The following is a 121,822-nucleotide window of genomic DNA, read 5'->3' on the forward strand; positions in this document are numbered from 1 at the left end:
AGCGTTTAGGATATATGTGTGTGGATGCCTAGTGTGTGTGAACATATGGAGGTTGTGTGAGGATGTGTGTCCACCGTGTGTGAGAACACGTGCGTGCTGGGTGAGCAAGTGTGCACATGGTATGTATGCGCTGTTTTCACTTTGTGAGGATGTGTGCACTGAGAAACTATCCTACGTGTATAACGCTTTGAGTGTGCGTACTGTGTGGGGACGTGTGTTTACATCGGTGTGTGCACGCTACGTGTAAGCAGCGTATGAGGACTATGTACACACCGGGTGTGCTTGCGCGCTGAGTGAAGACCGGTGTGCACGTCGAACGTGCGCGCGGTATGTGCGCGTGCTGTGAGAACTAGTGCACACGTTGCATGTGCATGCCGCGTGCTTGTGTTGTGTGAGGGTCAGTGTGCCCCTCGCTTGTGCACGCGGTGCGCGTGCGCGGCGTGAGAAACGGTGCGCACTTCGCACGTGCACGCCGAGTGCGCAAGCTGTGTGAGAAGGACGCGTGCGCGTGCGGACGCGCGCGGGTCCGGTGCGGCGCGGCGGCTGGGGCAGTGCGTCTGTGTGGTTCGCGCGTCCCTATGGAGCGCGGCGGTGGTTGCGGGGCTGGAGCGGGGACCGAGGGGGCTGCGCGGGGATCCCCTCTCCCTGGGAAGATGGCCGAGTCGGGTGCGGTGCGGACCTCGCCGCCCAACCACCGGCCTTCAGGTAGGGCCCCTGGGGTGCGGCGGACGCGTGGGGGCTTCAGGTCCCCCCAGGGGCGGGGCGGACCCGCCGTGGGCCGCGCAGGGTAGCGGCTCTGGAGCGCGCGGGGCGGGGACGCAGCGCGGTGCTGGGCTAAACGCCCTTCCCCCGGCTCCAGGTCGACTGGGTGCGGTACCCAGGGCCGCGTCGCTCGAGGTGCCAGTGGCAGGGTCCCCTCTCAGGTGGCCTGAGTGAGTGAGTGCACTCGGGGGTGGCTTAAGGTGGGTGGCAAGTATGTTTGCTGTGGGAAGCCTGGATGCCTCGCGGAGCAGCCGGCGTGGGGGGCGGGGGGCACTGGGGCAGGCCGAGCGGGCTCCGGGGGGTCTCCGGGGCCTGCGCTCCCGCCCACTGTGCGTCTTGGGAAATGCGCGCGAGCGGCAGCTGCAGCCCGCCGCGAAGGTGGCCGGCTTTCGTGCTTCGCGGCATCCCGGGGGCAGAACCGGTACGTCACCCACCTGCAGGCGGCGAACGGAGCGCGAGCCCCAGGCCGGTTTCCCCTGGCACCCGCAGGCGCTCCCGCAGGCCTCGGGTGCGTTGCCCAGGGGTCTGGTGGGGCCGCAGGCCCCCTCAAGTGGCAGTGCGACCACTGCATCTCCCAGCCCGCGAGGCTGCAACTGCTAGGAGCTGTGGACGGCTGGTCTCCGGACTGGCTGCCCCAAAATGAGCGAAGCAGGGGGAGATTTTGAGGACATTTGGTAGAATTTTAGATAAGCAGGTCTCATGTCTTCTGACGTTCTGTGAAGTGGTTGCAGGTAGTGCGGGGGTGTAAGCAACGTGGAAACCGATTTCATGCTGTTTTTTCCTGGCAACACCTTTTTTTTTTTTTTTTTAAGTTAATGTGACCTATTTTTAAAACATCTTTTTTACTGTAGTAGAACATGCATACCACAAAAGCGCACAGATGGTAAGTATGTGGCTAGAAGAATTATCACATAGTGAAGATATGAGTATTTTTTATGAGGTGAACCAAGGAAGGCAAAGAAGTCAAGGGAAATGTTCTTTAGTCACTTAAAACATGCTTTTCATGGTGGGTGGGAGATATTTTCTGATTGGGCCTTCATTCGCATCATTCACAGAAGGTGGTGGCTTAAATCTTCCCCAATTTGCGTTTTCAACATGCATTTTTTAAAGGCAGAATTTAACAAATATCACAGGTTAGTGTTATAAATACTATAAATATGTATACTTCTGTTTTCATCCTTTTTGCTTAATTTGAGAAACTCAGATGTGTCTGCTAGGGAAGCACCCACAACCCACCAACCCACCTACCCATCAGAATCAGCCTTGGGGGAGGGAGACCTAGTGGAAGAAAATATTGGAAAGGTTGTGGAAGCTCACAGTTTAAATTGGGAATTTAAATAATAGGTTATTTCCATGTTTTAAAGGCACGGAAATGCTATGGTTGTGCTTGCAATTTATCTGTGGGATTTAAATTTTTTGAAGGAACTTAGTAAGGAGGCATTCTTACTAAGTTCTAGTAGGAAACTTTATTATAGAACTATTTTAATGCACTCTCTACTGATATTAAGATTAGCTTAAAGCTGTTTCCCTTTATTTGGAATTGGAACCATGGAGAAAAGACGTGTGAAGGTTTAAAATATTACACTTACATGTATTACAGTGGTTGTGGAAAAATTGTGGAGTGTATCATTTAGGTACCAGGTAGTACGATGGTTTGCTCTTTCGAAGGCTTGGTGAGGCTAGGTACTTAGAAAAATAATGTCATCCTCAGAAAAATCTTGATTGTTGAGGTTTTATTATAATCCATCCTGGATACAGATCATTCTTGGTTGCCCGGAGGCCTCATCATTTGGGATCCATTCCTAATGAGATTCAACCTGCACATTTGGGGGTTATGAGTTGGTGAGTGGTTTTCCTAGGAGCTGTTGTAGAAGGTGGCACAGGAATACCTCTGGTTGTTTCTTTCAATGATAGGTTCTTCCAAAATTGAAATCCTATGTGTGTTCCCATTATCCAGCAGTGATGCTTTCTTTCTTTCCTTTTGTTTACTGCCAGGATGAAAGTCACCAAATAAACGGTTCCTTCTAGTTGCTTGTGTTATATGTACCATATAACTAACGACGAGCAAGCGCCTGTTGCTTGGATCTGCTTAAATACCTTTAGCCAGCAGATAGAATCACTGGATCTCAGCTGTCAGACTGCTTCAGTGTCACACAGGGTCTGTGCTTCGCTCAGCCTGAACTGCCCCCCTTTTCTCTTTTCCCTTTCCAGGATTCACCTTCTCTAGGCTCCTCTCCCTGAGAATTAAGGAACTTCCTCTTGTCTGTGCCTGCAGCATCTCCAGTGAAGCACTCTTATTCTGCCTGTGTTACATTAACCTTCCAGTTCCTCTCAGCAGATGTTCTTTGAGTGCCCACTGTAAGCAGGACCTGGTGCTGGTGGCTTCTGCCGTTGCTGAAGCTAAGGAGATTGAGTTCCAGAATGCCTGGGTGTGAATGCCACCTTGCCACTTTCCTGCGGTCTCAACTCAGGGAAGTCATTTGACATCTTTAGCTTCAGTTTTCTCATCTTTAAAATGGACTTAACAATACCTCTATGGGGAGATAGAAGCAGTGCTCTGAGGACGAAGGAACTAGTATCTGTAAAGCAGTGCCTGACACACGTACGTACTCAAGCTAGTTAGCAGTTATTTCCCATTATATCATTGCTTGAGAGCAAGGCCCGGATCTAGGTTATAGGTGCCTCTTTCAGTGCCACCTGGTACAGAGGATGGCTGCATGGTCATGCTACCCCTTTTCAGAGTTTCTGCACGCAGTAGATCTATAACTGATGTTTAACAATTGCATTATGCTAGAAATAGCTATACTGGGTTGAGAGCTCAGTAAATATTCATGAGTTAGATTAAAGAAGTGTGTTGGTGGGGTTTGTGATAGTGGATTTTTTTTAAGATTTTATTTTTAAGTAATCTCTATACCCAACAGGGGCCTTGAACTCATAACCCCGAGATCAAGAGTCACATGCTCTACTAAGCCAGCCAGGCGCCCCGTCATAGTGGAGTTACGGAGCATATTTTCTAAGGGCCTGTTGAGTTTTCTGGTGCATTTGATTGGTGAATATTGTTTATTGAGTTGAACTCGTTTGCCCACTGTTCCTTAATAAAGAGAGCATTGCTGTGAGGAAAGATGAGGTTCCTCATTGTCCTTCCACTTGCATATCTTCCATTTCCTGCCCTACATCGGGATAAAGTTAGGGTGCAGAACTCATCCACCTCTGAGGTCGGTCAATGAAGGCCTTAATCTCCTTTCCTGTCAGGAAGCATTTTTGCTTAAGAAGTTTTCCTCTTTTTAAAAGCCCCATGATTAGCAGAGCTCAGGTTGTGGCTTAAGCCAAAGGGAGACAGGTATGAGTGAGCTACACAGCTTTCAAGCAGTCATGCCACATGATCCTTTGGAATGGCAGAGTCTGTCCCCAGGGTAAACAGCTCCTAGCTGGCACTGGGTTCATTCGCTATCTGAAAATACCTGATTTTCCTCTTTTTGAAAAAAATTTTTTAAAAAATGTTTCATTTATTTTTGAGAGATCGTGAGCAGAAGCTGGGGAGGGACAGAGAGAGGGGAACGGAAGATCTGAAGCGGGCTCTCAGCTGATAGCAGCAAGCCCCATGCGGGGCTTGAACTCACAAACTGTGACATCATGACCTGAGAAGATGTCGGATGTTCAACCAGCTGAACCCCCCAGCTGCCCCTGCTTTTCCTTTTAATCCCAAATAGGCTGGCATCTTTCAGCCCCATACAACCCTATGGAATGCTTCTTGGTCTTTTGTCATTTACACCCTCTTCATTTTACCCTCCTCTTTACTATGCAGTAATAACTTCAGTGAGACAACATTAATATACTATACATTCACCCATTTAAAATGCACAATTTGGGGCACCTGGGTGGCTCAGTCCATTAGGCATCCAACTTCAGCTCAGGTCACGATCTTAACAGTTCCTGAGTTCAAGGCCCGCGTCCGGCTCTGTGCTGACAGCTCGGAGCCTGGAGCCTGTTTCGGATTCTGTCTCCTTCTCTCTCTGCCCCTCCCCTGCTTGCACTCTGTCTGCCTGTCTCTCTCTCTCTCTCCCTCCCAAAAATAAATAAACATTAAAAAAAATTAAAATGCACAATTCACTGGTTTTCAGTATTTTCACAAAGTTGTGCACCCATTACCACAATCAATTTTAGAACATTTTCATCATTCCGCAGAGAAGCCCCATAACAATTAGCAGTCATTCCATATTATCCCTTGCCACCTGCTTCCTAAGCACTGGCAGCCACCCATCTACCCTGTCTCTGTAGAGACCTCTAGGGTTCTGCCGTGGTGGTCTTCAGCCTTTGGAGCATACATATGTTCTTGCCCAGCAGTTCATGGGTAGGTCTTCATGTATCAGAGTTTTAGAAATCATTATTCTGTACTCTCCATCTTTCAGGTGTCCAATACTTGATTTCACCACAAAGCCTTGCCTTTTGGCATTCTATGCATTCTACTTCCCGGGGCCTGAAAGGCAGCAGAACCTGTATGTAGCCTCCCAGACAGCCTGCAGTTACACACTGCGCATACGTGTGTTCATTTTAGCTCCTCAGATGGTAACAGCTGGCAATTGTTGAGCAACTTCTGTGCCAAGCACCATTATAAGCACTTGTCATACCTTATTTTACTTTATTCCTCACATCCACTCTTTATACTTTTGTTTCCTGTTTTTTTTATCCTCATTTTAGAGATGTTTAAATTCTCTATTGGTATGTAACAAACCGCTCCAAACTTACTATTTCTCATGATTCTGGAGGTTAGTTGGACTCATTTGAGTGGTTCTGTTCTGTGTGGCGTCAGCGGGAGTCACAGTCAGCTGAGAGTTCGCTTGGGCATGAAGTGTCCAACATGGTCTGTCATGGGCCAGGTGTCTAATCACAGGGAGTCTTTCCTGGACTTCTCACAGCAAAGCAGCTGTGTTTCAAGAGTGAGGAAGCAGAAGTTGCCAGTTGTCGTAAGGCCTGGGCTTGAAAGTCCCAGAATGTCCCTTTTGCTGCATCCAGTGGTTAAAGCAAGTCACAAGGCCAGCCCAGATTGAAGGGGAGGGGAAATAGACTCTACTTCTTGATGTGAGGAGTGGCAAGCGCCTACTGGTAGAGGAGGAATCTCCATTTTTGGAGATTCTCTACTGCAACAGGTAAGTACTTTGAATGTAAGAGAGGTTAAGTAATTTGCTCAAGGTCATATGGTAAGTGGCAAGCCACTATGTTTGACTCCAGAATTAAGTATTCTTAACCTTCATGCCATTGTGCCTTTCCAGATAGATTATAACAAACTCCTTTAGCACGTGGACCGTGCCTCTCACATCTTCTGCACCCCTCTTGAGATCTACCTCAGTGCTATTGGTCCATATTTTTTTAAGGCTTTTGTGTGCCTTTTCCTTGGTACACAAGTTTTCTCCCCAGTGGTAATGAGAACCCACATTTCTTAGAATTTTAGTAAAAATTTTATTAGTTAAAATGCTTAGAGGAGGAGAGGTTCCATTTAACAGGATTTCTAGTTCCCCAGGTATTAACTCCCCACTCTTCCTGTGCCGGCCTTTATTGTAGGGCTCTGGAATATCTCCTTAGTATACTTCTATTTGGACACTGTTGGGTGTTACTTAGGATTGCAGTTCTTCGGTCATCACTCTGGAAGGCCCATGGAAGATTCTCTTATACTCTAAGCCAGTGTATCTCTAACTAATTTTGGCAGTTTGGTTGGGTTTTTTTTTCCTAATTTCCAATCTGTTATTGACTAATATCTTGGTAAAATACAATAAAAAAGATTTACTAGAAAAATTAAAAAAAAAACATGGAAAATACAACTCCTGATTTTTAATATTAGATTAGATATTAGATTCCAAGACATCAGTGGATATTAGATTACACTGTCACATTGCTCTAAATGTGTCTAAATGCATGCTCTCAATTTATGTCCTTATTGTGAGTGATGACAAACAGTAGGAAGACTGGCACCGGTCCACAGGCCACGCTCAGTAGCTCTGCCCTGGGCCAGCATTTCCTAAAGGGTATGGTACACAAGAGGATTTTAGGTTACTTGTGGATAAATTTATCTTTTCAATTTTAGGCTAATAGTTCTGTGGATTTTAAAAACTTTATTGTAAAAATGCAACTAGTACATCAAACTCTAATCAAACTGTAATTTCATGAATATTTTCAGAATGAGTAGAAAATGAAAACTTATTTTAAAGAAAAATACTAAGTAGTATAGGTTGATGCTGGTTAATACAAATAGAATGCTAGCCACACATGTAATCCTAAATTTTCTAATAGCTACATTTAAACAAGTAAAAATAAACAGGTGAAATTAATATAAAACAATTTATTTAACCCAGTATAACCAAAATATGATCATTTCAACATGTAATTAATATAAAGAATTATTAATAGGAAATTTCACAATCTGTTCTTTGCACTGAGTCTTCCAAAACCAGTATATATTATGTACTTCCAGGACATCTTCATTTGGACTAGTCACATTTCAGGTGCTCAGTAAGCAACTTTGGTTAGTTGCTAGCATATTAGACAGCAGTCACTGATGTCGAACATTTCCATCATGGCAGAAAGTTCTTTTGGTCTAGGAATGAGACCACAGTCCCATAGGGCATGGCGGTATTGAGTGCTGTGGAGGGTGGTATGAAGAGCAGAATATGTGCTGTGGTATTCAGTCCAGCAGGGGAGGGCTTAGTGGAAATGGAAGGATACTTTGATACAAATGGTCTCCCCTACAATGAGGCCAAACAGGCTTGATCCCCAGGCTCTTGAAGGAAGAAGTTGCTTTTGCATTCCCCAGTGTGGGCAAGATTGTCGTCATGGGGACTTGACAGGCTGTGGAAAGAGGGTAAGCTTGACTTTATGGTAATTGTTGAGCTGTTATCCATGGAAAGCGTGGTATAATATTGATAGAAAGGTGGGAGGAGACAGCAGTGTTAACCGGCTCAGGGTCTCCGAGGTTCAGTGCTGGGGTCAAGTGGGGAATCCTCTCTGCTGGGTGGGATTTGCTGAGCTGCATTGGGATGGGTTCTGTGAGGTCAGATCTGGTCATTTCCCCCCAGAGTTGGTATTGTACCTTCCTAGCACTTGTTTACAGAAACTGTTGATGAGCAACAAGTTCCTGCTGGTTCACAGGACAGACTCTGGGCACCACATTTTTGGGTAGTTCCAGTGAATTCTTGGGCTGGTCCCACCTCCTGTGTCCTGGGTTTGATTATGTGAGAAAGCTGGCACTGATTATAAAGGGACTTAGTTGGGCAGAGCCAGTTAGCCAGCATTCACTTGCAGGGCCTGTGGGACAAGTCCTTGCCCAGGCTGAGTTGTCTTTCTCCTGAGCAGTTGGTCTTTGTCTACCTTTGACACCAAGTCTTTAAGAATTAACTATTAGCTTAGCAAGTCTACCAGCGTGGAACCCCAGTTGCTGTGGTAGGTATATTGGATAAGCTTCCTTCTTGTTTTTTTTAAAATGTTTATTATTTTGAGGTGGCGGGTGGGGGGGGGGGGCGGGGGCGGAGAGAACATGTGAGCAGAGGAGGGACAGAGAGAAGGAGAGAGAGAATCCCAAGCAGGCTACACACTGTCAACACAGAGCCGTATGTAACTTTCTTCTTAGCTCCATTTTTCTATCTTTACTCTTGTTTTTCTTTTTCTCACTCACTTTTTATATTTATTTCTGCTCTATTTTATATAAGCAGAAGGAGAAAGAGAAAGAGGGCATAAATGAATACCTGAAATTAATAAGTACAGAGCAGGAAATGCCCCTGTAGCTTGTGTCTTTTACCAGGCACCTAAAGCCCTTAATTAAGCAGTGCTTTGTACCCGTTTCACAACAGCACCTTAATATGTGCCCTTAACTTGAAACAACCATCTGAATTGTAAACTAGACAAAACAGGATTCTCTTGGACTTATTTTTTACCCCCTACCCCCAAGATTCCTGTCCTCTTTCATGAGCACCCAGGCATGCATTCTGCTTGCTAGAAGGAACCATCCTTGTGCATGGGAGTAGTGTGAGTTTTTGCTCTTTTCTATCTTAATTGTGTGTGTTGGGTTCTCTTGAGCCCCAGTGAAGGGTGACAGTTGGTGGTGAAATATTATGACAGCCTTCAGTAGAAGCTTTACTTCCACTTGGATAATTACCAATTATCCCCCCAGTGGAGGTATGTGTCATGAACAAAATTTAGGTGATCATTTTCATTAGTTAGGTAACCAATATTATTTAAGCTGTTTTAGTTACATCCTCAGACTAAAAACTCTCTTTACAAAACTACTGATTCTGATTGCAGTCTTATTACTGCAAAACATGTCTCTGCTCTCCTCTTTTTCCCTTCTCACCCACCTAAATTTCTATTTCATTTGATTTTGTTTTTGTCAGTCATGAATTATTTCTAAAGAATAATTGCTGCTTATTAATGGTCCATTAATTTCCACATATTCCTAATCTTCTGGAATGAGATTAGCTCTTTGTATAGAAGAACAGTTAAGAGAGCAGAATGTGGACTGTTTCACTGTACCCTGTTAGCTTTCATTTTTCTTCATTATTTTTTTACTTCCTCTCAGTTTTGACTGAAGGACCTTTGATTGGTGCCTTTCTACTAAGGAGTGCTGAATGTCCTTTTTGATACCTAATTTCATCTTCATTAGTTAAAAATTAAAAGGATTCTTTCCACTTTGGTGTGTAAAGATGATTTCAGCGTGAATACCTCTTATAATCAGACCAATTCAAGCAGGAGATACCATGCATGAGGACCAGCGCTGTCTAATAGAAGTTTCCGGGAGGATGGAAATGTTCTATGTCTGTTCCATATGGTAGCCACCAGTCATCATGTGGCTGTGGAGCCCTGAGGAACTGAGTTTTTAATTGTATTTGATTTTAGATAATTTAAATTTAATACATTTCTTAAGTTTAATTTATTTATTTTGAGAGAGAGAGGAGCATGAGCAGAGGAGGGACAGAGAGAGAAGAGAGAGACAATTCCAAGCAGGTTCCACACTGTCAGTGCAGAGCCCAGTGTGGGGCCCAGTCTTCCGAACCTTGAGATCATGACCTGAGCCGAAATCAAGAGTCAGACATGCAACTTACAGAGCTACCCAGGCACCCTTTTAATTTAAATTTAAATAGACACACATGGTAGTGACTCTTGAATTGGACTGTACAGTTAACAAACTGTTGACTAACCTTGCCAGATTAGGATCAGAAATTAGGAATAAGTTTTAGGCCTCAAACAAGTTAATTCAAACCCATCTATTCTTGGTTTCTCCTCTACAAGTTCTGATATTTGGCCCTTGTCATTCAGCCACTCTCAGGTGTGCACAGGCCATCAAGAACAGAACCCAGCAGTTATCTCTGTTGTTCATATCAGATCTGTAGGTCCTTGATGGAATCTACTAGCCAAGACTTATGTCTGGCTCCTGGTGGCCCTGGGGTGTCCATGGTCAGCCAACTCCTCTCTGTCCCTGCCTCAGTTTTGGTTGCACAATTTGGTTGGAGGATAAATTGGATTGACTCACAAGGCATTACCAAACCATTTGATGAAACCATTAGCTGCACAGGATTTGGTTGGGCTGTGGGGAGAACTTTTCTAGTGACAGATTGGCAGAGACTGAAACTATTAGCCTAGGCCAGAGAACCCTGTGGTGGAAGGTAAGGTTGGTGAGGGCATTTGGAGGGCATTGGGCACCACAGCCAAATGAGTCATGTTCCCTCTTCTTTAGGACATACTCACCAAAGCAGATAAGCCTCAGCTCTCTCATTCCAGCTTGTTGTTTACAAACCGTGGCCTCAGGTGTGGGCCCATGAGAAGACCTTAGTTGCTTGTCTGTCAGATGGTATGCTAGGAAATCCGACTGGTGCTTTCCAACTCTTGAGCTACTGTGATCCTCCACTGCTGGATCAGGAGGGAGGGGGTAGGGTAGTTTGGTTTTCACCCTTGTGTTATGAGGATCACCAGTCAAAAAGGCTTAGAGCCAACAGACTTACCAGCCTTCTCCTTTCCCTCCTCCATTACAACCAGGTAGGGAGTTCTGCCTCCTTCGTCTCTTATGATCCCATTCCTATTGTCTGGGTCAAACCTGTCATCTGGGGCCTGACCATTATTACAAGAGCCTTGGGGGCGGGGGGTCTCTGTTCCTCTATCCAGGTCATCATCCTGTCATGGATCTATCTTGTGTCTCTCTTACTTAACTTCCTCTGACATCTGCCTAGCGTGTGTACAGTCCAAACTGCTGATAGGGTTTCCCAGACATGTTGGGATGGGGCTCCCACTTATCACTCCAGCCCTTCTCTCTGGCCAGTGACCACCTGCAGCTTGTAGTATCCAGCACACTCTATACACGCTTGCTCCTCCCTGCCCATGGGCATGCTCTTCCAGTGCCCAGAATTCCCTTCCTCTCTCTATCTGCCATTCATCCTTGAGTATTTGGCCCACACCTCACCTCTTCCCTGAAGCCTTCTCTGACTACACACTTTTGGTGGATTTTTCTTTTCCATTGCCATTACATTCTTGATAATGCTAATGCAGGTGAATCAGATCACATGCAAATAAACTTGGGACTGGCATTTGGAAACTAAAGTACATACATCTTAAGCATACAGTGTGATGAATGTTTGCTTATGCACCTGTGTAACCACCCAAATCAAAAAACAATATTTCCAGCACCCAGAAAGCTTCTTCCCGCGTCTTCCTAGGCATTAGCACCCCCCCCAGAGGTAACCATTGTTCTCACCTCTTTTCACTGTAGTTTAGTTTTCTTGTTTTTGAACTTTATTAAAATGGATTCATGTAGCATGTCCATTTTTATTGTGACAAAATATAGATAACATAAAACTCACTATTTTAGCAGTTTTTTAATTTGCTTAAGATTTTTTTAATGTTTATTTCTGAGAGAGAGAAAACAGAACGGGAGTGGGGGAGGGGCAGAGAGAGAGGATGACACAGAATCCGAAGCAGGCTCCAGTCTCTGAGCTGTCAGCACAGAGCCCGATGTGGGGCTTGAACTCAGAAACCATCAGATCATGACCTGAACCGAAGTCAGTGCTCAACTGACTCAGCCACTCAGGCACCCCAAGTTGTTTTTTTTTTTAATTCAAATTTGAGTTAGTTAACCTACAATGTAGTCTCGGCTTCAGGAGTAGAACCCAGTGATTCATCCCTTACATATGACATCCAGTGCTCATCACAACAAGTGCCCTCCTTAATGCCCATCACCCATTGAACCCATCCCCCCACTTCCCCTCCAGGAACCCTCAGTTTACTCTCTGTATTTAAGAATCTGCTATGGTTTGCTTCCCTCTCTTTTTTATCTTATTTTTCCTTCCCTTCCCCTATGGTCATCTGTTAAGTTTCTTAAATTCCACCTATGAGTGAAATCATATGATTTCTGTCTTTCTCTGACTGATTTCACTTAGCATAATACCCTCCAGTTCCATCCACGTTGTTGTTGTAAATGGCAAGATTTCATTCTTTTTCATCGCCATTGTGTATATATACCACATCTTCTTTATCCATTCATCAGTTGATGGACATTTGGGCTCTTCCCATGATTTGGCTATTGTTGATAACCGCTGTATTTTAGCAGTTTTTATGTTCATTGGCATTAAGGATATTCACATTGTTGTGCACCCATCACTGCCATCCATCTCCAGGAACTTTTCATCAAGTATATACTTTTTGGTGTCTGTTTTTTTTTTTCACTCAGTGTTATAAGATTCACCCGTGTTGTAGATATCAGCAGTTTATTTCTTTTTATTTCTGAGTAGTATTCCATAGTGTGACTGTACTATAGTTTGTTTTGTCCTTTCTCTTGTTAATGGACAGTCGGGCTTTTTCCAGCTTTTTATTCTTTTGACTAAAACTACTGTGAACCTACCGGTACCCATCTCTTGGTGCCCATACAAATGCATTTCTTTTAATTTTTTGTTTAACATTTATTTATTTTTGAGAGACAGAGGCAGAGCATGAGCAGGGGAGGGGGAGAGAGAGACACACACAGAATCCAAAGGAGGCTCCAGGCTCTGAGCTCTTTGTTAGCATAGAGCCCGACATGGGGCCTGAACTCACAAACCGCAAGACCATGACCTGAGCTGAAGTCAGACGTTCAACCGACTGAGCCACCCAGGCACCCCCATACAAATGCACTTCTATTGCTTATATACCTAGGAGTAGAATTGCTGGATCGTAAGGTAGGCATATGTTCAGCTTTAGCAGACAGTGCCAAATTGTTTTCCAAACAGTTGGAAGTAGTTTCCTATTGTGGTTATAACAATTTATCACAAATGTAATGGCTTGTAGAAACATGAATTTATTATCTTATAATTCTGGAAGTCAGAAGTCCTAAAATATGTGTCACTAGAACCTTTCTGGAGGCTTCAGGGCAAGAACCCATTTCCTTGCCTTCTACAGCTTCTAGAAGCTGTCTGCATTCTTTGGCTTGTGACTCCTTCCTCTGTCATCAGGGCCAGCAGCATAGCATCTTCCAATATCCCTCTCCAACTTCTGGTTCCATTGTCACATTTCCTCTCTCTCACCTTCACTCTCCTGCCTCCCTTGTGATTGCACTGGACCCACCTGGAAAATCCTGGCTAATCTCTCCATCTCCAGAGCCTTAACCTAATCACATCTGCAAAGGCCTATTTGTTAAATAAGGCAACATTTTCACAGATTCCAGGGATTAGAAGTGGACACCTCAACAGGGATGAGGGGGAGGGCATTATTCTGCCTACATGGTAGAATGGTACATGGGTGTACTATTTTACATTCCCATCAGTAAAGCATGATCCTCCACATCTTTGTCAGCACTTGGTATTGCCAGTCTTTTTAATTTTAGCCATTCTGGTTTGAATGTGGGGTACATCCACAGCTACCACCTCCAGGCAGTGTGTCCTCCTTTGCTCTGGTACAGCTTTCTTGCAGCTTATCCATATTTAAATATTTGTTTACGTGCTTCTGTCTTGGCCAGACCACACATCCTTCATGAGGCAGGTAGTAGCTGGTTCAATAAATCCTCCTTGGATGATAAATGACAGAGGGCATTTTTCAACAGAAGTGAGCAGAGCTAAAGAAAATGAAAGTAATGAAAGCCTGCGCATATAGTCCCATCTCTGGCTTGAAGTAGGGTTTCTCCCAAATGAAAAATAGGACCGGAGCAAAGAACCTGGTTTCTAGCTTCTGCATGCTGTTGTCTTTCCCAAGATAGTTAATCTATAAGTCAGTAATGCTCTAGAAGGAGATGTAGACTTCAACTCCTGAGGGCGTTGGTTGGACATGACTTCACCTTAATATGTAAATGAGAGGAGAGTGCAGTTCTGGCAGGCAGGCTTCTGGAGAGTCTGATCTTGGACCTTTTACAGCATCTGAAGTTTTTTCCTTTTCCCTAGATTCTGCTCCAGTATAGCAACACACTGCAGCTTCTGGCTTGCAGAAGGAAGGACTAGAAGGTGAGTAGGGTTTCTCGATTGCAAGGAATGTAGCGTGTGTAGACTTAAACCCACTTTGAAGACTTGAGGCTGGAATTTCTGAGGAAGGTGAAGCCAGAGTAGAAAAGAATTTCGAATTCCCCCAGACACAGAGTGGTGGGTGCAAATGTCTTGGCACTAGAGAGAGAAACCTGGAAGAAGGAATTAGTATTAGACAAAAGGCAGACAGGATTGTGGCTTTCTTTAGGAACATCCTGATGTGAGTAACCACTTTCTGTGTTCTAGTTTGTTCCCTAGTCTACTTTGCTGGGCAAAACACCTGGTTTCATGAGGGCTATAAGGTTTCAAGGCCTCAATCTTATCTTTCCAGGCCACTGAGGTGTTGGCAGAATTCCTGCAGCTTGGCATTACTTTGACCCTCTGGGGTGTGGCATGTGTGAGAGAAACCTTGCCATCCCATGTGGCAGAGGACTTCTTTGGCCCTGAAGAGAAAACTTCTCTGTTCGACAAGACCTGGATGGTCAGTATTTATTTAGATCATAAAGGAGTTGGTCTTTTGAGAAAAATACTAGCTCAGTGTCCGAGTTACTATGTTGGGCTTATGCTGGGGTTATTGGTCCCTATTTAGACATGCTGACAATGTTACAGCTTTAGTGATTTGAGTAAGTACGCACGTGATTCACAGGCTGATCTGCAGACAAGCCAGCTGTGGCAGAATGGAGGCATGCCTGGGCCTTGGGTGATGTGGCCGACACACACACCAGGAGGGTTGGGATAGGCTCAACAGGGCTGTGCCTATGTTTATAGTGTTCCAATGACTTCCTGGATGTTCTCTCTTTTCTACCTGGTGTATTCAAGTTGTGGAGAAGTCATATGTCTGTATTCCTGGCTTTTTGGAATTCTCCTTGTGGACTCCAGGTCTGGAGGGGATCTTGAGGGAGAATGTGGGGTGCTGCCGCCTGTAAGCAGGTGCATGTTAACTTTTTCTAGGACAGACAGTGGATCTTTGCTCCACATTCTCTGAGGCTGGCAGGGCACCCTTTACTTCCTAGGTCAAGAAGTCCTTTATGTTCATACAAGGCATCTCTCCTCTAAATGCCTCCCCTCTTGCTGTGTCCTTTGTGGACAGGCAGAACAACCACACAGCATCATTTTGACAAAACTTTCCAGTCTCCATAAAGAGACCTGGGACCTTCTGTGGGGCCCAGTTCCTTAACCTTCTTGACATGACTTTTTGTTTGGTGTTTACTCCTGTGGCATTGGTGTTTTCCTTCTCTCTTTGTACAAATTACTCGTAGAGTAGCCTTTTCACCTCTTTATTCAGTTAAGAATTTACTGATGAGATACCACCTCACACCTGTTAGGATGGCCATTGTCAAAAAAAAAAAAAAGACAAGTGCTGGTGAGAATGGAGAAATTGGAACACTTGTGCAGTGTTAATGGGAATGCAAAATGGTGCAGCTGTTATGAAAAACAGTATGAAGATTCCTCAAAAAAGTAAAATTAGAACTACACCATATGATCCAGCAATCCCACTTCTGGGTATTTATCCGAAAGAATTAAAATCAGGATCTTAGGGATATTAACACTGTTTACTGTGTAGAAGCAACCTAAATGTCTATGGGCAAATGAATGGATAAAGAAAATGTGGTATATATATATACAATGGAATATTATCTAGCCTTAAAAAAGAAGAAAATTCTGCAATATGTGACAACATGGATGGACCTTTGATGACATTATGAAATAAGCCAGTCTTGGAAAGGCAAATACTATATGATTCCAGATATATGAAATATCTAAGATAGACAAATTCATAGAATCAAAGAGTAGATTGGTATTTCCCAGGAGCTGGGGGCCGCAGGAAATGGGGAGTTACTAATCAATGGACACAAAGTTGCAGTTAAACAAGATGAATAAATTCTAGAGATCTGCTGTACAACATTGTACCCAGAGTCAGCAATATTATATTGTACATTTAAAAGTATATTGAGAATGTAGATCTCATGTTAAGTGTTCTTACCACAATAAAATTTAAAAAATAAAAAAATTTAAAAAGAATTTACCGTGTAAGACCTTAATCTGATCAGTTCCTGGTTTGGCCATTAACTATGCGGACGTGGGCTGGTTTCTTGGTCTATTCTTAGCCTCACTTTCTTTACTTATAAGATGGCGATCATAACAGAAATTCCTCATGGGATTGACAGGAGGATTATATTGAGGTAGTGCATGGAAAGTGCTTAGCACAGTGTTGCATAGATAGTGCTCCATGAGGTAAGTGATAATGGTTATCATCATCTTCGCCTCAAATATAAGACCCCAGACCTTATGTCTGTGAATATAAAAAGTATATTTTGGGGGCACCTTGCTGGCTCATTTGGTACAAGCATGCAACTTTTGATCTCGGGGTTGTAAGTTCAAGCCCCATGCTGGGTGTAGAGGTTACTTAAAATTTAAATCACACACACACACACACACACACACACACACACAGATATATATGGCATACATTTATATCACTGTACTTATGTTGATGTATTTATATACTGGCTTTGCCTTCCAAGGAACTAATTACCTAGTGAGATAGGCTTTCTGTAACTTAATATAACCCAGGTCTAACACTGAAAAGTACCATAAATGGAAATACAAAAGTGGACCATGAGGCCGTAGATGAGCAGTTAATTTTGGCAGAGGACCTGGGGACAGTCTTTGTGCCTATGTAAGTCTTCACAGTCCCTTAAGTGTCCTGTGGTTAGCAGGACAACCCTGCCAGGTACTCAGCAAATTGTTACTGGAGACCTGTCTTTGGCGATGCTCTCCAGTTTCTGCATAGGAATGGTGGTTCTTTTTCTCCCACTCAGAGCTCAATTTACATATTGAAATTCTTGAGGGATACAGTTGTGTCCTATTCAAGAGCCTGTTCAGCCAGTGGCATTTCTTTTCCTCTTCCTATAAATATGTCAGAGATTCATCCTAGGTCCAGTTTCTCATTGTACTGGGTGAAGTTACCCTTTTCAGTTTGTGTAGTTAGTGTTTTTCCACATGAGACACAGAACAGAGGAAAATTCTTATTTTTTGTCCTCTACTCTTCTTTGACACCCACTGCTAGATATTTTGCTTCACAAATTGGCCCAGAGCTCAAGAGATCATTCAGTTTTCCGGAACTGTGGAACCTGTATGTGGCTTTTGGCAAGATAAGAGAGTTGAGTGGCCTACTATAGGTTTGCAAGTTTAGGATTTTTAAAATTTATATGTATGTATTTATGTATGTATGTATTTTGAGAGAGAGAGCACAAGCAGGGGAGGGGCAGAGAGAGAGGGAGAGAGAGGATCCCAAGCAGGCTCCACACCATCAGCGCAGAGCCTGATGTAGGCCTTAAACTCAAGAACTATGAGATCATGACCTGAGTCACAAGCCAGAGTTGGATGCTTAACTGACTGAGCCACCCAGGCGCCCCTGTAAGTTTAGGATTTTAGACTTTGTGCTGGCTAGTATGATAGCCAATTGCCACATGTGGCTATTTAAATTAATTAAAAATGAATAAAATTTAAAATTTAGCTCCTCAATTGCACTAGCCACATTTTAGGTACTCAGTAGCCCCATGTGGCTAATGGCTATTGTATTGGACAGCACAGATGCAGAACATTCCTTTCATTGCAGAAAGTTTCATGGGACAGCACTGGTTTAGGTTATCTTAAAGTTGTGGGCTGCTTAGTAGAGAAAGGAAAACATAGATGTTTATCCATGCTGTTATGGTTTTGATCCTTCTTCCAAATGACCCAAGTTGGATGTATAAGCATTACATGTAACTGCCAAATCAACTGAAACTTGACTAATGCACGTAAAATATTTTGACTTCAAATTTGTAATACAAAAAGGGTATTCACTTTCTGAAGTGTTTTTTGTACTGCCATATTACCCTGAAGCAGCTACCAAGTGTGGATTCTTAGGTGAGAGACCCCTGATTTTTTTAATTGTGGTAAAATATTACGTAACATAAGCTTTACCATTTTAACTATTTTATTTTTTTAAAGTTTATTTTTTTTTAAGTAATCTCTACATGGGGCTGAAATGACCCTGAGAGTAAAATGTACAATTCAGTGGCATTAAGTGCATTCACAGTATTGTGTGACCATCACCACTGTCTTTTTCCAGAACTTTACATCATCCCAAACAAAAACTGTACCCATTAAACAGTAACTCCCCATTATGCCTTCCCCCTAATGCCTGGTAACCAATGTACAATTTTCTGTCTCTGTGTATTTGTCTGTTCTTGGTACCTCATGTAAGTGGAATCATACAGTATTTATCCTTTTGTGCCTGGCTTATTTCACTTAGCAAATGTCCTTAGGGTTCATCTATGTTGTGGCATATATGAGAATTTCATTTCTTTTTAAGGCTGAGTAATATTCCATTGTATGGATAGACCACATTTATCCATTCATCTGTTGATGGACACTTGGGTTGCTTCTACTTTTTGGCTCTTGTGAACAGTGCCGCTGTGAATGTGGGTGTCTAAGTATCTGCTTGAGTCCCTGCTTTGAGTTCTTTGGGATGCATACCAGAAGTGGAATTGCTGGGTCATATGGTAGTTCTGTGTTTGGCTCTGATTTTTGGAAATAGTCTAAAAATTATTGAGATATAATTCATATAAAAAAATGTCACCCTTGTAAAGTGTACTTGTAAAGTGGCTTTTAGTGTATTCACAAGATTGTACAATCATCCCCAGTTGTCAGTGATTTTTTTTTTGTATTTTTTTAAAATGTGTTAATTTTTATTTTTTTTAATGTTTAGTTATTTTTGAGACAGAGAGAGACAGAGCACAAACGGGGGAGGGTCAGAGAGAGAGGGAGACACAGAATCTGAAACAGGCTCCAGGCTCTGAGCTGTCAGCACAGAGCCCGACGCGGGGCTCGAACTCACAAACCGCGAGATCATGACCTGAGCCGAAGTCGGACACTTAACCGACTGAGCCACCCAGGCTCCCCAAATGTGTTAATTTTTATTGAGAGAAAGGAGAAAGAAACCCAAGCAGGCTTGGCACTGCCAGTGCAGAGCCCAATGCTGGGCTCAATCTCACGAACTTTGAGATTATGACCTGAGCCTAAACCAAGAGTCAGATGCTTAACAGACTGAGCCACCCAGGTGCCCCTTGTCACTGGTTTTTATAGTCTCTTTGGAACCAGAGTTGGGGACAGAGACAGAATCTTTTTTTTTTTTTTTTTTAAATGTTCAGATTTGTTTATCTTGCCGAAGATTGTGTTACACTTCTTCTTTGTATATATATTTTTTTATTTTTTAATATATGAAATTTACTGTCAAATTGGTTTCCATACAACACCCAGTGCTCATCCCAAAAGGTGCCCTCCTCAATACCCATCACCCACCCTGCCCTCCCTCCCACCCCCCATCAACCCTCAGTTTGTTCTCAGTTTTTAACAGTCTCTTATGCTTTGGCTCAGAGACAGAATCTTGAAGGCAGGTTAGGTGGAAGGAAGGGAGCTTTCAGGATAAATATGAGACTCAAAAAAAAGAGGTTTATTATTTGCAGGTCATCTGGCTGGCTCAGTTGGTGGAGCATGTGACTCTTGATCCTCATGGTCATGAGTTCAAGTCCCACAGTGAGGGTAGAGATTACTTTAAAAAAAGTTATTTGTGGGGCGCCTGGGTGGCTCAGTCGGTTGAGCATACGACTTCAGCTCAGGTCATGATCTCGCAGTTTGTGAGTTCAAGCCCTGCATCGGGCTCTGTGCTGACAGCTCAGAGCCTGGAGCCTACTTCGGATTCTGTGTCTCTTTCTCTCTCTGCCCCTACCCCACTTGTGCTGTCTCTCTCTGTCTAGCAAAAATAAATAAAGGTAAAAAAAAAAGATATTTGTACCAAATCCTTGGAATGCTGTGCAGTCTTTAGCAAGAATACTCTTGCTCACTATGAGGCTTTTAGACTGAAATTCAGAAAGGCTCCCCTGCTACCTGACATATTTTCAGCTACTTGTGAGGCCTTGTTTTATGGAACGGGATGTTGAATAACCTCACAAATGGGTCAGACTCCTCAGGAATGCTCTGGAAGCCGTGGCTTCTTTCTTTTTTATCACGCTTCTTATGTTTGCTTTGCCAGATATCTTTCCCTGTCTTGGAACTGGTTCTATTCCTTCTCTGGTTCTGATTCCAAATTACAAAACAACTTGGTTTCCAAACGTCAAACATATTGTTTACAATAAATACCTTCTATATGGATTCTTAGATTTCTGATTTCTCTGCTTTGCAGCAAATACTACAACTCATATACTTTTGTTATTACAGTAAACCCTTGAGCAACTCGGCGATTAGGGGCACCAACCCCCTGTGCCACTGAAAATCTGCATATAACTTGGACTCTCCCAAAATTTAACTACTAATAGCCTACTGCTGACCTGCAACCTTACTGATAAACCTACACAGTTGATTAAGACATATTTTGTGTTATATGTATTAATGTACTATATTCTTACAATGAAGTAAGCTAGTGAAAAGAAAGTGCTATTAAGAAAATCATCAAGAGAAAATACATTTACTCTTTAGTGTACTCTATTTATTGACAGAAATCCTCATATGAGTGCACCTGCATAGTTCAAACCTGTGTTGTTCAGGGGTCAGCTGTGTATGCCATTCATTCATATCAGGGCGCTCTGATTTTTGCTCATTCTTGCCATGTAGTTGTGGTTTTAATATTTTATGCTTTGGGGATGGTTTTATTGTGGTCTTCTGATAATTGGCTAGCACTCTTTACTTTTTTTTATACTGTACAGTCCACCCATTCAAAGTGTATATAGTTCAGTGGGTTTTTTTTAGCATATTCATAGAGTTGGGCAATGTACAACCAATACTGCAATCAATTTTTGGACATTTTCATCACTCCAAAATGAAACCTCATACTTTAGCAGTCACTCACCCTTTCTTCTCAACACCCAGCCTTAGGCAACCCAGTCACTAATCTACTCTATCTCTACAGATTTGGGGCGAACTGTCTTACATCCTGGTTAACAGTGATTTTTTTATTTATTTTTTTAGAGAGAGAAGGCGCAAGTGAGCGAGGGGCAGAGAGAGAAGCGGGGCCCATGCAGTGTGGGGCTCTAACTCGTGAACTGCGAGATCATGACCTTAGCCAATTTAGATGCTTAATTGACTGAGCCACCCAGGCACCCCAACAGTGATTTTTTTCCTCCCCTAAATTGTACTATAAGTCACTCACCCAACTTTCCCTCCATGTTGCATTCTTGTCATTTGCCTATTGTTTCTGTTTTATTTATTTATTTTTTTTTAACTCTTGTGATACTAGCAGGTTAGCTATAAATCTTCCTGAAACAGCTTTCAAAGTGAATTGGGCACAGCTGCAGGAATTAATCCAAAAACAGCAAGGATGAACAGATAGCTGCTGCTGAGCCCTGGAATGCATTCTGTACTCTGAAGCTAGCTTTCTTTTCACTGGCTGGGCTGCTGGGACCTCGAGAGCTAAGTCAGTGAGAGCCCCTGGACTGGAAGCTGCCCTAGGATTGATCCCTGATCCTGTGTAAGTTCCAGAACAGAAATCAAATGCAGTTTCTAATGTAAATTCAGTAACTTGCTTCTCTAACATAAACAGTATTTAGTAGTCCTTAATCATAGAGCAGCTTCAGAATCTGCAAATATCCGTCTCTACCGTGCCAATCACTGTTACTGGCAGTGACAAAAGATTGGTGCACTGGGGCATAAATAATTTTATTCACTTAGTATGTGTTTTTCTTGCTTTTGTAGTCAGTTGCCCTGGGATTTAATCCTGGTTCTGCTCCTTTTATTACCTAGGTGACCTTGAGCACTTCACCGTTTTTGGAAGACTCCTCTCCTCTGTGAAAGGGGAGATTAATAAATCTGACTGCATGAGGTTGTTGTGAGATTTCAATAAGATAACATGTGCAAAGCACTTAATACAGTGCCTAGCCAAGAGTGAAAGGTCAATAAATATTAGCTGGTATTAAGGGGCCATATTTTATTCTGTACCTGCTATATACAAGGCACCAGGTTAAGTTCTATAAGAAATAAACCAGAGTCTCATGAATGGAATTCAAGCCCTGTTGGTGTTACAGTTGTGCCTAGAGCTTGGCAGTTAATGCTGGGGAAGCAGAGGCTGGGTGACATCCACGTTTTACTTGTCTCTTGAGAACTATAAATTTTATTAAATAATTTTCATAAAACATGGTATCAGTTTAAACATCAACACAGGAGGGACACCTGGGTGGCAAAGTCAGTTAAGCATCTGACTCTTGATCTCAGCTCAGGTCATGATTTCACAGTTAGCAAATTTGAGCCCCGTTTCAGGTTCTGTGCTGATGGTGTAGAGCCTGCTTGGGATTCTACTTTTCTCTGACCTTCCCCCACTTGTGTTCTCTCTCTCTCTCTCTCTCTCTCTCAAAAATAAATAAGTAAACCTAAAAACAAAATCCACACAGGAAATACTTGGCTAAGGTTAGGTTTTTCCTGGGAATGGTAGATATTATAATTTCTTGTGGGAAAATTAAAACATTTTGTCATTTACTATTGGCCACTGGTAGCTGTACTCAAGACAAACCATCTTTGTCAAAACAAATAACCTTGACAAAAAACGGTAGTCACAATCCTACTTAATGAATCTCCTAATTGTTTTTGGTGTTAAAAAGACATCAATAGCGTTTATTCCCAGGCATATCTCTTATTCTGTTACATCTCCATATTGCTGCTGACAGAACGAGTATCAGCAGGCCGTTTCTGTGGAATTTTCTGAGCCATGTGAGAGAAGCACAGTGTACTCTTAGAACAAGATCTTTCCTGCCTTTCCTTGTGTTCTAGAGTCTACTTTGGTTGAAAGAAATAGAATAAACTTCTGTTTGGGAAGGAACTTTTCGTTTTTGTTTATTTCTTAAAATAGAAAATGGTAAGCATTCTGATGGTAGAGTCCTATGTCTGTTTTAGCCTGAGAGAACCACTTTTGACCTGGTTCTGGATTATCAGAGTCAGTTGCAGTGTGGTACAGGCTAAAACCTTTTGACCCACTGGAGGTTAGGGCTAGGAGATGGGCTTTAGAGTGTCTACCAGAGGCATCTTTGGATACAGCCTCAGTCCCTTAACTCAGTGCTGTCTTGGGAAAATATCTTTTAGGACCTCACTTTCCCATCAGTAAAGTGGGATTACTTCTTGAAATTGTATTAAGAAATAGAAAAAAGTACAACTGAAGCAAACACCATGCTGCCTTTCATGGGTTAGACCTATTGAATAGTCTTTCTAGGCCTGGGAAAGAATGGTGAGTTTGCTCTGTGTCACCTTCAAATAAACACAGAGACCAGGCCAGTCAATTTCTTTTGGTCAATTAAACATCCCTCACAAAAGTGCGTGACACATATGGTGACACTCCTTTATCCCACCTGCCTCATGCTAAACTCAAGTCATCACCTGCAAGTGGCCTCATCGTCCTTCCAACACCAGGCTCCAGGCAGCCACTGCCATTCAGTCAAGTTCGGCAGAAGAGCTGGAGCCTGGTTGTCACCCCTGCCACATGTAGTGTGGGTGAGGTTGCTGACCTCTACCCCCACTCCTCCATGGCAGTGTCTGTAGAATGGCCTGTCTAAACATGAGCCTTCCTGAATCACAACCCTATAATACTCTTTATTCTGTTTCCACAACAGCTAGCCTTTTCTACTTGTCATGTGGGTTAGTCCTCATTTCCTTCTAGCTTCTATTTAAGCAATATCTCCTTTGGTGTGAAAATATCCCGAAGGCCTTTCTATTAACAGCCTTCACAAAGTCTAAGGATAGGTACTTAAATGAAGCTCTTCGTCCACTCTGAAAATGTTTATTGAGTGCCTGACATGTGCTAACCTATGATATATGATGGAGTCAACACAGTCCTTGGCTTTCCAGAGCTCAGTCTGGTAAAGATAAAAAGTGGACGGACTTCTTTTATTCTCCCCTGGCAAAGAGAGAACTAACCTCCTTTTACAGGGAGAAAGGCTGTGAGAGCTGTTTAGGTTTGTTAAACAGCTACCGCATGGTGCCTGGTTGGTTTTTAGCAGCATGCTGGTGACGGCATTGTTTAGGGACACTCTCTTACTGGCTGGCAGTGAGGCAGTCACACAGGAGCATGAGTGGTGGGGCAGGCTATTGACTGCTTACCCCATAGCCATCCTTTCCTTTTTATAGAGCTCAGGTATTGGGGTAGATAGCAGTGGGGCCAGGCTATGAGTCATTTAAAGCCAAAGTCATTCCTTTTAATTATTATTTATTTTTAATTTATTTTTAATTTTTCTTTATTTAGTTTGAGAGAGATTGTGCATGTGGGCAAGCAGGAGAAGGGTAGAGAGGGGGGCAGAGAGAGAGAATCCCAAGAAGGCTCCATGATGTCAGCACAGAGCCCAAGTCAGGGCTCTATCTCACAAACTATGAGATCATGACCTGAGCCAAAATCAAGAGTCGGATGCTCAACCAACTGAGCCACTCAGGCACCCCAAGCCTAAGTGATTCTTAGTGGTTCATTCTCCTTTGCTACTCTCCTGGTATCCCTTGCAGCCATTTGACCTAGTACCTGCCAGGAAGACTTCAGAGAAAGATTACTAGAGGTCTTTCTAGGATCAAAGACAAATGAGCATGAGGAGTGAGCTCCCTTCTTCCTGTTTTGGCTCCTAGTCTCTTCATCCCACTTCACCTGCTCTCCTGTGAGAATGTGATATTGGAGCTGTGACAGCCATCTCTTGGTCATGAGGGGGAGACCCATTGAAGGGTGGCTGAGTAGAAAAGCAAACAGATCTTGAGTCCTTCATCTTCCAACTATTGAAGGAACCCCAAGACCCTTCCTGAATACCTCTTGATGAATGAGATCCCAGATGTCTTTGTTATTTAAGCCTGGACTTCTCAAAGTGTGATTCATGGACTGGCATCATGATTGTCACCTGGGAGCCTATCAGAAATGTAAATTCATGAACTGTACCCCAGCTCTACTGACTCAGGATCTGGTGCTGTGGGGCCTGGCACTTGTGCTTTTACAACCCTTCCAGGTGATTCTGATGCAAAATCAAGTTTGAGAAGGACTGGTTGAAACGATTATACTTTCCTAAAACTCATGCCATCAGGGTCCGTAAGAAAAGAGCTGAAATTTACCAGTCAGTTCTCTGTGCCAGATGAGGACCAGGTTTGTCAGCACTGACCGCCAAGTTATCCCAGTGGCTGTGACACAGATCTGTTGGCTCAACTGGTTTGATGATGCTTTTCCTAGGAGGCCCCAGTCAAACCTGCCTGGGTTTTCGGGTGTCACTGTCTCTGTCTATGGACACTTACCTGAGGCCAGCTTAGTCCCCATATCCTTCCACTCCCTATGGAGCTCTAGAAGTCCTTTGCCTTTAGACCTGCATAAGACCGGTGTAGATATTTGCTTCCCCTGAGGAAAAGAATTCAGTAAGTAGAGGCTGATGGAGGAGACACCAGACTTCAGAGTCTCACAGATAGGTGGATAGAGTAATATCTGAGGTATTCAGACAGCAAATTCTTGCTGAGGGCATACTCTGGGCTGGGCTCTGAGGTGGGTGCAGAGAAAACAGTGGTAGACGTGATAAAAAGACATGATGGAGCTAGAGTATCAAAACTACAGTGAGGAGGACCAACGAGGGCTGTGGGGACCGATAGAATGCTCTCTCCTGGGATACCAGGGTAGAGCAGGGAATGCTTACTGGAGGAAGCAGCTGTTCATCCAAGAGTACTCAGAGTATGTGTGTCAGGGTTGGGGGTAGGGTGTTCAAGCAGGGGCTTCAGCTTGTGCAAAGGCCTAGAGGCAGGAGAGACCTTGGCTTCTTCAGGGAAGAGACAAGAGCCCTCAGTGTGCCAGGGAAATGGTTCTGTTCAAGCTCTCAGAAACCATGGATACATCTGAGAAGCAGGCTGAGATGTATAAAGAATGGTATTTAAATGATTTATTAATGTGAACTAGGCTCTCATTGTCTTAAATAGAATTTATTTACTGCTTTTTATTATGGCCTGCTCAGTGCTGCTTGGACAATCAGGCATGTCATGGACATTGCTCTCATCTCACCTCCTGTGCTGCCCTGTTCCCTCTACATTTTGCTTCTAGGTAAAATAATGATACATACTCATTCCTGTGAGCAGGTGCATTTGGTCTTTATTTGGGACCTTCATAAAGCTACTTCATTTCACAATGAAATGAGCCCCTCCTTTTCTGCTCCTGTGAAGTAGACTAAAATAGTATTTTCCTCACTTATCTGATCCTAAGAAGTATCTGGTATGCTTGTTGGAAATTCAGATTATCTGCAAGGAGATGCCATTTCACCAGGTCTGAGAAGTTTGGGAATCTGTACATTTTGAATTAACTTTATTGTGTGTATATATATGTACGTACATACTTTTGTATATAGTTTACATACAAGAAAAGGCACCCATTTTAAGTGAACCAATGGATGTGCTCTGACAAATATAGTATACACTCCAGGAATCACTTCCACAATCAAAATACAGACTAGTCAGTTCCCACACCTTGCAGACGCTCCCCGGCCCCTGCCCCAGGCAACTATTGATGTGCTTTCTGTTACAATAGATCACATTTGCCATTTTTAATACTTCCTATAAATGGGATTGTATAGAATGTACTCTTTTCTCTCTGGCTTCTTTCATTTGGCCTGTGTTTGAGAGTCGTATGTGTTGTGTTTATGTAAGTAATTCATTCCTTTTATTGCTAAGGAGTACTGAGAATATACGACAGTGTTTTTGCTGCATTGCCGCTTTAGCCATTCTCTTGCTGATAGACAGTTGGGGTTTTCTTCCAGTTTTGGTCAGTAGATACTGTGGACATTTACGTGCAAAACTGCTTTGTAGACATACATTTGCCTTTCTCTGGGGTAAATCCCTAGGAGTGGGGTTGCTGCGTCATGATAAAGGTATGCTTTAACTGGGAAAGGAACTGCCAAACTCTTTTCCCAAGTGGTTGTACTAGTTTACATTCTCACCTGCAGTGTAGGAGAGAGATCTAGTTGCTTTGCATCCTTGCCAGCACTTGGTATGGTCACTTTTTTGTGGGATGTTAAAAATTGTTTGCCTTTCAGGTGGTTGTATAATGGTATCTCATTGTGGTTTTGCTTTGCATTTTCTTGATGATTAAAGATACTGAGCATCTTTTCAGTTGTTTCTTGGCATGTGAAGTGTCTCTTCATGTATTTTGCCCATTTTTTTACTGAGTTGTCTGCTTATTTAGCTGTAAGAATTTTTTTATTTGCTTATATTTCAGAATTTTACATCTTTATCACAGGTGAAGTTGGTCAATAGTTTTTTTTAAATGTTTATTTATTTTTGAGAGAGAGACAGGGAGAGAGAGAGAGAGAGAGAGAGCAAGCATGAGTGAGGGTGGGGGCAGAGAGTGGGAGACACAGAAACTGAAGCAGGCTCCAGGCTCTGAGCTGTCAGCACAGAGCCCGACACGGGGCTTAAACTCATGAACCGCGAGATCATGACCTGAGCTGAAGTTGGCCACTCAGCTGACTGAGCCACCCACATGCTCCAATAGTTATGTTAGGTTCAAGTGTTTTTCTTTTATAATTTTCTATTATATTCTGGATGCAAGTTCTTTGTCAGACATCAGTATTGTGAATATTTTCTCCTTGTCTCATTTGCCTTTTCATTTTCTTAATGATGTCTTTCTGAAGACCAGAAGACTTAAATTTTGATGGTGTGATTTATCAATTTTTTCTCTTTTTTTTCAATTTTTTCTTTTATAGCTTGGGCTTTTTGAGTTTTTTGTGTTCCTTGCCTACTCCAGGGTCATGAAGATATTCTCCTATGTTTTCTGCTAGAAGTTTTATAGGTCTGTTTTGAGTTAATTTTTATACATGATGCAAAGTATGGATTGAGGTTCATTTTTTTTTTTTTGGCATATGGATAGCCAGTTGTTCAGTACCGTTTTTTGAAAAGATAATTCTTTCCCCATTGCATTACCTTGACACCTTTGTTGAATATCCAATTGCTCATATGTGTGTGGATACATTTTGGGACTCTCCATTGTGTCCTGTTGTTCTGTGTGTCTGTTTTTGTGCCAGCACCATTCTATCTTGATTATGGGAATCTATATTTTAATAAGTACTTCTAGAATGTTCTTATGATCATGTCTGTTTGGGAAACACTGTACTCAAGTTTTCTAAGAATCCTTTCAACAATGACAGTCTTAGGTATCTGTAATCCTGCCAGCTCAGCTTCAGTTTGTACCCCAGCTCCTTGCTGCTTAAAGTGGGGTCCACAGACCAGCAACATCACATCATCCAGAAGTTTCTTTAAAATGCAGATTCTCACCTCTCCCGAGACCTAGTGAATAGAACTTGCACTCATAATGAGATCCCCAACAGATGCCCATCCAGGTTGCACAGCACTCTCCTAGATGTAATTCCCCTGAAACAGAAGCTTTCCAGCTTTTTGGATCAGGAACAACTCCACAATTAGAAAAACTTGCTACAATGTGCATATCAATGTTGCTGAAACAAATTTTTACAAAACAGTGGCTACCCTTATTATATTTGTGTTTGCTTTTCTATTCCTTTTTCTTTCCTCTCCTACCATATTCCTCCCTCTCTTCCTTTCTATTGCAACTTTCTCAAAGTGTAATTTACATACTGTAAAGTTTACCCATTCTAAGTGAATAGTTTGAGTTTATATACCTGTGCAGCTAACCCCACAAATTGTAGAATGCTTCCATCACCTCAAAACTTTCCCTTCTGCCTCTTTACAATCAATCCTCCATGATTTATTTAAAATAATGGTAGCTACCTACAGTTTGCAAAGACTTGAGTTGGACCAGCTGTATAGCAGCAATGCTCAGACCTCTAAATAAGGAGCTAAAAGTGGCTCCTTATTAGGCCAGGGGCCCTGTGACATGACTTCCAAGCATAGAACTATTTTTTTAATTTTTAATTTATTTATTTTTATTTGAGAGAGAATCTTAAGCAGGCTCCACACTCAGCACAGAGCCCAAAGTGGGGGCTCAATCCCACAACCCTGCGATAGGATTGTGACCTGAGATGAAATCAAGAGTCAGATGCTCAACCGACTGAGCCATGCAGGCCACCGCACAGAACTATGTTTACACAGAAGGTTATTTGTAGTATATTTCTGTCACATAACAATGTATCATATATTTAAAAGAACTTAAACATGTAGAATTTAGTTGCTGAATCTTTTATAAGTTAAAAGAATCTTGACCGTCTTAAACCCTAGAGTTGATATGTCTACATATTTTTGAACCTAGTTTGGCTATTTGGTTGTGAATTAGACCCTGACAGTTTGCACAGAGATGAAATGATTTCAGATATTTTGTTCAGCAGTAACCAGTCACATGTGTCTGAAATAATACAATTTCTGAAAATATAGAGGGCTTGATTTGTGAAGCTTTATTGTCCAAGTCAGGTTGTAAAAGTTCAGTCCTTAAAGGATTGAGAAGCCCAGAGTTGAGTACATATTGTAGATTTCTGTTGTCAGAGTGAAATATATTTTTCTTTGTAATGCCTTTAAGGCAAGGCCTTGTCTTTCACCTGTAGGCAACTACTGCTCCCCCACCTCCACCAGTCTGTAGTACTAGAGTCAGACTGCCTGAGTTTGTGTCTAGTTTCTGCTGTTTGTCAATTGTGTGGCCTTAGGAAAGTGTTTAACCTCTCAGTTTTCCCACCTGGAAAATGAGGACAATATTCGTACTTCTAGATTTGTTGGAAAATTAAACGAGTTTAGACATGTCAGGCATTTGGGACTGGGCCTGGCATGATCATTGTTGGTTATCATCATTATCATTATTGTTATCATTCTCTAAACTATATTATCTGAATTAGCTATTGGCAAAATCTCTCATTTAGCTATTTTTAAGCTCCCCACATTCTTTAACAACCATACTTAACTCATTGCTCATCATCTTCCCCCTAAGTTTTCCTCATTTCTGTAAATGGTGTCCACCTCTCTTCTCCAGGCTACCTAGGCCCAGAACCTCAGGTTGTTATGTTTGGCTCTCTCCTTTCCACCTCCATTTAGTTGCCTATTTGTGTGGGCATCTACCTCTCTGTGCTATAATTTATCCTTTCCTTTCCATTCCATTCCAGTTTAAATCTTCGTAAACTCTCATCTGGATTATTCATTCCTAGCTGACATAGGAAGACAGGGTTTCTTTGGGCCAGGTCCTGTACCCACCTAGGTGGGCTGGGAGTACAGGATGGAGTGCAGGGTGGACCTTAGCAGTGTGAGGCACAGGGTAGAAGGACACTGGGGAGAGGGCTCTGAGGGGGACCAAGCCATATCTCAGAGCCCCCATGTATTTGAAATGCCTTTAGTTTTTATATTCTTTGTGGAACCTCTCTGCATAAAGTCCTTAGATCAAACTGGACCAAATGGCTTGTTACCAGCTTGAATGATCACCTGGAGAAAAACTTCAAATAGTGTTTTAGCCTGATACCCGTTCTTTATCTTTGTTCTGGCATTTGGTGACCATCATGCCCTGTCCTGAGCATAGAACTCCCCATTTTGAAACCTCAGATGATTGATACTGTATTTGATGAAAGAACCCAGTGCTTTATTGATGAGTGAAACCTCAGGTTGCCTTGGAAACACAGACGTCCTTCCTGTTACTATAAAAAGGGACACAGTGGCTGCATTCAGGAGGCAACCTACATTTTACTGATTCTTTGTGTTCAAAAAAAAGTGCCTAAAGAGAGCTGCTATTTTTAAAAAAAACTCTGATCAGAAACATAAAACTTCCTTTTAGTGCTGATCAAATCAAGTAAACCCAATTTTCAAATGCTATTGAATTTTATAGGGATCAAAACTACTTCCATCCATCTCTCTTCACCTCTTCCCTGGTACCCCCGGGATAATTGTTACAAGGCACAATATGAATTGTTTTCATCAGCAGAGATTATGATTAAGGGTACAGTTTGTATTAATGTTCTTAGGAGGGAGTTCCTTTGCCTAATAGGGCCTGTGAAGGCCACATACAGGCAGAAGGAGTGTGTTTGCCTTCCCTGTTGAGGGAGTGACCTGGCCAAGTAAGCCTTCTTACTCCTCGTCCCCAGGACAGCGCATTATCTTTGCTTCTGTTGCAGATTCGTACCATAGTTTCACTGCACTGCCATCCAGGAAGTGACCTTGGGCAGTTTGTTCCATAATAGTTGTTATAAAACCTTTAATACTACTATTTTTTTAATATTTTTTGAAGTTTACTTATTTATTTTGAGATAATGAGCGTGAGTGGGGTAGGGACAGAGAGAGAGGGAAAGAGAGAATCCCAAGCAGGCTCTGTGCTGCCAGCGTAGAGCCCAGTGTGGGGCTTGATCTCACGAACCATGGGTTCGAACCTGAGCTGAAATCAAGAGCCAGATGCTCAACCGACTGAGCCACCCACGTGCCCCTAACACCTATTAATGCATTTAGTCACAGTCCTGCGCAAGAGAACTAACTGTGCCTATTGATGCTGTCAAACACCAATAAGAAATGTATTGATTTTCTAGTTTTGAAGAATTTTTTTTAAGTTTATTTATTTTGAGAGAGAGCATACATGTGTGCAAGTGGGGGAGGGGCAGAGAGAGAGAGAGAGGGAGAGAAAGAATCCTAAGCAGGCTCCACACTGTCAGCGTAGAGCCCAACGTGAGACTCAAACTCGCGAACAGTGAGATCATGACCTCAGCCAAAAGAAAGAGTCGGACGCTTAACCGACTGAGCCACCCATGTGCCCCAAAGAAGAATTTTAAAAACTACTACAAATTTACTTTTTTAACATTTTTTTAACTTTTTTTTTTAATTTATTTTTGAGACAGAGAGAGACAGAGCGTGAACGGGGGAGGGGCAGAGAGAGAGGGAGACACAGAATCGGAAGCAGGCTCTAGGCTCTGAGCCATCAGCCCAGAGCCCAACGCGGGGCTCGAACTCACAGACCGCGAGATCGTGACCTGAGCTGAAGTCGGACGCTTAACCGACTGAGCCACTCAGGCGCCCCTACAAATTTACTTTTTAACAGAGCTGCTGCATTGTGAATCCTGTTTATTCTGTATTTATCATTTTCTAGCTTTTTTCTTTCTTACTGCTATCTGGCATGAACCAAGGTGTATACAGTATATAAAGGGAGGTATTTCTAATTGTCACATGCATTGCTGCTTACTAAAGCAGGGTTTTTCAACCTTGGCACTACTGACATTTAGGGCTGATAGATTTGGGGTGTGTGAGTGAGGAGTGGGGAGTCCTGGGTCCACTCTAAGATATTAGTTAGCATCCCTGGCCTCAACCCACTAGATGCTGGTAGCATCCCCTCCACCCCAGTTGTGACAACCCAAAGTGTGTTCAGACATTGCCAAGTGTCACTTGGGGGCATAGTTACCTCTGGTTGAGAACCTCTGTATTAGAGTATAAGGTTTGTGTAGCATGCTGTTTTTAAAGGCAATGGTCATTTAAGTATTGGTTTTGGGTCAGCTGTAATAGAAATGTGTGTGGTGACCTTTAAGTGTAACAGTTTGGTTAATTTAAAATAACGTGGTGAATCCAAACCTGGGTTGTTCTGATGAACTAGCATGCTTAAATAACAGTAGTATATTGTTGTTCTTTGATGATGGTTTTTGCAGGTGAAAGGCAACATGCAGGATTTGAAAATACATTATATCAGTTTTTATTTTACTGCAGAGAAAAACAAGGAAAGAAACAGTGACAGCCACCATTGGCAAGGCACCCATGCTCAGACATAACCATAGTGCACAAAATGGTGTTTCTTATGTGCTGTTTTGAATGGCAGGGGCTTTTTCTGTGGAACAGCCAAAGAGAAGCCTTTATATGTCCATATACCTTCTAAAGGCCTTGTTGTTTTACTCTACAAAAATCTTGCCCAGAAACAAACATCAAGATTTACATTTTACTTTTTCTCTTGTCAGTGTCACATCTGTTATCTTACTATTTTCACAATAAGCTTTTGACTACTGGTAGCAATAAGTAGAACTTTTAAGATTCATGTGCCTTTATGGGGCGCCTGGGTGGCTCAGTTGGTTGAGCATCTGACTTCAGCTCAGGTCATGATTTCACAGTTCATGGGTTCGAGCCCTGCATCAGGCTCTGTGCCAAGAGCTCAGAGCGTAGAGTCTGCTTGCATTCTGTCTCTCTCTCTCTCTCTCTCTCTCTCTGCCTCTCCCTGACTTGTGCTCTGTCTCTTTCTTTCAAAAAATGAATAAACCTAAAATAAAACGATTCATGTGCCTTTTGTTTTTCCAAAGAAGTATTTGCTGGGGGTGGTTGGAGGGAGATGAGGCAGGGTAAATTTAATCAACAGGCTCGAGATATCTGCAAGGCTGTTTAAAAAGACAAAGCAGGGGCACCTGGGTGGCTCAGTCAGTCAAGCCTCTGACTTTTTCTGCTCAGGTCATGATCTCATAGTTCGTGGGATCAAGCCCTGCACTGGGCTCTGTGCTGACAGTGCAGAGCCTGCTTGGGATTCCCTCTCTCCCTCTTTCTCTGCCTCTCTGCCTCTCTGTCTCTTTCTCTGTCTCTGTCTCTGTCTCTCTCTCTCTCAAAAAAAAGACAAAGCAGATTGCTCTTGAATGATGCTGAGTGAGAGCACACGTTTTGCTCTGTTCCTGTGGTTTTAAGAATAATCTGTCTGAGTCAGGAAGCTCTTTTTGCCTCAAGGCCTCAAAATGCCCTTCAAGACTGCCCTTGTTTAAGAATTATATTGTGGCTGAGCTGAGGATGCCAGATCCCAGGCCTGTAGGTTGGGATGGGATGGAGCAACCCTGTTGGGCATGCTTTTTAGGGAAAAAAGGAACAGGAGGTTATGACTTTGAAAATTGTTAATATGTCTCTAAATTGCAATGTGAAGAGTGTTTTTTCCCCTAGCCTCTTTATTTATCTTTTTTATTTTGTTTTAACATTAAGGAAACTTCTTGGAACTGCATGCCTCACAACCATACTGATGACTTGGATTGGGTTTCCAAATCCCTGTCAGGGGTCCTCAAAGTGCTGGTATAACTGGGGCCATCTCTGATACAGGGTTGCACTGCTTGGAGCTAAAACTGGGGGCGGGGGGGTTGGACCAGGAACGGTTCACTTTGGATGGTTGGGTTGTACAGTTATGGTCAAAGTTCAGATCTGGTGCCCAATGAGACAGCAGAGGGGAAGCAGGCAGCCTGGGAACAAGGGACTATCCATAGGGAGAGTGTCTGAAGGCTTCTGCCAACTCCGTAATGTGAGGATGCAGGGAACATTAAGTGCCTGTGAGCATGTCATGTGTGGAAACACCCAGGAAAAAGGTAAAATAAGGGGCTCAGGACAAGCTCTCCGGCCTGCCTAACTTATGCTCAAGGGCACAGCTCTTGCCACCTTGGGGACTCTGGGCCTTATGGGCAGTTAAGCCAGGAGTGGTTTGAAGATTGGCCAGAAGGGCCTCCAGTGACACTCTGGGATTCTTTACACATCTTTTACTTTCCTGGTCATCAAACATACACACCACCCTGAAGAGAACATCAAATGACTGTACTAATAATGGAATGCACAGTTGATGTCTCTTTGCCAGCTATTACCTGTTGGATTCTGTCCACAGTTTAAAAGAAACATTTGTAAATCTCTTGTACTTTGTTGCTGATAAAAGCAAGTAAGAATTAGCCTTTTCCCCTGTATTTGGCCCTTTTCCCAGATGTCTAAGGCCTTTCTGAGGCTTATCTCAGGATGGTGAGTTGGGAGCTTGCGTTTTCACACAACATGACCCTCACTGTAAACAACCACTTCTCCAAGTGTGCAACCCCAAAACCTGCCTCTGCTCCACCACTGAAGGATAGTCCTGGGTGGTTTAGGCTTAGAAATATTGATGCCTAACATTTATTGAGTGATAATTCTGAGTAGTACACACACTTACTCTTTCACACTCTCTCCCCCTCTTCCTCTCTCCCTACCTCCCCTCCCTTTATCCCCTCCCCTCCTGTTCTCCCCTCCCCTCCTCCCTCTCTCTCTCCATCTCCCTCCCTCTCCATTGATGCTCCTTGATCTCACTGGAATTGGAACCAGGCCCACCTGGCTCCAGAGCTCTTGCTCCCAGGCAGTGTTCCCAGCTGCCTTCTCCATACTTTCTGGGGTATGGGAGGGCTATTCAAGGGTCATTCTGTCTACAGACTGGAGCCTTACCCCTTTCTTGGAACCCTGCATCAAGTGAGCCTCTGGATACTCAAACCAAAGTGCCATGTGTTAGAGCCTCCCCAGATGTAAAAGACCCTGAGGCCAAGTTCAGACGCCTGGCCTTGTGTGCTCTGTCCATGGTAAAAACCTCTATACTTGCTCTGCTTTCCATGTTTGCTCCCTTTCCTCATGCCATATCCCACTGCTCTGGTGTTTTGTGTGTGTGTGTGTGTGTGTGTGTGTGTGTGTGTGTGTGTGAGAGAGAGAGAGAGAGAGAGAGAGATCGATCTCACCCTTGACAGAATGGGTGGAGTCCAAATTCTTGTGACTGCAAACAATTCTGTGATGACCAGAAACACACATGGGGGTGGGGGAGTTGGGCATAGATGGGGAGGGGATGTGATTGTGTGGCTACCACATGCCAAGAAAGGCTGGGAAGGTGGATCGCAGCATGGAGGCACCCAGTTGCTGTGGTGAGCCCTGTGCTTATCTGTTGAAGGGTAGCAGAATATGCCACCCAAAATATGCATCTTTGAGGGCGTGGAGCCTGCTTAAGATTATCTCTCCCTCTGTCCCTCCCCCACATATGTTTTCTCTCTCTCTCTCTCTCTCAAAAAATATGCTTCTTTGACGTAAGGATTATTTTGTAAGGCAAGTCTACTTTTATTATAATTTGTAATACAAAGGGGGCCTATACCAGGAAGAGAGCTATTACCAGGGTAAACTTTTTTACCTCAGAGGCATATCTGCACAGCAGGTTCCTCGTTCTTCCCCTCTCCATTTCGTGGCCTTAATTTTTGTGGGCTTTGCAGTGAGCATGCACCAAAGAACTGAAGTCTCTGCATCACCTCAAGGAATATACATTTGTTCCATTTAGACTACTTTTTGCCTTACATGGGCACAGGCGACTTCCGGGTAAGGCTGTAACCTCTGTGGTGCTCAGCCAACGAGGAATCAGGGGAAGGACTTGCACGCTAGAAGGTAAATTGTCTGCTGTAACTGCCCAGAATGTGCCTGTCCAACAGACACCCGGTCTTGCAAGAACGTCAGTTAAACCCTTGCTTCCCTGTGCTGCGAGTCTCCGAATCCCTCCTTTGATTGGGTCAGTGGACTTATTTCTCACAGGTCTCTAGCTGAAGATAATATTTACACTTCTCTTTGTATTACAGACAGTCCCAGCCAAGAACTCAGAATGGTAGAGGGAAAATTATGTAGATTTCATTTAACTAGCAAATCATGTTGTGAATAGAGTATGCTGTGCATATTGAGTCCTTTTGAAATGATATATAGTTGTATCGAATATAATTTGGAAACACAGAAATCCAGGTAACTCTTGACTCCCAGATGAAGAGCCAGGGTGGAAGATAAGTTTGTGCATCAAGGTGCTTAGTAATTAATCGGGTTGAAATTTTTAGCTGTTTGTTGTCTTCCTTTAGGTACCTTTGATTTTGTTCCTCTCAACCTCTAGTTGAATCAGCAAGGCAGAACAAGTCTTAGAATGGAAACTGTGACCTCTTAGGGAAGTTGTGGGGGGTTTCCTGGGGGAATTTTGTGGGGCTCTTGGGAAGACTAGAAAGAAATGTGGAGCTTATGATTCCGTGGCTCAGGGCTTGGGCCCAGTGAGCATCTGCCACAACTTGTTTGGTGTGTGTTCTCATATATCATTAGGGGAACAGGGCCAACTGTGACTACTCCTGCTGCCACATGTTTTCACAAGTCCCCCCCCCCCCAATAACTCTAAGGTAGGTAGTGATATCACGTTCCTGCTTTACAGAAGAGCAGCTGGAAGCTCTGAGGTATGAAAGGATTTGCTCAAGGTCCTTTGACTGGGTTACCTTTGGGTAGGCCACATGGATGGAACCAAGAAGAAGCCCCCAGAGCCAAGCTTTACGCATGAATAGGGAAGTGATCCAACAAAGAAGTTTTCTTGGTGGCTGTAGAAAAGAGGCTGGTTAGGGGCATCTGGGTGGCTCAGTTAGGCTTCCGACTTGAGCTCAGGTCATGATCTCGCAGTTCCTGAGTTGGAGCCCCACATGGGGCTCTGTGTGGATAGCTCAGAGCCTGGAGCCTGCTTTGGATTCTGTCTCCCTCTCCCTCTCTACCCCTCCCCCACTCACACTCTGCCTCTCTCTGTCTCTCAAAAATGAAGAAATTTTTAAAAAATAATAAAAAAAAGAAAAGAGGCTGGTTGGACATTGGTAGCTGGGATCTGGTGTGGGTGCAAACAGTTAATTAAAGGTTAATGGTGAACTTGGATTTTCAAGGCAGGGTTCAGAACCAAGGAGCCAGCTTGTTAGACCTCCTTATCTCCTGAATAACAAGGTGCTTTCTTAAGAACCTGCATTTTGAGCTATCCTCCCTGGACCTTTGCAAGTGACTTCAGTTTCCACACTAGCTCTGGTGAGGCATACCTCTTGTCTCCCATGCTTCCCTTAAGAGTCTGAGTCCCATGGTCATGGTGAGAATGTTGTTGCTTGGGATATCCAGGGTTATTCATTGCAGCCTGGGGCACTAATGACATATGGCAGGTCACCCAGCGCTAAACTTTGCCTTTTCTGTTGTAGCAGTTGTAGCATTACAAATAGGTATCATACACTAAAATGCACACAGTTCAAGTGTACCATCAGGTGATTTTTGACTAGTGTGTACATTGCCTTCACCCAGACCCCCCTCATTAGCATAAGAGTTCTCTAACATTCAGGGCCCTGGCAGGCAGAGGCAGGAGTTCCTGAGATGCCCAGTGGGTTCCTGACTAGAGGCCTGGTGCAAGCTGAAGGCATTACTGATTTGAAAGCAAGGTTTAAAGATGATGGGGGATCAGGGGCTAGTTCTAGACTGTAGTAGTAGCCATTGTGGTGGTGGCGAGGGTGATAATAATGATGATACTGATGAACATTAATGTAATTTGAGAGCTTAATATGTCCTAAGCACTTGTATTTACATTCTCATTTAAGGGCCACATCTAAACCGATGATGATGATGATGGTGATGATACCATTAGCTTATATTTATTAGGCATTTAACACATGCTAAGAGCTTTACATATGTTCTAGTTCAAACTTCACATTACTCTATAACATAGGTACTATGTTCCCTAGTCAACAGATGAGAAAACTAAGGCTTAGGAGCCTCCTCAGTAGTCACACTGTCAGTGTGGGCTGAGGAAGGATTTGAGTGAGCCCAGGCTGAGCCCATTTTCCTGGCTCCCAATAAGAATAGCTCCAATTTTCTGGACTTTCATGATTCTTTCCTTTAGGTGGCCTTCCTTTTCTCTCAGTACTGACTTGGTGCCTGTCAGCTTGGGAGTTAACCAGACTGGCCTCAAGTCCATGCTTTGCTACATAGCAGCTATGACTTCGGATGATTTCATAACTCTGAGTGTCAGTTTCCTCATCTGTAAAATAGGGGGGTACCTTCCATCTCCTAGGATTGTTGTGAGCTTTGAATAACATTTGGAGAGTGTAATGCCTGGCAGGAGGTAGGAACTTAATAAATGGTACCTTTAAAAAAAGAGTCTGGCCCGTGAATATGTGTATAGTTCCTGAAACTGGGCACTGTGACACATTTTCACTGGGTTCTGGGGAGCTTATTTGAGTTGCTGGAATGGGTATTCCTGGGACAGCTGATTATGGTATATGAATATAATTGGGAAATTTACTGTCGAAGTGGTGAAGAACATCATCATATACAGCCTTAACAATTAATGTCTGTGAAATGCCATCTATGTATTTTTTTTAGATTTTATTTATTTATTTTGAGAGAGAGAGCACGTGAGTGGGGTAGGGGCAGAGAGAGAGGGAGAGAGAGAATCCCAAAGGCTCTGCACTGTCAGTGCAGAGCCGGATGCGGGGCTCGAACTCACAAACCATGAAATCATGACCTGAGCTGAAGTCGACTGCTTAACTGACTGAGCCACCCAGGTGCCCCCTACATATTCTTTTCTCAGTAAGAAGCTACTTATGCTGCTAAAGACAGAATCTCATTTCTTTTGATTTACCAGAAGGGGCATGTGTCTACATGTGTAGATACAAATGATGATTGGTAATTGATACTCTTAGCAGAAGATGAGAAATCATATCTATATCTATATCTATATCTATCTATCTATCTATCTATCTATCTATCTATTTGTGTGTGTGTATATACCCATTCTAGTATAATTTTTATGGGAAAAGAAAGCTTGCCCTGGTTTTAGCCTAGTGTTGTTGCATGCCCTCTACCTAATTGCCCCACTAAGGAAAGGTAGCAGGATTGGTTTTCAGAAGACCTCGGTAGTGGAAGAGGAAGAGCACCAAACAGGAACAGCCTGGCTGGAATGGTTCACAAGGAATAGTTCAATTTGTTGAACTCCTACTATGTGGTGAGCACAGTTAAGCAGTGCCTGTGATCTCCCATTTAATCCTCCTTGTGAGTAAGATAGGGATTGCTGTTCTCTCCACTGTATAGAAGACAGGACTGAGAGCACTTGCTATAGTACTTCACCCTTTTGCCTTCTTCCAGTAACCCTCTGCAGAGAATTTTGAGGCATATTGGTGATGATTATGTGCCAGGTTCCATGGTGAGGAGGAGAGTCATTCTTATTGTTCGACCTTAATGTCAAACTGCTATGCTCTTTGCGATTGTTTGGACTTCACCCAGTTCTGCACTTAAAAAAAAAACAAAACAAACAAAAAAAAACTTGTCATTCTCTATGTTGTGCAATTTTTGTTTAGGAAAATTATTTAGGGATCGTTTGAGTCAGTAATATTCTTATCACATCTGAATGTTCTGGAAACTATAATTCAGTTAGCTATTTTAAAGGAAGTCTATAAGAGTATATTTTATAAAAACATAAGAACAGCATAGATTTGTGTATATTCTTGTGTAGTTCCATATTTCCCCACTTCTTTATTTTCAAGGATGCTTTAGTGTCTGTATACATTTTTTAAAATTTATTTTGATGCCTGGATATCTGTACCTTCATCCTAGTACATCAGTGGCTGTTGAACATAAAAGCTAGCTCTAGCCCTGCCTCATTCAAAAGTATAAATTATGACATCATCCTTGAAAAAAAGACATGTTGAAAGTAGTGAATTAGGTGGTAATAATGACTTTTTCTTACCATTGAAAATAGAATTTAGGGGCACCTGGCTGGCTTAGTCGGTAGAGCGTGCGAGTCTTGATCTAGGGGTTGTGATTTCAAGCTCCACATGGGTGTAGAGATTAGTTAAAAATAAAATCTTTAAAAAAATAGAATTTAAACCAGTTCAGAAGATTATAGCATTTGAGAAATCGATTGGATCAGTGGTTCTCAAAGTGTGGTCCTCAGACCAGTAGCATCAGCATCACCTGGGAACTTGTTAGAAATGGAGATTCCCAGGCCCTGACAGCCCTACTGAATCAGAAGCTCTGAGGGTGGGTCCCAGCAATTTGTTTTTCACAGGCCTTCCAGGGGATTCTTCTCATGTGTGTTAAAGTTTGAGAATCACTGGATTAGTGTTTGCCCCCCAAATTCTCAGATGAGTTATTAAGCTTTTGGGAGAAATGGTATCTTTCCAAGACACAAATTGCACTTGAAGCTGCCCAGTTCTGCTATTATCAGAGACAGAAAGTGGAATTGGTGGCCACTGAAGGGTCTCTGTAATCCTTGATTCCCCTGAAGTTAGTTTCTGCCTAGGCATTTGTTTCTAAAATAAATACTAGAAATTCATGTGATAGCCAAAGAAATAGAACTCAGTAGCCAAAAGTGATTAAAAGCAATTTCTATCTTTACTGGAGATTTGGAAAGTGTTAGAGGATTGAATTTAACCTGCAACTTTTTGCCTGTTCTTCTGGCTCCCAGTGTTATACATACCATACCTTCCAGGAGTCTCTTGAAACCCTTCCTGTGTTTACCTCCTAGGCAGAACATATACACAAAGGCAGCCCTAACTTGGCTTCTGACTCCCATGTCCACCTCTTACTTCCTTCCTTCTCCCTTTTTTTCTTTCATGTAGGTTTGCTCCCCTTGCTAAAGTCACTTAATCAAAGCTGGTTCACTTCTTGCAGTCCTGAAGCCCTTTTACCTACATCCTCCATCTGTATAACAAAATCCCAAGAACTGATCCACCACATCTGATGGGCAGATGGAGGAAGCCAAGAGGATAAAGACAGTTCTTTTGCTGGTGGATGAAAGGGAACAAATCTCTCCCTCTCCCTCTCCCTCTCCCTCTCCCTCTCCCTCTCCCTCTCCCTCTCCCTCTCCCTCTCCCTCTCCCTCTCCCTCTGCCTCTCCCTCTCCCTCTGCCTCTCCCTCTCCCTCTCCCTCACCCTCTCCCTCACCCTCTCTCTCTCCCTCTCTCTCTCCCTCTCTCTCTCTCCCTCTCTCCCTCCCCCTCTCCCTCCCCCTCTCCCTCCCCCTCTCCCTCCCCCTCTCCCTCCCCCTCTCCCTCCCCCTCTCCCTCCCCTCCCCGTCCCTCTCCTCCTCCCCCCAAGTAGAGGGTTGAATTGGGCCTCTGAGAGCTCTTCTACTTGTAATTCCTTGATTTGGGATCTCAAAAGTACCGATCAGGCATTATTAAATTTACTTTTGGGGGAATTTTTGTGCATTGTACACTGGTATGATTAAGCCCTGATTTTAACAGTGTTGGGGTTGATTTATTATTCTCAGAGCGTCTTTAATGGATATGAATTTCATTTTGAAGAAAAATCAGGTTGCCAAACAAGAATCTTCTTTACCTGTTAGTACTGTTGGCTTTCATCATAATCCACTGCAGAAAGCAGTCATCTCAAAGTATGGGTGGATGCTGACAAGGTCTACTGAGAATTGAGATTTAGTTCCACATTAAACGAAATTTAATTTGAAAATTTAGTGACCCTCTGGCATTGTAATTATTTTTGAGATTTTAATTGAAAAATATGAGTCAGGAATATGTGATACTTTCTGAACAAAAACACTACCCTCATGCAAAGATGAAAAAGGTTCTAGATCCTGTCCAATGATTTTCAGTGTAGACTGGTAGGATTGAAGTTCAATGAAATTTCAGGCTTTATTATTTTCTAGAGCATTTTTGCATATACCATTACCCCTTCCTGGAATTTTCACCTTCCTGCCCTTCATTGATTTGAATCTGATCCTACCTTTTCTCCCCAAGGAGTGCAGCACAGTCTAGGAAAATTCACAGTGGATTAAGGGTCAGAGAAATAATGAGAATCCTCCTACTTAATAGGACAGTGGGTGGGTCTCTTGACTTAATTTTGAGTCTCCATATCTTTAATCTCCAAATATAACCCCCCTAAAAATAATAGCCACTAACATTTCATGAGCATTTAGCATAATGGAAAGTTTTTCACATATATCATTTCATATAATTATAACTATTTACCATAACACATTTATCATTTATTCACATTTTTTCATCTCCTCCCCTTTTAAACAAACAGTAGCAGACATGGGGCACCTGAGTGGCTCAGTTGGTCAGAGTGGCGTCTGACTCTTGATTTCAACTCTGGTCATGGTCCCAGGGTCCTAGGATCAAACCCTGTGTTGGGCTCCATGCTGAGAGTGGAGCCTGCTTAGGATTCTCCCTCTCTCCCCCTGTGCCCCTCTCCCCTGCTTGTGCTCACTTGCTTGATTGCTCTCTCTAAAAAAATTAAATGAATACATTTTTAAAAGTTAAAAATATTTAAACAAGGGTGCCTGGGTGGCTCAGTTGGTTAGGCATCTGACTTTGGCTCAGGTCATGATCTCATGGTTTGTGGGTTCGAGCCCTGTGTCAGGTTCTGTGCTGACAGCTCAGAGCCTGGAGCCTGCTTCAGATTCTGTGTCTCCCTCTCTCTCTGTCCCTCTCCCACTTGCACTCTGTCTCTCCCTCTGTCTCAAAAATAAATAAACATTAAAAATATATATTTAAACAGAAAGCAGACTTATTTCTCTTTCTTTAAACTTGGAAACAATCATTTTTGCTCCCCATTTTATACAATATAAGAAAGATCTTGAGATTGTGTGGCAGATATATATATATATATATATATATATATATATATATATATATATATATATGATTTTTACATGCTCAAATGAGCCACATGCATTCTTGTTCTATGAAAAATGTTTTGTTGGAACAAGATACATCATTTAGATACTTGAGAGGAAAAAGTAAAACCAGTAAGTTGGGACACTTGAAGGCCACAGATGAGATTAACTAGGCCATGGATTTTAACGTTTATTTATTTATTTTTTGGGGAGAGACAGCATGAGCTGGGGAGGGGACAGAGAGAGAGGAAGTCACAGATTCTGAAGCAGGCTTCAGGCTCTGAGCTGCCAGCACAGAGCCCGACGCGGGGCTCGAAGTCATGAACCACAAGATCATGACCTGAGCCGAAGTCGGATGCTTAACCAACTGAGCCACCTAGGCACCCCACTAGGCCGTGGATTTTAAATCTTGTGGAGCCCTCTACAAGGTGGTTTTATATTTTGTTTTCTTTTTCTTTCTTCAGAGTTTAATTATTGCAACATAATTCACATAACAGTTACCATTTTGGAGCATAAACTCCTGTGCCTTTTAGTACATTTACAGCGTTGTACAACCATTATTACTGTTTAATACCAGAACATTTTCATCACCCCTAAAAGAAATCCTGCACCCATTAACAGTCCATCAACTCCTCAATTCCTTTTTCATGACTGAATAGTATTCCTTTATATGGAGATACCATGTTTTATTTATCCAGTCAATAGTTGATGGGCATTTAGGTTGTTTCCACTTTGTGGCTGTTATGAATAATGTTGCTATGAACATTCACGTACAGGTTCCAGTCCTCTTTTACACCTACCAGCACTTTATTGAAGGGTATGCTCCCTGGGAACTGACAATGAGGGGAAAGGTATGTGAGCCCGGGAAGGAAGGAGAGGAAATAAAAGTTGCTGCATCATCAAGCTGACCACCGCCTTGCAACCTAACACAGCTAGTGGTGCTTGGACCCACAGGCCATGTCCAGGGAGGTTATGAATCCCAGTGACTCAGAGCAGTTCACTGGTCGAAAGAAGGGCAACCAATTCATCCGTTTTCACTTCCTGTCTCAGAGTGCATGCCACAGGGCCTTAATCCCTTTGTCCTCTGGGTCATGTTTCTTGGCCTCTGTGGGAAGTCTCTGTAGGACTGGCCTAGTCAATATCAAGATGTTTATGTTACTCCTTTTGAGCTGGTGCCATGCATGGGGGCTCCTCTGTTGGGGGCAGTGGCAGGAGCAGCTTCCAGGGCATGGTGAGGGAACTACATGAACCATCACTGGAACAATTAAGGCTGAGAAGTGTAACAAGTGGCCAAGGTCCAGGGTTGGTGAGGCCATGAGACTGAGCATTCTAGGGTGGTGCATAATCTGGGTCCTGTATGCTGAGGGATCAGAAAGTGTTGCTTGTTTGCTGTTGGTTGGTCGGTGGACTGGTTTTCTGGTTATAGTGCTGTGTAACAAATATAGTGCTGTGTGTGAGTATAGTGCTGCTCACTAAGACTGAGCAGTTTGTATTGCTGCCTTCTTTCTCAGGGTTCTGTGTATTGCCTGGGCTTGGCTGGGAGGTTTTCACTTGAGATATTTACTGAGGGACACCTGGAGGGCCAAGGTGACACACTCAGAGGCTGGCAGTTGGCGGTAGCTATTGGCTCTGTTGATTGGAGCACTTCCCTGAGACCTGCTGTTTGATTTAGCCTTCTCAGAGCATGGTGATGTGTTCCAAGAGGGTGAGACCCCAGAACTGGCATTCCATGTCCCTTTTAAATATGGGAAACTGAGTCTTCTAAAGTTATATGAGTGGGTCAGGTCATACAGAAGCCACAGGAATGATGTCCTTGTCCTGATGCTGTCAGAGGATCATAGGAAATAAGGAAATGTGTGTCTTAATATCCCCTCCAGGCCTGGCACATAGTAGGTGCTTGTGAACTCAGTATTTATTGAGTGCTTAATGTGTACAGAATATTATGCTAGGCCATCAGGGCTACAGGAAGAAATGGAACTTGGGCCTTTCCCTTAAGCTTATCAGGGGGCGCCTGGGTGGCTCACTTGGTTAAGTGTCGACACTTGATTGTGGCTCAGGTCATGATTTCACAGATTGTGAGTTCAAACCCCACGTCGGGCTGTGTGCTGGTAGTGCTGATAGCCTGCTTGGGGTTCTCTCTCTGTCCCTCTGTCTCTTCTCTCTCACAATAAAATAAACTTTAAAAATCTTTTTAAAAAGAAGCTTATATTGGGGTGCCTTGCTGGTTTAGTTGGTAGAACATGTGACTCTTGATCTCAGTTATGAGTTCAAGCCCCACATTAGGTGTAGAGATTACTTAAAATCTAAACAAACAAACAAACAAACAAACAAAAAAACCCAGAAGCCTATATATCCTAATAGATGGATTGAAAAGGGGGACAATGAGAGAGGGCCTGTGGAGGGTGGAGCTTCTTGTGCTTGAGAACCACAAATGAAAGAGAGAGGGACCCAAATTTGGATTAAAGAGGGAAAATGGCTGAGAGAGGAACAGCACTGATGGAATTTAGAGGGAAGATTCATTTTAGAGGCAAGAGGCGTAGTGGGAAAAGCTGTTTCCTTTATTTACCTTTGTACTCCTTGCCTAATTCCAGCAGGATAACAGGTACAAAGATGCTTAAAAATGTTAGTTGTTTTTATAGATATTACTGATAGGATGTTGAAATGATCTACAAATGGGGAGGTTTTGGTCAGTGGGACATAATATTCATGGTCTGTTCATTCAGTAAGTATTTGAGTACCATGTGTAAGGCACTGGGGATTCAGAGGTAAGACAAGAGCTTAGAGGGCAAGGGGTAAATGAACAGGCCCAGACTGTAGCATGTGGGGCAGTAACAACTGTGGCAAAGGGAAATGCTGTGTTGGGAGGGGGGTGATGCAGGTAAGTGATGGATCATCTCTCTGCATTCCTTCCTTCCCACTTCGAGTCCCACATTCTGCTGGTTTCTGCACATCCACAGAGGAGCTACAGGCAGGGCCTTGCCCTGTAGATCAGCATAGTCTAGAACAGCAATTCTCAAGATGTGGGCCCTGGACCAGTAGCCTTACCTGGGAACTTGTTAGAAAGGCAGATTCTCTGGCTCACCCCAGGACCACTCCATCACAAGCTCTGAGGGTGCCATCCCTCAGTCAGAGTTCATAAGCCCTCCAACTGGTTCTGATGCATACCTCAGTGGGAGGAATAGTGGGCTAGGACAATTCTCAGTCCTCCTGCTGCATGTTAGAATCATATGTAAGCTTTTTTTTTTTTTTTTTTTTAATTTTTTTTTCAACGTTTTTTATTTATTTTTGGGACAGAGAGAGACAGAGCATGAACGGGGGAGGGGCAGAGAGAGAGGGAGACACAGAATCGGAAACAGGCTCCAGGCTCCGAGCTGTCAGCACAGAGCCCGACGCGGGGCTCGAACTCACGGACCGCGAGATCGTGACCTGGCTGAAGTCGGACGCTTAACCGACTGCGCCACCCAGGCGCCCCTCATATGTAAGCTTTTAAAGCACCACTACCCTGGCTACACCTGAGATAGTAGGTCAGCTTCTGGGAGGGAGATGCATGCATCTGTCATTTTTTAAAAGCTCTGTGGGGAACCTGGTTGGGTCATTCATTTGAGGGCCCAACTCTTGATTTTGGCTCAGGTTATGATCCCAGGGTCATGGGATTGAGCCCCATATCAGGTTTCTCACAGAGTATGGAGCCTGCTTAAGATTTTCTCTCTCCTTCTGCCCCTTCTCTTGCTTGTGTGCACTCTCTCTCTCTTTCTCAAATTAAATAAGTAAGTAAGCAAGTAATTAAGTGAAAGCTATCAAGGTGATTCCACTGCATAGCCATAGTTGAGAACCACTGGTCTTCATGTGCTTAGATGAGTCACCACAGATGTGAATGCATCCATGCCTGCCAGTCTACAGAGGGGAGAGCCCCCACAGGAGGGGGCTGGCTGGCATTGGACTTCCCATTTGATAAGCTCTTCATTCCTGGTTCCCTTTCTTTTTTCTGGACACTGACTCAGTTGCACTGATATGAGTATGATTGGGAAGGTTTCTTTAAAATTCATTTATTCTTTTAAAAGCTTATTTTTATTTATTTTGAGAGAGAGAGAGCACGTGCACAAGTGGGGGAGGGGCAGAGAGTGAGGGAAGAGAGAATCCCAAGCAGGCTCTGCACTGTCAGCACAGAGCCCAATGCAGGGCTCGAATCTATAAAATGTGAGATCATGACCTGTGCTAAAATCAAGAGTTGGACACTTAACTGACTGAGCCAACAAGAGGACCCTAAAATTCATTTAATGCAATTAATTTTTAAAAGTCGAACACAGCTGGCCTCCCCTGAAAACTTTGTATTTTGATAATGGTTATTACCAGTACCATGAATAATTGATAACAGTTCATTAATATTCTAGTGAGAGAGTGCTCAGGCTAATAAAATTCATTCATTTTAAAATTAGTTTTTAAAAATGTGTTGCTGCAGGGGCACCTGGATGGCTCAGTCGGTTAAGCGTTCGTCTTCGGCTCAGGTCATGATCTCACGGTTCGTGGGTTCAAGCCCCACGTCAGGTTCTGTGATGATAGCTCAGAGCCTGGAGCCTGCTTTGGATTCTGTGTCTCCCTCTCTGTCTGCCTGTGCCCTGCTCACACTCTTTCTCCCTGTCTCTTAAAAATAAATAAACATTAAAAAAAATTTAATAAAAAAAATGTGTTGCTGCAGCCCAAGGATAATGGGAAATTACTCCAAGCAAGAGCACATCAGTGAAGCATGAAATTTTATGCTATTCTGTTAACATGAAATAGTTGTTTAGCTGCTCAGTATCCCCGTTTCATTCGCACTTCCATAGGGATGAATTGCCCAGGAAAAGGCCTCCATTTTAATGGTGCCCATTACCTCAACACTCTTGTCCTGGGAAGCATTACTGCATCAGGAATGGGGCAGGTGTGGCTCTGACATGGGCACTCCTTGTCCTTTTCCTAGGTGGGGCACCTGGAGGAAGGTGTTCTCTGCTCCTCTTTGTTTTGGGTTTCCTTAAGGCCTTCACTCTCGGGCCAGATTCTTTTAAATTAAACTTTCTGTTTTGAAGTTACTGTAGATTCACATGCAGTTATAAGTGATACTACAGAGAGATCCCAGGTACCCTTTACCCACTTTCCCCCAATGGCACTAACTTGCAACACTGCAGTATACTATCCCAACAAGGGCAGTAACACTGGTACAGTTAAGAATAGAGGACATTTCCATTACCACAAGGATCCTTCATGCTGCCCTTTTGTAGCCACCTACTTCCTCCCTTCTGCCCCTCTTCCCTACCCCCTGGCAAGTTCTATTCTCCATCTGTTCTCATGGGGTTCAGAGATAAAATTGGGTCTCTGGTTTAATAAAAGAGAGACAAGGATATGCATATAGTACAAAGTACAATGGACAAAGGATGATTGAGTAAGAAAACTATAAACACTTTAAGGTTTCAGGCCATACAGGAAGAAGGCTACTTTTAGGAACCAAATTCAGCATTAACCTATAAGTATACCATGATTTTAGAGGAGGTCTCTTGGTATTGTTAATGTTCATGTATTAATTGCCTTTGCTGTGTTAATCATGATCTGCCTTGATTCCTCTGACTGTGTTGCACTAATGGTAATAACTGGTTAAGTCCATGGCCCCTAACAAAAAGGGGCTGTGTGGTTCATGCTCTACCCCAGGATAAGCCTGGAGCCTCTCAGCCGGGGCTCCTGCAGAGTCATGGAAAGTTACAAGATAGAAGATGGAGATATGAGTTAATTATGTGGCTTCTCTTCAAATGAATGTTCTAGAAATGATTGCTTGACAGTTCTTGCAATCAGGAGAGGCTGATGCTGTGTGGAGGAATGAGGCCCTAACCCAGTCTCACTTATTCAGCAAAGCTCAACCCTGATAGAACTATGAGATCTTCCTTATCCATGTGTCCCAGAGTAGCTAAGTGTTAAGGGAGAGAATCACAGGAAGGAGCTGCCAGACTTCTCTTTTAAGTGCTGTCCAGTATGATAGCTGCTAGCCTCATGTGGCTAGTGAGTACCTGAAATGTGGCCAGTGTGCTGAGAAACTAAACTTTTAACTGCATTTAATTTTTTTAAGTTTATTTATTTAAGTAATTTCTACACCCACCATGGGGCTTGAACTCACAACCTCAAAATTAAGAGTCACATGCTCTTCTGACTCAGCCAGGAGCCCCTAATAGCATTTAATTTTGATTATTTTGGTTATGTAAAAATTTTTTTAATGTTGATTTTTTGAGAGACAGAGACAGAGTGCAAGGGTGGGGAGGGGCGGAGAGAGAGGGGGACACAGAATCCAAAGCAGGCTCCAGGCTCTGAGCTGTCAGCACAGAGCCCAACGCAAGGGCTCAAACTCACAAACTGTGAGATCATGACCTGAGCTGAAGTCAGACATTTAACTGACTGAGCCACCCAGGCACCCCTAACTTTGATTATTTTAAATTGAAGTAGTCATATGTGGCTTGTGGCTGCCGTGTGACTGTACAGAGACTCTAGTTTACCCATTTGGACTGTTTGAGTCACTTCACCCTCCTCAGGCCAAAGGAGAATTGCTTTTCATAGTTGTCTCCAGGATTCTCTGGCTACTCCCTTTACCCACCCAGCATCAGCCTCTCTAAAACATTTCCAAACCGTTAGTTTGAAGAGGAAGCAAATAATTAGTCTGCTTGAGCAGTGGCCAGATCTGCGCCCAGCCGGTCAGTGCTTGGCTCACAGCAGTGCTTACTTGATACTTCTCTGATGAGTTAGATTTATACCTCTCTCCACATTTGCAGGCTTATTCCTGGGACAAGGATGAGATTTTTTCTTCCCTGTGTGTGATACTGGGTCACAGCTTTCATTCATGGGCATGGAGATCAAGTTGTTACATTTCTTCCTTAGCAGTAAAGCAGTAATTAAGAGTGTGAGTCCTGGAGTCAGATTCTTCGGTTGGGATCTGGCTTCTCCACTTTCTGATGGTGTGACTTCAGACATGTTAATTAACCTCTTTGTGCCTCCATTTCTGAGCCTATGAGGGTTGAAATAGAGTACCTCCATTATAGGGTGATTGAGCCAAGTAAATCCAAGAAGTGCATAGGAACTGCGTCACCTCCTACTCTGAAGCACATGATGATGACTATGAGCATAATGAAGATTTTCTGGAAAGGAAAGGATTTGTAGCTGTGACTCTTACAAGTGGCCACAAGGGGGCAGCCTAAAATCATGCATATCCCAGGAACAGAGTGACTTCTGTTTGTAAAGCCTCTGGGTAATGTGGCCAGTTCCAAATGTGCTTGGCCATTTTAAACCTTCAGGTTTTTTTCTTCTTTTTGAAGAACATTTTCAGTGTTTCTTTGGCTGTACCTCAGATAGAGGGCAGGCCCATAAACATCTGAAAGGTGGCATGGACAATAAAGTTAGGTCCCTCTAGGATGGACAGGTTGATATAGGTGCTGACAGAAACAAGCATCTGTTCGGGGGTCCTAAGCTTCTCTTTGTAACTTTTCACACAGAAAAAATCTTATTAATTAAACTCTTGAGGGAGATATTAGAGCCTGAAAGTGCCAGAGAAAAGAGAAACCTGGTTTTGTTTCCCTTTCACTGACTACATACCTACCTTTGAGCATTGTATGTACACCTCAGGGGCACTATTGGGGGACAGTGCCCTGAGCTGAGGTGACCCAGAAATACATAAGCCACCCTTGCCTCCGTAGCCTCTCCCTCCTTCCAAGGAGACTGAGTCAGAGGAGAACTCTGCAGCCAAGAAGAATGAAATGAGGGTTCTGCCAACTGTATGGGAGCACAGAGCATCATGGGGTCTGGGGAACTGTGGGATCTTGAAGGTGGGTGGGGTTTTAATAGGTACAAGGAGGATGTGAGAGAAAGAGTGTTTTGAGCTAGAAGGTGTGTGGAAGAAAGGGCCAGTGCTAAGGTCAAGTTGGGAAGAGAGTTTGAGATCAGACTGTGGGGAGCCAGCAATGATGATCTAAGAAATTGGATCTTCAGATTCTTTTTAGATTAGTGTCCTCAATTTATTTTATTTTTATTTTTTATTTATCATCAAGTTAGCTAACATACAGTGTAGTCTTGGCTTCAGGAGTAGATTCCCATGATTCATCACTTACATGCAACACCTAGTGCTCATCCCAATAAGTGCCCTCCTCAATGCCCATCACCCATTTCCCCAACCCCCCACTCCCATCAACCCTCAGTTTGTTCTCTGTAGGGCCTTCAGATTCTTGATGATGATCATGTTGTTGGTAGCATCATAATTATTAAGACTTGACTAAATAAAAACATGGGGCACCTGGGTGGCTCAGTCGATGGAGTGCCTGACTTCGGCTCAGGTCATGTCCTCACGGTTCAGGCTCAGGCCCTGCATCGGGCTCTGTGCTGACAGCTCAGAGCCTGGAGCCTGCTTTGGATTCTGTGTCTCCTTCTCTCTCTACCCCTCCCCTGCTTATGCTCTGTCTCTCAAAAATAAATAAAACATTAAAAAAAAAGTTGACTAAAAACAGACATGGGTAATGGTACTTATAGTCCACGTTGATTTTCTAGCATTTCAGTCTTGAGCTTCAGTATGCCTGATACACAATCCAGGTTGCAAAATCAGATGCTCATGGGAAGTTGTGACAATCTGGTGTTTATCACATCCATCCCTATCTGTATTCCTCCTACCTACACTGAGTCCAAGTCTCCAGGTCTTTCCCCTGGACAGTCACAGGAACCTCTCCAAAAGAGGTGCAGTAACTGTGGCAGCAAGGCACACAATAAAGTCAGCATATGATATTACCAGAAAGGAGGGTCTAGGCACCATGAAAGTGAATCTGGTTGTACTAACACAGAAGCTGATTTCTCTAAGATGTTGTGCCTGAACGTTATATAAGTAATGCTCCTGAATGATTGATTGTGACTGAGTGCAGTAAATTATTTGTAATCCTAAAATGACCATAAAGATCATTTGGTCTTTGATTCAAAAAGCTCTTTATGATCCTGTAGAAGATGGGTAGAGATGTGGAGCTCCTAGGTTGTTTCCTGGACATTTTGTGTCAGGGGGTGTGGAGGGGGGCTGTCCTCTATTCCATTTTATTTGTTGTAGGTATTTAAATGACAAACAGGAGCACATTATATTTCTTTTTTTCTGATTCTAAAATACTAAGATTGAGGGGCACCTGGATGGCTCGCTCAGTTAAGCATGTGACTTCAGCTCAGGTCAAGATCTCACAGTTCAAGAGTTTGAGCCCTGCATCAGGCTCTGTGCTGACAGCTCAGAGCTTGGAGCCTGCTTCAGATTCTGTGTCTCCCTGTCTCTCTCTGCTCCTCCTCCACTCATATTCATTCATTCATTCATTCATTCTCTCTCTCTCTCTCTCTCTCTCTCTCTCTCTCTCTCTCACACACACACACACACACACACACACACACACACATACACACACATAAATGTTTTAAAAAATGTAAAAAAAATAAAATACTAAGATTGACATTGAAGCATATTTAACAGAACCGTTCCAAAGTCAAAATTCAATGTTGTATTTCTCAGTGCTTACTCAAGGAGCTTGTACATGTCCCTCAGCAGTTGGCTCCCTTCAGAAAATAGAATGTTCACTATCTGTGTAATAGTTGTGTCCACTTTTGTGCTTCTCATCTCCCCGGGAGCCAGGCTCAGGGAGGCCTGGTGTGCTTTTCTGCACACTGCCAGACCTTCTTGGCACTTAACTGCACTTTCTGACTCCCTCCAGGGCCAGTCCTGGGGACAGAGGACTAGGGAAAGAGTGTGGTTCTCCAGGATTGGGATTGGGGCCACTATAGCAGTTTGATGGGTGAGTGTGAAGCTGTGACTGTCACCCCTCAGCTCTCAGGGCCTGGCCGTGTATGTGTGTGTGTGTGTGTGTGTGTGTGTGTGTGTGTGTGTGTGTGGTGGGGAATGGTGGATTGGGCCCCCATATGATGGTGATGGTGATGGATGATGTATGTGTATGGCCACACCCAGGGTGTGGGACCAGTGGCCCCTCACCCTCACCAGATAGGGAAAGAGGGAAAAATAATTTCATCATGTTATATTTTTTATAGGCATGGATGGATTTTTAAGATCTGATGAGAGACAAAGACTAGCTAAAGAAAGACGAGAAGAGAGAGAAAAATGTCTTGGTAAGTTGTGCCCTTTGGCTATTTAGGTACAAAGGCATAAAGATGTGGTGGTGTGTTTTCTGAAGATCCTTAGGAGTTTATGACTGAATGGGAAGAGAGCTAGGACAATTGCTAGATGAACATGAAGAACTGGGGGGTAAATCTACACTTATTTAGCAAACATTGAACTTCTGCTGTGTTCTAGACACTCTGCTAGAGACTGTGGATAAGATGGTAAAGAATGAGAAACAATCACTGACCCCGCCCCCTCAGGCATCCATTATGTGCCCTCACTTATGCTCTCTCTAGGGCATCTAGAAAGGCCATCATCAGAACTGAGAAAATAAGCAGTTAAGACATTTTCTGTGTTAGAATGGGAACCCATTTGAGAAAAGCTGTCTTACCTCTTGCAAACTATAGACAGAAGGGTATGATGTATTCCCCACAGGGTACTGGGAGGTAGGTAAATAGTGGTTTCCCCACTGAATTGAGACAAATGAGCTTTCAAATTCCCGATTGCCTCCTGGTGGTTGGTTCACACAATGCGTCTCCCAGGGAACCCTTCCCTGACACAGCCAGGTAGATAGTTTTAGGAAATGTCTTGAGAGAGGAGTGTCTTGAGTTTATACCCCCTTGCCTCGCTCAATGTCTTAATTATGAGAAATGCATAGTTAACATGTTTTTTAGTGTATGTACCCTTAGAACTCATTTCTCAACCTAGTGTATGGCTTGCCCATTGTGGCAAGTCTCACTTAAGGATAGCAATAATAGTTGTAGCTTCCATGTGTAGGGCAGTTACTGTGCACTTTCCGTGCATTGCCTCATTTAATCTTCACAACATTGTGATTTTGCAGACATGATGGTCTCCACTTCACAGAAGAGGATTATGTGGTTAGCATGCTCAGGGTCACCCAGCTAGTGGCAGACATGCCAGAACCCTTCATCTCAGTCACTGTAGCCTAGAATCCCACTGGGCTCCTTTTTTGGTCTCAGTCTTGTATCTACATTTTGGTCTTAATCCAAACAGCATGGGGTGCTCTGGTAATGACACCTCTCTTCTGCTTTCCTTCCCCCAGCTGCCCGGGAGCAGCAAATCCTGGAGAAACAGAAAAGAGCTAAGCTCCAGTATGAAAAGCAAATCGAAGAGCGATGGCGGAAACTGGAAGAGCAGCGGCAGCGGGAGGATCAGAAGAGGGCTGCTGTGGAAGAGAAGAGGAAGCAGAAACTCCGGGAGGAGGAGGTAAGGTCCAAGGACCTCCAAGCCTCTCAGTGGCTCACACGGGGCTTGGTGCTCAAGGGCATCTGAGTGTCCTGCCCAGCTCTAGGGTACAGAAAACATCTCATACCATGTCTTCTCTCAGCAGCAAGACATGGTATAGTGAAAGCAACAATGGAATAAGAATGAAGAGACTTACTCATTCAACTCAGGTGTTAATTTTCTCTGTGACCTTGGACAAGCCAATTGGCCTGTCTGGATATTTGCTTATCTCTGAAGTGAGGGGTTGGATTTAGCAGTCTCCGAGGCCTCTTCCAGACCTAATGTTCTCTGAATTTGAGACTCAGAAGGAATTATGGATAGGGACCTGCTAATATAGCCCTGGGGGTTGTGCTGTGAGCCTGTGCCTCTTGGATGGACATGAGGCTAGAGGAAGGGACCTGAAGGCAGAGGAGAGGGTGAGGGCAGAGGGTGATGGTCCTCATATTTCATAGCTGGAAAAGCAAATAGTTTGCCTTTAACTACAAAGATGCTAGTATATTTAAATTTTAATGTGGTTCCTTGCTTTAATCATCCTTTCTCTCCAGTTACCTTTTTAAAAAGAAATGGAATGTAATTACCTCTGCAGAGTCCTTTGTTACTAAACTTTGAAAATATATTTAGAAAGCATAGTTGGGGTATAGATTTTCTTAACTATATTTTAAGGATGTAATCATAGCCTTGTATCAGATGATGATCATTTTTTATTCATAAGATATAATGACTCATCGTTTAGTATGAACAATATAGAGGCTTGTTAATCGCTAGCACTATAGGATTCAGAGACATTTGAATAAATTTGGTATCTTTTTAAATTGCTGAATGGTTTATCACTATACATCTTTGCCCCTTCCTCTTTTTTAAATTAAAAAAAAAACATGAACATGTGCACATGGACACATACACACACAGTTAGACCCATCTTTGCCTATACACCCCTTATTTAAATGGTGATTTCTGGGGTGCCTGGATGGCTCTGTCATTTGAGCATCCAACTCTTGATTTCGGCTCAGGTCATGATCCCAGGGTTGTGGGACTGAGCCCTACGTCGGGCTTCACCCTGAGTGTGGAGCCTGCTTGGGATTCTCTCTATCCCTTTGCCCCTCTCCCCTGCCCACACACTCTCTCTCTAAAATACAATACGATACCATATGATATGATAACGATAACGATTTCTTTGTTCCTCTTAGCAAAGGGAAGTCATTGCAAGGGTCTTAGCCCTACTTTGCCATTTCTGGCTGTGGCCTGATAGCTACATGGCTTCATCTGTTCCCTGTGCAAATCCCAGCTCCACTACTAGGAAGCTGGTAGCTGGGGGCGAGTCACATAGCTGCTCATAACCCTCTAACTTACTCTCCTCGGCCCAAAACAGAGGTGGTCACAAATGACTTTTTTTAATAATTTTTTTTAATGTTTATTTTTGAGAAAGAGAGACCGAGCACAAGTGGGGAGGGGCAGAGAGAGAGGGAGACACAGAATCCGAAGCAGGTTCCACACTCTGAGCTGTCAGCACAGAGCCTGATGTGGGGCTCGAACCCACGAGCCACGAGATCATGACCTGAGCTGAAGTTGCATGCCCAGCCAACTGAGCCACCCAGGTGCCCGAAGGAAATGACATTTGTGAAAGTGCCCAGCAAAGCACCTTGTACAGAGTAATGTTCGGAAATATTAGACTCCCTTCAGTGACTTCAGCTGAATCTTTAGCAATTGCACTTCCAGATAATTTTCTATTTGCCTTGTGTGTTTCCTTTCACCCCTAAGATGGGTGATGGTGGGGAGTGGAGGATGCTGCCTGACCTTTGTCATGACACATACAAGCTGAGCTTGCTTCCCTCTTCTCCCCGGACACAGAAGGGCAAGGCTGAGAGCCTGGGCCTCCCATGGTTGTGTAGCAACACAAGGAAACAGCAGCCGTCCTCTGCCACTGCTCCCACCCTCAGGGCCCCCAGAGTCCCAGGTGGAGCTTAGGGACTTTCCACATACAGGCCGGCCTGGTAACCACAGCAGCGTCAGCAGTCTGCTGGTACCGAGATCTGTTTGGCATTCTTGTGGGTGATCTTTGGAGAGGATGGATAGGTCTGCACTTCAGGAGCCCCTTTCCAGAGGAAACCCTGTGCATTTGCCTTCATGGTTCGATGGAGATCTTCAGCAGTGCTGCTGCCTGCGTGGCACATGGCTGTGGAGATTCTCCAATCTTTTCTTCTTCTTATCATGTTCTGTCTCTGTCAACCAGGGAAAAGTCTCTATAGGAATGGTTCATTCCATTGCAGCCCATTTTGCTACTGTAGCTTATTAGTAAGTATTCAGGTTGCCCACCAAGTCCTACATCTCTGGGTCTGGTATTAGGAGCTTATAAAAGACCTGTTGACTCCACCCCTCCCTCCTAGCCCTGGTCTGGTTCCATGTCCATAGAGTTGCCATGATGTTACTTTTGGTAACTCCTCATGTCTGTGTGGGTGAGCCCCAGACTTGGCCAGGAGGCTTCCTATCTACTAGTACCGAAGTGGGCACCACAAACAGCCTGGCTTCCTGGGCTTTTGAGGACTGGAAGGGCTGGAGGCTGGTCAGGCCTGTCCTGGGGAAGGGGGTGTCCAGTATCCACTTGAGATACTGAGCTTGAGCTCATTCCCTCACTGAAGGCTGCTTTCTCCTCAAATTGGGTTCTTCTAATCCTTACATGCCACACAGCTCCCAAGACTGAGGCTTCTGGACCAAACCCTTGTCACCTACTTGGGTTAAGACTGACAACACAGTATACTCACCCATTCTCCACTTGGCGAAGTATGGTTTCCTGACTAGAGCCCCTGAGAAATGGGGTTTGGTGAAGCCAACTCCATGGTCCTCATGTTAAACAGATAACCAGGAAAGCCCTCTTTCAAAGAGTAGCTTCATCTCTGTGGGATTTTTTGACACATCACAACTTCTCATACTCTTACTGCTTGATACCTAGCAAAATCCACCAAGCTGACTGTAAAAACGAAAATTTCATTAAACTGAGAGCTAGCCACTCTCAGAGGGCATTGGCTGGCATGGGGCCATGGCGACTACATGGCCTTCTGGCCAGATGAGACATCTGTTTGTAAAGAGAAAGACCTTCTGCAGAGCCCTACTGATAACCTCTTGGGGGCTTGTCCGCACACTGTTCCCCAGAACACATGTAGTAAGGGCAGTGGAAAAGGCACAGCCAGCTCTCCACTCCTGCTAGAGATGGCTGTCTGGGTCATCGACACTGCCTGTGCAGTGTCCTGCTGGAGGCCTTTTACACTCCTCAGCCAACTCTGTGGCTCACCTTGGTCTTGGTTCTCCTCTGAGTTCATCCAGGCAGACCTAAGGCCAGAGTTAAAGGGGTCAAGGGTGAGGTCCCCTCATTCCTTCCTTCCACTAAGGCTTACCCAGTAGAGGACATTCTCAGGACAAGAATCTACCTTGCCCTTTCCCCATCCTCTGTTGATTATCCAGTGATACTCAGGAGAACGAGAATTTGGCAGGAATTTCAGTATGCAGTATGCAGCTATAATATTTATTAATAGTGTTATTCTGGTGTGATTGAACTTCCTTGCATGCTCTGTTATGCTCAGCCTTTCCTCTAACCAGTGGTTCTCACATTGAGGTCCCAGGACCAGCAGCATCTGCATCACCTGAGAACTTGTTAGAAATGCAAATTCTTAGGGGTGCCTGGGTGGCTCAGTCAGTTAAGTGTCCGACTTCGACTTCAGCTTAGGTCATGATCTCATGGTTCGTGGGTTCAAGCCCCACATCAGGCTGTGTGCTGATAGCTCAGAGCCTGGAGCCTGCTTCACATTCTGTTTTCCTCTCTCTGCCCCTCCCCCACTTGAGCGCACGTGTGCTCTCTCTCTCCCTTTCTCTCTCTCTTTCTCTCTCTCTCTCTCTCTCTCAATAATAAATGAACATTTTTAAAAAATAATAATAATTTTTCCTATTCAAATCTGGATTCAGCTAGTGTTGGTTAAGGACATATTATGCTAGTTATTGTCTCATAGACTTGAGTGATCTGGTGATATGGGTACTGTTATCCCCACTTTTTTTAACGTGAGGAAAAAACTTTAGGTAAGTATACATGGGAGTTTACAAAAATATCAATATCATCCCCATTTATAGATAGAAAACTTATGCCCAAGGATGTTAAATTATTAACTCAAGGTCATAGGGCTAGAAAGTGGCAGGCAGAGGTGCGATTTGAAGCCATATTTCCTGACTCCAAATCTAGGATTATTTCCATTCCATCCAATGAAGGAATAGAAAAATCTCTCTCTCCCTCTCCCTCCCTCCTTTCATCTCTCTTTCTCTCTCTCTCCCTCTCTCTCTGTCTCTCTCTCTCTCTCTCTCTCTCTCTCACACACACACACACACACGATAATACAATATAGGACTAACCTCTAACAAGAGTGAAGTGGACCAGTGCTTTGACATATTTGAATTATCCCATTCTGATGACTTTGAGTTCCATAAGTCTCATACTATAGAGTTTGATTACCACCTGTTTTTCATCATCTCTGCAAAAGTGTGTGACACAGAGTAATTGTGTCTTCTCTTCAGGATAGCTTCATTTTCATAAACCTGCTTATGATTCAAAGGAATGTATCTCTAACAGTGGAATTTGCACCAACTCAGTGGGTAGGGGGTGGATGGCAGAGGTTTTTTTTTTTTTTTTTTTTTTCTTTAAGGTAACGGAACAGTCCAGGAGTAGGTATAGCTTTGGGTGAACATTCTCTTGTAATTATACCCCTATGTAGCTGCTCAGTTTGGCTGACAAGTCTTGGTGTTCTTAGTTGTCATTGATCTCCTAGTAAATGAAGGAGTGTCTTGTGAGATCCTTCTGGCATGTAGGAAATCTCCCATAACCCACTCAATACTAAATTCACTCGAGGTAAAAGGTTTCAACACTTGTATTAGGTCACTGGTTAAATATTTCATGTTAAATCCATATAATGAAATAATTTTCAGTCCTGGTCTCAAGCGACCGTACTTCAAGTGTCAAATAGTCAAGACGTTCTAGTCCCTCTAAACCCCCAACTTTTCTTGGGGTAGGCCCTGAGGTTTGGCTGTCAGAATTTAATGGGCCAGGGTCATGAGGACAGGACTTTGCTAGGAAATGCACACTCATAATTGTAGAGTCTCAGCCAAAAGCTAGAGCAAATAAAAATCTGAGATTTACAGGAGAAAAAAAATCCCCTTTCTACTCAGAGGTCCCTGGAGAGACCATGTCTTAGCAAAGTGCTATTCAGAGAAAAATTATGCAGAGGAAGCTGAGATGTAGATAATGCACATCCCATCTCTCTGGTATAGACAGAAGGGATAGATCCAGACACCTCATAAGCGACCTTTCTGTGTTTCTAGTAAGTAAAATAAAGGAGGAGCCTTTCCCTGATTTTGAAGTCATGGTTACTCAGTTGGTGCTTCCCTGAATTAATTTTGCTTGCTTTTTATTCAAGCCATGAGAAAATAGTTATCTTTTTGTTTTAGATTGGGCTAGGATTCCTAAAGCGTCTCAGGGTTGGCTTTTATGAAGGCAAAAGGGCATCAGCATGTACCTGTTTTCCTTGCTTCAGGCTTTCTGTAGTAGAGTCAGGGAGAGGATTTGGTATTTGCAGTGTCATTGGGGTGGTGGAGAATGCAAAATTAGAACAGCTTCACTCCAGTGCTGAGGAAATATTTGCCAGCCGTCAGACCCAAGTTTATGAATATAACACTTTGGTAACACAGGAGAGTGCTTTTTAATAAATGCTCTGGTAAGAGAAAAGCCTGTTTTGTTTTGTTGTTGTTTTTTCTCTTCTGGCTAGAAACCGTCTAGTTCTTCTCCTCACCACCCCCCCCCCACCCCCCCGTCTAACTGTTGAGAATGCATCGATGCTTTGTTTTGTGGCCAGAAGGTTCCCTACTCTTGTCTCTTTTAAATTTTGAAATATGCAGCATTATGCCCAGAATACTATGTAGCAGGAAAATGTTACAATGTAGAAAACGATTGATTCCCCTTTAAGAAGTTCTAAGATGAAAATGGGTCTTGGTAAAATAGATCTCAAAGCCATGTATGTATACTCCAGAAAGTTATGTTTAAGGCTACAAAAATTCAAATTATATTTTAATTTAAATTTTATCAAATGAGAATGCTTTATGCTTTTCTACTAGAGAGCATGCACTTGGTTCCAGAGCACAATTCTAGTTCTAGTAGATAGGGCAAAATGGGACGTGAGACAGGCCTGAAGGAGTTAATGCTTGTCTGGCATTATTCTTAAACAAATCAAGGCCTGGCTGCCGCAGCAGCCTGTCCCCTGGGGCTGGGAGCCAGCACTAGCTGCATTGTTTACTCTCCACCCACTAAGATCTCGCTGGTGTGATGTAGAGCACGTGTGCCTAGGTTTTGGATGCTTAACACAGAGAAACCCATTTGGTGACTCACCCTGAGCACCGCTCGGCAGCACAGTGGGGCTGGGTGGTTAATGTTGCTCTTCCTTATGTGAACTGGGCAGGAGCGGCTGGAGGCGATGATGCGTCGGTCCCTGGAGCGCACACAGCAACTGGAGATGAAGAAGAAGTGCTCATGGGGAGCTTCACTGGCCACAGGGCCTGGAGGACGTGATGGTGAGTGTAGGGCTATCCCTGCATTGCAGGGCCCAGGTGGGAGATCATGGGTCAAGCAGAAGATCGTGGGCACAGGCTGGTGCCCACGGGATCTGGGGCATGCTTTGTAGTTATCTGCAGGTACCTTTATCAGCTGTGATGCCAACCTTCCTGTATATGTATTTCTCATTAAGGGGGTCTGTGCATTATTTTTGCTAGCAAACAGCAGTTGATACAGTAACTGGGCTTTTTGAGGTAAAACAAAAGAAAAGCAAAGAAAATGAATGCAGAGCCTGGTTAACCAGATGCACATGGCAAGCCTAGGTATACTCTGATTTCAGGGAAGGTCAAATGGCAGTAGCCTAAGTCACTACTGCAGTGTGACCCAGAAAGGCTGAGCAGCGGTTACCCTCCAAAAGGGGCTGGGGCTTTTCCCTCCTCATTATTAATTTTTGTTGCTCTTCCCATTTTGTTTCAAGGTGACTTATTTATTTCATTTTCCAGTTCATGCTCATCTTTAAATTTTCAAGTGCTTAATGTAATGTGTGGATTGTTACTAGTCTCTGGGTAGCTTTTCCCTCTCCAGTGCCTTCTTTACTGTGATTTTGTCATTCTGTTACACAGGAGTTGTATATTAGCTTTTTCTGAAAACAGATGGATTCCATTTGTAGTACAGTTTCTTGACTTCGCTGTATTGTGCTTTTACCCTCTGTCAGTGAATATACTTTATTTTCTTTTGGAGAAGTCAATAACCTATTTCAGTTACTTTTTCTAATTTCCTAGTTAGAAACTAAACTCAACCAGAAATTGGGACTTTTTTCTTTTACCTCTCTTTGCTCTGATTTTTTGCTGTGTAGGTGAATCAGAAAATACCCCACCCCCTCCTCTAGGTTTAGCATCCAGCACCCTTCCTCCGGACCCAGGGACCAGTGCCACCGCTGCCGAGTCCACCAACGGTATATCTGAGCTTCACCGCACCGTGGCGTTTTGTGATGACTGTACTGATCATCCTCCTCCATCACCGTGTTTGTCTCAAGCACTCTTAGTTGATTTCTTAGACTGACCCCTTAGAACTTTTTTTCTAGAACTGTGAATGACATGCCCATGTTTCTTTGTTCCTCTGTCATCGTGGAGCTGTGCATGCCTTACACCCTAGTGCCCTGGAGACATTTCATCCTTAGCTCACCAACTGCTGCTTGAAAATCTTGTCAGTGTTTGACTTATGTGCATTTAGATCTTTAATACTCTCACTAATTACTGGTTTTAGGCATGAAGTAGTAAGGTGTTTCAGTCACTTCTGGTTACCAAAACCTGTGCCCTTAGAGAGTTCTGTGTGTTAATATGATAGATTCCTGGAAGAGGTGTTTGAGACAGAGTGGTAGTGAGGTTATCGGTACCAGCACTGGAAATCTAAAGGAGATAAGTTTGCTTTGTTTTTGATTTACTCTATCTAATAGGCTCTCTGTTTTTGGATACAGGCCTGGGAAATTCTTAGTGCCTAGAACAAGAGCAGAATTAGTAAAATTTTGCTTCCATTTAATAAAGACTTTAGAAATTTAATCCATCTTTGACTGGCAAAGAAAAACAAGATGTAAACAGGATGCAGTATTTATCAGCAATACGGAAGGTCAAGTTACAGCAGTAGGAATAAATATCCTTGGCTTCCAGCATTCCTTTGACAAAGAAAAATCCTTACTGGTGTTGCTGAGTAGCAGACACTTTGCTGCATGGGCCAAGTTAACTCTAATGTGGCACTGGTCTTCCCTTAACAGAGAGGGGCAGTAGGTAGGAGTTGATAATTACCCCTTGGGAATCACACGCAGGGCTCGGGCCAGGGCGAGGCAAGCACAATATGTGACTTGGACACACAATTTAAAGCATTACCAAAGATCTAAGTTATCGAGATGAATTAATATTTGAATAAATCTAAATGCGTAATAATCCATGATGAACAAAATATCCAATTTCTAAAGGCGAGTACCATACTGAGTCAGCCATAACGGAGCCTACAGCAAAAGGGGAAATGTGTACCCTTTTACACTTGGTTTTATGTAATTTCTACTGGTTAATTTTTTTTTCAGAACATTGAAGTACTCAGAAAAAATGCTGAAAAATTGAGTAGGTCTACTAAAACTCACATCATTTTTTAAAAAAAAATTTAATATTTTTATTTATTTTTGAGAGACAGAGCATGAGTGGGGGAAATGAAGAGAGAGAGAGAGAGGAAGACAGAATCTGAAGGAGGCTTGAGCCTTTGAACTGTCAGCACAGAGCTCATCCCGGGGCTTGAACTCATGAACCGCAAGATCGTTACCTGAGCCAAAGTCGGACATTTAACTGACTCAGCCACCCAGGCGCACCAAATCTCACATCATTTTAAATTTAAATATTTTATTTATACCAAAATAGAATTTATTATAATTTCACTCCAGCTTAAGACAATTAAAAATTACTTAAGATTGTCATTTGATGACACATTGTAAAACATGGCAATTTTCACATTTGAAAACAGTATGAGGAGAGGAGTAGATTTTGAAAATATTATTAATGAGTTTGCTTCCTTTAAAGCCAAGGGCATACATCTTTCCTTTTGCCTCAGGCTTTGATAGGGCGTGGCACGGCACTATCAGCACCTCTTCATTTGCTATAATGGTTTAATTTAGAAACCAGTCTAAAATAAAATAACGGCTGCAAGTTAAGAACACCAGATCCCAGATCATGTGTTAAAATCCTAACCATAAATAGTCACAGCACTAGAGAAAGGGCCATTGTGATCCCATCTCTTGAGAAGAGGAAGAAACCAGCTGCTAAAGGTGGTTCTGCTTTAAATACAGCTTCTTGCAGTACACATTACTTCTCTCTCCAACCTGAGCCTGTAGATAACTGTCAGAAAGTCTGGTTTCAGCTCAGTCTCAGACCATAGAACATTTTCCAGTGGTGATTTGTCTCTGTGTCTAGACTGGTTTTGTTTTTGTGTAGTCTGAATGTGCTTAAAAGTCCCTGGACACAAGGAGTTGATTTGCTGGTGGGATTAGTGTGGCTTTAGTTGAACAGTTGAGTGAGGTTGAACGTTTGAAATTGAAGAGAAGATCCTGCTTCAGACTGATGACTGCCGTGGCCTGGGCATTTCCAGATAGGCTAAGTATGTAGCAGGATGATGGAAGAAGTGTGCTGTGCCACAGCAGTTTAGGAAACGTGTGGATGAGGACAGGAAGAACACTTTGGGATATGTGTTTCTCGATCTACAATGGTGTGAATACCAATGTCTTTAATGCGTTTCTCTGCAGCATGTGACAAACTTTCAACATCAGCCATGAATTTGCCAAAGCAGACGGAGCCTCCCATGAGTAAGCGCCTGTCTTCATCCACCGTGGCAATATCCTATTCCCCAGACCGAGGCAAGTGAACAAGTAGACCTGGTCTCTGTAGTTTTCCTCTTTTCTAGTGTGAGTGTCTTAACATCGGCCTTTGTGAGAACCCCTTGAGCCTCCTGCAAATACCTCCATTATCCTAGCCTTGTGGTCTGAATGTGGGAGCCTCAGGACCTCACTTAATGGGACTTTGGAAAGTGGCATCACTCTTTAGAGTCAGATCGTTGTTGAATAGGTGCAGGAATTAATGATATTCTTTCAGTCTGAAAGAGACTATTCCATTTTCTACAGTGCATGTAGGAGTTATCCTGCCCTAGAATTAATTGACCAGTGGGCAGAGAAGACCGTTAAAAAAGTAACTGCCTGGTTATTGATTGATGTGATCTAGTTGATTAGCCAGAAACAGCAGAAGTCATCAGGCTGAGGTTCATGGAAAACTTACAGGTATGAAAAAAATGGGGCTATGCTATTGTCTGTGGTTTGTAGGCCTGCCCATTTCTGTTTGAAAACAAGTTCAGAACTAATATGAAGGCTTTAAAAGGAGAAAAGAATGGGTGGCCTGTTCTGGCACTCATTTTGAGGTGGAAGATGGCATGTGTAGGACGTGTGCCGGTTCCAGAAACTGAATAGATTTAAAACTGCTCGTGTTCTAATTGAGGCTCAGATAAGTCACTAAAAGCAGGAACTTACACCTTCCAGAGTATATAGGTTAGGGAAGAGAATGATGCTCTCCATGCATTAAATGTGTATTTTATTTATTTATTTAAAAAAAATTTTTTAATGTTTGTTTATTTTTGAGAGAGAGAGCGTGCATAGGGGAGGGGCAGAGAGAGGGAGACACAGAATCTGAAGCAGGCTCCAGGCTCTGAGCTGTCAGCACAGAGCCCAACGCGGGGCTTGAACTCACAAACCGTGAGATCACGACCTGAGCCAAAGTCGGTCACTTAACCGACTGAGCCACCCAGGCGCCCCTAAACACGTATTTTAAAGCATTATTGGAGAAGAGTCAGGTGCCAGTGAAGTATTTAACAGGTCAGGCATTACCAAAGGGCAAGCAGGAAACGGGTTTTGACTTTGAATAGGCCAGTGTGCCTTTCTGGTTGTTTTTCACTGGCATTGATCTTGCACCTTCAGCACAGAGGCTGTCAGGTCAGAAACCCTGTAAGTGTCAGTGTTGCTGATCCCTGATGCAGTTCATGGGTGAACTGAATGCTGGAAACCTTGAATTAACTGCAAGGTGAATGAGAAAACATCTACTTGCTCTTAACTCTGTATAGCTGTTCCATAGTGAGTGTATTCCATATGTTTTCATTAATTCACAGGGTTACATATTGGTGTTAAATTCATATTTGCAATGATTACTATGTAAAGATATCAGTATGTTAGTACATATTCTTGGCAACTGAATTATCTGCTTGTGGATTATAAACTGAAAAATTTCAATTCCCAAACCATTTACTGGCTAATGGGTACCCCAAAATTCAAAGTAATGGAATAGTTAATTCATTACCGTATAATATATTCCAAAGCCATCCAAAATGACATTTTGGTTACTGAATTTTAAATTATGACTACTACTACTTCCATTTAAGCTGATAAGTTGGCTATTTTTATTTTTGTAGTTCTTATTTATTTTTTGCCCTTATTTACATGGAAAAAGTATGAACAGATGCATATTTATACATTAACAAAATCGGTGTATAATGAAATGTTTTTTAACAGAGAACCTAAAGTGTTTCGTAGGAGTAATCTTTTTTTCAATGTTAGATCTACTAGGTGAGTAAATGGTTTCTTGAGTCCATATTACATCTTGGGAGATGGGCTAATTCTCTTCACATGATACAGGTAATATTGTAATACTGTAATAGCATACTGAATGAATTCTCGCACCCTAAAAGAATTACCACACTCTCCCAAACTCCAAATGACATCATTTGTTTTATTTTAGTATAATGAACTCCGAAGACATCCTTTGCTAGAATATTTTTATTTTCCACATTCTGCCACCCAAAAGTTAATTTGCATCATGCTCTGTGTTGTTTTAAACATTTTATTTTGTTTTAATTTTGCTTTTTAAAATTTTCATTTGATTCCATCCCTCAGCTCATCGCACACACCTTAGTCCCATGGAAACCTTTCTTGTTATGCGACTGTTGACTCCCACACAGGCTTCTTTAGCCAGAAGCAGAAGTACACTCATGCTCTCTGAGCAAACCAGTGACTCAGGTAAAAGAGGCCAAGCTGGTGACACTGAGAAAAGTGCCCAAAGTGATGTTGGTTGATCTATGAACTATTCCTGAATTTTTGTATTTTGTTTCCCATTTGCTTACTTTGTGAAATGTCTTCAGTGGTTAATCACATTTTCTACCCACCAGTGTTTTGCTGTTGCTATGGTTGTTTTTCTTTTAAGTGTCACAGAGGTAAGTAAATTATTTTATGATTGAGGGCATGTGGATTAGGGGGAAAAAAAATCTATTTCATGAGCTATGGAGGTGAGTACACTTTTTTAAAGAGTGATTTGGCAACGTAGCCTATAAACCACAATGTCTGGAATACCATAACCAGATTTACCACTTACTAGCTCTTTCCACTTTGGGTAAATTCATTAACCTCTCTAAGGCTCAGTTTCCTTATCTATAAAATTGAATTACTTTAAACTGTCATGAGAATTAAATGAGATAGGACAATGTTTACAATAGTAAGAGCTCAAATGTCTAGAGCCTTGTTACTCAAAGGGTGGCCCATGGACCATCAACATGAGTATCACCTGGGAGCTTGTAAGGAAGACAGATACACTGAAGTCTGAGAAATTCCAGGCCACCCTATGAAAACCTTTTCTTGACCAAATCGGATCAAATTGTCATAGCAAGATTAATGAGGGCTGGCATTCTCTGTTTGCAGATTAGCAACATTGTGTCCACATTAGGGCAGGTGTGGTCTTAGTTCCCAAGATAGTGTATTTAGTTAGATGACATAGACATGACATATAATCCTTTATCTACTTCTGATTTCTAGAAGCAACCTACTAGTTTCTGAGTAATTGTGCTATTTCTCCAAAGAAGATAAAGAAATGGCCAATAAGCATATGATAAGATGCTCAACATCATTAGACATTATGGAAATATATGTCAAAACCACAATGAGATACCACTTCACACTTACTAGGATGGCTAAAATTCAAAGAAAAAAGGAAAAATAGTAAGTGTTGACAAAGATATGGAGAAACTGTAACCTTCATAAATTGCTGGTGGGAATATAAAATGATGTACTTGTTTTGGAAAACAGTCTGGCAAGTTCCTCAAAAAGTTAAACATAGAGTTACCATGTGGACCTAGCAACTGGACTCTTAGGTACAGGCCCAAGAAAATTGAAAACACACAAAAACTTGTACCTGAGTAGTTGTTAGCAGCATTATTCATATTAGCCACAAAGTGGAAACGGCCCAAATGTCCAAAAGATGAATGGGCAAACAAAATGTGGTATATCCATAAAATGGAATATTACTCAGCTATAAAAAGAAACGAAGTACTGATACATGCTATGTGATGAACCTTGAAAACATTATGCTCGGTGAAAGAAGCCAAACACAAATGCTACAAATTCTGTGATTCCATTTATATGAATTGTCCAGAATAAGCAAATCCAGAAAGACAGTAAATTAGTGGTTGCTAGGGACTGAGGGAATGGGGAAGGGGAATGAATGCTTAATGGGTACAGGGTTTGTTTTGGGGGTAATATTCTGGAATTTAACTGTAGTTATAATTGCACAACTTGTGAATATACTAAATACCACTAAATCATGAACTTTTTAAAGGATAGTTTTGTGGTACATGAATTATCTCTTAAACGGAAAAAATGCCTGAGAAGTAGGAAGGTCTCCCTTTTGAGAACAAGGAATGTGTCAGGAAGTCCTCAAGACCACTTGAAGGGTCAGTGATTCTCTAGGAGTACTCCCAACTATGATCTATAACAGTGCAAGGCTACAGAACAAAATCAGCAAAAGGAAAAGGCCATAGGATGAAGTCTGGGAAAGACCAGGAACAAGCTTCCAGAGTCCTCTTCCTCTGGAGCCACATAGGGCACATTCCCTCGGCAATGAGTTGTGACATGTATGAAGTGTTACCTACAAGGAAGCTTATTAGAGACTCACTGCCCAGAGTTTTTATTGGAGGATGGTCACGTAGCTACCCCCTGCCTGGTACATACCCAAATTCCAGACTGTCAGAAGGAAAGCAAGTGTTCAGGATAAATCATGCTATTTGTACAAACAGCTTTGGCACAGTGAGCTAGTTACTTTTACCGGTTAATGGTGGGAACCCTCCCGAAATCCAGATTCCCTGATGCCCGGGCCAACCTTGTAAGCCAGCCTTTCCAAGGCCAGCAGTCAGATCTGCTTTGTATTTCTTTTCTGCTCAGTCTATCCCCTTGGTCCTTGGTGAAGGCACCATTACAGCAGAATTGTCATCAGCAGGATTCTATACAGCAGGCTGAGGCCAATCTATGGTATTGACCTCACTTACGCCCTTTAGAGGTTCTGAACTTAGCCAGTTAAAACACAGACCATTAGCCATAAAGGTCTGTCTTAGAAAGCCAGGTAACTTCCTCAGTAAGTTTCTCTATGAACCTTTTTTCTTTTTTTTAACCTGGCCCAAGGCATCAGTTCAGGCCCAGCCCAGCCTGGCCTTGACCAGTAAAGGTGAAGCTGTCCCAGAGTCTTTCAGGGCTGAGGCAGTATCACAGTAGTCAGAACTTAAGAAATATAATCCCTGAGGGCACACATGTCCCCTGGAGATGGTTTACAGTGTTGGGGAGCCCCCAGCAGGACATACATTGGTTGGCCACCACAGGGCAACCTGTCCCCTTTGTGTCTTTCCCACCAAGGGTCTTCCCGCCCCAGGGTTCTTAGTCTGGCCCAAGGAATTCAGTTGGGTCCTTGTTTTCAGAGGGACTGCCTGAGGTGGCCAGTTCTTTTTACTTTTTCATTTTTTTCATTTTTATTTATTTTTGGGGGGGGGAGAGAGAGAGAGAGAGAGACAGAGCATGAGCTGGGGAGGGGCAGAGAGAGAGGGAGACACAGAATCTGAAGCAGGCTCCAGGCTCTGAGCTGTCAGTGCAGAGCATGACACAGGGCCTGAACTCATGGAGTGTGAGATCATGACCTGAGCTGAAGTCAGACGCTTAACCGACTGAGCTACCCAGGCGCTCCAGTGAGGTGGCCAGTTCTAAACAGTTCTGTCAACAACACAAGTTCGTTGCCTGCTGAGTGCGGACAGCATGTGGAGGTGTTCTTTAGGGACTTTGCAGGAACTGGCCCACCCTGTGGTTCACAGTCCCACTGTCACATGCAACTTGGGCTCAGCAGTCCACTTGCAATGTGAAGCACTCACAGCAGCTGGCACAGGCAGCATGATTTTTCCTCCAGAAGAAGGGAGAGTTCTCAGGAACAGTTCTGGAAAATAGAAATCACAAATGTCCTTCCCCTCCCTGGCACCATTCCAGGTGCTAGGTTTTGTTGTTGTTGTTGTTGTTGTTGTTGTTGTTTTTATTGTTACCAGTGTGCCCCATTCAGTAATTGAAACTTTACATTTTCTCAGTCGTCTATTTTTAAAATGACCTTTCATAAGGAAAGGTTGAATGTCAGAAGGACAAGAGCATTTTTACAAAAAATTTTAACTTAACCAGAAAGACACTCATGTTCAGGAACAAAATCCTGAATTTTCAAAAAAAAATTTCAAGATAGATTTGCATCAACTGCCATCTCTGTAATCTTATTAATTTATGCAATGAATAGCCTAGAAAAAAGCAATCCTTCCTTGGGAACAGGTGCATTCAACAAATTGCCTTCCTCAAGTGTGTGTAGCAGGAGAAAGGGAAGGGAGGGAAGTAGAGTCAGATTCCCAGTCCGTTGTTACAAACTTTCATCCCAGAAAGTCAAATACCAAAAATCTTGTCAGCAGGTGTTGAGTCTAATCATCAGGGCTGGGTGAAGGGGTCATACTCCCTGTGAGTACTCTGTCCCAGCTCACAGCTGTGGCAGGAATCACAAGTTAGGAATATAATTAGGCTCTGCATCAGAAATTAAGAGCTGACCAGCAGTCCCATGTCAGATGGTCCCATCAGAAAACAAGCTCTTTCCCGTGAGCATTTGTCTATGATGCAGATGGTGCAGCCAGTATCCGTGATACTTTCACAGGTTAGGCTCTGTATCTGTATACAGGGTGTTCTGTATCTGTAATAGTCCTGGCTTGATTTTTAAAACTCCTTATGTATCTCTCTGTCTGGAGATTGCTCTCTTGTCATGTCTCCCTTTTTCCAGAGGCTCCATTATACAAAAGTCAGCACAAAAAGAATCAGGTAGGAAGGTTTGTTCTGGTTCCAGTACTTAGAGTTTTAATTTCCAGCCAAACCACCGATGGCAAAGAACAAGGAGGTTGTGCCTCGCTCCCGCTTGAGGGAAAAAACAAAAACCAAAGACATCACCTGGGTTGTATTTTTCCCCTTACTTCCCCTTACTTTAGCCAGTGTGGCGAAAAGCAGCCAGGGGATCCAGCAAGCCAGCTCTTGGAGTTGGATGGGTTATCTTCAAATAGCATAGGTATTTCACCTCTTGCAACACACAACAGCTTGGCTTCTGTGTGATATGGTAGCTGACTCCATAGCCACCAGGCACCAGAAGGTCACCATCCTCCATCCCTTCAGCCTTTGTTTTTCAAACACCACTTTTACCATATGTCAATGAATCAGGGTCAAGCTCACAGTTCCTGCTTCTCGCATCAATTGTATCAGCGTCTCCAAGACCAGCCCCAGGTTTTGTGATTGCTAGGACTCAGCATATGGTGGCACTCACAGCCGTGACGTGTTAGAGTGGAAGGCTGCACAGCACATCAGCAGAAGGAACTGGCACACAGGCAAAGTCCAGAGGACACCAGGTGCAAGTTTCCAAGAGTCCTCTCCCAGTGGAGTCACACGGGACGTGCTTAATTCCCGCCCCCCCCCAACTTGGGGCGCCTGGGGGGCTCAGTCGGTTGGGCGGCCGACTTCGGCTCAGGTCATGATCTCGCAGTCCGTGAGTTCGAGCCCCACGTCGGGCTCTGTGCTGACAGCTCAGAGCCTGAAGCCTGTTTCAGATTCTGTGTCTCCCTCTCTCTGACCCTCCCCCATTCATGCGCTGTCTCTCTCTGTCTCAAAAATAAATAAACGTTAAAAAAAAAATTCCCCCAGCGACGAGCTGTGATAACACATGTGAAATGTTGCCGACCAGGAAAGCTCGTTAGAGACTCATTGCCCAGGGTTTTCATTGAGGGCTGGTCACATAGGCACCCTCTGTCAATTATATACCCGAATTTCACAATAAGTCATGTTGTTTGCACAAATAGCAGAGGCACAGTGAGCTACTGGTCAGTTAGGGGGTAAGAGCCCTTCTGAAATCTAAGTTCCCAGGTGTTGATCAGGGGCCAATCTTGTAAGTAGGCCTCTCCAAAGACAGTAGTCAGGCCTGCTGTGTTAACTCTTGAACTGCACAAGGAAATTGATGTTTAGAGAGGTTAAGTAATCTGCCCAAAGTGATCTAGCTGTTTGGTGACAGTGCTAGTTCTGTCTGGTTCCAAAGCCCAGACTTTGAACTCATGAAATTAACTGGGCTCTTGAGCATTGAGTATGGGAGTCTTTCAAGATAGCGTCTATTCTGCATATATACTAGAAAAAGTTTGGTGATATTTGGAGAATGTGGATTGCCCATGTCACATTTTAACAGAAATGTGTTCTTCCCAATTCCCTGCTCCCCCTACTTTTTCCATCTGTGCTCCCTATCTCTTTGTGATATTTTAACTCTCTAGTATCCCATGCCTGTCCTCGTGTAGCTCCTGCTGGCCCTCTTAAATCTTCTTACAAGTCTTCTCCCACTCGGAGTGCTGAGAGGAAGAAGACTACATCTACATCTGGCACAGGAGATTCTGGGAAAGGAGCCCCTGCAGGAGCGGAGGCCTCTCCGGTAGGTTGAAACCCACTCACTCACCTCGGGACTGGTTTATCTAACAGTGTGATTATTCCCTGTGCTTAACGTGGGGTCTCTGTTTCCATCAACCTCCAGAGACTGCTCAAGTGGTGAATTTGGTTTAAAATTTCATCCATCCTTGGAAAACCATTTAACTTTTTGCATCTTCCTAAATCTTAGTGCCTTGGAACAACTTCCTAAAGACCTTGTTCTTATTATAGCCTGCCCTCCGGAGGACAGGAGTCAAAAAGAATGCTCTGAGTGTCCTCTCTCTGCTTTTAAGAATGTCTGATTCTGGGCCACTCTTGCCTCTGCGGGCGACTAGAACTAAGGTTCTAGGTCAGCCTTCAGTCCATAACAGTGGCCTTCAAACATTTTTGACATAATACTGATACCATCAGTAAAACAAATGTTGAACAGGTACTCCCAATTATGTATATTTATTTAGAAATTATACATACCATACTACTTTTTTTAGTTATCAGTTGTGCATAACAAATCACCCCAAATCTTAGCTGCTTAAAACAAATGTTTATTACTGTACTGGTTCTTTGGGTCAAAAATTGAGGATGGCCTAGCTGGGTAATTCTGGTTCAGGGTCTCTCATGAGGGTGTGGTCAGGATGATGGCCAGAGCTGTAGTCATCTGAAAGCTTGGCTGGGGCTCTTACAGAATGGCTCATTCACATGGCTGCTGGTTTCAGTTCCCTATTGTGTGTACCTCTTCATAGAGCTGCTTGTGAGTGTCCAAATGACATGGCAGCTGCCTTCCTCCAGAGCAGGAAATCTGAGAGAGAAAGACAGAGACCGAGCGCGCGCTGTGTGTGTGTGTGTGTGTGTGTGCACGCACAAGGGAAAAGCTGTAGCACCTTTTATGCACTAATCTCACATGTTATATACCATTGTTTTGCCATATGCTGTTCATTAAAAACAGATCACTGAGACCAACCCACACTCACTCAAGGAGCATCAAATGACATGTGGACTTGTCTTAAAAGTACCACATTACTGTACTATTGGGCATTTATTTTATAATACTACATGTATTTTTAAGATTTTTAAAAGATTATTTATTTTGAGAGAGAAAGAGATAATGAGTGGGGGACAGACAGAGAGAAAGGGTGAGAGAGAGAATCCCAAGCAGGCTCCGCTCTCCAAGCTGAGCTCAGTGTGGGGCTCATTCTCAGCAACTGTGAGCTCCTGACCTGAGCCAACATCAAGAGTTGGATGCTCAACCAAATGAGCCACCCTGGCGCCCCACCATTTGTATTTTTAAAATCCACTGTGACCCTGAGGTTCTTACATGAGAAGTAAGTGTGTTAGACCCTTGGGTTTTACTAAAAAGTCAATTACTGTGGAAGGGGGTTAACGTGTGTGGGAGCGGGAGGGCCAAATGAGGATTTGTTGTGGAGAAGTGCAATGGGGAGAGAGGGGAACCACCCTTGTGGAGCCCCCACTGCATGCCAGGCACGGAGGCCGTGCCTACTGCCTCTTGCTGACCAGAGACCATGGAGAAGACATAGAGGGACAAGTCTATGGGGTTGCAGTCGCTGTTACACCAGGTACACTGTTAAGAGTCCACAGCTCACTGTCCTGAGTGTTAAAAACCACATTTATTTCCACCTGTAGTTTTTTTGAGTGATTATATATTTTTGTACTCTTCCCAGTTTTTTTCTTTTAAAAATGTTTTAAATTCCAGTCCAGACATATAGTGTTATATTAGTTTAACGTGTGTAATATAATGACTCTACAGTTCTCTACCTTACTCAGTGCTCATCACAGTAAGTATACTCTTACTCCCCTTCACCTCTTTGGCCTATCTCCTCCCCTCTCCAGCAACCACTAGTTTGTTCTCTGTATTTGAGAGTCTGTTTTTTGGTTTATCTCTTTTTTTCTTTCTTCATTTGTTTTCTTTCTTAAATTCCACGTATGAGTATTTGTCTTTCTCTGACTGACTTATTTCACTTAGCAAAATACCCTCTAGATCGGTCCATGTTGTTGCATATGGCAAGATTTCATTCTCTTTTATGGCTAATACTCCATTGTATATATATGCCACATATTCTTTCTTTTTTTTTTTTTTTTGGACATTTATGCCACATACTCCATCTATCTGTGGGCATTTGGGCTGCTTCTGTAATTTAGCTGTTGTAAAACTGCAATAAACCTAGGGGTGCATATATCTTTTTTTTTAAGTTTATTTATTTTGAGACAGGATGAGTGTTTGCAAGTGGGGGAAGGGCAAGGAGGGAGAGAGAGCAGGAGAAAGAGAGAAAGAGAATCTCAAGCAGGCTCTGCACTGAAAGCACGGACCCCAGCGTAGGGCTCAAGCTCACGAACTGCAAGATGTGACCTGAGCCAAAGTTGGACACTTAAATGACTGAGCCACCCAGGCACCCCTGGTACATATATATATTTTTTGAGTTAGTGTTTTCGTATTCTTTAGGTAAATACTTATTAGAGGAATTACTGGATTTTTAATTTTTTGAGGAACCTCCATACTGTTTTCCATAGTGGCTGCACCAGTTTGCATTCCTGCCAACAGCACATGAGGATTCCTTTTTCTCCACATCCTTGCGAACACCTGTTGTTTCTTTTGTTTTTGATTTTAGCCATTCTGATGGGTATGAGGTGATAGCTCATGACGGTTTTGATTTGCATTTTCCTGATGATGAGTGATCGAGTTTCTATTTTTTTTTTGTTTATTTCTTTATTTTGAGGTGGGGGAGGGGCAGAGAGAGAGGGAAAGAGAATCTTAAGCTGTCAGTGCAGAGCCCGACTTAGGGCTCTATCCCACGAACTGTGAGATCATGACCTGAGCCGAGCTGAAGACTCGGATGCTTAGCTGACTGAGCCATGCAGCCTCCCCAGGTAATCCAGTTTCTATATGTCCAGAATCATCGCATGGTTATGTTGTCAGCTTTTTGCAAGAGAACAAAGAATAGAAAGTCTTTGCATTTTGGGGCAGAAGTGGTTTTTTTTTTTTATTGGATGACCTCACTATGATGATCTCATGGTGCTTCCCTGCAGATATGCCCATTGTGGGAAGCACTGTAGCTTCATATAGATCTTTCTGAAAGAAAGCTATGCATCACTTTTATCTGAGGTGTTTATAGAAATTGTAGAAGTATTGCCAGTTATGGGCCATGGCTGACCTATTCTGTGTGCCCTTCAGACGGAGAAGATGAAGAGAGGCCCTCGAACAACAGCTTCTGTTCCCAGCGTGGGCCTCGGGTCTCCTCTGAGAAGATGTGAGTTTCCAGGAAGCATTTCTAAGCGGTCATCCTCTCCAGTGACATCCAAGTAAGCATTTTTCTGTTTTGCCACAGTCAGACCATTAAGGCAGTTTGGTGGGGCTCTGTACGGTGCAGCATGTGCTTCCTGCTGCCACGTGAGTCGTGGCCAGTCCAAGAGGCAAGCAGGAGGAATGCTGGACCTTGAGTTATATCATTTACTGTCTGTGTATCTTTGGGATAAATGATGGGCTCTTCAGGGGTTTGTTGCCTGCTAAGTACAAGATTCTGATTTACTGAGATGAATCATTCAGAATTTTCTCCTTTGGTCCATCAGTTCCATTCTGCTTTTCTGACACTCTCTTACACCTGCATCTAGAGTGATTACATTGTGCTTGGGTGCTCAACTTCATGTGTTTGTACACTCACTCTCTTCCTTCCCTCATCTGTGTCTTCAACAGAGAGGCAATAATAACTTGTCAGCCACCATCAGCAGTATGTTGTTTGTTGTTTTTTTTTTAAATGAAGCCATTATGTATTTTTTTTGTTAAGAATTAGATGAGCTCACCAATGAAACTGTGTAACTGAAAAACAAATTCACACTGTAACCACTCTCTTAAGTCATTAAAATACTTTTCTTACAGTAACCAACAAGAATGACTCAGGAAATAACTCAGTCCAGTAGAATGGAAACATCTTCAGTTGTACTTACTGAGAAAGAAAGAGAACTATGATTTTAATTTTAATTTGGGAAAATGGGAAACTCTTTATATAGAGAGAATCATGTGACACTTGTTTAGTACATCAATTTTTTTCAAAGAACATAGGATAAAACAAATTTAATGAATGTTTGGGAATTTGTTTAAAATATTTCAGAGTGACATCAGTTCGTATTTCTAATTTGTTGCTTTCTAACAGAGACTTTTTCTCTATTATTATTATTTTGTTCAGAGAACACTATGGTTTTTATAGACTGTTATTGATATATCTTTCTTCTATAATTAAAATCCTTACATAAGGTATTGCTGAGTTAATAGTATCAAGTTTTTGTTTTGTTTTAAGTCCATTGCATTCTTTCTGTGCTCCTATTGCCTGTTTTTGGTTGTGATATTACTCTCTTGCAAACCCCATTCACATGTCACTACTCCGGTGTTAGTGTGGGACATTAACAGAGAGAAAAGCCTGTTCGTATGGGGGTTTTTCCAGATTACACCCCTGTCTTTCCTGGATATTGAATCATGGTCCCTGCATGGAGAGTAGCTGGCAAGTTTCATCATCATTATCATTGTAAATTTCACTAAAGTAAACTAAGGGGATTGTTGCCCTCTGTAGAGATGAGAATTCAGTTTTTGGAAGCAAGTTACCAGTGGGCTCTGTGCTCTCTTTGATGTTGAAAATCTTGATTGTGTGTTTCAGGAACTATTTTATATTTTTTAATTGAGATATAATTGATAGATAACATTATATTTGTTCAGGTGGACGAAATAATGATTTGATACTTGTATACATTATGAAGTGATGACCATAAGTCTAGTTATCATCCATCACCATACATAAATATAAATGTTTTTTCTTTTTTTTTTGTGAGGGCTTTTAAGATTTATTCTCTTAGCAACTCTCAAATATGCACTATTTGAATATACAGTATTAACTGTAGTCACCCTCCTGTACATTGCGTTCCCATGGCTTAGTGATTTTATAACTGGTAGTTAGTGCCTTTTGACCCCCTTCACCTATTTCATCCACTCCCCCACCCTCCTCTCCCCTCTGGCAACCACCAGTCTGTTTTCTGGATCTGTGAGCTTGGTTTTGTTTGGTTTGGTTATTTTTTAGATTCCACATGCAAGTGAGATAGTACAGTGTTTGTCTGATTTATTTCACTTAGCATAATAACCTCAAGGTCTATCCATGTTGTTGCAAATGGAAAGATTCCATTTTTTTAATGGCTGAATAGTATTCTGTTATATATGTGTGTGTGTGTGTGTGTGTGTGTATGGAACTATTTTATATTTTAGAGGACATATCATCTGAATTTTATGAAAAGCTCACTTTGACCAAAGAGACTTAAAATCCCAGACTTTTTTTTAATGCAGTTCAATTTAAAGAAATGTTAAAAACTTCCCCTCTATGTAGAACAGCAATGGGTACCTAGTCGGTGCTTTATAAATATTTGTGGAATGAATGAATGCAAGTCCCTGTGCCATATGTTTTGGAGAACCTCCAAATAAGTGAGAAAAGTCTCCACTAGAACAGGCTGCAAGTGAGGTGGGGGAGAGTTGGGGGTGCAGGTGAGGACACTTGCAGGCCTAGTCTGGACAGAGACTTGTCCAACTTAAACTGCTCATCCCTCAGAACTCAGCTCGGCTGTCATCCTTTCCAGAACCAGCCAAAGCTGAATTTACCCCTTTCTCCGTGTTCACAGAGCCTCATGTACATACCCCTATTATTCCTTCCTTCCTTCATCATATACCTACAGAGTGTGTCCTCTCTGTCCAGTGTTCTCAGCCCTTGTGAAGCTTACCTAACAGTGAAAGGCAAATACATCAGGTGGTGAGAAGTTCCACGAAGAAAAATAAAACCAGGTCAGATGATAGAGTGGTAGAGGGGAGTAGTAGCTGGCTGGATATGGTGGTCAGGGAAGACTTCTCTGAGAAGGTGACATTTGAACAGAGCCCTGCATGAAGTAAGGGAGCAGGCCTTCTTGCACTGTATCATCTCCTGCTAGACTGCCACGAGGGTGAGGCCCAATGGGATTTATTGTTGCAGTGTAGGTGCTCAGGATGTGTCCGTGCGATGGAAGCTAGAAGGGCACTAGAGTCTGGAGGGTGAGAGCAGATTGGCTGGTGGGTATGGGTGTTGCTAGGACCGTTCTTGCCCAAGGACTCAGGCCCTTTCTCTCCCCTTTTCTTCTGGGCCAATCATGAGTTTTTTTCTCTCACTGATCATTCCCTTAAACGTTCTCCTCTCTGGGCTATGTATTTCATCTGGGGAACTTATAAAGGATGAGGGATACCTGCTTCTACACTGTATTGCAGCATATTCCTGCTGCTTCAGCAAAGAAGAAGTAATAGAATGACCTTGTTTTCCAGAGCCCTGTACATGTCATCTCTAGTTAGTGCAAGCAGGAAAAATAGTAAACTCTAACACAGCTGGACTTCTTGTGTACTGTCAAAACTACCTGAATCATTAGCTCCTTAAGAAGTTCCCTGGGGTGGGAATGCAAGCTGGTGCAGCCACTCTGGAAAACAGTATGGATGTTCCTCAAAAAACTAAAAAAAGAACTACCCTACGACCCAGCAATTGCACTACTAGGTATTTATCCAAGGGATACAGGAATGCTGTCTTAAAGGGGCACATGCACCACAATGTTTATAGCAGCACTTTCTTTTTTTTTTTTTTTAATTAATTAATTTATTTTTTTAATATATGAAATTTACTGTCAAATTGGTTTCCATACAACACCCAGTGCTCATCCCAAAAGGTGCCCTCCTCAATACCCATCACCCACCCTCCCCTCCCTCCCACCCCCCATCAACCCTCAGTTTGTTCTCAGTTTTTAACAGTCTCTTATGCTTTGGCTCTCTCCCACTCTAACCTCTTTTTTTTTTTTTCCTTCCCCTCCCCCATGGGTTTCTGTTAAGTTTCTCAGGATCCACATGAGAGTGAAACCATATGGTATCTGTCTTTCTCTGTATGGCTTATTTCACTTAGCATCACACTCTCCAGTTCCATCCACGTTGCTACAAAGGGCCATATTTCATTCTTTCTCATTGCCCTGTAGTACTCCATTGTGTATATAAACCACAATTTCTTTATCCATTCATCAGTTGGTGGACATTTCGGCTCTTTCCATAATTTGGCTATTGTTGAGAGTGCTGCTATAAACATTGGGGTACAAGTGCCCCCTATGCATCAGTACTCCTGTATCCCTTGGGTAAATTCCTAGCAGTGCTATTGCTGGGTCATAGGGTAGGTCTATTTTTAATTTTCTGAGGAACCTCCACACTGCTTTCCAGAGCGGCTGCACCAATTTGCATTCCCACCAACAGTGCAAGAGGGTTCCTGTTTCTCCACATCCTCTCCAGCATCTATAGTCTCCTGATTTGTTCATTTTGGCCACCCTGACTGGCGTGAGGTGATATCTGAGTGTGGTTTTGATTTGTATTTCCCTGATAAGGAGCGACGTTGAACATCTTTTCATGTGCCTGTTGGCCATCCGGATGTCTTCTTTAGAGAAGTGTCTATTCATGTTTTCTGCCCATTTCTTCACTGGGTTATTTGTTTTTCGGGTGTGGAGTTTGGTGAGCTCTTTATAGATTTTGGATACTAGCCCTTTGTCCGATATGTCATTTGCAAATATCTTTTCCCATTCCGTTGGTTGCCTTTTAGTTTTGTTGGTTGTTTCCTTTGCTGTGCAGAAGCTTTTTATCTTCATAAGGTCCCAGTAATTCACTTTTGCTTTTAATTCCCTTGCCTTTGGGGATGTGCCGAGTAAGAGATTGCTACGGCTGAGGTCAGAGAGGTCTTTTCCTGCTTTCTCTTCTAAGGTTTTGATAGTTTCCTGTCTCACATTCAGGTCCTTTATCCATTTTGAGTTTATTTTTGTGAATGGTGTGAGAAAGTGGTCTAGTTTCAACCTTCTGCATGTTGCTGTCCAGTTCTCCCAGCACCATTTGTTAAAGAGACTGTCTTTTTTCCATTGGATGTTCTTTCCTGCTTTGTCAAAGATTAGTTGGCCATACGTTTATGGGTCTAGTTCTGGGGTTTCTATTCTATTCCATTGGTCTATGTGTCTGTTTTTATGCCAATACCATGCTGTCTTGATGATTACAGCTTTGTAGTAGAGGCTAAAGTCTGGGATTGTGATGCCTCCTGCTTTGGTCTTCTTCTTCAAAATTACTTTGGCTATTTGTGGCCTTTTGTGGTTCCATATGAATTTTAGGATTGCTTGTTCTAGTTTCAAGAAGAATGCTGGTGCAATTTTGATTGGGATTGCATTGAATGTGTAGATAGCTTTGGGTAGTATTGACATTTTGACAATATTTATTCTTCCAATCCATGAGCAGGGAATGTCTTTCCATTTCTTTATATCTTCTTCAATTACCTGCATAAGCTTTCTATAGTTTTCAGCATACAGATCTTTTACATCTTTGGTTAGATTTATTCCTAGGTATTTTATGCTTCTTGGTGCAATTGTGAATGGGATCAGTTTCTTTATTTGTCTTTCTGTTGCTTCATTGTTAGTGTATAAGAATGCAACTGATTTCTGTACATTGATTTTGTATCCTGCAACTTTGCTGAATTCATGTATCAGTTCTAGCAGACTCTTGGTGGAGTCTATCGGATTTTCCATGTATAATATCATGTCATCTGCAAAAAGCGAAAGCTTGACTTCATCTTTGCCAATTTTGATGCCTTTGATTTCCTTTTGTTGTCTGATTGCTGATGCTAGAACTTCCAGCACTATGTTAAACAACAGCGGTGAGAGTGGGCATCCCTGTCGTGTTCCTGATCTCAGGGAAAAAGCTCTCAGTTTTTCCCCATTGAGGATGATGTTAGCTGTGGGCTTTTCATAAATGGCTTTTATGATGTTTAAGTATGTTCCTTCTATCCCGACTTTCTCAAGGGTTTTTATTAAGAAAGGGTGCTGGATTTTGTCAAAGGCCTTTTCTGCATCGATTGACAGGATCATATGGTTCTTCTCTTTTTTTTTGTTAATGTGATGTATCACGTTGATCGATTTGCGAATGTTGAACCAGCCCTGCATCCCAGGAATGAATCCCACTTGATCATGGTGAAGAATTCTTTTTATATGCTGTTGAATTCGATTTGCTAGTATCTTATTGAGAATTTTTGTATCCATATTCATCAGGGATATTGGCCTGTAGTTCTCTTTTTTTACTGGGTCTCTGTCTGGTTTAGGAATCAAAGTAATACTGGCTTCATAGAATGAGTCTGGAAGTTTTCCTTCCCTTTCTATTTCTTGGAATAGCTTGAGAAGGATAGGTATTATCTCTGCTTTAAACGTATGGTAGAACTCCCCTGGGAAGCCATCTGGTCCTGGACTCTTATTTGTTGGGAGATTTTTGATAACCGATTCAATTTCTTCGCTGGTTATGGGTCTGTTCAAGCTTTCTATTTCCTCCTGATTGAGTTTTGGAAGAGTGTGGGTGTTTAGGAATTTGTCCATTTCTTCCAGGTTGTCCAATTTGTTGGCATATAATTTTTCATAGTATTCCCTGATAATTGTTTGTATCTCTGAGGGATTGGTTGTAATCATTCCATTTTCATTCATGATTTTATCTATTTGGGTCCTCTCCCTTTTCTTTTTGAGAAGCCTGGCTAGAGGTTTGTCAATTTTGTTTATTTTTTCAAAAAACCAACTCTTGGTTTCGTTGATCTGCTCTACAGTTTTTTTAGATTCTATATTGTTTATTTCTGCTCTGATCTTTATTATTTCTCTTCTTCTGCTGGGTTTAGGCTGCCTTTGCTGTTCTGCTTCTATTTCCTTTAGGTGTGCTGTTAGATTTTGTATTTGGGATTTTTCTTGTTTCTTGAGATAGGCCTGGATGGCAATGTATTTTCCTCTCAGGACTGCCTTCGCTGCATCCCAAAGCACTTGGATTGTTGTATTTTCATTTTCGTTTGTTTCCATATATGTTTTAATTTCTTCTCTAATTGCCTGGTTGACCCACTCATTCGTTAGTAGGGTGTTCTTTAACCTCCATGCTTTTGGAGGTTTTCCAGACTTTTTCCTGTGGTTGATTTCAAGCTTCATAGCATTGTGGTCTGAAAGTATGCATGGTATAATTTCAATTCTTGTAAACTTATGAAGGGCTGTTTTGTGACCCAGTATATGATCTATCTTGGAGAATGTTCCATGTGCACTCGAGAAGAAAGTATATTCTGTTGCTTTGGGATGCAGAGTTCTAAATATATCTGTCAAGTCCATCTGATCCAATGTATCATTCAGGGCCCTTGTTTCTTTATTGTCTGTGTGTCTAGATGATCTATCCATTTCTGTAAGTGGGGTGTTAAAGTCCCCTGCAATTACCAAATTCTTATCAATAAGGTTGCTTATGTTTATGAGTAATTGTTTTATATATTTGGGGGCTCCGGTATTTGGCGCATAGACATTTATAATTGTTAGCTCTTCCTGATGGGTAGACCCTGTAATTATTATATAATGCCCCTCTTCATCTCTTGTTACAGCCTTTAATTTAAAGTCTAGTTCGTCTGATATAAGTATGGCTACTCCAGCTTTCTTTTGGCTTCCAGTAGCATGATAAATAGTTCTCCATCCCCTCACTCTCAATCTAAAGGTGTCCTCAGGTCTAAAATGAGTCTCTTGTAGACAGCAAATAGATGGGTCTTGTTTTTTTATCCATTCTGATACCCTATGTCTTTTGGTTGGCGCATTTAATCCATTTACATTCAGTGTTATTATAGAAAGATACGGGTTTAGAGTCATTGTGATGTCTGTGTTTTACGCTTGTAGCGATGTCTCTGGTACTTTGTCTCACAGGATCCCCCTTAGGATCTCGTGTAGTGCTGGTTTAGTGGTGATGTATTCCTTCAGTTTTTGTTTGTTTGGGAAGACCTTTCTCTCTCCTTCTATTCTAAATGACAGACTTGCTGGATAAAGGATTCTCGGCTGCGTATTTTTTCTGTTTAGCACACTGAAGATCTTGTGCCAAGCCTTTCTGGCCTGCCAAGTTTCAAAAGAGAGATCAGTCACGAGTCTTATAGGTCTCCCTTTATATGTGAGGTCATGTTTATCCCTTGCTGCTTTCAGAATTTTCTCTTTATCCTTGTATTTTGCCAGTTTCACTATGATATGTCGTGCAGAAGATCGATTCAAGTTACGTCTGAAGGGAGTTCTCTGTGCCTCTTGGATTTCAATGCCTTTTTCCTTCCCCAATTCAGGGAAGTTCTCAGCTATTATTTCTTCAAGTACCCCTTCAGTACCTTTCCCTCTCTCTTCCTCCTCTGGGATACCAATTATGCGTATATTATTTCTTTTTAGTGTATCACTTAGTTCTCTAATTTTCCCCTCATACTCCTGAATTTTTTTATCTCTCTTTCTCTCAGCTTCCTCTTTTTCCATAACTTTATCTTCTAGTTCACCTATTCTCTCCTCTGCCTCTTCAATCCAAGCCGTCGTCGTTTCCATTTTGTTTTGCATTTCGTTTAAAGTGGTTTTCAGTTCCACGTGACTGTTCCTTAGTCCCTTGATCTCTGTGGCAAGAGATTCTCTGCTGTCCTCTATACCGTTTTCAAGCCCAGCGATTAATTTTATGACTATTATTCTAAATTCACTTTCTGTTATATTATTTAAATCCTTTTTGATCAGTTCATTAGCTGTTGTTATTTCCTGGAGATTCTTCTGAGGGGAATTCTTCCGTTTGGTCATTTTGGATAGTCCCAGGAGTGGTGAGGACCTGCAGGGCACTTCCCCTGTGCTGTGGTGTATAACTGGAGTTGGTGGGCGGGGCCGCAGTCCAACCTGATGTCTGCCCCCAGCCCACCGTTGGGGCCACAGTCAGACTGGTGTGTGCCTTCTCTTCCCCTCTCCTAGGGGCGGGATTCACTGTGGGGTGGCGTGGCCCGTCTGGGCTACTTGCACCCTGCCAGGCTTGTGGTGCTGGGGATCTGGCATATTAGCTGGGGTGGGTAGGCAAGGTGCACGGGGCAGGAGGGGCAGGCTTAGCTCGCTTCTCCTTAGGTGATCCACTTCAGGAGGGGCCCCGTGGCAGCGGAAGGGAGTCAGATCCGCTGCCGGAGGTTTGGCTCCGCAGAAGCACAGAGTTGGGTGTTTGCGCGGAGCGAGCAAGTTCCCTGGCAGGAACTGGTTCCCTTTGGGATTTTGGCTGGGGGATGGGCGGGGGAGATGGCGCTGGCGAGCGCCTTTGTTCCCCGCCAAGCTGAGCTCTGCCGTCCGGGGGGCTCAGCAGCTCTCCCTCCCTTTGTCCTCCAGCCTTCCCGCTTTCTGAGCAGAGCTGTTAACTTATGACCTCCCAGACGCTAAGTCGCGCTTGCTGTCGGAACACAGTCCGTCAGGCCCCTCCGCTTTTGCCAGCCAGACTCGGGGGCTCCGCTTGGCCGGCTAGCCGCCCCTCCGCCCCGGCTCCCTCCCGCCAGTCCGTGGAGCGCGCACCGCCTCGCCGCCCTTCCTACCCTCTTCCGTGGGCCTCGCCGCCCTTCCTACCCTCTTCCGTGGGCCTCTCGTCTGCGCTTGGCTCCGGAGACTCCGTTCTGCTAATCCTCTGGCGGTTTTCTGGGTTATTTAGGCAGGTGTAGGTGGAATCTAAGTGATCAGCAGGACGCGCGGTGAGCCCAGCGTCCTCCTACGCCGCCATCTTCCCTCCCCTCCCCTCCCCAGCAGCACTTTCAACAATAGCCAAATTATAGAAAAAGCCTAAATGTCCATTGATGGATGAATGGATAAAGAAGATGTGGTGTGTATATTCCCCCCCTAGGAGAGGGGAAGAGAAGGCACACACCAGTCCGACTGTGGCCCCAGCGGTGGGCTGGGGGCAGACATCAGGTTGGACTGCGGCCCCGCCCACCAACTCCAGTTATACACATATATATAATGGAGTATTTCTCAGCAATCAAAAAGAATGAAATCTTGCCATTTGCAACTACGTGGATGGAACTGAAGGGTATTATGCTAAGTGAAATTAGTCAGAGAAAGACAAAAATCATATGACTTCACTCATATGAGACTTTAAGAGACAAAACAGATGAACATAAGGGAAGGGAAACAAAAATAATATAAAAACAGGGAGGGGGACACAACAGAAGAGACTCATAAATATGTCTCCATAGCAAACTGAGGGTTGCTAGAGGGGTCATGGGAGGGGGGATTGGATAAATGGGTAAGGGGCACTAAGGAATCTACTCCTGAAATCATTGTTGCACTATATGCTAACTAACTTGGATGACAATTTAAAAAAATAAGAAATAAAACAAGTTAATTTAAAAAAAAAGGAAGTTCCCTGGGGACAGGAGTTTGCTCCAGTACCTCTAAATCAGAATTACCAAGTTGAGAGGTCTAAGGAGAAGCAAAAATTTCTTGGTTTTTAAGACGCTCAAGGAGATAATTTCTCCCCAGGTGAAAATTAATGGCTGAACCACACTGGGTATGGACTAGGTCTGAGAAATGTGGGAAGTCAGGTAGACTGTAAATAAGTTCTTGAAAATCCAGCCAGACTCCACAACAGTGGAAAAGAATGGATCCTAGTTGCCCACAACCAATGGATAGATCTCAGGAACATAGTGTTGAACAGCAAAAGGAATTATAGAAGAATGTCAGCAGTATGACATTTATATTGAGGTCCCACATGTGCAAAACTAGCCAGCTTGTTTTCATGGATATAAATGTGCTAAAATGATTTTTAGAAAAAGTAAGAAAATGGCAGATATAAAATGCAAAGTAATGATGGCCTCTGAGTGGGGTGTGAGGGAGGGGGTCAAGAAAGGGCACACGGGAAATTCTAGCATATTTACAGTGTCATTCTTTGGAACTAGTTGTTAGGTGTATGGGTATTTGTTATCTCATTCTTCATACCTTCAGATTTTATAAATATTTTTTGTACGCTCGATATTGAAAAAGAAATGCTTGATTCTTAAAATGATGTCACACACAAAATAAATCCCAGTCAGAGTGGCATTTTCAACCTTCCTTCTCTCTGTGCAGACCAAGTGTGTGTGATCTTTAAAGAATACTGGAAGCAATGTGGCTTTGAATGGTGGTTTAGTTAGTTCCTTTGAACCCCCATCCAGAAACTCAGACAGGTCATGTGATAAATGCCTCTGACAGGACATTGTTCTACTCCAGGATCTCAGATAAATTAAGCCACTGTTCCGTGGCTGTGCATATTAATGGCATTGCTCTTTTAAGCGCTCAAGTTTATTTCCATTGTTTGCATTGTTGGGTACTTGTATGGGTTTTAGAAAACTAGCTTCAGCAACACTCTCAAAGATGTGGATGGAGCATAGCTTCCTTCTTGTAACCTAGAGAGAGGAAATCAAGTGTGGCCAAGTGCGTTCACCCAGCCCGTCCCTGCCTCTGAGTGTTGGCACCGCCTGTACTCACAAATTCTTCAGTGTGAAATGTTCTCTAATGGTTTCAGGTTGTTAGAAATATGTTCTGAGTCACCTTGGTCATTACACTGAGGAATGTTTCAGTTATCTATTGCTGATGTAGCAACCCAACCCCCGAAATTTAGTAGCATAAAACAACCATTTGTTATTAATTCTCATAGCTCTGTGACTTGGGCTTACCAGAGGGTCTCTCTTGGGGTCTTTTGTGTGTTTTTTCTGTAGGTTGACTTGGCTTCACCTGGTGGTTTTCACCTGTGGTCTTCCATCATAGATTCATTGTCACCTGGGGCTGCAGTTACCTAGGGCTTGACTGAGCTGGAGGTCTGAGATAGCCCATTCACCTGACTGGCAGTTGATGCTGGCTATTGGCTAGAGCTCAGTGGGGGCTGACAACCAGAAAAGAGTGCCTACACATAGCCTCTCTGTATGACTTAGGCATCTCACAGCATGCAGCTGAGTTCCAAGAGGGAGGGAGTGTTCCCAAGAGTGAGTGTCTCCCAAGGACAGGAAGTGAAAGCTGTCAGGCCATTTAAGTACTGGGCCCTGAATTGGCACAGCATTCCTTCTCTGCTCTGTTTTATTGGTCACAGCACTCAGGCCAACCTAGAATCAGTGGGATGGGGGAAGAAACTCCAAAGATCATGTTGAGTTGGGAGAGATATTTTTGTGACCGTCTTGAGAAAATACAGTCTGCCAAAGATAATCACTTTGAGATCTCATGCCTGAGATCAATTTTGTATCAGGAACCTAGGTTAACTTCACTTTATCATGGATTTTGAGAAACAAAGTAGATTCTGTGTGTCCACATGAGTGAAAAATTAAGACCAGGTTGTCGGCATGGCCCCAAATAAGTACCTCCCACTCAGAATCATGGGCTTATGGAAGATTCCTGGAGCCAGCCTATTCCTTCAATGGTTGAAGATGTTTAATCAGTCATTACTGGGCATCATTGTATACATCTGCATATATGGCGTGGTTACTCCTGCCTACAGATGAGTGTCTACTGTGGATCAGGGCTCCTGCCTTGACAGTTTACCAGTTGTTTTTGCCACCACCATTGTTCTCAAATAAGTTTTTACATTCTTATCTGCAAATTTTCTTGAAAAGGATAATCACAAATGTTAACTTATGCTCCTTCCTCATAGCCATACTTATACATTTACCCAGTCTATAATCCTGTACTTTTTCAGTTTTACTAGAGGATAATTTGAGTTTAGATCAATTTTTAAAAGCTTATTTATTTTTTATTTTAAAAAATGTGTTGTTTTTTTTTTTATTTTGAGAGAAAGCAAGCAGGAGAAGGGCAGAGAAAGAGGGAGAGGGAATCCCAATCAGGCTCTGTGCTGCCAGTGCAGAGCCCGGTGCAGGGTTCAAAACTTATGAACTGTAAAATCATGACCTGAACCCAAACCAAGAGTCAGATGCTCAACTGACTGAGCCACCCAGGTGCCCCACCTTTTTATTTTTAAATCCTCTCAGCCCTACAGAAGAATTACAAGACTAGAACAGAGAATTCCTGTATGCTTTTCATCCTATTAATGTTTAGCCATATTTGCTTTATCATTCCCATCCCCCAACTCACTCACGTTCACTCTCTATAGACACACACACACACACACACACACACACACACACACACTGATTTTTTTCCCCCAGAACATTTGAGAGTAAGTTGAAGACATCATGACCCTTTACCCCCAGGAATGAAGAGGTTTTTTTGTGTAACCACAGTACAATTATAAAAATCAGAAAATTTAATTTTGACATGTTATTGTTACTTAATTTATGGTCTATATGCAGCTTTTGCTAGTTGTCCCAGCGAGATCGCTTATAACACTTTTTCCCCAGTCCGGGATCCAACACTGGCTCCCACACTGCATTTAGTTGTTTTGTCTCCTTAGTCTCCTTTAACTTTGAACAGCTCTTCAGCCTTTCTTCTCCATGACCATGACATTTTTATTTTTATTTTTATTTTTTTTAGCAAAATGGGTGATGGGCATTAAGGAGGGCACTTGTTGGAATGAGCACTGGGTATAATATGTAAGTGATGAATCACTGGGTTCTACTCCTGAAACCAATACTACACTGTATGTTAACCAGAATTTAAATTTTAAAAAATTTCAAATCAGGTTCAAGTTGTATTAATCAGGTCAGGTGATCACAATATTGTGTGGCCTTCAGTCTGGCTTTTACTAAGAGAAGATGTTTTCCTGGGCACTCAGAGTTGGCATTTTAGCATGAGAGCATCATTGGAAAACTGGCCTGTATCTTACCTGATCCGCATACCACTTGAGGATTTTTCAGCTCAAGACCAAGTACAGTGTTGATTTAATCATAGTTTTCCCTTACCACCAGGATCTGATCAGGTAACTCTTTAAGCCTGTGGTAATAAATGGGCCTTTAATATTATGTTGAATGGCTGTTTTTCTTGCTGTTTTCATAGATCAAAAACACTTGAATATTGGCAGTTTCATATGGTTCAATCTGCTACAGGATCAAGAATGACAATTTATAATTTATATACAGATTACTGTATGTTCTTCCTAAAGGAACTCTGCAAATGCTACCTCCTTGAGCAAACATCTGGGTAAACGTAGCTTCCAAAGCTCCTTCAACAGACATAAGATAGGCTCCTGCATTTTTTAAAATGTTTTTTTAATGTTTATTTATTTTTGAGAGAGAGAGACCAAAGCAAGAGGAGGGGAGGGGCAGAGAGAGAGGGAGACACAGAATCTGAAGCAGGCTCCAGGGTCCGAGCTGTGAGCACAGAGCCCAGTGCGGGGCTTGAACTCATGAACCACAAGATCATGACCTGAGCTGAAGTCGGACACTTAACCGACTGAGCCACCCAGGCTCCCCCATAGGCTCCTGCATTTTAACAGAGTGTTATTTCCCTGAGTAACATTAGGCTTGTCCTCAGCTTTCACATCTTTCCAATAACAGGAGAGATTCTTTTAAACCTTGATAACCTCAAAAGAAAGACACCTCCTCTCCCCACCTTTTGTCTGAGTTTGTTCCTCAGCATTTAAAAAGGAACTGGATATCAATCATATTTCAGTAAAGGTGAATTTTTTTTTATACACTTGATCTTAGCCAAAAGGCCGAGAAGCGATGGGTGAGTTTTTTTTATAAAAAGAACCTGGGGACTTTGAAGACATTATGTTGAGTGAAATAAGCCAAACACAAAAGGATACATATACTATATCATCCCACTTCTGTGAGGTATCTGGAATAGTAAGAGTCCTACGGACAGAAAACAGAAGGGTGGTTACTAGAGGCTGAGGGACGCAGGCATAGGGAGTTAGTGTTTAATGGGTATGCAGTTTTGGGGATGGCTGGTGGTGATAGTTGCATCACTTTGTGAGTGTATTTAATGACACTGAGCTGTACACTTAAAAATGGCTAAGATGGTAAATTTTGTTACATGTTTTTTGCCACAATTAAAAAAAAAAGAGCCAGCTCATCCATTGCCATATGCTGAAGCCAGATCCAACCCTAGTATTCAACTGAAAAGTGGTAGGACAATGCCTCACATTTTATCCTTACATTGTCAGTCAGACTTAAATGAGGTCATGACATGGCATTACCAGCTGGGCTTCCTAAAATCATGTCCCTTCCACCAGGGATACCTTGTAGATTCCATATGTTCCTGTTACAGTGTGTTGGTACTTTGAGGACTTTTGAGTGTGTGCTAAGCCTTCCATTTGTTCTTCTTGAAGGATGAAAGTGTTCAGCTTTTTGGAACCAAGCATCTTATGAACAGAGAGAGGGTTCTCTGGTCAGGCCCAGTAGTCATCGTCTGGGCATGTTTTTGGTTTTCCAGGACAACTTCAAAAGCATATCCACAGTCTCCAAAGAATGTGAAGCCACCATACCCAGGGTCTCCTGTGAAGTACCGCTCTCCCACCTTTCCCAGCCAGGAAACACCCAAGAGGAAAGCAGAGAAAGAGAAGAGCAATAAAGAAAGGGAGGGTGCCCTGGCCCAGCAGGCAGCTGGCCTGCATGGGGAAGAAGCCCCAGAGAAGCACGTGGTGGACAAGCATGTCACGGAGAAGCATTTGGCCACAGGAGGGAAGACCGAGGGCAGTGGAGGTAGGTCCTTCTTGTTGATGCTGCCCGCAGCTTGGCTTTTCCAAGCTAGTTCTCTCTCTGCCCGGATCCACATGGGAATCTCATGTTTGAGGGAAGGAGGGAGGGAAGGAGATGTTTCCCTGGGACAACTTCATGACCTCATGCTCTTTCCTCGGGCTTGCACATTGCCCTTGAGTCCTTCCCCTCGGTCTCCTACGGGTCCCCTGGAGGAGGGACTGACACTGGTCATGGCTTTGGAAGCTCATGGGGGTGTTGAGCTGCATCCAGCTAGCATCTGCACTTCCCACAGAGAAGGTCTTCCTTCAGTCCTTCAAGCTTCTGTGCTAGATGCAGTGAGTTCACTCAGAGTGGCACTGCTGTGGTGGCTCCTGTGGGTTGTGCCAGCCACCATGTCTCTCCTCCTCACCTTTCCACTACCCTCCACTGGGAGATGCATTCAGGGTCGTAGCCGGCCCATTGCAACTTGTCAGTGGCTGATTGTGCTTGTCCTGGCAGCATTTCCCATGACCCATTGGGTTGGATTTTTTGTTTCCAAGTGGCAGCTTACTCATGTGAGTGCAATCACTGTTTCATTTCCCATGATCTTTTCCTCCGATGCAGCCTCAGGGAAGCCCACGGCAGGCACCACTGATGCAGGAGAGGCTGCAAAGATCCTGGCTGAAAAGAGACGACAAGCCCGGCTACAGAAAGAGCAGGAGGAGCAGGAACGGCTGGAGAAGGAAGAACAGGACAGGTATGGGGCTGTTCAGAGTTTCATTGCTATCTTCTGTAAAAGGCTGTGGGTAGAAGAGCACCTAGGTGGCTCAGTTGGTTGAGCATCTGACTCTTGATTTCACCTCAGGTCGTGATCCCAGAGTCATGGGCTCGAGCCCTGTGTCGACGCTGAGCATGGAGCCTGCTTGGGATTCTCCCTCTCCCTCTGTCCCTCTCCCCTGCTCATGCACACACACTCTCTCAGGCTCTCTTCCTCTCTCTCAAATAAAAAAAAAAAAAGGCTGTGGTAGAAAGAGCAACTTACCTTTGTTTCTAGAGTTTGGGTATTGACAAAAGATTAACAGAAAATAGGTCTGCGTGGCAGGTATTCAGGAGACTGCTTCTTCTACTAGATGTAATTAACATTGATGGAACTCTGCTCTTTTAAGACTACCTGGAAACTCCTGCCTAGCTCCCAGATCTAAATGTTACCAATGGCTTCCCATTCTCCTCTTGGACTCTAGAACCAGCCAGACCTCATAGAACTATCAAGGGAGTTTGGACTTAGTTCATGAAATGAGGTTCTCCTTCAAGACAGAAGGTTCCAGATGGAGAGATCTTGATTCTGCTTTCCAAATCATGTTTTTTTCCTTAAACTATCCTAACTTGCACCCCCAGGTGAGAAGGAGGAGGGTTGGAGCAGAGGCCACTAGATGGGGTGGAAGCTGACATCATTATCCACAAGCAACAAAGTACAGGGACTCCGATCCTGGAGCATGACAGAAGACATCATGGCAGTGGTTCCTAAATTTGGGGGGGGTATCAAAACTGTACAGGGAAGGCAATGGAAACACACAGTCCTAGGCCCCATCCTGTTTCAGTAGCTCACCAAAGTGTGAGAACCACTGCATTGTTAGTACCAGGGCACTTGGTCAGAGTACAGACAGTTCTGCGTTTTCTGATCTTTGTGTTCAGAGAAAAATGCATGTTGGAAGACAAGGTAGATTTTATCATTAAATTGATAAGGAAGCTTTCAGGATAATCACAGAGTACAGTCCAGTGTGATTTAGAGAATTAACTTTACAGGAAGCAAGCCATGCTGCACCACTTCAAGACTGGTACTCAATTCAGAGTGATAAATAATAGAATAGCCTTCATCCTTAAGTGACCTTGGCAAATCTTTTGTGATCTTTAAATACAGGTTTGCTGATTTTTTTTAAGGGTGGGGTCTTAATTTGTCTTTTCTTCAGATTCTGTACTTCTGATGATTTTCCCACCTCCAGCCTTTTGGTCAACAGTGACAGATCTTTCTGTTGAGTGGTGTCTTTGGGCTGGTTTGAGTGGGCCATAAAATGTGTGAAGAGAGGTCACAGGAGGTAAAGATGAATCTCAGGACCTCAAATGACAGGCCTTGGTGATTGCAGGTTCTGAGCAGGAAGTAACGTATTTGTGGCAGTATGCTTAGGAAGATGAAGTTCTTTACTTACCAGCGATCATCCTCTCTTTCTCACATTTCCTGTACAGCCCAGCTCCTGAAAGAACTGATTGTACTTCCTGTCTGTATTTCCTCAATTCATGTTCAGACCTCATGCTCATCATTCCTCCTAATTGCCAGACTCCTAATCCATTTCTATGTTGACTTTGACCTTGTCAAGATTGCCCTTGCTTGTTTGGCCTCTCCTTCTCCATCTCCTCTGTCTGCCCCTTATCCCCTCACTTGTTGCCTGGGCTCCCAGCCCTTGCTCCTTGGCCAGCTTCACCTGACAAGCCCTCCCTGAGCAACGGTCCTCCCTCTTGATCAGCCATTTTCCTTGGCTCACATTTCACACAGCAGTTTCATGTTGAGCATCTGGTGTGCTAAACCAACTGTGTCCTCATCTCCCTTCTACCCTCGTTTTCCCTTTGCCTCATTTACCATCTGTTTCTGAAGCTAATTTCATCTTGTTTTGTAAACCTTCAGTACTTCCTGGTACAAGGGAGGCTCTAACACATATACAGTGGTGACCTCTGAATCTGCGCCTATTGCCCAGTGTCTTGCTAGGCCTGTACTGTCCGCTACCATAGCCTCTAGTCCCATGTGGCTACCAAGATGCAAATTCACTAAAATGAAGTAAAATTCAGTTCTTTGGGTGTACTAGCCAGATTTTAAGTGCTCAATAGCTACATGGCTAGTAGCTACCATATTGGATAACAAATCTCTAGAACATCTCCCTCATCACAGAAAGTTCTCTTGGATAGCAGTGGTCTAGAGAACATCCCAAATGCCTTATGATTTCATTTGAGTATGTCCCATGTGCATCTCAAGTTCATCATTAACGTGTGCAGAGTAGACGTTATTGTTTTTTTCCCATACTTCTTTTCCTTTCACAAGCTCTGTACTCCCATTTCTCCAGGCACCAGAATCAGAAGTCTCAGCACCAGCTCTCAACTCCTTCCTCCCCTTCCTCCTTGTTTTCAAATGTCAGGTTTTTTGACCTTGTCAGAAGGTCACTTGTCAGGTCTCTCTGGGCTGCCTCTTTGGCATTTCTCTCCTCTCCCTTTCCTTCCAGCCATTCCTCTCCTCTGAGCTCTGGCCCCTGTTGTTTCTCATCTGGACTTTGTCTGTGGCATCCCAGCTGACCTGTCTGCTCAGAGCAGGAGTTTGTCCACTCTCTACACTGGGTCTCCAGTGACTGTTCTCAAATAAGTGTCATTGTCCTGCTCCCATCCTTTAATAAACCAGCATTTCCCTGCCCACATAGGCCATCTAAACCCATCAGGATGATGGTGCCCACCCTTCATGGCCATGACCTGCTACCACGTGTCCCTTTGCCTCCAGCAACCTGGGTACCAGCCTGCAGAGCTCCCTGACATGCCCCGATCGTGTGGTGCCACACCTCTACATCTCTGCTTTTCCTTTGCTCCACGTGGACTCCTGCTTCTTCTCACCAGACACATCTTCCTTTCTCCAGACCTAGGTCAAGCCTTGCTCCCTCTCTGTAGCCTTTCTGGCCTGCACCTGGGAGAGAACTGAACTCACCTACTCTTTACCCTTCCTGAGCCCAGCCATTCAGCTGACTAACATAGCCTTCTCTGTTCATAGGCATGCTTCCCCCTAGTATGCACCTTTAAAAGGCTGGGGTACAGTCTTTGGACCACTGGTACTGCCACTCAGTAAATGTATGAGAAAAGCAGAGAAGGAGAAAGAGGCCCAACTAAGAAGCCATTGCAGGCACGGCTTAAGAGAAGGCAAGGGCTAATGCAGTATGTTGAAGATGGACCTGGAAAAGTGAGTGTGAATTCAAGACAGGTGGTCCAGCTACAGTCTGCAGACTTGCACAAATCAACAGAAACGGGTGCATTCAAAGTCAATGCTAGCGTTTGATTCTAAGGACTTAGGAGAATGGTACACCCAATAAAAGATAAATGAAGGACAGAAGGAATTGGTTTTAGAGGACAACAACTATCCATTTGGGTTTTTTTTATTGTTTACTTACTTATTTTGAGAGAGAGAGAGAGTGAGCCCATGCACGCAAGAGCAAGGGAGAGAGAGAATCCCAAGCAGGCTCCATGCTGTCAGCACAGAGCCTGACTCGAGGTTCCATCTCACGAACCATGAGATCATGACCTGAGCTGAAATCAAGAGTCAGATGCTTAACCAGCTTAGCCACCCAGGTACCCCTATCCATTTGATTTTATATAAATCAAGTTTAAAGTGCCCGTGAAATATCCACGTGATGGGAAATGGAGTCAACACCTGGGGCGTAGGTAAAAATAAGAGCAATACCCTTGACCCCAAACTGATTTTCCTCTCTCTTGCCAGATAGGAAGCTTTGCATAGCACCATGTGGGTAGAGAGAAAGGAAAGTACCAGACAGCCTGGGACTGGAGAACAGTGGTGATGGATACAGCAACAGTCGAGGCAGGAAGGGAGAGCTAGGGCGACACAGTCTCACACATGCAGGGCTGTGGCAAGGTCTTGCAGGAGGGACATTTAATGCTGTCTGTACCTGCACAATATGCTAAGATTGAGGAAAGGCTGTTGGTCTCAAGGTTAAAAGACGAGCTGAGATTTTAGAGGGAAACCATGGAGAAGGGTGGAGACATGAGCCAGCTTGGAGGTGAGAGGGCAGAGGCTCTGAACATCAGTGGCATGTTAGGAGGCTGTGAGCGGAGGGGGGAGGGGGTGGAGGAGAGTTGTTTGGGATGCTTAAGACCTGAGTGTTTGCCGGCCATGGAAAAGCACATGTTTAAGGGTGAGCTGATGAAAGGAAGAGAGGGGGATAGTGAGAGGAACACAGGTGCTGGAGGCCGTGGGATTCATAGCACAAGTGGTGGCATTTATAGTCTTTCACATCTAAGCAGAGGAAGAAAGGGGAAATTTTCTGACCAGTAGTGCCACAGAGAAGAGAAGATAAGGAAGCCCAGATCAAGTAACCCCAATCTTGTCTGAAAGTGGTTGGTGATGCCATCAACTAAAGAGGATGTTGAAGACTGAGACTGAGAAAAGGTAGAAGTTCAGACTGTTTCCACAAGGATCTGAGAAATGAGGGTAAAAGGTTGGAGTGGCAGCTGAGGCCAGGACCAGCTGGCCAGTCAGCCTTGTGTGGGCCTTACTCTCATGAATGCTGGCAGTCCAGGAGGGGCACAAATGGTCAGGGAGGCCACCCAGGCTTGGAACTGAGCAGCAGAGTGGCTTCCATGCCAGCCCCACAATGCTCAGAAGGAGGTCAGAGGCCTGGGACACTGCGAGAGAAGAGGGAACGGATGCAAGTGACCATGCAGCACTCCTCTGGGCAGGTCAGGAGAGAAGGTGCTGAAGGACAGGTTGAGGGCAGATCAAAGAAGGGGAAGTTCAGATGTGGAAGATGAAGTTTTTTGTTTTTGTTTTTTATAATTTAACTTTATTTTTTATTTTTTAAAATTTACATCCAAATTAGTTTATAGTGAAGCAATGATTTCAGGACTAGATTCCTTAATGTCCCTTACCCATTTAGCCCTTTCCCCCTCCCACAACCCCTCCAGCAACCCTCAGTTTGTTCTCCATATTTATGAGTCTCTTTTGTCCCCCTCCCTGTTTTTATATTATTTTTGTTTCCCTTCCCTTATGTTCATCTGTTTTGTCTCTTAAAGTCCTCATATGAGTGAAGTCATATGATTTTTGTCTTTCTCTGACTAATTTCACTTAGCATAATACCCTTCAGTTCCATCCACGTAGTTGCAAATGGCAAGATTTCATTCTTTTTGATTGCTGAGTAATTCTCTGTTGTGTATATATACCACATCTTCTTTATCCATTCATCCATTGATGGACATTTGGGCTCTTTCCATACTTAGGCTATTGTGGATAGTGCTGCTATAAACATGGGGGTGCATGTGTCCCTTCGAAACAGCACACCTGTATCCCTTGGATAAATGCCTAGTAGTGCCATTGCTGGGTCATAGGGTAGTTCTATTTTTAGTTTTTTGAGGAACCTCCACACTGTTTTCCCGAGTGGCTGCACCAGCTTGCATTCCCACCAACGATGCAAAAGAGATCCTCTTTCTCCGCATCCTCGCCAACGTCTGTTGTTGCCTGAGTTGTTCATGTTAGCCATTCTGACAGGTGTAAGGTGGTATCTCATTGTGGTTTTGATTTGTATTTCCCTGATGATGAGTAATGTTGAGCATTTTTTCATGTGTCAGTTGGCCGTCTGGATGTCTTCTTTGGAGAAGTGTCTATTCAAGTCTTTTGCCCATTTCTTCACTGGATTATTTGTTTTTTGGGTGTTGAGTTTGAGAAGTTCTTTGTAGATTTTGGATACTAACCCTTTATCTGATATGTCATTTGCAAACATCTTCTCCCATTCTGTCAGTTGCCTTTTAGTTTTGCTGATGGTTTCCTTCGCTGTGCAGAAGCTTTTTATTTTGATGAGGTCCCAGTAGTTCATTTTTGCTTTTGTTTCCCTTGTCTCCAGAGACGTGTTGAGTAAGAAATTGCTGCGGGCGGGCAGGATCAAAGAGGTATTTGCCTGCTTTCTCCTCGAGGATTTTGATGGCTTCCTGTCTTACATTGAGGTCTTTCATCCATTTCGAGTTTATTTTTGTGTATGGTGTAAGAAAGTGGTCCAGGTTCATTCTTCTGCATGTCGCTGTCCAGTTTTCCCAGCACCACTTGCTGAAGAGACTGTCTTTATTCCATTGGCTATTCTTTCCTGCTTTGTCAAAGATTAGTTGCCCATACGTTTGTGGGTCCATTTCTGGGTTCTCTATTCTGTTCCATTGATCTGAGTGTCTGTTCTTATGCCAATACCATACTGTCTTGATGATTACAGCTTTCTAGTATAGCTTGAATTCTGGGATTGTGATGCCTCCTGCTTTGGTTTTCTTCTTCAAGATTGCTTTGGCTATTTGGGGTCTTTTCTGGTTCCATACAAATTTTAGGATTATTTGTGCTAGCTCTGTGAAGAATGCTGGTGTTACTTTGATAGGGATTGCACTGAATATGTAGATTACTTTGGGGAGTATCGACATTTTAACAATATTTGTTCTTCCTATCCAGGAGCATGGAATCTTTTTCCATTTCTTTGTGTCTTCTTCAGTTTCTTTCATAAGCTTTCTATAGTTTTCCGTGTATAGATTTTTCACCTCTTTGGTTAGATTTATTCCTAGGTATTTTATGGGTTTTGGTGCAACTGTAAATGGGATCGATTCCTTGATTTCTCTGTCACTTCATTGTTGGTGTATAGGAATGCAACCGATTTGTGTGCATTGATTTTATATCCTGCAACTTTGCTGAATTCATGAATCAGTTCTAGCAGTTTTTTGGTGGAATCTTTTGTGTTTTCCATACAGAGTATCATGTCATCTGCGAAGAGTGAAAGTTTGACCTCCTCTTGGCCGATTTGGATGCCTTTTATTTCTTTGTGTTGTCTGATTGCAGAGGCTAAGACTTCCAATACTATGTTGAATAACAGTGGCGAGAGTGGCCATCCCTGTCTTGTTCCTGACCTTAGAGGGAAAGCTCTCAGTTTTTCCCCATTGAAGATGGTATTAGCGTTGGGTCGTTTATATATGGCTTTTATGATCTCGAGGTATGATCCTTCTATCCCTACTTTCTTGAGGGTTTTTATCAAGAAAGGATGCTGTATTTTGTCAAATGCTTTCTCTGCATCTATTGAGAGGATCATATGGTTCTTGTCCTTTCTTTTATTGATGTGATGAATCACGTTAATTGTTTTGCGGATATTGAACCTGCCCTGCATCCCAGGTATAAATCCCACTTGGTCGTGGTGGATGATTTTTTTAATGTATTGTTGGATCCAGTTGGCTAATATCTTGTTGAGGATTTTTGCATCCACGTTCATCAGGGAAATTGGTCTATAGTTCTCTTTTTTAGTGTGGTCTCTATCTGGTTTTGGAATCAAGGTAATGCTGACTTCATAGAAAGAATTTGGAAGTTTTCCTTCCATTTCTATTTTTTGGAACAGTTTCAAGAGAATAGGTGTTAACTCTTAAATGTTTGGTAGAATTCCCCTGGAAAGCCATCTGGTCCTGGACTCTTGTTTTTGGCAGATTTTTCATTACTAATTTGATTTCCTTACTGGTTATGGGTCTGTTTAAATTTTTTATTTCTTCCTGTTTCAGTTTTGGTAGTGTATATGTTTCTAGGAATTTGTCCATTTCTTCCAGATTGCCCGTTTTATTGGTATATAATTGCTCATAATATTCTCTCATTATTGTTTTTATTTCTGTTGTGTTGGTTGTGATTTCTCTTTCATTCTTGATTTTACTTATTTGGGTCCTTTCCTTTTTTTCCTTGACCAAACTGGCTAGTGGTTTATCAATTTTGTTAATTCTTTCAAAGAACCAGCTTCTGGTTTCATTGATCTGTTCTACTGGTTTTTGTTTTTTTGTTTTTTGTTTTTTTTTTTGGTTTCGACAGCATTAATTTCTGCTCTAATCTTTATTATTTCCTGTCTTCTGCTGGTTTTGGGTTTTATTTGCTGTTCTTTTTCCAGCTCCTTACGGTGTAAGGTTAGGTTGTGTATCTGAGCTCTTTCTTCCTTCTTTAGGAAGGCCTGTTTTTTGTTTTTTGTTTTTTTAATGAAAACTTTTAAGCACACAGGAGAGAATAGCAAAACCCCCATCCTTGTCCACGGATGGAGTAAGTAGTTCAAGGCTGAGCATGTGTCAGAGATGTGCAAGACCCTCACCAGCGGCCAGTGACAGGGATAAAGGATGTATCTGCTAAATGTTGAATGATGACCATGATGCATAGGTTTTTGGTACTTTCTCCCTGGCAAGGAAGGGGGATGGGTTTGGAGTAGGTGACAGGAATACAAACAGAGGGGTGAGAGAACTGCATGCAGTTCTGGAGTTGTGAACTCCAGAAGGAACTTGGTAATGATGGCAAGGGCAAGGGGGTGGGGCAGTCTGCAGCAGCATGACTGTGGAGAAATGACCAAATCCATGTTGTCTGTTTTTTTAAGCAGATAAAGAATACTCATCCTTGGAGAGGATATTGAGGGACTCGGTTTCACGCGGGAAGCTAGTTTTGACCTAATTTGGAGAAAGCAGAGTTTGGTTAATGGAGGGTATTCTGTCTGTAACAGGAGGGACAAGGTAGAGCTAATGGGCCTGTGGGGAGGAGGAATGTGTGTTGTGCATAATGATAGAGATTATGGAGACTTTGGAGCCAAGGGGATGTGTTACTTACTGTTTGTGTATGCATTGGGCACCTCTGAAGTCCTCATGGTGAAACAGAAGAAACAGAACGCTTTTCAGATCCTGAAGCTAAAGATGAAGTAGCTTGTGCATTAATTCATAAACACTGTATCCTTTATGTATTAGTTCCTTGGGGACAATTAAAACCATCTCATCAGGTGAGGGTTAGGAACTAAAATAGTGTCCTGTTTAATCTTAGGATAAACTTTGTTATTGACATTTTGATAATCTTGTGTTAGACATACTTAGTCTTCCATTGAGGAATCTAAGAACTGGAGTTTCTTTCTGATTAGGCCCCATAATGCTCTTGGCCAGAGTTCCCTAGAATATTTGTTAATAATTTCCATTGTTCCAGCAGTGCTTTTAGGCATCACAGTCTTGGCAAATATAGAATATGTTACATACTATTATAGTCCTGGGCTAATGTCTCTAAGTATCTCTTTACCTTTTAAAATATTTCTTTGGTGGGGGTGGGGTGGGGGCGCCTGGGTGGCTCAGTCATTTAAGCATCCGACTCTTGATTTCAGCTCAGGTCATGATCTCACAGTTTGTGAGTTTGAGCCCTACATCAGACTCTGTGCTTACAGTGAAGAGCCTTCTTTGGATCCTCTGTCTCCCTCTCTCTGCCCCTCCCCAACTCATGCTCACTCTCTCTCTCAAAAATAAATAAACGTTAAAAAAATGTAAATATTTCTTTGGTGACATATAGGCTAATTGCCTCCACAGTTCCTGCAGGATATCCTTTTTAAGTCCTGACTTTTTATAAAAATGTAACAATACCCCAGTAAGTTAGTGACCCCTGCTTTTGTATAAAGGTGATGTCTGAAAAGTATACAGATTTATAGATATGCTTACAAGGGCGTGCATTTGAGAATCTTCTTAGGGCCAGGTATTGTGCCAAGTGCTTCCCTTACATTATATCATTTAGTTCTCACAATGATGTCATGGACCCAGTAGTATAGCTATTCCTGTTTTATTTTTTTTTAACGGGCATCAGAAATGTTGAGTGACTTTCCAAGGAAGGGGCACACAGTGAGTGGTACAATCAGGTACAGTCTTGATCTTGCCCATATGTCACATTGTCATTCAGTAACACACTGCAAGATGAGTATGATTACTCGCATTTTTTCATAGATGAGGAAAGCGACACACTTGTGACTAGGAAGAATGTTAGAAATGTAAAAACAACTGCTTAGACTTCATAGGGTTTTCCCTCACTGCTTGGAGCTCTTTAGCATTATATCATCAACTGTTCGTCTGTGGATGAAAAATGTCTAAATGTCATTTAATTTTCATATAGCAACGAATAAAAGCTAAAAGATTTTTAAATATTGGTAATACAAATGAGAAATAGATGTTTGAATTTCTATATTAAATATAAGAGTTCTGTTGAATACTTTCTTCTACTTGCCGCTTCAGAACTAACACAGCAGTTAGAACCCAAAGTAAACTTATTGAGCACATAGTCACTGCTCTTTAAGTTGCCAACTGGCACAGTTGTAGCCATTGAGACATTTCTAGTTTTTTTCAGCTTCAATTAGGTTTAAATATTTCACTTAGTTTTTCAAAGAATTGTCATTAAGTAAGAATGGTGGGACTGTGGTCATTTGTAGATTGACTAGGGAGCATTTATGTCTTCATTATGGTGTGTTCTCAAATCAGTACATCATTACTCTTTGTATAACAGAATTTAAAGTCAACCTTGGTTAATTTTTTTTATAACGTATAGACTGAAGTTGCTTTCCGGGAAGGATGAGTCAATTTCTTGAGTGGATGCTAATTCAAGTTCACACGTCTGTGTGCCGTGTGTTATGCTCTCCTGTTGGCACACAGTTCTTTGGCAGTTTGCCTTTTGAGCATGTCATCATCTTCTAACAACAGTTATGTTCTCAAAAGGCTGGAGAGAGAGGAATTGAAAAGAAAGGCAGAGGAGGAAAGGCTTCGCCTAGAAGAGGAAGCCCGTAAGCAGGAGGAGGAAAAGAAACGGCAGGAAGAGGAAGAAAAAAGAAAGGCAGAAGAGGAGGCTAAGAGGAAGGCCAAGGAGGAGCTGTTGTTAAAAGAAGAGCAAGAAAAGGAAAAACAAGAAAAAGAAAAGCAAGAAAAAGCCATGATTGAAAAGCAGGTATAGTATAAGTCTTCATATGGACTCTCCTCAAGAGCTTTAGTTAATATTAGGTAAAATTAGTTAAATTTGAATGATTCATAATGTTTGCTTGAAGTTTTCTCTTAAACTAACTGGGATGGTTATTAAGTATGAGTTACTTTGGGCAATAAAAGTGAAGTTTGTAATGTTTGCTGTATGTCAGTTCACATTCCCCAGAAGGAAGATCCTGGGATGAGAATTTGGGTGCCAGGAGTTTATTTGGGAGAAGATCCCAGGAAGCTGGTAGGAGAGTGAGAGGAAAGCCAGTATAAGTGCACTGATGAGTGGCTTACTGTGGACCACTGGGAGCTAATGCCTTTGGGACTCTCCCAGAGACTGTGGAATATGCCTTAGAATTGTCTCTCTGAGGGGTGAGGAAACTGGATTGTTTATCTGCCAACTTCTATCTCTCATGGTTGAAGGTCACTCCTTGGGTAATTAACTTTCTGAAACACCTAGCCATGTGCACATGGCCAGAGACTACCCTCAGACACAGAAAGACCTTGGCAGGCAGTATGGAAACTGTCTGCAGGTAATTTGCATGATGGACCCAGAGTATATGAGTGAGGCCCAGCCGTGTCTACTACATCATAGAGCAGGCTGTGTAAATCCACACTGAATATTGGAACAGCATCTACTTTGAGGTAGCTGATAAGGTAGAAGAACACGTGCATATCCCAGGGAATCCCACTACAGTGTTTTCTCAGCTTAGTAAAGTTTATGCCTTGGTTTCCCTATTTCTATCAGAAGGAAGCAGCAGAAGCAAAGGCCAAGGAGGCAGCTAAACAGATGCGTCTAGAAAGAGAACAGATCATGCTGCAGATTGAGCAGGAGCGCCTGGAGAGGAAGAAGGTAAGGGCTCAGGATCAGGAGGAGTTAGGGTGAGGCAGGAACAGGAAATCAATCCAGTTCTGTTCTGCAGTTGTTCGGTAGAGTGATCTTAGAATTGTCTAATTAGGTCAAATTTGTTGATAGTGCTGTTCACATCTTCTGTATCTTTGTTGGTTTTCTGTCATCTTGTTCTCTTAGTAACTGAGAGAAGAGTGTTAAAAGTTCTCTCTGTGATTATGTATTTATCCATTTCTCCTTCCAGTTCTATCAACTTTTGTTTTAAACGTTTTGAAGCTCTACTGTTAGGTGAATACATATTTCAGATTATTAAATTCTCCTGTTAAATTGACCCTTTTATCATTAGTATATCTCTATCTCCATTAATAATTGTATTAAAGTCCACTTTGTCAGACTTTTTTTTTCCACTTTGTCAGCCTTTTTATGTTCACTGTCTGCATCGTAAATATTTGTCCATCCTTTTACTTTGAACCTATGTGTTTCCTTACAAATATGTCTCTTGTAAACAGCATAAAGTTAGGACTTGTTATTTGAATCCAGTTTGATGGCCTTTGGCTTTTCATTGGGGTGCTTTTGTCCATTTACATTTAATGTAATTAGGGATAAAGTTGGGTTTAAGGAGGCTGATTATAAATAAAGCTCCATTCCCGTGGTGTCCTAGATCCAGCCTAAGCTTTGTACTGAATTAGGTCTGGGAGCTAGGAGATCAATCTCTGGCATCCCTTCATGACCTGCACCTCACCCTTACTTTCTCTAGGGTGGTCCTCTAGAATGGCAGGTAGTGATCTGTTGTTTTTAGGTAACCTAAGGAGAGGAAGGAAAAAGGTGGGATATAAACTGAATGTCGATTCCAAATACTAGTTCACTTTTCAAGCATTTGACCTTGTCCATAGGGCAGAGGTGTGTATCTGCAAAACCAATGGAAACCTTTCTGTACTCATTATCCTCTTCTGACATTTCTCTCTTACGAGTTTTCTGAGATATGTAAAATCACATATAGACCCAGCTGCTTTTATGTTCATTTGGTATTATAGTCCTCTTACCTGGTCCTTTTTGGTTTCCAGAGAATAGATGAAATCATGAAGAGAACAAGGAAGAGTGATGTGTCTCCAGAAGTGAAGGTAGGTGTTCAGAGTGCCATTTTGATAGTTTATGGACTGAGGAGAATGGCACAGTATGTTCAGTGGAATTGTAGGTCTTGGAGAGGAACAGCCAGAAAAAACGAACTCTTCCTGCTTTGTTCCTGGCTAGATTAAGGAGGCTACAGGTACTTGGATGGAAAGAGGAGTCTAAGAGAGGAGTTTCAGAGACAGGGTGGTAATAAAAAATTTGAGGAGTTGGGTTGTGGATGCAGAGAGAGGCACAGTAGTCCATGAATAAAAAAGAAAATGGTGACATATTGATAAGGGAAATACAGTTAACTTGTAATAAGCCCAGAAGATTCAAAGAATTAGCATGGAATAGGCAGATGGTTCAGCACAGTTCTGAATATCCTTTGATGCTTTTCAAAAGTGCTTGTCTTTGTATGTAAAGTCATCCTTCCCTCTGTTTTTAGAAAGAAGACCCAAAAGTAGAGCTTCACTTGCCTGTGTGTGTGGAAAATAAGACAAAACCAGTTGTCCCGAACAAAATAGGTGAGTGTGAGGGCTGGTTCTTGGGTTCTTCCTTTCAGCAGGTGAGGGCTCAAAGCACTTCCTGCGGGGATGAACACCCATGGGTCTTAAGAACATTATTCCTGTAAGGGCACTGTGTAGTTTTCCTCCTGGGGGAGTCTCCATCTCCAGTACAGGTCTGTCAGGTCCATTCAGAAAGCTCTGGGGTCTTCGGTTACTTTAATAGTCCCAGCACAGGAAGCCGGCCACCTGGAGTCCCATGCTAGTTTCCAGGGAGGTTAACAGCTGATCAGGTTCTATTCAGAACCGATTCTGCTATTCTACAGTGGTTTCTCCTGTCTTCCACACAGGAGAGCTGGACAGTCCAGCTCTTCTCTCTCATGTATACTTAAAACTCATTAGATGTGAGGGGCACCTGAGTGGCTCAGTTGGTTGACTGTCCCAACTCTTGATTCAGGCTTAAGTCATGATCCCAGGGTCATGGGATCAAGCCCCACATCAGACTCTTCACTGAGTGTGAAGCCTGCTTGGGATTCTCATTCATGCTCTCTCTCTTTCTGCGCTCTTCCTCCCTCTCCCTCCCTCCATCTCTCCCTCTCTCTCTCTCTCTCTCAAAGAAAACCCCTCCTTAGATGTGAATATATCATGGCAGCCAAAGTCAGAAAGGCATGTCCATCTCAGAGGTACTCTACATCTCTCCTTTGCCTTGGGGCCCAAGAAAATGCTACACAGAGCCTGGGGACCTGCACAGTATATGACACCAAGCCTCCTGGGTGGGTCATGAGCCCTGCACAGACACTGATGATGTCATTTGTCTTCTTTTCTCTCTGAAGCTGATGACATCGGGTTCTTTTTGCAAAAGGATGTTGGACTGTTGGTAAAGCAGAGGATTAAATTAATTGTCTCAATATATATTTCCCCTGCTATTTCATTGTTCTGGTATTTTATGATTAACAGAATGACTTTGTGTTCTCAATCAGAAATAAATGGGTTGAACACCTGCCAGGAAGTTAATGGTGTGGGGCGTACTGCCCCAGAAACTTTTCCTCGAGACGTTTTCTCTAATGGGCTTAAACCAGTTGGGGGACTTGTTCATCTAGACACCCTTGATGGGAAATCAAACAGCCTGGATGACTCAACTGAAGAAGTTCAGTCTATGGATGTGAGGTAAGCTGGTTTATTTTGCATGTGAGCCTCATCTCTTCTCCAAACACCTCCACTGCCTCTTTGTTGATTTTTTTCATCTTTTACGTACCTAAATCAACTAAAGGAGGTTCGATTGCCATTCACAAAAGCTATCAGTGGTATATTAGTGTGTTGGGTCAGGTTCTTTAGAAGTAGAGCCTGAGACAGGTATTCTAAGGCATGGGATTTATCGGGAAAGAGTTCTCACAAGCAAGTGGAGGGTGGGAAGGAGTATGAAGCAGGGGAAGTCACTAAGCAAGGATTCTGTTTTAGCTGGTCCTATGGGAGCTCTGGAGGATGAATTTCCACTAGAGGGTGGTCTGATTAAGGGAGGCAGCCTTTGTGCCACTCTACCCATCAGCCATTGAGTGTGGTCACCCAAGGTAGGGATGCAGTTGTAACTTCTGTGGACGTAGGACTCCTGTCAGCCAAAGGCAGTTGTCCAGAGAAAGGGTGGCAACTATGAGCTATTAGCAGCCAGCTCTCTGTGCAGCTGGGAGACGGATGCGCCTACACATCAGTGGGGTCTGAGTGGGGCACCAACAGGACTCACTGTGTCCAGTGTCTTATGTTTAAGTAGTCTTGTCATTGGAGACTTGATAAAAGATCTAATCTGATTCCAGATACTAAAATCTTAAAACAATTCACCTGGCAAATTAATCTCAGACAAAAGGCAAATTCAGTTAGCATGTGGTTGAGACAGAGACACTGAAACAGAGAGCCTTGGGCAGGGCAATTGGAGTGGGGGCAGCTATCTGAGCCAGGAGGCAGTGACAGTGTTTTACAAAAGTTCTGCCAGAGCTCCAGGTGGCCAGAGGTTAACCTTTTCTCCTTGGCTGTGAATTCTCAGCTTTCTCTTTGGGGGTGGGGTCTGGGGAGGAGGGTCTTTCCTAGGGCACAGTGATTGTAAATGTCCTAGCTTGTGCACCCTGGCCTTAAGCCAGATATGTACAAACCCAGGGTCCAGCACCCCATCACCAGTAGAGCAAATTCTATGGAGGGGGCGCCTGGGTGGCGCAGTCGGTTAAGCGTCCGACTTCAGCCGGGTCACGATCTCGCGGTCCGTGGGTTCGAGCCCCGCGTCGGGCTCTGGGCTGATGGCTCGGAGCCTGGAGCCTGTTTCCGATTCTGTGTCTCCCTCTCTCTCTGCCCCTCCCCCGTTCATGCTCTGTCTCTCTCTGTCCCAAAAATAAATAAAAAACGTTGAAAAAAATAAAATTAAAAAAAAAAAAATTCTATGGAGACAACCCTTGCCTCCATTGCTGTCCATCTGCTTAGGCCCTAGGGTGAAACAGCAGAGGCATCTTAAACATTAACACAGCATCTCTCCCCCTCCCCATGTTGAACCTACCTCTACTTATTCCTCATGTCTCTGGGTGTGGGGAAGACGATAAGACACAGCATCAGCCAGGGTTCAAGAAAGTGAAGGGGCTCAGTGTGTACTCTGAGTTCTCCTGTGGCCACCTCTGCATTTAAAGAAAGGTGACTCTTGGAGGTTGCACCCAAGCTTGTAGCATTTTCTCCTCCTCACGATCTGACCAGCTGTTGAAGGCCAGGGAATGGAGGTGAGGCAAGGTGGAGATAGGGTGGGTGCTTCTGCTGATGGGGCAGTTTGTCCAGGCTCCAGCCACCACAAGTGGTGTTAGGTCTTCTACTGCCTTGTAACTAGGTTGAGTATGAGGGAAATGGATTTTCTCAGTTTCTTCAGTTCACCTGGTTTTTGTAGATTCTTCTCTCAGATCTTATCAAGGAAGAAAAGAACAGACAAACTTGGCAGCAACCTTACTCTGGCTATTAAGAAAGACCCCCAGGGTCAGGACCTCACATCCCAGCCCACCTCATCTGAGCTAGGCCTGTGGTTGACCCAGCTATGAAACTCCTTCTTCCATCTCTAGGTTGAAGAGAGAGAGAGAGCCATACCCACTGGGCAGGAACTAGATAAGTCAGGGTAGAGTGGGGCCTCACTTTAGAGAGGGAGCATGGGAGAGATTTGCTCTGCAGGTGACTGGGTGCATGGTGGGGTCCTTCTTAACAATGGCCCCCACCTAAACTGAACATTTACTGCAGGCTGCACAGACTTCCTCAGTATGATCACGTCATGCTCACAGGAACCCCGATAGGGAGAAATGATTGTTCATCTCGTTGTACAGCAGTGGAAACTGCGGCTGGCAGGGAGAAAAAACAGCTTGTCCAAGGTAGCACTGCTAAAGAGAAACAGCACCAGGAACCCTGGTGCTGATTAGGGCCCTTCCTCAGCTCTGTTTTAACTTCTAACATTTGCTTTCTGTTTGGGTTTCCCATTTTGAAGGTTTTGGAAGTGGTTGGCTTCTCTGCAGTAGAGTGCTGGTACCTGTGGTTTTTATTTTCTTTCTTCCTGTGGGCAGTGTGAGCTTGGCCTTCACAGCCCTGCCCAGTCCACTTCCCTTGTTTTCCCTTGGGAGGGGGGCTTCTATCTCTCAATGTCTCAGATTTGAACTAACTTGTGTTTTTTATAGTGTGTTTCACACCAGCTTTGTCTCTAAATCCATCTTCTCTCGAAAAGTAGTGTAACAGAATATTGTAAATAGAATTAATTTTCATATTTTTCTCTGCCTCCCTCCTTCACTGTCCCTCCCTTCCCCCCATCCCAGTCCCGTTTCAAAGGAAGAGCTTATCTCCATCCCAGAATTTTCACCAGTAAGTGAAATGATTCCTGGGGTGTCTCTGGACCAAAATGGAACTGGTAATGCCCGAGCACTTCAAGATCTCCTAGATTTCACTGGCCCGCCCATGTACCCCAAGCGATCCAGTGAAAATCTCAGCCTGGATGACTGTAACAAAAACTTGATTGAAGGATTTAACAGTCCTGGCCAAGAAAATACTCTGAACACCTTCTGTTGACAAATACATCTCTTTAATGAAAGGTACAGTCCAGTCCTTTGGTTATAGTGTAAATTTATACCTCTCCAACTGGGGTTTGTAAAGATGGGATAAACATCACTCAGTGTCCTGAATGGTCAGTTTTATTTGAAAAATACACATGTGAATATGAATAGAGGTATCACTCATTTTTCAAAACTTAACATTATGCCAAATGTAGTTTATGAAAGACCTGCATTACTACCTGTTTGCATTAACTGAAAGTAGTGCAAAGAGACTTTTCACTTTTACAAAAAAAAAGGCAAAATGCAACAACAGCCTTCAGTGTTTGTCTTGGAGTGAACTGTTTGAGAGGCAGCATGCACCCTGCACAGGGACAGTGGCTCCGTCAAACTCCTTCCTGAGAGCTGCACTCAGCATTCAGCCGCCATAGCTTTGCACTGTGTCTGCGAGCATCTGTGCTTTCTCTCATATTATTTTACACATCCATTAGCAAGATATATTCTAAGGTAAAAGAAAAGCCTAAGAGGTTATTTTGGGGGTCTGGGAACACTCAAAAATTTTTCCATATGAGTTGATAGTAGTTAATTGCTTCTTCACCTTGCGGCATTTCTGCTTACAAAAGGTTTCATAGGAACATTCTTTCAGATGGGAGGAAACCTGTATATGGTATATACTGCAGCGCACACAATAATTGAGATGGATTTCAAGTGAATCCTTTGTATGAGAGCCTTCAGTGCCACACCCCACCATGCCCACCCTGCTGTTGGGGGTGTGTGGATGGGTGTGTGGTGTGTGTGTTGAGAAGCACTGCTACAAGCTTGACCAACCATCTATCTGGAGTAGCACCATTTTTAGAGGCAAAGACAATACTGTAATAGTGGTACAAGGTGGTATTAATAAAGTGAATTTCTCCCCTAGTTTTACTCGATGACATTCCACATTCTATCTGCAGTCATTCATATATAATGATGAGCATTGGGTCAAATGATTTGCTGTTCTCTTGACCCATTCTGGAATCTTTGCAAGCAAACATCTATTCTTGGATCACACTGAGGGAGTGGGGAGATGGAGAGCTGAAGTTTATGTCCTGAAGCTTTTGTTCCCCACCTTTGGCCTTTTTTCTTGTCAAAGTGGGTTATAAACACTCTGCGTTTGTGTGATTTAGTTATACACACCTTACATTGGATTTACTTCAGTTTGGGGCTTGTTTTTTAATTAACGAAAACATAATTAGAATCTATCATCAAATCCTTTCGTAAGTTAATTCCAGTTGTCCTCCCACTTTAGACTCTGAAAACATTTTTATATTCTCAGCATTCTCTCACTTCGTTTCTTATGAGGCTCCACTCCTATAACACAGCTTCGATGCCTGATATGATTTAGCCCAATCTTTCTCTTTCTCAAATGAGGAAACACAGGCTGACTGGCTGGCCCAGTCAGAAGAGCACACGACTGTTGATCGTGGGGTTGTGAGATCAAGCCCCACGTTGTGCATAGAGCCTATTTTAAAATAGTAAAGTCTATTTTGGGGCACCTGGGTGGCTCAGTTGGAGGAGCATGTGACTCTCGATCTTGGGGTCATGAGTTCAAGCCCCACAGTGGGTGCAGAGATTACTTAAATAAATAAAATCAAATGAGGAAACAGGTTGGGGAGGGCACATGGCCAAAGGTCACTGTATTTTGCATACATCTTCCTGTGCTCAGCTATCAGCTGTAGATAGTGCATCTTAAGAGTTCACTTCTCTTGTTCTTAGGAAAGCACTTGTGGCCCTTTGACACATAAAAGGGAATGTATGACAGGTAACATTTAGAATAAACTGTGTCAGTATTATGCTAAGTGAAATAACTCAGTCAGAAAAAGACAAATACCATATGATGTCACTCACATGTGGAATTTAAGAAACAAAACAAATGAGCAAAGAGGAGAAAAAGGGGCAAACCAAGAAACAGACTCTGAACTATAGGGAATAAACTGATGGTTACCAGAGGGGAAAGCAGGGGGCGGTGGAGATGAGGGAAATAGGGTATGGGGATTATGGAGTGCACCGGTTCTGATGGGCACCAAGTGATGTATGGAAGTATTGAGTCACTATATTGTACACCTGAAACTAATATAACACTGTATGTTAACTGAATTAAAAACTTAAAATCAAGGATAGGATACAAGTGAACATAAATAAGCATGTGTTTTGTTGTTTGTTTTGACTGCATTTGGCTTCTTAAAATAAGTTCTGCACTGAAATCTTAAAATGTGTTGGTTTTTGTTGTCACGGTGGCTAGGGGCAGCAATACCATTTGGAAAGCAGAGCTTGGGACATTAAGTATCCTGCAGAAAATTTGGCCACCTAATAGAATAGTCCCACCCAAAATGCTGAAGCTCTTCCATTGAAAGATACTGCTATATAATTATCAAGAAGGTAGAAAGTTCCAGACAGAGTGATCATTTTAGTGAGAAAGAATAGGTACAATGTGGTCTCTTCATTCATCTCATCTGGTTTTGTTTTTGGATTGACACAGGTGGTGTTTGGAGACCCCATGAAGCTGCTGGTAGTCAAATCCAAGCTGCTGGTCCTCTGAAGAAGCTTCTGTTGTCCTAAATCACTGGATTCCAAATTATTAGATGAAAATGTAACTGTATCCCTAGTTAGTATGTCAAACACTGGCCACTCTTGGTAGAAACCACTCTTGGTCGAAACCTTGAAACATTGGCCTTGTTGGGCTTTAGCGAAGTTTCATGTTACAGTTCTATTTATGAGCTTCAGCTGCTGATAAAGTGCTTCCTATACTACTTTATTATCATAGTGATCCTCTGAATAACCCAGGTGATTCTGTGTTGGAAATTCACCTTATAACCATTCTTATTCCCAAAGTTGGAGTACATAAACATTTAGATGTCTTTTCCTGTAAATATTCTAGACATTGACTCAAACTCTACTTAAACTTACACTGAACTTGGGCTGCTTATCTCCCTGTCTGTGTTTAGAAGAAATTCCAGAGGGTTTTCCCCCTTTTCTGTGGTTTATTTGTTGGAAGTTACTATCAAGCTGTTTCTTATTATTAAGCTTAGCCACCTGCAAAATGCATTGCCCCATATTACTCCTTGGGGGGCTGACAGAATATTGTCTGGTTGATTAAGAAAACTATTAAGCAATGTGGAATTATTTCTGTTCACGTATGCATTTTATTATAGACTCGGGCACCTGAATCTAGCAAGGATCTTGTCATTGTTACCCCTTAAAATATCCAAGCCATCGAGTAGCTTTTGGACTGAAGGAAGCTTGAATGATTTGTGGGGCTCATGCACAGGTGGTTGGTTTTCATGTTGTTGCTACTGTTTTTCTCTTGGATCTTGGGGCCCTTGTTTGTTTGCTCCTGTGTTTGCTCAACTCTAATGAAACCAGGCTCAAATGAAAATGATAGTGCTCTGGAACAAGGGGGCCCTGAACTGGACCCAACATGTCATTTTAACAGACTAACATAAAAATATCAGAACAAGGGACAATGACACTAGAATGTATACTTCATGTGTTTTATGCCATATAATGTGTTTTCTTAATTTTTTTTCTTGTGGTGAAATGTGACTTTCAGATTAAAATGACCTCCTTTGAAACTGTTTTTTGTTTGAAAACTTCTTTGAAACTCTTGTACAATAAAGAGTTTGGAAAAGATCCATAATTCTGACTGAGGTTTGCAACCAGGAGATAAAAAGAAGTCTCAATAATAATCTTGTTCATGTGCTTTTAAAACCAGCTACAGTTTAAGACTTTATCAGTTATGGAAACTGTGTATGTTTGTGTATGTGTATATATTAAATAAAATACATGCCTCCAATAATGCAGTGCCATTGATCTTGAATATCAGGGGAAATCCCTTTTATGACAAGCACACAGAAAATGATAGCATGGTCTGACTTTCAAAAAATGCCTCACCATCTTTCTTAGTTTTATTTTGCTAAATGTTTGTTTTGTTGTGATCTGTTGTGCCTCATAGCACCATTGTGACCATGGTGATGCCTCGTGTGCATGATGTGTTCATTGTGTTTAATGTGAAATACATTTTCATTGAAGAGTCTGATGGCTTGCTAGTGTTTTGTTTGTTTCTGTAGGCTCGATGAAGAAATGTGCTGAAACCAAATCAGATTTTCTGAAACCTATGTGGAGAAAACCCAAAAATCCTGCGTAGGTGTCCTTTCCCTGTCAAACTCATTAAAATTTCTCTGTTGTCAGTTCCAAGCACAGCCAGCTGTAGAAATAAGCTTAAGTGATGAGCTGTCCCTAGGAAATGATGAACTTCGAAGTACAGTAAAGTTGATGTACTTTCATACCACTGATATGAGGGAATTCTAGCTAGCTAAGATGCGGCTAACTTAGTGTAACCTATGAAAACATTCCACATAGCAATATGGCATTTAAACAGAATTATATTGGGTATGGTGACCTTTATTTTCCAGTAAGCTAAAACCAGACCAGCCTTTTTTTTTTTTTTTTTTTTTTTTGTATCTAATTCACGGCTTTTATACAGGCTGAGAGACAATACCAGCCAAGACCAGGAGCCAGAAAGGCATGTTGGAATGGGAATGTTGGAACCCTCATGGTAACTTTCTGGGCTGCCGTCTCTGAAGCCAGGGATCCAGTCAACACAGCCCTCCTCAGCTCTGCTGACAAAGCCTCTGTTCAGTGCACAGGAGTATCTGTCCTCTTTCCGTATGCTGGCCTATGACAGTGGCATTACAAGTAGCTTCCGTCTTCATGAGCTCTGGCCACAGGATCAGAGTGGTTGCCAGGCACTCCTAAGAGCAATTTTTTGTGAACATTCTGAATTTTTCTTCATATGTACAGCTTTTCTGTTAATCACATGCTTTGTAAACTAAATTTGGAAAGCCAGTGTAAGGAACTGTTTTGTTTCTAAACATGCATTGAGGCTCCGTTACTTTGGAGCACGACAGAGTGACCTCCATCTCCACTCTTGAGTATTGTTCAAGAAAGACAATTATGTAAGAAAATAGCATGAGAACTCTTAGCAATAGAAAAGAGGAGCCTTACAGATAGTCTTTGGGCGGGGAGGGGGCTGCAAAAAGAAACAAGTGAAAAACTCATTCTTAGAATACTTTCACAGGTGAGCCAACTATTAAAGAAAAATCAGTAATTTTCTTACACATTAACAATAAACAGGAAGTTGACCCCCACAAGCCCCAGAAAGTTTGTAGAAATAAGCTAAATCTAAAACTTGATCAGGGGACATTACATGTAAATGGAAAGACATGTCATGTCCCTAGATGGGAAAATCTGTGTGTGCGAAGTAGACATAGTAGGTGGCCCTCACATTTGTGCAGTATTGTAAATCAAATCGAGTCCCAGTCAATGGAATTTCTGTTTTGCAACTTGTAAGCATAATTGTATAGTACATGTAACAGAGTGAACACAGAGCTAAGAAACTTACAAAATGAGCTTTTAAAAATGGAGAATTTCCCTGAACAAATAGCTAAATATATGATAAAACTTCCAGAACTAAAACAATGTAGTCTGATAAATAGAATTTGGAATAGAAAATAGAGATCAGTGATATACCCAAGAGACTAAGAATGTAATGTATGATGGGATGGGGGTGGATTATTTCATCCTATACAGAGATAGCATGTGATTTAGTGTCTCCTGAGGGTCAACTGAATTTAGCATCTCTGATAGGATGTGAATAAGGGCCCATATAATGAGGAAATTATGAGCAGGGTCCAAGGTGTGGGTACCAATTTTGGTTCAAAGTTTAATTCAGTGGAAATTTTAGACACAAGGCTTGGTATGAGCCTCTAAAGATCTTGAATTGATACCCTCCCCTCACCTCAGGATTTGCCAGGATCTCAGGAGGTGAGAAGCAGTGGCCTCTACTTGCCATGGTTTACGCTTCTGCAGGAATGGACCTTAAGAGTCAACGTGGCCTCAGTTCCTGCTGTATGCGAGGTGGTCTTAAGACTTCTCCAGGCTATGAGGTAGGTAGGAGAGGGTTACTTCCTTGAGACACACAGCTGGAATTTGACAGATCTGGGGTTGACTCCAGGGCCTCAGGTTCGGTACCCTCACGGGAGCTGACAGGTTCTTCTGCCCCTGAGAGCAGCAGAAGTGTTTTTGTTGGAGCAGGTGCTTATAGCTGAGAAGGGCCAGAACCTCCATGGGGAATCCTAGTTCTGGGTGTGCTTTTATTAAAAAATGAACTGTCAACATATTGTTCACGTACTATAAAAATATCCCTCTTTTATACAACTCTGTCTTTGATTTGTTCACAAAGTTGTACAACCATCACCACTAATTTTCATTTGTGCTTTTGCAAGCGTTTCTTATCCATCCATTCACTCGAAGCAGGAGAGCTTGGCTGTATTATTAGTTCACGTCCTCATTGTACCTAGAAGCAAGAACATGGGATTTGAAAGTACTATTCCCTGAACCATTCACTTCCTCATATTCCTGTCACAACAGGCCAAATTAGTGTGGTGTTTCTGTAACCTGATTTATGTGGGCTGTTTTGTGTTGTTTCACATTCTCTGTGCATAAATATTGGATCAAATGCCAAATACAGGCTCACTTATCAGATGCCCAGTATGGACCTTCTAGAGGTCGATGAGAAACATGGATTGGGTGAAATTTGAAAATCATGAACCTTTGTTGTTGTTGTTATGTGTTGTTTTTTGGAGAGAGAGAGAGCGTGAGCAGGGGAGAGGGGCAGAGGGAGAGAGAGAGCGAGAGAGAATCCCAAGCAGGTTCAGCATGGAGCCCCAACACAGAGCTCAATCCCACATTGCAGGGATCATGACCTGAGCCAAAATCAAGTCAGAAGCTCAACCAACTGAGCCACCCAGGTGCCCCCCAAATCATGAACCTTTTGTGCTCGCTTCGGCAGCACGTATACCAAATCATGAACCTTTGAAGAAAGGCCTTTTAACAGTGGCCATCAAATCTAGTGGGTGTGGGGTGGTTCTACTTGCTCTTGTGTTTCCAGGACAGATGGCCCATTTTAGGGGAGAAATGATTTTCTTTTTGACCCTAAGATCCAGGTCAGGGTCCAAGACAGTGGGCACTCCTTGAATGGTGGAAAGAAATCACCCCTTCTACAGCCCAGAGTCTGAGGGGCACCTTGCAAAAGGCCGAGGAAGCTGGTAGGCTTCAGAAGATGTCACACCCAGAGAATTCACTCCCCACCCCTCCCTTCAGCTGTGCAGTTAATAGAAGGTTCTGTGAGGCAGTAAGGAAATGCCAAAGTTTAATCCTTCCAATAGGCTTCGAGGGATGGTTGATGTTAGGGAAAAGGTCTAAAGTGACCAGACTTCTGGAGTACCAAGATAGTATTAAGGCAGTCTTTCCCCATGTCCACTTATCTCAGGAAATGCAAAATTCGAGGAATAGAGTCCCAAGGAATTAAACCTTTGTGTAAAGTAACTTCTTTTTCAAATTAGAGGCAACAGCCCTCCCTTGACTATACTTGTCTTTTAATCACATTTCCCTAGCAGTGTGTGCAAGCTCATCTCTGAAATGACCGGAAAGTTGTCAACAAAGAAGTGAGAGCTAAGAAGGAGCTAGGTCATGCATGCACAGTAGACATATGGAGAGCTTGTTGGATTGAATGTGGTCCCCACAGTGGGATGCAAAGGTTGTTTTAGAACAAATGGAATTTTACTGGTACCACTGGAAGGAAAGGATACATTTCATTTGCTCAGTGGACCTGACCTTTGGAAGGGTTCACAGGGGTCACTCCTGTGCAGTGACAACCCTGATGGCTGGTAAGAGGTATTCATTGTTCATTGATGGTATGAAATTATCCAGAACAAGGAAATGAGGCCAAAAGATAACTGCATGCCCTTTCAAAGACCTGCTAGAGCATGGTCTTAACACAGCAGCCCAAGGGCTGCTGAGTTTCAGGGAATATAGCTTTCTATTGCTGACCATGTGATCTGGACTAGGACACAGTCTCTGGAGTTATTCACTTGTAGACAGAGAGTTGCAGTTGACTTTTGTCTTATTGAAAAGCTAACTCCAGGGGCGCCTGGGTGGCTCAGTTGGTTGAGCATCCAACTCTTGATTTCAGCTCAGGTCATGATGATCTTACAGTGTGTGGGACTGAGCCCTTGTGTTGGGCTCTGCGTTGGCAGCAAGGAGCCTGCTTGTGATCCTCTCTCTCCCTCTGCCCCTCCCCCGCTCATCACGTGTGTGCGCGCTCTCTCTCTCTGAAAATAAATAAACATTAAAAAAGAAAAAGAGGGGCGCCTGGGTGGCTCAGTCAGTTAAGCGTCCGACTTCAGCTCAGGTCATGATCTCGTAGTTCGTGAGTTCGAGCCCCGCGTCAGGCTCTGTGTTGATAGCTTGGAGCCTGGAGCCTACTTTGGATTCTGGGTCTCCCTCTCTTTCTGCCCCTCCCCCACCCATGCTCTGTCTCTCTCAAAAATAAACATTAAAATTTTTTTTAAAAAAAGAAATGCTAACTCCAAACATTATGCCTGTTTGTTCCTGTAGGGCACTAAACAATTTTGTATGTAACTTCGTGATCTCATCCCAGCATTTGTTTCCCCACTAAACACACATTGTGTGATGCTGTGTACGTACCCACATCCATGTGCCAAACAAGCAGTCCCCATATTCTCCCTTGACCCGGTTTTGTCATCCTGCTCCCTAATGGAGTTGAACACGCTTTTGACACACGCTCACGTATATTTGCAGCAGAATTATGGTTGTAACTTTCAAAGTTATACTTTGACGATGAGAAAGCCTTAAGTCCTCAGCAGGCTTGGGAAATTTTAAGTAGCTGCTATAATAGCTTTAAAGGTTCATATTAGGGGTTCCTGGCTGGCTCAGTCGGTAGAGCATGTGACTCTTTATTTTTTTTATTTTTTTTTTTTTTTTTTGAGAGAGAGAGAAACAGAGTGTGAGTGGGAGAGGGACAGAGAAAGAGGGAGACACAGAATTTGAAGCAGGCTCCAGACTCCTAGTTATCAGCACAGAGCCTGATGCAGGGCTCGAACTCACGAACTGTGAGATCATGACCTGAGCCAAAGTCAGTTGCTTAAGTGACTGAGCCACCCAGGCGCCCCTAGCATGCGACTCTTAATCTGAGGGTTGTGAGTTTGAGCCCCACGTTAGGTGTAGAGATCATTTAAAAATAAAATCTTTTTTACAAAGTTCATATTAAATGCTGTTGTAGTGGCTGTTGTGGTGCACCACCTAGATGGACCTCCTCTTTAAGACTGAGGTATTTGTCCTTCCACATGCTGGAGGTACAGTTGCTGAGGCTTGTTGGTGGAGTTCCTAAGAATTGCCTTTGACTGAAGGAAACTACCTTACTAAGGTTAAACCCCCTCATTTGAGCAGCCTGTATCTAATGGATAATTTGGGTGTACAAAAATCCTTGCCTCAAAGTGAGACAATTCAGAAGGGATGTCTCACTTCAGAGGTCCTTGTACGTTCACTTGAGTCCTTTGTTGAGGCTGCATTGCAGCCCAAGATTTCCCTCCTGCTTCCTCCACTCCCCTGTTCACTCCCCATGCACCTCCTGCATGCTAACTGGTCTCAACGTCTATTCCTGGAGAACCAGACCTGAGCTAGCTGGGCATTGTACTAAGGGCTTTCCACGCATTCTCTCTCCAAACCTTAGGAATGACTTTCTGAGATAAGCACTGTTGTTGCCATGCTCACTTTACCACGAGAAAGCCTGAAGTCCTCAGCAGGTTTGGGAAATTTTAAGCAGCTTCTGTAATAGCTTTAAAGGTTCATATTAGGGGTTCCTTTACCATGAGGACCAAGACAGGTGAAGTTGCTCATGCAAGACCCCTTACAAGCAGGAAGCACACAGCTAGGCTTCAAATCCAAAGTTTGCTTTCCAGCCTGTGCTTGTCCAGGCCCACTACACCTCAAAGTTTCGCTATGGGAAATCACACAGATTCAACCCTTTGAGGCTCTTGCCAATCTACACATCTTGTAGCTGTATTTGCAAGTTTCCCAGTTATTATTTGTAGTTGTAATGGGTAATGAGGTCAGATCTGCTGTAATGTATTTTTGTATTATAGTTTGGGATGAGACATTTATTTGCATGATTCTTTGATTAATGTCGGCGTCTCTCACTGTAAGCTTCTTCATAGCAGGGCTGCCTAACTGCATAATATTCCTACCACCCACTACAGGTATTCAGTAAGTATTTGTCAGTGAATAAACACAGTTGTTACTAAGGAAATCTATGAATTAAAATCCATGTCCTCTGATCTGCATATCTTTCTGCCAGACCCACATTCTATCATGAGATAGATAGCAGATTCTCAAAGACCCTAGTTTTTGTGTTTGCTTTTGGATTCCTCAGCACCTACAACACCCAACTGTCCCAGAATAGCCCCACCATAAATCTTTGTTAAATGAATGTTTTTTTAAATAGAGAATAAGCGTACCAGATGGTTCCAAGGCACGTAGCAGAAATTGGCGTCAATATTAGGGTATTTATTAACCATATATAATATATGACAAGCTCCAAAGGCAGCTCAATGACATCAGGATTCTGGAGCTGCACTTCTTTGAGTGTCTTGGCTTTAAGAAGGTTGCTGTGGCACCAGCATCCCGTCCTCATGCCACTGTGGTCAGAGGCGTGAAGATGTTCGTGGCAGACTGCTGCTCCTTGTTCTGCTCCCTCCTTCTACCAGGAAGAAAACCCTTTCCCAGAAGCTCCCAGCAGATCTCTACTTCTCCTTGGCCAGTACGAGGTCTTATGCTGACCCCTAAGCTAATCACTGGCCTAAGGGAAGGATGATCATGCATATTACTTAAGGTAAATGCTAGGTACTGCTTTTTTTTTTTTAATGTTTATTTATTTTGAGAGAGAGACAGAGACAGAGCATGAGCAGGGGAGGGGCAGAGAGAGAGGGAGACACAGAATCCGAAGCAGGCTCAGGCTCTGAGCTGTCAGCACAGAGCCCGACGCAGGGTTCGAACCCACGAACCGTGACATCATGACCTGAGCTAAAGTTGGACGCTTAACCGATGGAGCCACCCAGGCGCCCCAGTAATGCTAGCTTCTATAACAACTACCCCTCAAAGATGCAGAATGTCTCAGATACAACAGAACTTTTTTCTCCCTCATGTGAAGTCCAAAACAGATGTGGCTTATTATAACTCTCCTCTAAGTGGAACTCTAAGTGGTAATTCAGGGAACAGGCTCCGTCCATCTTATAGCTCCTTCATTTTCCAACTTTATCATATCTTTCTGCATCAAGCCCACAGAATAGGGAAAGAGTATTTAGAAGATACATTGCTTGGCAACCAACTTGGCCTCTAAGGGACACACGCCATTTCCACTCATATTTGGTTGGCAAGAACTAGTCACATGGCCCCACATAGATAGATGCAAGGGATATGTAGTCCCAGGCTGGTTTGCTTCTTCTTTTGTTTTTAATGTTTATTTATTTTTGAGAGAGAGAGAGAGAGAGAGAGAGAGAGAGAGCGCTCACACGCACACACGAGTGGGGGAGGGGCAGGAGAGGCGTATAGAGGATCTGAAGCAGCCTCTGTACTGACAGCAGCGAGCCCGAGGCAGGCAGGGCTCACGCTCGCAAATTGTGAGATCATGCACGACCTGAGCCCAAGTGAGTCGCTCACCCAACATAACACCCCAGGCGCCCTCTAGCTGGTTTGCTTCTTACCAGAGATATTGCTAACCCTGTGCTTTCCAAAAGTTCTGGTTATACCACTTCACTTTTACAAAAGACCTACATTCATACCTGTTTTCGCTAACTGAAAGAAATCAGAAAATAATTTTCACTTTTGTGAAAAAAGCTGTTCCCACCCTAACGTAGGTCTTTCATGAAAGTGAAGTGGCACGATGCAAACTTTCCGAAAAAATGGAGGATACTCTTGGCTGTACGCTATTTTGGCTTAGGAAAGTTTTTATAGGAAGTTCGGAATGAAGGGGAAACCCGTACCATGCAAGGGGGAGCACAGGTAATTTGGTATATAGTTTGCTGTTTCTGCCATGCCATAATTAACTTAGCCAGAGTTGTCTAATGGGAATATGATGTAACATATGTCATTTTCAGTGTCAACTAGGGGGCCTGGGAAGAGAGGGGCAGTAAGTATTTTTATTGCATCGTAAAATCTACCACAGGGCCCATTATATTCTCTTTTTCTACTAATCTAAGAAAGAGTAAGAATTGGTGTGAAAAAGCAGAAGAAACTGTGAGGGTACCTAATAAATGTGGAGTTAAACAAGTCAGATTTATCAAGCAAATGAAATTTTTGAGAGCTTAAGAACAGAATTGGCATCTGGGTTGTACCAGGACACAAAAACAGACTGCTTATTGTGGGAAGATATATATTAATCAAATCTACCAAGGATCTGGGGGAAGAGCTTCAGGGGAGGGGCAGTAAAGATTTCAATAAGGAAGAGTAATGAAACTTAAAAAGATTTTGTAGTAAAATTAAGTTTTAAATCTAACCTCACTGTTCCTTTTTGCCTTGCATCAATGTAGGTAGTCCATATCAAAATTTTTTTCAAAATAATTTCTGAGTTGTGACATATTTTAACACCACAAATATTATATGACTTTCAGAATTAGGGCCAAGCCACTTCACATATTAATTACAAAAGAGTTCATGAGAAATAATTTATGGGCCCAGCGAGCTGGTAGTAACTACCGAATCTTGTTCAGGAATTTGTCGTCAATCTCAGTAGGAAAATAGACATAAAGACAGTGACTAGAATGA

The 121,822-nt window shown here is 43.0% G+C and overlaps 1 protein-coding gene across 12 annotated transcripts; it reads left to right on the top strand.

The window, feature by feature from the left end:
* Positions 1 to 463: 463 nt before the first annotated feature.
* On the top strand, positions 464 to 113,171 carry MAP7D2 (MAP7 domain containing 2). 12 transcript variants are annotated; one of them, XM_081793685.1, is made up of 20 exons: positions 592 to 705; positions 14,142 to 14,201; positions 14,551 to 14,700; positions 53,386 to 53,463; positions 54,519 to 54,682; positions 61,186 to 61,297; positions 62,134 to 62,232; positions 64,564 to 64,674; positions 66,751 to 66,873; positions 72,483 to 72,637; positions 75,815 to 75,942; positions 90,805 to 91,073; positions 91,674 to 91,806; positions 102,348 to 102,573; positions 103,342 to 103,446; positions 104,508 to 104,564; positions 104,999 to 105,077; positions 106,037 to 106,223; positions 108,872 to 109,144; positions 111,621 to 113,171. In XM_081793685.1, the coding sequence occupies exons 4-19, from the start codon at positions 53,388 to 53,390 to the stop codon at positions 109,119 to 109,121; spliced, it is 2,274 nt and encodes a 757-aa protein (XP_081649811.1). In that variant the 5' UTR covers positions 592 to 705; positions 14,142 to 14,201; positions 14,551 to 14,700; positions 53,386 to 53,387; the 3' UTR covers positions 109,122 to 109,144; positions 111,621 to 113,171. The 12 variants fall into 12 exon arrangements, with proteins under 12 accessions (XP_081649807.1, XP_081649810.1, XP_081649806.1 ...); XM_081793686.1 differs by lacking the exon at positions 592 to 705 and adding an exon at positions 933 to 962; XM_081793687.1 differs by lacking the exon at positions 14,551 to 14,700.
* Positions 113,172 to 121,822: the final 8,651 nt, after the last annotated feature.

Source organism: Panthera onca, chromosome X (genome assembly GCF_046562875.1).
Source record: "Panthera onca isolate mPanOnc1 chromosome X, mPanOnc1 haplotype 2, whole genome shotgun sequence".
Classification (NCBI taxonomy): domain Eukaryota; kingdom Metazoa; phylum Chordata; class Mammalia; order Carnivora; family Felidae; genus Panthera; species Panthera onca.

Coding starts and splice junctions, on each gene's coding strand:
- MAP7D2 (XM_081793680.1), top strand. CDS start 579: ATGGAGCGCGGCGGTGGTTGCGGGGCTGGAGCGGGGACCGAGGGGGCT. Junction 72,638..75,814: donor CAGGAGCGGAGGCCTCTCCG/GTAGGTTGAAAC, acceptor TGTGCCCTTCAG/ACGGAGAAGATGAAGAGAGG. Junction 102,574..103,341: donor AAGCCATGATTGAAAAGCAG/GTATAGTATAAG, acceptor TATTTCTATCAG/AAGGAAGCAGCAGAAGCAAA.